General features: G+C 38.2%; 5 protein-coding genes across 25 annotated transcripts; 2 read left to right on the top strand and 3 right to left on the bottom strand.

Annotated features, from left to right (window-relative positions):
• The first annotated feature begins 10,748 nt into the window (after positions 1 to 10,748).
• On the top strand, positions 10,749 to 39,867 carry dlk2 (delta-like 2 homolog (Drosophila)). 3 transcript variants are annotated; one of them, XM_051915995.1, is made up of 7 exons: positions 10,749 to 10,885; positions 15,856 to 15,957; positions 21,046 to 21,128; positions 32,102 to 32,198; positions 32,367 to 32,497; positions 32,573 to 32,717; positions 38,050 to 39,867. In XM_051915995.1, the coding sequence occupies exons 3-7, from the start codon at positions 21,059 to 21,061 to the stop codon at positions 38,822 to 38,824; spliced, it is 1,218 nt and encodes a 405-aa protein (XP_051771955.1). In that variant the 5' UTR covers positions 10,749 to 10,885; positions 15,856 to 15,957; positions 21,046 to 21,058; the 3' UTR covers positions 38,825 to 39,867. The 3 variants fall into 3 exon arrangements, with proteins under 3 accessions (XP_051771955.1, XP_051771954.1, XP_051771956.1); XM_051915994.1 differs by lacking the exon at positions 10,749 to 10,885 and having other exon boundaries at positions 15,418 to 15,957; XM_051915996.1 differs by lacking the exons at positions 10,749 to 10,885; positions 15,856 to 15,957 and adding an exon at positions 15,977 to 17,352.
• A 1,441-nt stretch (positions 39,868 to 41,308) lies between these two features.
• dnph1 (2'-deoxynucleoside 5'-phosphate N-hydrolase 1) lies at positions 41,309 to 47,245 on the bottom strand. The gene is made up of 4 exons (XM_051916005.1): positions 46,984 to 47,245; positions 46,756 to 46,827; positions 44,927 to 45,037; positions 41,309 to 42,765 (listed from the first exon to the last, which is right to left on the bottom strand). The coding sequence occupies exons 1-4, from the start codon at positions 47,117 to 47,119 to the stop codon at positions 42,647 to 42,649; spliced, it is 438 nt and encodes a 145-aa protein (XP_051771965.1). The 5' UTR covers positions 47,120 to 47,245; the 3' UTR covers positions 41,309 to 42,646.
• Positions 47,246 to 47,959: 714 nt separating this feature from the next.
• Positions 47,960 to 51,941, top strand: mea1 (male-enhanced antigen 1). Of its 6 annotated transcripts, none has more exons than XM_051915998.1 (4): positions 47,960 to 48,116; positions 48,343 to 48,640; positions 48,776 to 48,881; positions 51,146 to 51,941. In XM_051915998.1, exons 2-4 carry the CDS (start codon positions 48,353 to 48,355, stop codon positions 51,307 to 51,309), a joined length of 558 nt encoding a protein of 185 aa, XP_051771958.1. In that variant the 5' UTR covers positions 47,960 to 48,116; positions 48,343 to 48,352; the 3' UTR covers positions 51,310 to 51,941. The 6 variants fall into 6 exon arrangements, with proteins under 6 accessions (XP_051771958.1, XP_051771959.1, XP_051771962.1 ...); XM_051915999.1 differs by having other exon boundaries at positions 47,987 to 48,116; positions 48,346 to 48,640; XM_051916002.1 differs by having other exon boundaries at positions 48,052 to 48,190; positions 48,346 to 48,640.
• On the bottom strand, positions 51,822 to 99,106 carry ppp2r5d (protein phosphatase 2, regulatory subunit B', delta). Of its 2 annotated transcripts, XM_051915985.1 has the most exons (18): positions 98,793 to 99,106; positions 97,923 to 98,006; positions 90,868 to 91,039; positions 70,382 to 70,581; positions 65,252 to 65,362; positions 63,852 to 63,944; positions 61,937 to 62,067; positions 61,666 to 61,725; positions 61,443 to 61,551; positions 60,233 to 60,286; positions 59,901 to 60,071; positions 58,895 to 59,022; positions 58,620 to 58,721; positions 58,429 to 58,488; positions 58,180 to 58,252; positions 56,839 to 56,880; positions 55,726 to 55,836; positions 51,822 to 55,066 (listed from the first exon to the last, which is right to left on the bottom strand). In XM_051915985.1, exons 1-18 carry the CDS (start codon positions 98,817 to 98,819, stop codon positions 54,929 to 54,931), a joined length of 1,866 nt encoding a protein of 621 aa, XP_051771945.1. In that variant the 5' UTR covers positions 98,820 to 99,106; the 3' UTR covers positions 51,822 to 54,928. The 2 variants fall into 2 exon arrangements, with proteins under 2 accessions (XP_051771945.1, XP_051771946.1); XM_051915986.1 differs by lacking the exon at positions 58,429 to 58,488 and having other exon boundaries at positions 98,793 to 99,083.
• A 1,693-nt stretch (positions 99,107 to 100,799) lies between these two features.
• Positions 100,800 to 119,079, bottom strand: znf318 (zinc finger protein 318). 13 transcript variants are annotated; one of them, XR_007933061.1, is made up of 14 exons: positions 118,653 to 119,076; positions 116,085 to 116,203; positions 114,461 to 115,136; positions 109,907 to 111,194; positions 109,238 to 109,335; positions 108,954 to 109,053; positions 108,572 to 108,864; positions 104,798 to 104,992; positions 104,594 to 104,681; positions 104,167 to 104,285; positions 101,499 to 104,050; positions 101,292 to 101,383; positions 101,177 to 101,200; positions 100,800 to 101,074 (listed from the first exon to the last, which is right to left on the bottom strand). XR_007933061.1 is itself a non-coding variant. In XM_051915980.1 (12 exons), the coding sequence occupies exons 1-12, from the start codon at positions 118,863 to 118,865 to the stop codon at positions 101,513 to 101,515; spliced, it is 5,646 nt and encodes a 1,881-aa protein (XP_051771940.1). In that variant the 5' UTR covers positions 118,866 to 119,076; the 3' UTR covers positions 100,800 to 101,512. The 13 variants fall into 13 exon arrangements, 7 of the variants coding, with proteins under 7 accessions (XP_051771940.1, XP_051771939.1, XP_051771937.1 ...); XR_007933060.1 differs by having other exon boundaries at positions 100,800 to 101,200; XR_007933059.1 differs by having other exon boundaries at positions 101,292 to 104,050.
• Between the last annotated feature and the right edge of the window lie 13,552 nt (positions 119,080 to 132,631).

A 132,631-nucleotide genomic window follows, 5' to 3' on the forward strand; every position in this document is an offset into this window, starting at 1 on the left:
ACCTTTTGATTATTATTGTTGCCTCTAGTAATTATGTGTCTGATTTTTAATTTCCAACCTATTTTAATCCAGCCATATAGTCATTTTTAAACAATAGTTGAGTTAAATAAAACTGCCCAGCACGGTGGGCAAACATTTAACCCAACCACTAGGTTTGTCTATTTTCAACCCAACTTGGGTTGTTTTCAACCCAGCATTTTTTAGAGTGTAGGTTTTTGAGTTTTTAGTTTGCAGAATTATACAAGATCTTTCTGGCTGCATTTATTTAATTAAAAATACATTAAAAACAGTAATATTGTGAAATATTATTACAATTTAAAATAACTGTTTTCTATTTGAAAATATTTTAAAATGTAATTTATTCCAGTGATCAAAGCTGAATTTTCACATGATACTTCAGAAATCCTTCTGATATGCTGATTTGCTGCTCAAGAAACATTTATTGTGTACAATTGTACAAAATATTTGTGTGCAATATTTTGTAACATTATAAATGTCTTTACTGTCACTTTTGATTGATTTAATGCATCCTTACTGAATAAAAGTATAAATTTCTTTAATTTCTTTTAAAAAAAATACAAATAATAATTCTTACTGACCCCAAACTTTTGAACGGTAGTGTATAATGTTACGAAAACTTTGTATTTCAGATAAATGCTGTTCTTTTGAACTTTCTATTCATCAAGGATTCCTGAAAAAAGCCTGGTCTCATTGTTAATACGTAGGTATTAATACGTAACTTTCAAAGACACAAAACGTACATTTTTTGTACGTTTAGAAAGGGGCTAAAACGTACAATATTGACGTAATTATGGCACTAAAACGTAAAAATACTTACGTTTTTACAGCGAAAAAACGTAAAATATTTACGAATCTTTCATGTCATAAAGATATATGTATAATTTCCATTTATCGTTTTGTAGATAAATGTAAGATCCCTAAACCCCATCCCGAACCTAAACCTACCCATTTTATACAGAATGTTAAAAGAATAAAACATAAAGAACAGAAATGTGTAGGACAATGACAATTTTAGTAAAAATATAACATTAAAACGATATTTTGAGCCACTAATCCTACACCTACCCCTAAACCTACCCATAACCATTTCTTTAAACTACCTACTGTTATAAATAAAAGAATGACAGACAAACAAGCGTAATCACAATAATTTATTTTTTGCGAAAATGTCAAAAGTGGTACCAAAAAGTAGTTCAAATGATGATGAGTTCCAGTCACAGTCCTCTCTGGCGGTAATAGTTTTTTATAGGGTACAGAGCAGAATTTAACTTATTAATCCTTGAAAATATGATAAATCCGGCTTCTCTCCGTGAAGGTGCGCACTCATTTCAAATGTCAATCCACTGAAACACGGCATGTCGCAATCTGTGACGAAGCAGGTGAGAACCAATGAGCGTTCGATATCAGTGCCGTAAACCATGTCGTAACGCTTCTCGAGGGTGGCGCTACTTTCAAATTTGAATCATAACGAGCGCGAGCTTTGACTGTGACGGTCGCTGTTGCTGAGAATGAAGATGAAGATTGATGGATAAAGGGCTGAATTTGGATCTGTTCCTTACAAACATATGGATTCTAAAGATTTGGAGTACAGCGAACAAATAAAATTGATGTGATTTGTGAATTTATGTTGTGCTTTGGTGTATCTTACGGTTGTATTGTCAGTCGCTGCATAGGAGAAAACGCCTTCTGTGTCTCACAGCAAACAAACTAAATATTACAAAATGGTTAAACAATTACAGAAATTTTATTCATAAGGTTTCAAATTGTAGTCTTGTTTAACATTATGTAATCCTCCGAAACGAGCAGCACAAGTCACGAACAGAAATGTTATTTCATATTAAGTAGATGAGTAAACTGCTTTTAATAAATTCGACTAAAAACAACATTAAATCATTAAAGCCACGATTTTAATATTAATACATGGGAATTCATATACATTCACACTTTACGTTACATGATTTACGTTTTTTTTGCTGTTAATACGTAAGTATTTTTACGTTTTAGTGCTATAAATACGTCAATGTTGTACGTTTTTGTGTGTATGAAAACGTAAGTAAATGTACGTGTGGTAGAACCACAATTTATGTAAAAATACACACGTATTCTCATGAGATCACGTTGGTTTTCAACATTGATAATAATAATAAATGTTTCTTGAGCAGCAAATCATATTAGAATGATTTCTGAAGGATCACGTGACTCTGAAGACTGGAGTAATGATGCTGAAAATACAGCTTTGATCATAGGAATAAATTACTTTGTAAAATATATTCAAATAGAAAACAGTTATTTTAAATTGTAATAATATTTCACAATATTACTGTTTTTACTGTATTTTTAATTAAATAAATGCAGCCTTGGTGAGCAGATGAAACTTATTTTAAAAACATTAAAAACCTTACCAATATATATATATATATATATATATATACACACACACACACACATATATATAGAAACTTCATATGTTCCTGTTGTACAAGAATGAATAATGTAGTCCATCATCTCTCTCTGCACTGTGGAGATCAGATGTCAAAGGCTCCATAGATGTCTTGTATGCGCTACTTAGTCAGTACACACAGCATTCATCCATATTTGATAGTGACTCAAGACAAGCCTTGTCTTATTCACTCTTCAGCATCGTTTAGCCTCAGAAGGGAAGAGGACATCGGTCAATACACTTAAATGATCACATGGTTAGTAAGTATTGGTCAATGTCTCCTCACTGAATTGCTTCTGAAAGGGTTCAATTGATCTTTTAAAGAGCACTCTTGATGATTATATTAAAACTGATATGTAGGCCTTAAGCGCACAGCACTATCCTGGGAAAATGAGTTTCACTCATACAAAATTATAACCCCCCAAAAAACTGTGTATTTTTCTCTATACAATTTTGTTTAGTCCTCTACATGAATCTGTTATGAACGGTTTAAGACTAGTACAGTCAGTCTGAGACACACAGTGGTGCTTGAATTGTAGCGCTGCCTAATGTCAACATTATTATACCCTCACATAAGGTTTGTTAGTTCAACTGTCGGAGTTCATGCACTGCATCACGCAACTGTCCTCGGAGACACTACAAGCTGGTTGGGGTGGAAAGGTCAAGTACATAGTAATCATAAATCAAAAATTCTGATGTTTCCAAGGAAAGGAAGCTCAAGTTACAGAGAAGGCTGTTTTGCTTGTCACTCAACTGTATCGAAGTGCACACATTATCACACAACCCAGTCAATGTCATTTAGTTGTCAATATTGAGCAAGTGATGCATTTACAATGACATATAAATTACATTTTGAATCCTTGTCCTACATCTTGAATTTTTTAAACAGTTCAATAACCATAAATTCATAAAATCTTGCTCATAAGCAGCATAACATGGGTTCGTCAGTCATATATGTGTGCAGCAAGTGAATGATGTAGAGTGTGACGATAAAGTCCAAAGTATTCTTCAGTATTTTTTGGGTTTTTTTTTTTTGTTTTTAAAAAGATTTTGGATTATTGCCTATCACATTGTAAGAAAGCCCACCAAAACAAGCAAATCAAACTTTGTTGTGCTATACCAAAACACACAGAATATGTACAAAATTGCAGATTCTCATACTCTTCCTTTCCTGCTTGGCTTATCGTTCCTACTTTTTCATTGAAAAAAATACTTTTTTTTTTTAATTACTTTTTTTTTTTTTTTTTTTTACGCATGTTAATATTAGGTGAAAACAGTAACGCTTCTAGGCTGACCACTTATGATCTTGTGATTTAAATATTTCACAATTATCGATATTACTTAAAAACTAATACTAGGTTAACTAATGTAAGAAAAAGGTCCTCAAAATAGTTACTTAAGACAAGTAAACACCCTTATGAAAAAGAAGTTTATTCAAGTGTGCTATTAGTATACTTCTTTTAAACTAAAAATATACTTTCAGTCTACTTTTTATATACTTCTCAGAAATATACTTTAGGTACTTCCGAGAAATATACTTAAAAGTGCACTTCGGTATACTTGACTTATACTGACACAAAAGTCTAAGTATATTTGGCCTATACTTGGACTCAAGTCTTTTGATCGAGATATACATAAAAGTATATTTATGAAAGAATAGTATAAAAGTACATTGTTTGAATATATTGATTTATAAAGAAAACAGATATATTCCTAATTCTGAGTATCTGAATTTTTGTGTAGGCTAGTCCACTGGTAGTGTACATAAGAATTTACTTCAAATCTACTTCACTCTTTCCTCGCCATTGACTGAATTTTCAGGCTATACTGTAGGGGGCGCTGTTACGCATCTTCTGAAAGAGGACGGAATCTCCAGATCAAAATGCAGGAGAAGAAGCTGAAACAAGCGATAGAAGATTACTCACACAATGTAAAATAAAGCGATCATCAAACATTAAACATCATGTAAATCAAAACTGCTAAACGTTACTGAATGAGGACTATGAAGCTTTGGGGGTGTTTATGGACTCGATCTACTCCACCTGTGTTTGAGCGTCGTTCTGAATCCCATCCGGACACAGTCTTTAACAAAAAATGCAATTTTCTCAGCTTTTTGTTTAAAATGTTTCCTTTTTTTTAATGAAACTTACCCACATTTAAGTGTTGATAAAATAGGATTCATGAAGCTAGAATAAAATGTTTTTAAAATGGAAAGTGTTAAAGTACAGTTAAAGGTATTTCAAGTATAAAAAAATAATACCTAAATAGGAACATAGTAGTGTACTTAAAGTGCAAAAATAATATATAAAAAGTAAACTATAAGTGTGATGTTATGTTCACTCAAAGAAAACTTACAAGTATACTTGCACTAAACTAGTAGATATACTTCAAAGTGAACTTTCATATACTAAAATGTACTACTAGTATTAAAATAGTAAACTACTAGTATACTTATAAGTTTACTTGTAGGACAGATGCAGTACAAATGAGAAACGTAGTTGTGAACTAGTTGTGTACTTAAAGTTTACTACTGTTACACTTATAGTACACTTAAACATATACTTCAGTTGGGCCAATTTAGTCCCAAGCGATATTAAAATAGTACACTTACAAGTTTACTACTAGTACGTTGATACTAGTATACTTACTACATAAAGTATACTTAAAAAATATACTTGAACATTACTTAAGTATACTTATTTTTCGTAAGGGCAGTCAGCAATACATGATAAAAAATGACTGAGCTACACCCGTTTGAAGCATATGTAAAAAAAGATGGACGCCGCGACGCCGCTTCCTTCCATTGTAATGAACTGAAAGTAAAACGTACAACGATGGGTGTTGACATGTTACGCAAAAATGTCAGTTTGGAGTCTGGGCATGCGCAGAAGGAATCGTCAGTGGAGCCCGGAGGCAGAGTTGCGGTATCAAACTTCCGCCCAGACGACTGCGTCATCATTGATGTATTTTAAATAGACTATATAAATTATACACAATTTAAAATTCTACCTATAAAATAATAGGCTATTCTGTTTCTAGAGCAATAATATTTTTGAAACAGCAAATTCAGAAGATAAACTCAATATAATATGCCACTAGAAACAACTCTAAAATGATCTTGGTCCATTTTAAATAAAGTTAAACTAACGTTACAGGAGATCGATTGCTGTAGACAGTGCTCTATAATTAATTACAGTAGGCTATCGTTAGTTTTGTCCTGCTAATTATTATTTTATACCCAAAAAAATATATAGTAACTGCCAGATAACGATCACCTGCTTTTTCTGTCATGGCTAAAGTTAGGCGTGTTATCTTAACTAATAACATTTATTAATTAGCTTATAAAGCCCACATTTAACGTTACCGAAAAAAGTTCAGTGATCCGTCAGATCCTGTAGGTCGGTTAGGACAGTTTACTGCTGAACAACTCATTTTGTCAGTGTGAAATAACACAGAAATCGAAAATTAATAGTTAGTTATATGTCTTCAATCTCCCCTCGAAGCTCCGACAGTTCTCAAAGAAGCTGTCATTCACAACTGTCAATCATGACGACACGCCCCGTTTCTATAGCATCAAATTGCTAGCTAAAATCAAACTTATCACAAAACGAACTATTGAATATATATCAGCGTGATAACAACTGACCAAAACCATCTTTCGGAAAATTTTATTTAAAGCGTAATTTATTTTTTTTATTTGACTCATTCCCGTTCGTTTGAATGGAGAGGGCGAGGTTTATGACCTGTACTGCATCCAGCCACCAGGGGGCGATCAAAGAGCCCGCAGCTTCACTTTTCAGGATGTGTGATGCACACCCGGTTTGAAGTCGATAAAGTCATGAAAGTCAATTTTGAGAACTCAATGAACTCATTTTTGTGAAAACCTCAATTTCGACCATTTTTCACTTGTTTTTGCCCGTAGCTTGAAATTAGCTGTGCGCATTCTGAATCATTTTGCCAGCACAGGTCACAAATATAGATTAATCCTTATTAAAGCTACTTAAGTTATTCAATCAAGATCAGTGAGTGATTTTCCTTTGTCATTTGTCATTTGATTATCATTAGTGACAGACTGCAGCAGGTTTATTAGGCTGCTGTCACTTTAAGAGCTAATGCACAGGTCCAATATACCATTACACACACGTTTTCTTTCTCAACTGTGTAAATTTACTTAAAACATAACCCACTGTGTTTACATGAATACTCTCCAAAAAGGCATTTTGACATTGTTGTGTGTATGCATTTAGGCAAGTATCCCAAGCCCATTTGCTTATCCGCGTTCGGTTCCGACTTGGAGCGCGCGCACAGAAAGCCGCCTGGAGAACAGTGTCTCTTTTGTGGCTTAATGCACTTTTAGTAACACCATTTAATATCAAACACATCCTGCAGTTTAGCAACAGTAGACTGCATTTTACAACACTCACTTATTTGGCTGATTTGGATGTTAAGTTTGGGCTTTTAGGGAAGAACAGCACCGCTGTGAAGGAAAGGAAGGTTTCCTTCACAATAGTCATTTTACCTTGATTATCTTGTTTTCAAAATTATTGGAAACCAAAATCAAAATTCGAAAATCAATTCAGATTAATCGCACAGCCCTAAACCAGGTGTAAACAGGTTCTGTGTTTGTCTTGCTCTTCATTTACCAATGGTTAAATAAGAAGAAACACCTTTTGGAAGAGCATCACATGCTGAACTACAATGCTTTAAATGTTTGGAGGCCATCTGAATTCAGGACAAGCAGAATACGAGGGCTGGGCTCATACATAACAGGCTGCAAAAAAAGGGTGTGTGTATTCTTGTCATCCACGGACTTCAAGGTTTCAAATGCCCACTGGCCTTTGTGTTCTTCTCTAGCCTCAGCTGCTCCAGGGTCAAGGCTGCCGCTAGTGCGGAATGTGTGTTGTTCTCTGTGCATCTCCATTCTCATCCCAGCATAAACAGGCATGCATTTTGTGCCAGGTGGCTGGAGAAGCACCTCAGTACCACATTTCTGAGAGTCATTCAATACTAAAGCCATCAAGGTCTTAGCCTCCTGATGGATCGCTCTCAACCGTGCATTGTGTACAGATTACTAGCAGTTAGAGAAGAAGGCATCCCGCAGCTGCACTTTACATCTAAATGTGCAACCTCTCAACCCCTCAACCGCCAGCTATTTCAGAGTCACCACCCATCCTGGTCAAAATTAGCTCAAGCCACCCTCTTTCCAGACCACACAATCTCCAAACTTGCCTCTCCGCCTCCAGTTAATGTAACAATGAGCTCTAAGATTAGGTTACAACAATGGGGCCACATCCCTTGGGCCATGGTCCAATCACAATGCAGACATGAGAAGAAGAAGTCCGAGGGCATTGACCATGGCGCAATAGGTGCTCCAATCACTATCCAGAAATGCGTGAGAGGAGCAGGGCATCCCAACTATGTAACATTAATTCTCACCGCAAGAGTGTTGCACAGTGGAGGAAGGGTGCTAATGACCTGTGTAGGATCCTCTTACAATACAAATATCTTTAAAGTGCGAAGAAAAACTTTAAACCTTTCATTGCTTTAGCACAGGGCGTCCAGTCCTGTTTCCAACAGTAATTAGCACTAGAGCAGGGGTGGCTAACGTCGGTCCTGGAGAGCCACAGTCCTGCAGAGTTTTACTCCATCCCTAATCAAACACACCTGAACAAGCTAATCTTAAGGGTTACTAGCCAGCTACAGGCAGGTGAGAATTTATCAGGGTTGGAGCTAAACTCTGCAGGACTGGGGCTCTCCAGGACCGCTGTTGGCCACCCCTGTGCTAGAGCTAAAGCTACATTCATGCCATGTCATAATTGCCGTAATTTCCCGATGACAACACTTAACATTCTATTTGGAGCTTTTCATGTCCTAGGACTATGAATTATGCATTTCTATGGCAATACTTTCAACACCTAAATAAATCTGCAGCAGTCACACGGTACAAGTAGGAGCTCTCAGAACATTCCCAGCTTACAAGTTGTAATTATGAGCTCTACGAGGACGTAAATACTTTTTACAAGCTGAAATCTCATAATGTTGGTAGTTGCGTCATGGTGTGAATGCACCTTAAAGGGTTAGTTCACCCAAAAATTAAATTTCTGTCATTAATTACTCACCCTCATGTCATTCCACCCCTGTAAGACCTTCATTCATCTTCGGAACACAAATTAAGATATTTTTGATGAAATCCGAGAGGTATCTGACTCCTCCATAGACAGCAATTTAATTACCACTGTCAAGGTCCAGAAAGGTACTAAAGACATCGTTAAAATAGTCCACGTGACTACAGTGGTTCAACCTTAATTTTGTGAAGCGCCGAGAATACTTTTTGTGTGCAAAAAAAAAAAAAAAAAAAAGATTTTATTCAACAATATATTCTCTTCTGTGTCATTCTCCTACGCTGTTTGGGTTCAGTGCTTCCAGGTTCTACATCAGAATGTCGGCTCATTATTGGCTGGCTCCTGCGTCAGCATCACACGCATGCCTCATGCTGCTCATGTGATCAGCGTCGGCCAATACTGAGTTGGTGTTCGGACGTAAACACGGAAGCCTGCACTGTCTATTCGATGTTCTAGAGAAGGAGACTGACGGGAGAGATGAAATTGTTGAATAAAGTAGTTATTTTTGTTTTGTTTTTGAGCATAAAAAGTATTCTCGTCACTTCATAACATTAAGGTTGAACCACTTTAGTCACATGGACTATTTTAACGATGTCTTTACTACTTTTCTGTACCTTGAAAGTGGTGGCTAAATTGCTGTCTATGTAGTCAGAGAGCTCTCGGATTTCATCAAAAATATCTTAATTTGTGTTCTGAAGATGAACGAAGGTCTTACAGGTTTGGAACGACATGAGGGTGAGTAATTAATGACAGAAATTTCCTTTTTGGGTCAATTCAACCTTTAAGGTTGAACCACTGCAGTGACATTGACTCGGCTCGGCTTGGTACGGCTCACTTTTAAAGCGAGCTGAGTCGTGCTGTACCGAGCTGAGTCAACGTCACTGCAGTGGTTCAACCTTAAAGGGTTAGTTCACCCAAAAATGAAATTTCTGTCCTTAATAGAATAGAGCCACTTTAGCAGCTCTAACTTCCAAGATCCAGGACGCTTTATGCCACTGTGCTTTCCTTTAAGTCTTTTTGATTGCACTTTATTTTACAATATGTACATTTACAGTGTACTCAGTAAAAGAAATTACTGAGTTATGTCAGGTATCAACATGGACTTAACATGGGTTAAGATTAGGTTTAGGGTTAGTACCTAGTTTTAACAGTTATTGTAAATACTTTGTGCATATGTACATGCAAACATGACTGTAAAATGAAGTGCTACTTTTTCGGACTACTTCTATACCTGAGTGTTTGAGTCAACTGGGTGTACAGTTGCCCAGGTCCAGTTGCTCTAACATTTTGTGTCGGGTTTCGGTCAGTGTAGCTTTAGTGCTTCCACCTATCACGGAGAGCTTACAAGGGATTGGGGCTCAGCACACAGTCAGATGTCAAGCGGATTAGGAGGGCTCTGAGACCTCGGGTCTTCATCATAAAAAATTATCCTGTATGTCAAGACCAGGGAACCAGTTTACCTCTCACAGTGGACTGCTCTCGCCTCACAAAGGAGCCTTAGAGATTGAAATGAATTGCCAAGCTCACTTTCATTTCATAAATTGAGTCTTTGAACACTTTGCCTTGAAGCCGGTGCTGGAAATACCTTGCAGCGTCAAGGGACTGTAGAAGATTAAGTTGGACTCTGGCTGCTATAAGACAACTACAGCACCCCTAGAGCGGAAAATCAATTTTTCAACTTATGGACTTCAGGAATAACATTAAATTGGTCAGGAAACAACCTGGATAGATTGAATTTGACCTGTGCAGGATGACAAGTAAGGATGTGCACAAGGTTCTCTACATCTACAACAGGGATTAGGGACTTTATCTTTCAAATTCTCATGTAACTCGCAGAGCAAAAATAGCCTTCTACTTCGCCTGAGTGGAGAAAGGGCTATTTTATCAAGGGGTTCATTTAACACTGCTTCAATCTGACAACCGGACAACATGCTTGATGACAGAGTATACGAACGTGTGCCTCGGTTTTAAGTGAAGTCCTCTGGGGTGTGAGCTGCCCCGTGAGTCAGAGCCGCAGGGCAGGGCGAGAGGCTGTGAAGTGCGTGGACGCGTGCGCCGCCTTGTTCTCCATCTGAGAGGGAGGTTTAGGGTGAAGGGAAGGTCAAGCAGCCCCTTCTTCATGCTGTCTGCAACTTAGACACATGCCGAAATAACTTCAAAGACAGACGCCCAGCATACACTAGATGAGGACAGGGGGACAAGCCTCACAGACAGAAAAGATCAACAGAGAGCCGTTCAGTGGATCTTAGCTCAGCCTGATATTCACATAGGAAGAAGCACCAGGCTCTGGCTATAAGAAAGGGTAGGTGAAAAACATTTATTTGGGAATGTGTTTCTAGTTATTTTTTCTCAGTTGCTGTGGCTCAATTCTCAAATCAGACTTTTTTTCCTCAAAACAATAAGTTAAGGTCTCTGAACAGTTAGTTTCTTGTTCACCTCAGATTTGAATTTCTTATTGATTTAAGCAATTTGCACATCTACAATTTCCACAATGACTAAACGCAAATGACCTGTTGATCAAAACTAATGAGTTGATTCTCACACTCTAAAAAATGAATTGTTGGATTTACTTAAAAAAGTGGTTCCACACAATTATATTGAGTAATTTATACAAATAACAATTTAGTTGTATGAACAAAAGAAATTCAAGTAAATCTGACAAAATTTCTTTGAGTAAATACAAATCATTTGAATTTGTCACTGTTACATAATATTTATGTGTAATATGTGCAATTTATATTTATATGTCAATACAATATGAATACAATAAGTACACTACTTATTATTTGATGTAGGTACATAACAGAAAAGGACACCTATTATAAAGTGTGACAAAATGTCCAAATGTTTCTATTTGTGTACTACAGTTTTGACTTTTCCTAGTAAATTTTTATTTTTTTATTTTTTTATTTTATTATTTTTTAAAATCTTAAAAGTGCTTGATTCGATTCTTATTTTGTTTGAGTAATTGTGATGTTACTTGCCCTTGGCTAAAAGAATTAGTTTAGCCAACCAGAATAAAAGTCCAACGTCAGTCCCAATGAAAGTTTTCATTTTGGTGATTTTAATTTGTTTTTCACATGTGGCCTTGTATTGCTCACTAGCAACTCACTGTAAGGCTCTAATTCATAGGCAGATATATTACTGGTCCATATGGCGTGGGAAACATCACAGGGTTGTAAATAGAGTTCATAAATACCATCACTTCCTAATAAAACTCTGACTCCATAATCTACTTTCTCTGGCACTCACTGAGCTGTCTAGCATTAGAGCAGAGCCTGATAAAACACAAGTACAGAGTAGTATCTGAGATAGATAGATAGATAGATAGATAGATACTTGTCACAACCCATTCTTGCTTCATACACTGAAACTGCCATCTGAATCACGCCATATGCAGAGCGCTTAAACCCATATGTTGGAAATAATAGGAAGGAAGCTCGAGCAGGCAATCTATCGCTGCTGTCTACATACAGAAGGCATCCTCTCTCTGTTGCTATAGTAACAGTGACCACCACGGACACACAAACCAGGATTATACTGTGATATTCATCCACTTTGCTTGAAATGTGAGTGGTCACTGATAGATGCTGTGTAAAAGGGATGCGTTGTATTTAAAGCCCATCTAACATGGTCCTTTGAAGATGCTTTTATCCTCCACTTCATGCTAGTATTTTAAAGTGGATCCAATCTTCATACGAAAAGCCCAGATATCAAAGGTGTAGCAGTGAGTCCATGTTCTCGGAAGGACAAATGTATTTATCATCCAAGCTGCTCTGACTGTTAAACACCCACTTAGCTTCTCTATTCATGCCTTCCGAGCGTGTGAGTCAGAGGACGGGATTCAGTACAGTTGTTTGTTGGCACAAACACATTGAAATACAGATTTCTAGGGCACATTGTCAGTTTTACAAACTGGTGTTTCGTGTAATGCTGCCATCGCAATGACATATTACTGTTATTATGAGAAATGAATTGACTATAAAATGTGGATATGAATTGTTGAGCAACTGTAAATATTGAAGTTCTCTGTTCTTTTGTGAAACAAATACTGTGACTATCAAAGTTCCCATCTAAGCAGTGATGGGATTACTCTGGAAAAACCAGGAAAAAGTTCAGCTTGTATTTCTGGACTAATTTATTTTGGGGGATGGGGGAGGAGAGAGGAGGTGTATTTCTTGCTTGTAAATGGATGTTTTACAGTAAGATGATAACGTGACATATGAAGTGGAAAATTCAGAACAACAACGAGAGAACAATTCAGGAGAAGCAGTTGGGAAAAAATTCTGGGAAATGCAGATGCCAGAAACCTTGACCTATGATTCTTTTCTAAATGGTATTACTGTATATATGTATATATATTCATATTTTCATATTTAGAAAATAACATGGTGAAAGCTAAATAATTAATAAAGTCAAGAACATTTTAATAATCAGAAGAAACTTTCCACTGTAAAAAAGTATTGTTGGTTTAACTTAAAAAAAGTAAGTTACCTGGTTGTCTTAAAATTTTAAGTTCAATGAAATTAAAAATTTGAGTTAATACAATGAAGGCGATTGATTTAATCAACAGAAACTCAAAATATTATGTTATCTGAACCACATTAATTAGACCTAAGTTGATTTGACAAAAGAAAAAAATGTTGTGATAAATCATGAAAATATATTTTTTTACAGTGTGTAAAGAATCTTTTGTGCAATAAAAAGGTTCATTGAATGTTAAAGGTTCACTTCTTTTTGTTACCCAGCTCATAAGTCAGATGTAACAACCCAGTGTTTGGGTAGTTTTTGTTTTAGCCAGATCAGTGTTGCCAAGTCTGCGGTTTTGCCGCGGAATTGGGCTACTTTTACACTGTTGCCGCGGGTTGTTTTTCATGTCCGCGGGTTGAATCGACCCCAAATAATGTGATATTTCGCCCTTGAATGCGATTTTACCAGGGGAGAATTACCAAGGGAGCCCCACCAAAAACGGATTTTACCCCCCGAAACGCGATTTTTACCGTGGGACCCCCCTGAAATGTGATAGTTTTGGGAGGAGCAATTGGGCGGGTTTTGTTGTGAAAACCTGGCAACCCTGACCCAAATCCTGGGTCAAGCATAACAACCCAGGGGTTGAGTTATTTATCGCGGGCTTTTTGCTACATCTTCAGGAGAGAGCGGTGCAGCTCCATCAAATTGGTGCATGTCTTCGGTAAAATACAGTGTTGTGTACGTTTTATTTTATCTAAAATTCGTTATTCTGTATATCGTTTAATTTTATGCAAAGAAACATACATGGGCGCGATGTGAGTCACCCAAACGAGTGTCGCATAGGTCTTTTCTCGTGATGCCTTCATAAAATGTTATGATTTTATTCAAAAAGAAACAGAATATAAATACTTAGGATGTTAAAATATGTTCTCAGAATTGTACACTGATCATTTATGGACAGGTTTGGAGCCAGTCACACATTTTTCGGCTACGACTCCGAGTGAAACGCTGGCTGCGGTCTGAAGTTATCAGTTTCCCCGCCGAACGCGAGCCATCTCCGGCACGAAATTCAGCGCCGTTACGGTGGAAACAGGACAACAGAAACTGGTCGATTACTCTTTAATTTCTTCTAAATGTTTAATTTTTATTAATAATATTTGTTAAATGAGCGTAAATGTAGGTAATATGTTTTAAAAACGATATAAAGTATGCTATACTATAAAATATAATCGAAAATAAAGGAATTATCATGCAAACCAGTGGTTGTGTACAGTATTTAAAAAAAGTTTAGAGGATTTAAGTTAATCCGTAAACATTAATTCATGTATGAAAAGAAAAAATAAGCTAGTATTATAGTGAAAATGAATCAACCCATTATGCTGGGTTAAATAAACAACCTAATTTGCTGGGTAAAATTAACCCAACATGTGTTCTGTCCTATGTTTACCCAGCCCTTGGGGGAAGACAACCCAAATTGGGTTGGTTTTTAACCCAGTGTTTCATGGAACCACAGACGCCAATAAAGAACCTTTATTTTTATTTTTTTCCATTGCACAGAAGGTTCTTCACAGTGGTGTAAAAAAAAGTTCTTTAGACTATTAAAATGTTCTTCACACTAAGAAAAAAAGGGTTATTTTTTCTGTTCACTGAAATGTTCTTCTATGGTGTCGCTGCAAAAAGAACTTTTGGAACCTTTATTTTTAAGAGTGTAAGATCACGAGCTAAAACTGCATGTGAAATCACCCTAATTATTGTAGTGCCATTTTCAGCACAAACATCATAATGAGGCCACAGCAGGACAGACATACAAATGTGTGCTTAAAATCGAGAAGCTGAATGGTGTAATCATGGGCACGCCATTATCTCAATATAAACACAAGGCGAACAACCAAAACAAATGAGCTTTGAGTGCTTTCCTATTCATCTGTTCCTCACAGACAATCAGGATAAGCCCTCAGGAGCCCGATAAACGCGTCTACCCATTCTGCTTTCGATAGTAATGATTCAGCTTTCTAAAAAGAAAACACCAGTGGAGAGACAGTCACTACATGTCTGTCTTTACATACGCCCTCATTTATAGTAATATATTTGTACGGCACTAAGTGTGTGCAAATATACAGTAGGTGCGTGCGTGTGTCTCTCATCACGGTGGTGTGGACATGTAGATGCCTGTTTTCAAATGCTCCACAGGCCTGATATTGTTGAGATAATCTGCTGAAAACCGATCCTCTCCACACTATCGCCTGCAGAGGAACGTGTGGGCACATCAGCCCCCAACATCAGGAGTCTTGTCTGTCGCTACAGCAACAGCAAAAAGCCTCCCATTACCGCTACAGCAATCGCAAGAGTTTCTGCTAGACTGCGTTTCTAAACAAGCCGGAAAAATGTGCACAATGCCCTCTCTATCAGCGTCCATCTGTGCAAAAGAATGTTTACATGGAGGGTATTAAACAACAAGACTTGCCATGCGTTTGTGAAACTTAAAATACCAAAAAGAGGCTGAGGGTTTGAAAAAACAAAGCAAAAAACACGTGATGTCTATAGTGTTCATCTTTTATTCACTCAACCGTGATGTATTGTTCTCTGAGCTGTGTGAGAGTATTGAGGGAAGCCTGTCTCTTTAAGAGCCAGTCCTTAGGCAGGTTGGCTTGTTGAGTGAGGAGGTGGAACCTTGTGTGCTTCTAAACAAGCATTTCTATCAACAAAACGTGTCTCACTTGCGGCTGATCTTGTAGGGTGTGCATATATACGAGACTGAATAGTGAAGTTGTGCCTGATTTTCTTTTTCATGACTTCCTCAAGGTGTATGTATGATATGTGAGTCCCGTTTCATCAGCACCTGAGGTTTGCAACACTCTGCTGGAGGGGCCACCAACAGCTCAGGTGTGGAACATCTATTTGCGAGTAAGTGTGTTTATCTTTTTTTGTCATTAAACAGAGTTGAATTGTTATGCAGCATTGAAAATGATGGCATTTGAAAGAGCTGGGTTGTGCAGGATCTTTTGAACTCTATAACTTTTTATAAACGAATATCCTTGTGTTGTAATTTAAGGAGGTATTTCTTTAAAAGACTATACCCAGACTTTAAGAAATATGCTCTGGTCGAGCTCAGGCACTGTTTACACAATGGCAAGAAAGTGTTTGTGTTCACACATCATTGGAGATGGAAATGGTGTACGAATTGGTTATGGCTTCACTGTTATTCTGAGGTTGATGCTGGTTAAAGGTACTATGTGCCTATTAAGTTTCCATGGCAGCTTTCTAGTAAATAATACGTTTTAAAGTATATATGCTCAGATTACTTTAAGAATGACAAAAAAAAAAAAAAAAAAAAAGATTGTGTATTTTAAAGAAAGTGTATTTTGTGCTCCACACTGTAAAAAAGAATTGTTGGTTTAACTTAAAAAAAAGTAAGTTACCTGATTGCCTTAAAATTTTGAGTTTATTGAAATTAAATATTTGAGTTAATACAATGAAGGTGATTGGTTTAATCAACAGAAACTCAAGATATTATGTTATCTGAACCACATTAATTATGTAAGTTGATTTGACAAAAGAACAAATGTTGTGATAAATCATGAAAATAATTTTTTACAGTGCAGGGTACATCCAAATAACCTGTAATAAATCTGTCACTAATTCTTCATTGCTTAAAACTTTTTCAAAGACGTGTGGTTCATTCAGTATAGAACTATCCAACATACTGTTGGATAGTTCTGACACTAAATTCTGATTTGATGAGCCACAGTATAAAATCTTGTTAAATTCACACCTGTGATCTTTATTAAACTAATTTATTATGTTGCTTGCCAACAGTAAACAGCCTACAGTTGAAGTACTTGGAAGAAGAATAGTTCATTCTGCTTATTATCGATAATAAATTTAAAGGGGTCCTGTAATGCCCCTTTTACAAGATGTAATATAAGTCTCTGTTGTCCCCAGAATGTGTCTGTGAAGTTTCAGCTCAAAATACCCCACAGATTTATAATACCCCACATTTATTATAGCTTATCAAATTTGCCCCTATTTGAGTGTGAGCAAAAACATGCCATTTTTGTGTGTGTCCCTTTAAATGCAAATGAGCTGCTGCTCCCGGCCCGCTTTCCAGAAGAGGGCGGAGCTTTAACAGCTCACGCTTTGGTTGCTCAACAACAACAAAGCTGGAGAATCTCAAGCAGCCAAAATGAGGATTGTCAGTAACGGTGTTCAGCCTTACATTGTTCAAACCGGAGTCGACACTGATGGAGAGACTCAGGAAGAAGTTACAACTTTTAGAATGAAACTGGACGTTTCTGAATGGTTAGTGGATAAATTTATAGTTGCTGTGGAGTTGATTCAACTCATCGACTAGCATGTGCTGTCATGTTAATCTTTTGTGCAAATCCAGTGTTGAATTGACCCTCGTTTGTGAAGCAGTGTGGCGTAAAATGACGGCATGGCAACAACACTCTACTACAACAACTCTTCCTCTTCTCTAAAGTAGCTCAACATGGCCTCACCCCCTTTGTTGTGTGTTTCGGGGACGGGTTTATGTAAATTTTAGGGTTAGTGATGTCACTAACTGGGGAAGAAGCTTGTTGTAGTCCCTATCATTTGTTGTAGTCCTTAAACAGCGATTTCTGAAATGACACCATAAAATAGACCAAAATTTAGACTTGATCGGACCCTACCTGAAGATCTCAAGTCTCATTCTCCACATATTCCCAATAGCATGCCATTTACTTTAAATTTTATGTTGTGTTAGACTACGACACACGTGAGAACAAATTTTGGTATCAATGATGTCAAATTTGGCCGGTTTTGTAGTCTAAAATTGTTGGGGTGGAAGTGAATAATGTTCCTCACACAAATCTGCCATGTGACCTCAGAAGACTTGGAATATTACAAGTTTTATTGACTACTCTTTTTTTTATATTTGTTTTATTATTATTATTATTATTACTACTGTTTTTGGAATGTTTGGAGCTTGACAAAGATTCTTCCAAACAAATTTTGTATTACATGTAAGGAAGAAATTCATGAGGATGAGTAAATAATGACAGATTTTACATATTTCTGTTTCTGCCATTTTAAAAACAGTTTTGCATTTTGCATCATGCTGCAGAACACCAATTACCTTAATGACGGTAACGCAAGGCCACACGTGGCTTATTGCTTTAATTAACATCAATCAGAAAGAGAAAACACCTTCTTATCAGAGGAACACAGTGGTCACACCTCAGTTGTTGTCAAATGCCTTTCTTTATTTAGTAGATAGTTATTTTGGTAGATGTTAATGTTAATAACACATGCTGACAAAATATGTTAATAACAGCTTTGCCATAAAAACATATTCAATATTCCTCAAAATTATTAAATTGCATAAGCAATACAAACACTGAATATTATGCAATATTATACTAGACAATACAAATGCACTTAACCTCACTTTACCAGTGTCATTGCTGTTGACTTTGGTAATCAAATACCTGCAAATCACATCCTTGTATCATTTTGTTGCCAAAATTCAGATGCTGAACATCTGAATGCTCAAATATGTTCTTATTATGAGGACATAATAATTTGTCTTGCTTTTTCACGTCGCATTCAGTGTGAAAGGGCCTTCAGTTGTAGGCTACATCTAAATCTATATCATTTATAATTAATTGCATGGGATGATTCATTACATTTTGATAATTTGTGAAAGATGGACCATAAAATTGATGACAACATCCCTCTGGTTTCAGCTGGATAATGGCCAATGTGTCAAATGGCATAAAAGGCTTCTGACTGTATTTTTCACATCTGATGTGACACATATTAATTAAACGCGGCTGGAAATAGCACCTTCCACAATCACAGAGTGGGCTGTTCAGGAAATAAAGTCATGTTCAAATATAGCTTGCTTGCTTTCACTGCCAGGTGTCTGCACATGAGATCGGCCAGATAGCATAAGCGATAATTGACATGGAATCCCCAGCATCAAGGACTATGGATGGAGGCTTCCTATTGTGATATGCTAGAGAGCCTCCTATCATGGAAACGGACCTATTCTCAGCTTTCACATTCAAAGCATTTCCCAAATTCATTCCTGTTAGTGGTTGTGAGAGCACTCCATTAGTCTACAATGGGAAACAACAAAAACTGTGCAGAGGGACGGATGAAGCAGCCAGTTGCACCATATACAAATGAAGAAAACAGAGCAGAATCCAGCCACGGGCTATTGGCTTTCTAAGAGCTTAAGTGACACTTAAAGTGTAACATAGCCGATTTTTATGGTTACAATGTTGGTAGCATATTTAAATGAACAAAGTTTGCTTGTTTTCTGAGTTACCTGGACTGAGAAATTCAAAACGAGTCATCCAGTGGCCTTTTGACAGCTCCAGAGCCTTAAACTAATAGCCTGCCAATGGCTGGTGACTTTACCAGCCATAAATGTTTTTTACCAGCCATGAAATATACATTAATACTTATTAAAGTTACAAAAGTTATTCAGTCAAGAGCAATTAGTGATTGTTCTTAGTCTTTTGTTGTTTTATTAACATTAAAAACACAGACTCAGCAGGTATATTAGGCTGCTGTCACTTTAAGAGTGAATGCACTGATCCAATATACTGATACACATGCGTTTTCTTTCTCAACTGTTTACATTCAGTTAAGACATACCTGACTGTTTACAAGGATACTTGCAAAGACAGGCATTTTGACATAATTTTGTATTAATATGTCTGTTTAAGCGCAAGAAGACGTGAAAGAGAGCTCAATTCAGTATCCGCGCGCTTGAATATTTAAATTTGCAAGGCTTAAACTTTCATGACAATGCAATACTAATTCCATTTAACTGTCCCAAGTGTCGTTCATGTTTGTTCACGTTCATGTTCTCACAATTTTGCATGGTTAGAATAAAAAAAAAATGTTGCCAGCCAACTGCTGATTGACACCGTTTCATATACTCGCCAAAACACAGATTTTTACTCGCATTTGGCACTTGGCAAGTGTTAATTTTAATCCCTGCTTCCACACGTTTGTATCCCCACCTACTGACAGTGGGATCGACAAAGGGTTATTAACAGAACAGTTATGGTACAGGTATGTTTATCACCAGATGAGAACAAATTTTGAACTGAATTGAACATTGACAGTTATTGAACTGAATTGAATCAACATTGAACTGACTCATTGAACTGAGCTAAATAATGACACTATTGTCTATAGCTGAATTGAACTAGTTTCATAATTCATTACACTTTACACAGTAACTGAACTTGAACTGAATTGAGCTGAATAATGACATTATATTGACTTATTTGGAGCTTTTACAGCAGAATCTGAATTTGTCTCATATTTGATGGTTTGCATCATTGATTCTGTCATTTCCCTGTTTATTACTGTTAAGCTGCTTTGAAACAATCTGTATAAAGCGCTATAAAAAAAAAAGGTTACTAAAGGTTTACTTAAGAGCTGCAAAGGACATCATGCTGTTTCGATGAGATTTGAAAACAGTAACGTAATATAGACGTGGGACTGACCCCACTGAGGTTGTTTGCAAATCAGATATTACGACATTGATCTCAATAATACATTACATGCTGGTTAATCTTAAACAGCACTCCTTAAGGTGTGGAACATAGTGCAGGCCCACATAGACACAAGAGCAACAAATAGATACAACATAGCGCTTTCCGTCAGCACTTGTCTCAGCGAAGTTGTGTGTAAATAGACAAAGGAGTGGTGCGGTATTGTTGTAAATGTCCACTATAAAAGATTCACAATGTGGTTTTAATAATTAAGTATTAAAGTTAATTATTTAGGGTGTCTGTTGGCTGGTCCATGGTCAGGTGTTGCTCTGTTTGATGTTTGGAGAGTGCATCCCTTGTTTTTAGTGCTTCATCTCTTTCTTTTTGTATTTAGTAGGTATATATTCATAATATACTGTATGTACAGCAAAGTTAGTCATTAAATGAATGCATGCTAATTTCATGAATGTTAATGTGTTGATTCTCATTGTTTCAGATTGCCCTGCACCATGAAACTCACTGTAGTTCTTCTGCTCTCTGTCTGCTGTGTGCTATTTAAACACAACTGTGAAGCCCAAGGTAAATATATTTATTCCACCACCAAAATGCATTACATACAATGTCATTTTACTGTATGTTATGTTTGTTAACAACTATTTTGCTGTCATTGAACTGTATCATGTATGCTCACTAGATATTTATATCGGCAATGGCCACAATGTAGCACAATCTGCTTGTTTGCCAATTTTATTTATAAAGTGTGTTTCACAATACACAATGTTTAAAATTAGCTTTACAGCAAATCCTAATGTTAATGTTTATAATATCTTAATATATATTTTTGCTTACAGTCGCATTTAGCAGACTAGAGCTGTGCGATATACTTTACATTTTGCAATGAAAAAAAAAAAAAAATCAAGCAGTTGTTATTTGCTCTATAGTAGCTTATATTTTGCTTTATGCGAGTGTACGGTTTGTATGAGTATAAATTTGTATAGTTGTACTTATATATACAACTTTATGTATATAGCCAGGAGATAATATAGTTTAAGTTGTGCGACAATAAAAAACAATCAAGCAGTTGAGATTTGTTATATTTACAATATTTTGTAGTGCAATTATACATGCACTATATATAATATATAATACTTTAAAATATCCATTTAGTATGTACAACAATGAAACTAGTTATATGACACTGGCAAAATATGACAAGTTAAGACCAAAGCACACATCCAACACAAGCAATTACAAAAGATAATGTCAGAGCAAGTTAATTATGCATTTTTCCAAATGCAAATAAAGAATTGGCCATATAGGCTGTTCATTTCCTCAGTCAGTTCCTGCCAACTGTGCTGCAACAGGATCCTGGCGAGTAGATTACATAAAATCAGTGTCAGAGGCCTTTGATGGTTCCTCTGTGGCCGATCCGTCTCTTGAGTATTCAGCTGTGAAATTCCTGTCTGGTTAGAGAATGTGACAAATCTGTGTCTCAGTTGTTGGGCGCAAGAGTTTGTGTCACACGCGTGTCGGGGTCAAAGGGCAATGCCCAGAGTCCTTCCACTATGAGTCTTAAGAGAGCCAGAGTCAGTTGTACCCATTGGCCTGCAGTTGAAGATGGGGGGAGAACCTGATCTGTGCATGTCTGCAAAGACAAATTACAGAGCAGGCCAGTGGGGCCAATGGGACCCCGGAGCCTCTGACTGTCAGGGGCTTCCAGAGAGGCTCAAACCTGGAAACAAGCCACTGCAATGCAAAACTGATACAGACAGACGGAAAAGCACTTGAATGTGTGCCAGTGACTATTGCCATGACATGAAATAAGAAATGGGAAATCATATCAGTTCCTGGAGCCTGCTCAACAATATCAGTGCCTGCTGAACATTTTATAGCAGCTTTGATGTTTTATATTACGGTTCAGTGGTTTTAAAGGGATAGTTCACCCAAACACTAATTTGAAGAATGTTGGTAATCAAACAGTTGGCAGTAGACATTGACTTCCATAGTAGGAAAAAAAAAATACTGGAAGTCAAAGGCTACTGTCAACTGTTTGATTAACACTTAACAACTAATAATGAACTGCACTTATACAGCTTTTATTAATCTTTGTTAATTTCAACATCTACTAATACATTATTAAAATCTTGTTAACATTATTTAATGCACTGTGAACTAACATGATCAAACAATGAACAACTGTATTTTCATTAACTAACATTAACGAAGATTAGTAATGGTTGCTCATGATTAGTTCATGTTAGTTAATACATTAACTAATGTTTAACTAATGAACCTTATTATAAAAGTGTTACCAATAGTTCTAAAACAGTAAACCAAAAATAATAATTCTGTCATCCTTTACTCACCCTCATGTCATTTCCAAACCTGTATGACTTTCTTTTGTGACAACACTGGAACACTAGACTTCCAAAAAAACAAAAATGGAGACATTTTTCAAAATATCTTCTTTTTGCTTCACAAAAGAGAAAAAGTCATACAGATTTGGAATGATTTAAAAAAAAAGTAAGAAAACGATGACAGCAAAATCTAACAATTTTCTATTCTAAACTATTCCTTTTAAGTGCATAGCGCTAGCAGAGAATTCACTGAGAATGACTTGAGCCCAGCATTTATTATTTCTTTAAAATCAGATACATTAAAACCAGACACAAACATGGTTACTGGACATTACATCTCACAACAAAAATGTGCCTGTGGCAACATTTCTGCAAAATTATAATATGTTGCTTCTTGCTCATTTCGTGGCGCTCAGGTTAATGCTTTGAAATTTGAAAATAACCCACCACCTACACTAAACCCTACCATAAACCTAACTGTTAACACAAGCAAATGTGAGATATCAATGAATTTTCTGAAGCAACCATGACATTGTTTCTTGCTTCTTTGAGCACCTGTACCAGCTGAGCTACCAAGCAACTTTACTACATCAGAAAAGCCAAACATTTGGAGCTGATTATGTGATGCAAAACTTGCAATATGCATGAAAATAAGCCTTTTTAATCAATAATCTGCCCTTGTAATCATAACTTGTGTGAAGACAAATAAAAGTTGTATCATGTTTTACTGCCAGTAGTGTTAGTGACAGTTTTTTCTTTTTTGCAGTTTTTTTTTCTTCTTCTTTTTAGTTGAATTGCAGTGAATTGTATGTATAGGCACATCTTTCCAATGAGCCTGACACCAACCGACGCTGGTGCTCCAGAGCCTCACTGGATCATAATCCGTCCTCGCTTGTCTGTCCTGGCAAAATGTTTTTCTAGCAGTGCAAACGGCTGAGTGGATACTGAGGCTGAATGATCCTTGGGTTCACATGGATCTAGTTACCTATTTCTCAGCTCCTTCAGACACTGTCCAGGCCAGCTTTCTATTTCACTCCACCTGCTCCCCAATAAGATCTTAGACACTCATGCGTATGCTTGGGGAGTGTATGTGGCCCATCTGGGGTTTAAAACCAAAGGGAAACCCATACCTGCATGTTTCACTGGCACCAAGGCGCTGAGCATAGCCACAGGGGTTCTGGAGAGGAATATAGGGTTTCATGGTAGGAATAAATTTAGATCACTCTGGTTTTCACATGCAGTGAGCCCACTCACTGTGGTGTCTGTTTGAGGACCCCCATGAGATGAGCCACAGAGACCGGAGGATGGAGACAGTCATAACACCTGTCGCACTCCGATCATAAAGCACTCAACCCCAGGAAGCACAGCCATTGTTAACAACTGAAATGATCACTATGGCCCATTGGCAGATTATACATCCTTCTTTAGTATAAATCAATCCACAGTGAATCAGAACAAGACAGATCAAATCAGCAGGTGTCTGATGAAACCTGTCAAGAACATGTCCAGGTCATGTTTCATGCCAATATTTAGATAGATTACAATTGTTTTTGCACTGTGACATTGTTTCCATGACAGTTAAGCAGTTTTTCTTTTTGAACTTTTTTACTGTATACTTTAGTATTCTTATACTCTGTTGATTTGGGGGTAAATTTTACCTCTGTTTTTTTCTAACCATTACAGAATAAGCAAAACAAAGGAACTGTATAATTCAGCTGGTCTTAATTACTCTAATAATATAAAAAGGTATTATGCATTAATTTCTTATGCAAAATGCAAATCTTGACCTAATGTCAGTGGTGAAAACCCAAAAGATCCACACATCTAAAAAGTAAGTAAGCAGGACTTTATTGATTCATTTTTTCCTACTATTTTTTGGTTTTGGTAGTGCACTTATATCTGATATGTGTGTCTCTGTTTTTTCTTTTTCTTTATCTCTTTTTTGTACAGTTGTTAAAATTCACTAAATCAATTAGCTAAAACTAATCAGATTTTCCGATAAGAGAGGATATTTTAAGAGATGTTTGTTTATTGCCTCAGTTTTCTTAGCGGTACAGCTGCACATATAATGCATGTCACAATTATTTTTTTTAAATCATAGAAAAATGAAATTGAACTGAATCGTGAGCAAATTTATTGATCTATTGAAATTTATCAGATTTATTGATGTATCATACCGTTTCAAAACCATTGTGATCGCAAATGATTACACACGCTACAGACCTAGAGGTTTTTCTAGAATAGGCTCCAGGGGCCTCATTTATAAAATGTTGCGCAAAACCATCCTAAATTTGATCTTACGATCATTTCTCAGATGTGCGTACGTGTGATTCGTTGAATGAACGTACACACAGAAAACGAGCGTACGCGTCTCTTTCAGATGTGAAATCTGTAAATCGCAAATAATCTTTACTTGCGCGCAGCTGAATGCTTTCAGTTCTCCGCGTTTTAAACGACACCTAATTAATGTCATTTACATATAAAAGATCAACAGTCATCGTCCAAATCCTTGGCGAGCAGCAAGAATAGCTTAGAATTCCAAAAACCTGCAGAAATCTGACAAGGAAAAGTGTGTACGTCTGCTCAGACCATGATGTGACGCTAAGCACTTTTCCACGTCAAAGACCGTTTTTATAAATATGAGCGTTGGCATGGATTTAAGCGTATGCGCACTCTTAAGATCAAATCTGTGCACGCTTTATAAATGAGGCCCTTAGAGTTTGTACAAGAGAAGGTTATCTGCACCACATCTGTCTGTCAGCACTCTGAGATCATCTGACATCTGTTTGCTGTCACACCCGCACTCATTCTCTCTTTAAAACTCTTTAGTGTTTACTATGTATTTTTTTTATTATTATTTTTTTTTTAATGCAAACAGACAATTACAATATTTACAGATGAGAAATTAAATGCAAAATACAAATACAAAGACCAACAAAACATACATAACAGCCAGTAAGATTTGTGTGTGTGTGTGTGTGTAACTGTAAGTGTAACTGGGTGTGGGAGTGGAAATATATGAATAAAGGAGCATGTAGGGAAGTACAACAGACATAACCAGAGTTTTTCAAAATAAATAAATAAATAAATAATATATCAATGAAATAAAGAAAAAAAAAAAAAAAAAAATTTTAATGACAATAATAATGATGATGATAATAATAGTATCACACAAAAAACTGGAGAATGGGGGATGAGGAGGGTGACAGTAGCAATAGTAATAGCTACATTAATAATAATAATAAGAATAATAATAATCATAAATTCAATTAATAAGAAATGACAAATAGTAATAATAGTATTAGCATTAATAGTAATGATAAACATATTAACAAATATAATAATTTATAAATATAAATTTCATCCGGAATGAGGGGGAGGATAAAGGATCAGGAAGAGGACAAATAAAAATAATAGTAGTAGTAATAGCAATTATAATAATGATAAAAATAACAACAATAATAATAATAATAATAATAATAATGGTAATATTGATACAGCCATTAATAATAATGATAATAGTAGTAGTTGCAATAGCAATGATAATAATAATAATAATAGTAATAATATTAATAATGGTGTTTACTATGTATGATGTATTCAGTATTCACTGTGTCCATCCTGGATTCAAACAACTACCAGTCCTTGTCATCCTTTGCATGTTTTGAAAGTACTACCCAGCTAACAAATATATGTTCTATAAACATTGTGGGACCAGTGATTTGCAATGTTTCTAAAACATTAAAATGTCCATTTTTATTGTCATAATTGGAATATTATTTAAAAAGGTTATGATAATGTTTGTACAACATTCTCCTAACATTACTTGCACTCTCAATATTTTTTTGAATGTTTATTTGTAATATTCCAAGAAGGTTAATGTTAAAATAACATCATAAAGATGTTCCAAGAACGTTGTTCTAAGAACATTTCTCTCAACATCATGCAAACGCATCAGTTATTAATAATGTTCTATAAATGTTATTTAAAGAGTGTTTTATCTTAAACATTACATAACATTAGTGAAAGTTGCGGGAATGTTCCCTGTTAACTGGGTAGTAAATGCAGAGAGCAAATGCACAACATACAGGAAGGAAAGAAAATACGAAATATGCTTTAAGTGTGAATATTGAATTATGCACAGCAAATGTAGCGTATGTTGCATATCTCCCATTTCTAAGATTACCGTCCTCACTTGGTCCTTTGCTCACTAGTGACAGAAATCGTCTTAGGGTTACATATGTAACCTAGTTCCCTGAGAAGGGAACGAGACGGCACATCAGTTACTGACGCTATGGGAACACGTCCATGCGGAATCCAGTGTCTGAGGCAAGTGTAACTTCACGCCAATATCATTGGCCGACACAATGCGATGACGTCATGCTGAGCGCCCGAGCATATAAATATGCAAACATGTCATCAGATTCAATTTGTCTGAAGGAAGACACGCAGGCATGCCTGAAGCATGGCAACATGATGCAATGTCTCGTTCCCTTCTCAGGGAACCGGGTTATATACTTTAAGCTTAAGACATTCCCTTTCGAGGGAACTGTGTGCCACATCAGTTGCTGACACTATAGGGACGTTAATACCCACTATACCACGCTGACCAATGTCTGGTTGTGTGCTGAAAAAGTTCTTACACAAGCACAATCCTGTCATTTTCCTGGCCATTGAAGGGCTCAACGGGCCCAGACCCGGAGCAACCTTATGCATCAGCAACCAAGCGGGCATATCCCGTGACATCATGTTGCTGCTTGCAACTAGCTCAGTGCTATAGGTGTTAAATTAAACCCCAAGCTCCATGCTCACCCATTTCTGAAACTGGGACTCCTACAGTAGACCACCCTGTGCCCAGTTACCAGACAGCCTGAAGCCCCTAAGAACAGAGATAACGGTGGAAACTAAGTCCATGGCACCACATCCACCAGCCTATTTTATTTATTTCTCCAGGCAAGATGAAATATGGAGTTGCTGGCAGCAACTATACATATGATTTCCAGACCTAGGCACAAGCCTAGGAGAGCAGCGTACCAAAGGGAGCATGCAGAAGGAGAATTCCCAACTTCCAGACTAATAATCTGGGGAGGCAACAGAGAATGGGTCTCCGTTCTTACTGCGGTCCAATCATTTCAACTGTAAAGCCTTGCTCCAACCTTCGAGTAGTCTGTAAGGATAAGGGCCAATCTGTACACAAGGAGCATAATCTGCTTCACTACCCAGATTGACAACTGGGGAGGATGACAAGCGAGAGAGGGGTTTTATTTTAGTCCCACTCAATCTTAACCATCAAGCTTCAATTTATGCCAGTCCCTGCCAGGGAGCTCCACCCTACTTCAACTCCAATTTGATGAACTGGGGAGGGCGACAGATTATCTGTAAAGCTCAACCTAAGATGGATGTCTCTATCCTTGGTTAATGACCCCACCAAAGAGGATGGGGAAGGTGCGATAAGAAACTGAGCCACCAGGGATCTACACCCTACTTCAACACCCAGTTATGAATTGGGGAGGGTGACAGATTCCATCTGTCAAACTCAGTCCAGGTAGGATTAGGCCCTGGGTAGAATGGGAAGAAATTGGGTCACCAGGGAGCACAATCATATCTCGACTCCTAGAATAAATCTAGACAGGGCAATAACAATTTTTCTTTTTATTTATTTATTTATTTTTTACATCTGCCTAGGTCAACTTCACAGCCAACTTCAGGAGTGCAGCCTTGCTTAAAACCCTCAGTCACAAAACTGGGGAAGACGACAAATGGAAATAGTTTTCAATTCACCCTAGTTCCATCTGTCAGCTCTACCATTTCCCATTCAACCAAAAGAAAATAATCATTCTGTCCTGCCAGGTTCTACTTTACAGATCTAAAAAGGAGCATAGCCTTACTTCAACATACACCAGCCTATTTTATTAATTTTTCCAGGCAAGCTGAAATATGGAGTTGCTGGCAGCAACTCTACATATGAATTCCAGAGCTAAGCACAAGCCTTGGAGGGCAGCGTACCGAAGGGAGCATGCAGAGGGAGAATTCCAAATTTCAGACTAATGATCTGGGGAGTCAACAGAGAATGGGTCTCCATTCTTACCACGATACAATCATTCCAACTGTCAAGCCCTGCTCCAACCTTCGAGTAGTCTGTAAGGATGGGGCCAATCTGTACACAAGGAGCATAATCCTGCTTCACTACCCAGATTGACAACTGGGGAGGATGACAAGCAAGAGTGTTTTTTTTTTTTTTAGTCCCACTTGATCTTAACCATTATGCTTCAATTTATGCCAGTCCCTGCCAGGGAGCTCCACCCTACTTCAACTCCAAGTTGATGAACTGGGGAGGGCGACAGATTATCTGTCAAGTGCAACCTAAGGTGGATATCTCTATCCTTGGTTAATGACCCCACCAAAAAGGATGGGGAAGGTGAGAAACTGGGCCACCAGGGAGCTACACCCTACTTTCAACACCCAGTTATGAACTTGGGAAGGTGACAGATTCCATCTGTCAAGCTCAACCCACGGAGGATTAGGTCCTGGATGGAATTGGAAGAAATTGGGTCACCAGGGAGCACAATTATATCTCGACTCCTAGAATAAATCTAGACAGGGCAACAACTTTATATATATATATAATCTGCCTAGCTCAACCTCGCAGCCAACTTCGGGAGTGCAGCCTTGCTTAAAACCCTCAGTCACAAAACTAGGGAAGGCGACAAACGGAAATAGTTTTCAATTCACTCTAGTTCCATCTGTCAGCTCTACCATTTCCTATTCAACCAAAGGAGATAATCATTCTGTCCTGCCAGGGTCTACCTTACAGATCTAAAAAGGAGCATAGCCTTACTTCAACATCCATTCTGAAGAAGGCGACAGATTAGGGAGTTGGTCGCTTCACGACTCAACCACCTCAACCTTCATCCGTACAGCTTTTTTTTTTTTTTTTTTTTTTAAGTAATATGTTGTTCTACCCATTAGGAAGGGAGCATAAGCCCTAACATCTATCTGACAATATCAACTGACAGCTCCACTCTCTGTCATAGAGCACAGCCCTGCCTACATCTTTTACAATAGAATGGGTGAGGGCGATAGACTCCTCAGGCCTAATAAAGCAATCTATTTCTTTTTACTCTGCTTTGATACCCGATGAAGGGCTAACAGCGTGGAAAAGTGGGCCAAACCACAGTCTGGACCACATCAACATGCCTTGTCCATCTCAAGTCCTAATGACTGGAGAGGAAAGGCCTTGAGTGTCAAGCTAAACCTGACAAATATTCATGAGGAGTATATCCCTTCTTAGAATGGATCGACTGAACTGGCCGCCTGTTTAATGGCGCGGAAGACCAGATCTGTGTCCCTCATTCTGGGCCAGGTCTTTAAGTAGGCCTGCAGCACCACCATGGTTTGCAGGGCACCACCAGATTGACCTGCTGCAGCATATGACCAGCCTAGATGTTGTCTGGCACAGTTTGGATGGCAAAACGGGAGCTTTCAATGATGAAGATGTGATTAGCTCTCATAGCTCATCATAAGTGAGGCTTTTATATGAGGGTAGTGTGTCAGACTTGGCTGTTATTTCTGACACTGATTCAGTTTCTAGTTCCACGGAACCAGAAGCAAGCAACCTGCTCTCTTCCAACCTGGAAGAAGCCGCTACGTGGGCTTCCAGGCCAGCGAGAGCTGCGGAGCTAGTTGGAGAAGTGAGGGAGAGCATTTCAAGCTCCTCAGCTAGCTCCATCTGAGATTACCTTTTTCTAAAATTTGTTCGTTTTTGACGACTGAATTTGATTTATACGAAATAACCCCCTTGTAAAATAGTTACGTTTTTCCGTGGGATCAGGTTTGGCAAAATCACGCAAATCTTTCCACACTGATCACATACTCTGGTAAAATGGAAATTTAGATATGAGAAATTTATCAAAAACACTATTTTTCAGTAATATATATGTATGTTAACTTGTAATTAATGTACAGTCCAAAAAAAATTCAAAGCATGGTTAATATCACAAATTTGATTAAATTTTATTATTAACCTAGAAATAGGTCACTAGGTTTAAACAATAATAATAAACTCTCATTATTTTTAACGTGCTCTCAGTTTTTTGGACCCCGCTGTGTGTGCTGTGTATGTAAATTTCCAGCAAGCAAGAGGGACAACATTTCTATTCACTTCATATTGAGCTGTAGAACAGGAATTATTAAGAGAACACATTCTTTTGGTTTTAAATGTTAAACTAATCCTTCAGCTGTCTATGTTTAAGAGATTACGCTTCATATTGTTGTTTGGGCTGCTCTGTTATCAGTTTGTACTTTTCAGCTGTTGCACTGATAGCACAGGAAAGCCCAGCATGCATTGTTCAAAGCTCTGCGTTTCCAGGAATATAGGTCTTGGCCAGATTACATGGAAAATGCTTCCCATTCCAGTGACAGTGAATGAATATGAGCTTACACATATATTGTGTCTCACATACCAGCTCTTATCCGAAATAGTCACACGATTAAGTGAGCATGTCAGATGGGGGGAAATGAAGTTCTCATAAGTGTACACGTGATTTGCATATTTATAATTGTTCAAAACTTCCTGGCTGTAGGGAATAACTTAGCATGTTTAGTGAAAAGGCACTATCCCTCGCTTCACAGGACATGTGATGTCAGAGGTGGTTTGAAGGCATGTAGGGGTTGGGCTCTGGGCGATGGTGAATTCTTGTGATGTTCGGGCAAAGCTCATACGGGCGGAGACATGAGCACATTCCTCTCCTCCCACCGCACACGCTCCCCTCGTGCCCATCACCACAGACACACGCGCTTGCTGGCCGTCCCCCAACACACACACACACCCTGCACTAACATCCATTCCACCGTAGTGCAAAACCCTATACTGGATAAGCACAGCCAAGAATGCTAAATCACTCAGTCGAGATGGTGATGATGGAGTTTAGGGGTGAAACATTTCCTGTACCATATCAAAAATCTTTTCATATAAAATGAAATCAATTTACACTTATCATACAGTATTTTAATTAGCTGCCAAGGAAACATTTCTAATTGTCGTTCAAGTTTTTTTAATCTAATATTTATATTTTATTTCAGCTTAATTTCAGTAAACAAAATGCATTTTTAATAGTTTTAGCTAACAATAAAAAAACTGCTGCATAGTAAAAACAATAAAATATATGTAACAAACATGTATGCTTCTCTTCACAGTTTCATTTTCCTCAGTAGAAACATCTCCAACGCCCTCAGCCAGTAACTGCACGTGTGAACTTGGCCATGGAAAATGTGCTGAAAACGGTGACTGCAGGTGAGCCGATTCATGAGGGTGAAATGTATGTGACTTTTAGTTGTCATGTCGGTAAAGTATATTTGACCTGTGCAAGTTTGTTCCTGCTCACAACAGAAGAAGACTGTAAACAGATTAACGGTACAATGAACATGGTATGTAAGGTTAACTCTTGGCTCCGTGCGGCAGGTGTGATCCAGGGTGGGGTGGGCCGCGATGTGAAGACTGTGTGCGGATGCCCGGATGTGTCCATGGCACCTGCCATCAGCCCTGGCAGTGCACCTGCATGGACGGGTGGGCAGGGCGATTCTGCGACAAAGGTGATTAATTATTCACGACTGTGAGTGGTAAATGCTTTAATAGACTGACATGACAGCGCCGTCTTGTTTCTGCAGATATTTACGTGTGCTCTACAGAGCAGCCGTGTCAGAACGGGGCTACTTGCGTCTTGAATGACTCGGGGGATTATAGCTGCTTATGTCCTGAAGGCTTTCATGGGCGGGACTGTGAACTAAAAACCGGGCCTTGCCAAAAGACCAAGTGAGTGTTTTTTTTTTTTTAAATATAAATGCATGCTCATGTTTTCAGATTCTCACCTGTTTGACATCACAAAGTTATGGAAGCTTGTTTCCACCACTGAATGAAAATAAAAAAGATATTTGCAACTTTTTATCTGACTTTTTTCTTGCAATTGCGAGTGTACAACTCGCAATTTGGACTTTTTTCTCAGAATTGCGTGATATAAACTCAAAATTGCTAGTTATAAAGTCCGAATTGTGAAATATAAACTGGCAATTCTGAGAAAAAAAGTCAGCCTTTCTTCCCCTCAGAATTGTACTTTATAACTCGCAATTGACCATATGAATGGAACGTCTTTAAGAACTTCTGCAATAATATAAGCTAGCTGGAAAACTTCCGGCGAAATGTCACTTGTTGGTGTGTCGGTATCTTCAATGTCCTGAGGTAGCTTTAACAGCATCAGTAGTGTAATACTTAGTTTATCGAGTCACTTAAATAGGCCTAGCATTAATTTAGTTATTCAAACGTAAGATGACATAAAAAAATGACGCATCTCAGTGTTCTTCCTTGGCAAAATTCAATTCGACCATCAGTTTTCACACTTTCATGTGGAAAAAAAGCATCAACACACTGTAAATTAAAGATTTATTATGCACTTTAGTTAGATTCATTGAATAAAATGTGAGTTTTCACAAGTGTACCAGAATCATTGAGCTTGCTCTGCACTGACCCCTTATTTACATTGCACGCGTCTGCGGTGCATTATGGCTCCAGCGAGGTTTTGTTCCGTCCTGTACGCGGTGTCAGCTCACACCAGGAGCATTTCAGAAGCGAAGAGGCTGGATTCTCTAGACCACAAAATTTGCCTGTCCGACATCGTTTTCCTTTATTTTTTTTTTGTTTTTAATGGCTAAACGGTTATATTTGGTCCGGTTTAATTGTGTTTAATGCTGTACCCTACTTTGTTTTGCTGTAGCCTAAAGACAAAGCTAATACACTTAAAAGTCCAGTTATGGATGACAAGGATAAAACATAGAAGTTTTTCAACTTCGAATTTCTTGTCGTCAATTTCTGGCCTCCTAGTGATGTGAAATATGAGCGGGAGTCTACACAGAGTGATTATTTTGACTTTATTTTGTATTTGAGCTGCGCAGTCTGTCAAAAATAGACTTGCCGCCGATCTTTAGTAAAGAGGTGAGCCGCTTCTGAAACGTGCTGCGGTGCAGCTGGTGTAAACACAAGCATTGACTAGAGTGGCAGCGATCAACTCTGGTGGCAACTTGCGTCAGAGCCATAACGTGCCTTAGGCCTGGTCCCAAATGGCACCCTAAACCCTCACGGTCTTCCTCAGAGTCTGCACTTTCGTGACGTAATGCCGCTTTGACTGCCGGGTAAAGTCCTCTGCGTAGCTCGCAGACTTACGGTCTCAGCTGAAGTGCGCATCGAAGGCGCATAGCAGCCGCAAAGAGGGCGCTCATGAGCACCCTTCTAAAACCTAAAATGATGAATGGGGCAGCCTACAGTCTCGTGGATTTAACGGACACATGCACGCGGCAGCCATTTTGAGTCCACAAGGCCGAAAGTGCATAAAAGTGTGCTATTTGTGATTCAGCCTTTGACGTGTGCAGTGTAAATCCGGCTTTACAGGAAATGGCTAATATACGCGCAAATAAATGCTCCTCTGCCGCCATCTGCTGGTTGTAGTGGTAATGAATGTCTTTAAAAGTGTTTTATATCAAATATTGGGTTTCCTACATCTTGAAATGTTCGGTTTTACAAATGGAGACAATCTCAGAAGGAGATCACATGAACAAATGTTTTTGGTCATCGCATTAAAAATAAGATTTGAACTGCTGGAAAAAATGTTGCTTGTGCGTGTCTAATTACAGACACCGCATTTTTTATTTAAACGTTCCCATTAGTTTTGTTTTAATTGTAATCAATAAAACTGGTTTAATGGCAAATTAGGCACATGTGACAACTGCATTAAAATATAAATACAACATTAAAAAGCGAGTACAGAATGACAGCTAACAGCTCACCAGAAATGCCCAAGCTGGCTTAACGAAAACCAGGAAGTAACCGTGTATATGGTCAGTTGCCAGTTTATATCCCGCAATTCTGACTTTATAACTCACGATTTTGACTTTATAACTCACAATTGTGACTTTTTTTCTCGCAATTGCAAGTTTATCTCAGAATTGCATGATGTAAACTCGCAATTGCGAGAAAAAAGTCGCAATTATCTTTTAAATTGTTTTATTCTATGGCGGAAACAAGCTTCCATATAAAGTTGCAGAAGTAGTTTTTAGTAGGACTTTCTGTTACAATGAACTCCTTTATTTGAGATCAGTGAATAGTGGATTGCTCATGATATAACCCCTTTGAATAAACATTTCGTTAAGCTGTGATCCTTAATCTATTAGCACACAAGCCCAGACGCACTGGCACAGGCAGCACAACAGCCTGGTCAATTTGCAGCCTCCAGAGTGCAATCATGTAATTCAATGGGCTCATTACTGGCCCTGTAAGAGACTGCTAACACTGACACGCTGCAGCTCGGCCCCTACTGTTCTTCCCATGACAAACAAAACAAACTGACTGAGTGGTTTCCAGGGAAACGATGCTGCAGGACTGGACCAGTTGCTGTTCTAGAGACACCAAATTACTATTTAAAAAGAAATGTTTGATGGTTTAGATTGTGCACATGAATGATGTAGAGGGGACATGTGCAATGTTTTTGATGTTACCTTCTCCTGTCAAAGTTTAATATGCAGAGATAACTATAAGTAATGCATGCATTAGCCAATTCCCTCAAAAGTATAAATCCTGTGACTCTTAAGCAGTCTTAAGCAATCAAAAAAAGAATCAGACTACATTGGTCATGCATGTTTTTTATTCACTAAAAAGAACTGGCTCATCATTTATATTTACATTATTTGACAAAAGTAACTTACATTGAATTCAAAGTGCCCATTTGATCAATTCATGCATTGCCTGGGAATCGAACCCATAACCGTAAGGTTCATACGCTCAGGAATCAGACTGGTCATGCAGTATGTTTTGGATCCACTAAAAATATACCTGGCTCATAAAAGTCATTTATTTGGGAATCTGACTACACTGATTATGCTGAATTTTTTTCATTCAATAAAAATGTATGTCATAAAAATATATCTCATAAATGTCATTCTCTCAGGAAGTGGACTTCACTGGTTGCTGTTATGTTCTTGTAGCAGTGTTGTATCCATTGTATTTTGCAATGTGGAAGTAAGCTATTTTCTGTGAATGTGCAAGACTTCCGATTCATTAGCCGCTGTAGAGAAATACAGTTGCAAGAAAAAGTATGTGAACCACTTGCAGAATCTGTGAAAATGTAAATAATTTTAACAAAATAAGAGAGATCATACAAAATGCATGTTATTTTTTATTTAATACTGTCCTGAGTAAGATAATTTACATAAAAGATGTTTACATATAACAAACAAGACAAAAAAGTAGCTGAATTTATTAAAATGACCCAGTTCAAAAGTATGTGAATCCTTGATTCTTAATACTGTGTGTGGTTACCTGGATGATCTACGACTGTTTTTTTTTTGTTTTGTGATGGTTGTTCATGAGTCTCTTGTTTGTCCTGAACAGTTAAACTGAGCTCTGTTCTTCAGAAAAATCCTCCAGGTCCTGCAGATTCTTCAGTTTTCCAGCATTTTTTGCATATTTGAACCCTTTACAGCAGTGACTGTATGATTTTGAGATCTGTCTTTTCACACTGAGGACAACTGAGGGACTCAAACACAACTATTAAAAAAGGTTCAAACATTCACTGATGCTCCAGAAGGAAACATGATGCATTAAGAGTCAGGGGGTGAAAACTTTTGGAATTTGAAGATCAAGGTAAATTGTACTTAATTTGTCTTCTGGGAAACATGTAAGTATCTTCTGTTGCTTCCGAAGGGCAGTACTAAATGAAGAAAATTGATATTTAAACAAAATAAAAAAAATTTGGACGACATCATCCTGTTCAAAAGTTTCACCCCTGACTCTTAATGCATCGTGTTTCCTTCTGAAGCATCAGTGAATGTTTGAACCTTTTTTAATAGTTGTGTTTGAGTCCCTCAGTTGTCCTCAGTGTGAAAAGACGGATCTCAAAATCATACAGTCACTGCTGGAAAGGGTTCAAATATGCAAAAGATGGTGGAAAACTGAAGAATCTGCAGGACCTGGAGATTTTTTCTGAAGAAAAGAGCTCAGTTTAACTGTTCAGAACAAACAAGGGACTCATGAACAACCATCACAAAACAAAAAAAAAAAAACAGTCATGGATCATCCAGGTAAGCACACACAGTATTAAGAATCAGTGGTTCACAAACTTTTGAATTTAGTAATTTTAATAAATTCAGCTATTTTTTTGTCTTATGGATTATATATAAACATCTTTTATGTAAAATAACTCAGGACAGTACTAAATGAAAAATAACATGCATTTTGTATGATCTCTTTTATTTTGTTAAAATTTTTCACATTTTCACAAATTCTGCAAGTGGTTCACATACTTTTTCTTGCAACTGTACCTAGAAGAATAACAAAGTGCAGTACACGGTAAAACTATTTGCGCTACAAACCAATGTGTTTATTATGGAAGCTTGTTTCTGCCACGGAATAAAACAATTTAAAATATAATTGCAACTTTTTATCTAGCAATTCTGACTTTTTTCTCACAATTACAACTTTTCTCACAATCGCAAGTTTATATCTCACAATTCTGACTTCTTTCTCACAATTCTGACTTTTTTCTCTCAATTACGAGTTTATATCTTACAATTCTGACTTCTTTCTTGCAAGAATTGCAAGATATAAACTCGCAATTCTGACTTTTTTTCTTGCAATTCCGACTTTTTTGCATTTCTAACTTTTTTTTCTCAATTGCGAGTTCATCAGAATTATGAGATATAACCTTGCATTTGTGAGAAAAAAAAAGTCAGAATTGTGAAATAAAAAGTCACAATTACCTTTTTTATTTTTTATTCAGTGGCAGAAACAAGTTTCCATAGTTTATTAATTACGATAATACATTAAAATAATATGGTAAGAAATACCAGTTTGTAAAAATAAAGCAGCGTAAAGGGCTGTTTCTACAGCTGAAAATAATGGCCGCTCCGCTAATACGGTTTTGGTATTTTTACTTTTTTAAATGAAACTAGTTGTGAATGTAAATCGGTTCTCAGTTCTCAGAAAACAGCTGGTAACAATATGAATTCAGAAATCCCACACTTCACCTTTAAAACATTGTGACAGTAGCACAGAAGTCACAAGCATAAATGACAGATATTTTCAATTATGTTTCTTACTTCAGGTCCCCCTGCAAGAATGGCGGTCTGTGTGAGGATCTGGGTGGTTACGCTCCAGAATTGTCTTGTCGATGCCTGGCTGGCTTCACGGGGCCCCACTGCGAGACCAACATGGATGACTGCCTGATGCGCCCCTGTGCCAATGGCGCCACCTGTTTGGATGGCGTGAACCGTTTTTCCTGCCTGTGCCCTGTGGGTTTCACCGGCCGTTTCTGCACCATCAACCTGGACGACTGCGCCAGCCAGCCCTGCCTCAATGGAGGACGCTGCATAGATCGAGTCTCAACCTTCCAGTGCGTCTGCCCTCCAGGTTACACCGGAAGAACTTGTGAGATTCCCGTCTGGGAGTCGGGATCTCAAGCGGTGTCTCCGTTCAGGGGCGAAGAAGACAGAGTTACACAGAGCAAGTCTGCTCCGGGCAATCACTCCCATTGGACCACTCCTAATGGGGATGAGAGACGTTCATTCAAAATATCAGTGGTGACTCAGCATGGGGCGGAAGGGCTGTCAGAGTTGCAGCTCATCATCCTGCTGGTGTTGGGGGGCATGACTTTGGCCGTGGTGGCAGTAACAGCTGGTCTGGTGCTGCGTGGACATTGCCAGGACCGATCGGCTCGCTGCCAGTGTAGACCAGCCCCCACTCACCATCGCCCATTCCACCGATGTCGGACGCAGCGGCAGCACTCTGTGCCTGCGCAACAGGAATGCAAGATCAGTTTCCTCCAGTCTCCGGCTCCAGCCGAGCTTGAGAAGAAGAGGCTGAACACCGACATCATTTAGCCGCAGAGATCGTGCAGCTGCTCTTGTTGAAGTAAAAGGCCACTTCTGACCACTCAAAGCTACTGATGAATCTGAGAGTCGGCCACTGAATGCAGGTGGTCATTATCCAGAGCGATTACACAGAAATAAAGAACCAATTAGTAGTTTTATTTTAATTATCAATGCCACAAGTGGGGCATGTACTGCTGAGGGAACATTAGGTCAGTTAGAGTCAACATGAAATCAGTAATGCTCGTACATGGTCTTGGAACATTATTCCGAAGATAAGAAATGTTTGTCTATGTAATATTTTGTCAAAAATGTAACAACTTGTTCTGCCTCTAAAAAACGTTTTGGCTGATCTCACAAAGCACTATTTTTGATGGAACCGAGAGGTGACTTAGTGCCTTTCTTAGTCTATTTCTTCCCCCAAAATTATCTTTTCTCTGAAAACTTTTTTTTTTCTATTTTTTTTTTTTGCACAGAAATAATTGGTAACATTTTACAGTAAGGTTAGTTAACATGAAAAGTCTTTTATTTAATTAAAACAAGCATTTATTATTAAAAAAGCATTTATTAATCTTAACATACATTCCAACATTTACTAATACATTATTAAAATCTTAAGTTGTATGTTAATATTATTTGGGGTAATACTTTATTTTAAGGTGACGTAGTTACACGTTACTACATGTCGTTACTATAGTAAAAACAGTAAATTATGCATAATTACAAGTAACTAACACCAAATAAAGCCCAAGCCCTAATCCTTAAAGTAAGTACATGTAGTTTGTATTAACTAACATTAACAAAGATTAATAAATACTGTAACAAATGTATTGCTCATTGTTAGTTAAAGGGTTAGTTCACCCAAAAATGAAAATTCTGTCATTAATTACTCACCCTCATGTCATTCCACACCTGTAAGACCTTCGTTCATCTTCGGAACACAAATTAAGATATTTTTGATCAAATCCGATGGCTCAGTGAGGCCTGCATCACCAGCAATAACACTCCCTTTTTCAATGCCCAGAAAGCTACTAAAAACATATTTAAAACAGTTAATGTGACTACAGTGGTTCAACCTTAATGTTAGGAGGCGACGAGAATACTTTTTGTGCGCCAAAAATAACAAAATAGCGACTTTATTCAGCAATATCTAGTGATGGGCGATTTCAAAACACTGCTTCATGGAGCTTCGAAGCTTTACGAATCTTTTGTTTTGAATCAGTGGTTCGGAGCGTGAATCAAACTGCCAGAGTCACGTGAACTATTGAAATTTTGAAACACTTATGACGTAACGAAGCCTCATTTACTGAAATCATGTGATTTTGGTGCTCTGAACCACTGATTCAAAACAAATGATTCGTAAAGCTTCGAAGCTTCATGAAGCAGTGTTTTGAAATCGCCCATCACTAGATATTGTTGAATAAAGTCGCTATTTTGTTATTTTTGGCGCACAAAAAGTATTCTCGTAGCTTTATAACATTAAGGTTGAACCACTGTAGTCACATGAACTGTTTTAAATATGTCTTTAGTAGCTTTCTGGGCATCTGAAAGTGTTAATTATCTTGCTGGCAATGCAGGCCTCACAGCCATCGGATTTTATGAAAAATATCTTAATTTGTGTTCTGAAGATGAACGAAGGTCTTACGGGTTTGGAACGACAAGACGGTGAGTAATTAATGACAGAATTTTCATTTTTAGGTGAACTAACCCTTTAATACTTTAACAAATGAGACCTTATTCTAAAGTTTTACCTATTATTTAATGGGTCTGAACTAACAATGAACAGTTGTATTTTTTCAACTAACATTAGCAAAGATTAATACATATTGCAACAAATGTATTGCTCATTGGTTATGTTAATTACTGCATTAACTAATGGGACCTTATTGTAAAGTGTTAGCAAAAAAAATTAAACAGAATTTGTTTCGGGGCTTTGGTAATTTTCAGAGGCCATTTTCATGATCCAATCAGTTAAAAATTGATCAGATTGAATCACACATTGCCCTTTTCTCGTTTAATATACTGTATCACCTGGAAATATGTCACATTATGAAGGTAAGGTGGACGCAGAAGCTGTTTCATGTTGACTTTAAGGTACACACATCCTGGGAACTATTTGTTGATATGAGGTCTGTACTCGAAGAGTGTACGGTAGCACTAATGGGCTGCATGTAAAATAAAGGGAAGCACTGAGCTACTCAAATATATCATCCATCATGTGTTAAATTAGTGCTGTATGTGTACAATCTAGCCACATTACTAGACAGACGTATGTGTACCCTTTTTTGCCAAGTGTTCAAATCGTAAAATATGAGTGAGTATATGCTAAATTTTATTTTTTTGAGAATATGGTTTGTTTTATGAACATACTTTTTTTAAATGAAAATGTTCCGTTCCCTTTAACATTATTCTGATGTTATTTTAAGCGGTTTAGATAGTAATATCAGTTTTATGGGAATGATTTTTGTGATATAAAATGATACATAAACAACAGTATTCTTAAGAGCAAATATTATTTATTTATGTAATTTATTGGTGAAATGTATATTTGTTTTTTTATTGTAATGTGCATTTTTATACAGAACTGTGTGTATTAAAGTTTTTAACTGTGTAATAGTTGAACCCATTGTCTAAATCATTCAGACTCAAGTTCATCAACTACAAAAATGTCTTTAAATACCAGGAGCGATGAATAAATTATCTATGCAATTATCTTATTTATATCTATGCTAAAAATTGCTATTATTTTAATAATAGTCATTATAGTTAATAATTAGGTTATAATTAGAAACAAGTTGTATTAGCAACAAAGTTTGAAAATTCAACTTCCAACAGATATTCATTACTTTTTAATTCATTTTACAAAAAAAGGAGCTTGCTCTCAACCACTTGAATATGGACATAACTTTTACTGTATCTTCTGAACACACTGCAAAAATGTCATGTTCTTCCTCTGTATTTTTGTCTGTTTTCCAGCGCAATTGTCTAAAAAGATTGTTAAATCAAAATGCATTATACTGGAGATACAGAATGACAAAATATTATGTATTGTTCTCTGTGAAATTGATCAAAACTAGTTTTACTTAAACAAATATCTGCCAACTTAATTCAAAGGGAAACTCTTAGACAGATATTTATTCTTGTTTTAAGCATAAACTCACTTCATTTTGTTTTTCAAGACTTTATTTTACATTTGCATACTAAGTAAATGTATCAAAGATGTTTCTATATTTGTACTGAAAAACAGGACAAAAATATTGAGGAAGATATACACTTTTTTTTGCAATGCATGCAACATTTAATGCCAGAACTTTAAGACTTTCTGCTTTGATTCAAGACCTTTTTAAGGCCTTCATTTGTGTAAGGGCGACTTAAGACTTTTTAAGGGTTAGGCCTGAAAAATGATTAATTTATTCATCTTCTTTTCTAATGTCCTAAAAAAGACAACAAGTGACCCCTGGTGGACAATTCAAAACATCTGCAAAACTGGTAAATGCATTACAGGATATGACCAAAAGTAAGTGGAAATCACCTTCTAATTAATCTGTCTGGTTATCTCAGTTATTTCGGAGGACAAACCTTAATGTTGCACCAAACAATGATACCCTAGAGCTGTGTTTCTCAACCCTGTTTCTGGAGACCCCCAAGTGTTTGATATTTATGTACTGCCATTTATTTATATGACCCCAAGTAACAGATTTATTCATATGTACTTAATACACTGCTTAATTTACATTTTTACTGCAAATGTGAAGTAAAATGCTTATGGCCACCAAAGGAAGATTGTCCTACTGAATTTCTAAAATGAGAGGAGCAGCATATAGTTGTCACTCATCACTTCTTGGTGATACTATCAAAATATTTCTCCAAGAAACTCTCGACTTCATCCTCTGTGTAGTCCTGTACATGGAAAAGGGAGTTTGTTGATGCTCCTCTGATCATGGCAGACAGCACTGGAGGGTGAGAGATGAAGAGAGGTAAACCCCATAAAATATGTCAAAACCAGGGTCGCAAAAAAAAAAAAAAAAAACCCAACAGAAATAAATAAGAAATAACACACACACACACACACACACACACACACACACATACAGTAAACATGAGCAATATCACACGAGTAGCCGTGCAATATTGCTGTATTGTGTTTATACAATAGTTCGACGGCACGAGTGTGTAAATAAATAAGAAATAACAATGTCTTTAAAACCCTCTTTTGTGCAGAACTACTTCCACCACAGATTCAAATCTCAAGTTGACAGTTTGACCAAGGCTTCGTTACTAATTCTAAAACGTCACTTTAGAACTAGTAACAAATTAATGTTGAGTCCCTCCATCGAAACTCATTGTATTTTGTACAGTATTATAAAGAGAGAGAGAGAGAGAGAGATCACATGAGCGAGCATTACCTGTGTCCGATATAACATTCATTCTTCAGGTCAATGTCCATAATATTATATCCATTATAAAAATCTGTTTGAATGTCTGCTGAGGAAAGCGATCTTTGTATTTTTCCTTTTTACAGTTAAGGCATTTTCCATAACATACAGCGCTAAAACAACGCCCTTTGTTTACAAAAGTAGTAATAGTAGTAAAAGTAAATTAAAGGTGCAATATGTAATATTTTCTGTCCGCTAGAGGTCTCTAGAGGCCTAATCAAAATAAAAGCGTAGCTTGATGACGCAAGACGCAACACACGCCTCACGAGCAGCGGAACTTTTATTATGCCACAGTCGCCGGCGCCGCTTCCACTTTTCCGGTCATGAGTATGAGGTAACGCAGCTCTGTTTATCATATTAGACACACTTGAGAGTGTTGAAAATGATGTTATAACGTTACTCTGTGCGTTCGCTCGGTGGCTGCTGTGAGACATTTGTTGCACACTGCAGTAAGATAGATCGATGTTAGAATATCATATTTAATGCTGGATGGCTTGTGTTGATAAATGGCATGAAATTCATTTTAAAACGTATTGTATGATGGAGAAAATGCTGTATTACTGTTACTAAAAATAAAGCTGCATCTGATTATGCTATGTTAGCTACTTGACAAAATAGTGTTTTTCTCTGAGGCATGGTAAAGCATGGTACTCACAAAAAAGAAAAGAAAATTAGATTTAAACAATAAGACTAAACGTGTTGAGCTATATAACAATAATTAGTTTTCTGTCTACAAATATATCAAAACAGTTGTTCCCTTGTCTATTAGAACATGTAAACATTAAAGCGTCTTTGGTGTTTCCATGGTTTCTACAAAATAAAACCGGAAACTGAGGGTAACGCAATTGACAGGCGACTCCTCACACGTCCTGGAGTCTTTATATAAAATAGCAATTTTCTCACGATTTACAAATACTTGTAAACATTTGGGATATTGTAAGTACTCAAGTGAACAAAATATCTAACACTGGCCTAGTGGTTTTTGGATATTTTACTGCAAAATTCTTACATATTGCACCTTTAACAACAACAGCCATTATAAATGACAATAGGAAATAAACACAATTGTACAATTCAGTCAAACGTACAAAAGCAGTGCTCTACAGGATGTAAGGTAAATAATATTAAATTATTAAATTTAACATAGCCCAATTCGATTTGCTCAGGAACAAGTAATAGATTAATAAGACCAAAGATTGTCCGTTTTATGGACCCGAAATGAATTATATCTCATGTTTAACCACTACAAGAGCCAGCGGCAAATCCCTGAAGCACTGGCCGAGATGAAGCTGTTCTCTGTGGGTACACGAGCACTGAACGGCTGCTGACAGCCTTTCAGAGCTTGCATCTCCGAAAACGTCTAAACAAATTGTAAAATAGGCGCTACAATTAAATATAACTCACATATTTCAAGTCTAAACAACTACATTCTCGGCTAAAACTCTTAAAACTAGTTTGTGGTACAACAAGTGTAGTATTTGTAAAAAATACGATGGATTTGTTCGGCTGCCATGACGGTCACTTCAAGCGGAGTGATAAAGGTAGGAGTGCTGTTATCACTAGAATATCGCACAGCTCTCAGCCAATCAGATTTGAGAACCACAAAGCACTATAAATATACATATGTAATAATGATGTAATCTATTTCCTGATGAGAGCTGGGAGAATGTCTTAATACCTTTTCCAGAAGAAGGTCTGAAGAGACAGAGAATCCTCTTGTTCATTGCCACAGCTCGGCCAAGTTCATAACCAACTCCTAATGACGGCTGTGTCACCTCAGCTACTATCACTGATACACAGACAGAAAACTGTAATGTAATGAGAGTCCTGAATAACTGACACTGAGATACTGATGCAGCATCACAGAATCAACACAGAGAACATGGTTAATGACAGTTCTTCGAAGAGTTTAGCATGGTAGAGGATATGACAATGTTAAAGCATTTGGTCTTGGAATAGATCTGCTATGCTGCTGCTGCTGATATCGAGTGGTGCAGGTATGACGTCATTTTTTTTTGTCAACCATTTGACGTCATTGACGTAGAACGCACTGTGCACCTAAACAAAATGGCGTTTTGTCCAAATATGTCATGGATTTTTTAAATAACGTAAATCTTTCATGGGTTTTCTACTACATATTTAAATAAGAGACATCATTTACATTATATTAAGCCATACAAGTCTTTATACTAGGGGTTCCCTTTAAGTAAACGTAAGAATAACTTTTATACTGTTGGTAATATTTGCATTCTAGGTTTTACTTGATTATCCATACTTTTTTTTAGAAAAGTCATTTTAAAATGTGAGTATCAAATATGATCCATCAGGTTTTTGAGGAACGTTTATTTGTTCATCTCTCAATCATCATTGTATTACATTACATTACATTTTTAAAACTACAGAGCTTTGATCATAAAACTAAGCATTCAAATATCATCTTACTTCGACATTATTAAGAGATGTAGAGTGACAACTGATATTTATATGCATTTTATGTAAGGATTTGCTATATTGTTATAAAGATCTCATTGATAAGATTCGGCCATATAAATATCAGCAACTGCACCAAATTGCATATTTTTGCTCAGTTTGGGCCTCTGAATAAATTTGAGGTGTTTTTTCCTTGCGTATGACCTCCATATTCTCCTATAATTTACTTTATGAGCCATAAAAACCTGATGTAAATATGAAACCCTACAAAAAACATATATGCAAGCTTTTTTAAATGTAAATATTTTGTCTAAAGGTTCAATAAACTTTTTCAAATTTTTCTGACTATTATTCCATATATCAGGCTTTACAGGGTTTATCATTATTAATGCTTAAAATTAATCAAATATTTAGTTTAATGTGCTACAATGGCCCCATAAAGTACTTGGACACTTAAATCACAATCAAAAATGAATATATTGCTGCATCAGATAACAAAATATCAAAGCTTTCAGTTGGTGTTTTGGTGATTTTTAGTGGATGATTAAAGGGATGGTTCACCCAAAAATTTAAATTCTGTCATCATTTACTCACCCTCAGGTTGTTCCAAACCTGTACAAATTTCTTTCTTCTGCTGAACACAAAGGAAGATATTTTGAAGAATGTGGGAAACTGAACAGTTTTGGGGCACCATTGACTTTCATAGTATTTTTTTTTCTACTATGGAAGTCAATGGTGACCCAAAGCAGCATAGTTACAAATTTTCTTCAAAATATCTTCATTTGTGTTCAACAGAACAAAGAAATTTATACAGGTTTGGAACAACTTAAGGGGGAGTAAATAATGACAGAATTTTCATTTTTGGTTGAACTATCCCTGTTAGTTTCTTCAAAGATCACCTAGCAGAGTAACGACATGTGTAGAGAATCACATTCATTTCATTTTATCATTTGAAAATTCGTATTGTGAAATGTATAAACAAATGGCAATTGGTTAGATTTTTTCGGGCCACTGTTGACTACACGTTTGAAATACAATGATTAATGTCAAAATTAGGAACATGTCACTATCTCTCACCATCAGACATCACCAGCCACTCCAGATCTCGATCATGAATCGCTTTATCTCCATCCAAAACTGCATCTTCACCTGGATCATGGACACATGTTCAGTGCTGACCTGCAATCATCTATGACTGTGATTATGTGCAGTTGTTCACACATATAGGAGGATTATCCTAATACAAAATGAAATGGATATATAGATAAAGTCCTATAAGAGAGAAGGAGAGTAAAAGTGAATCACCCTTTTCAGACAGACTGTCATAGCTGACATGCTCTGTTAAAACCTTGCCATACTGCTGTAATTTCTTCACTATTCTCTGGTAAATATTCACGTCCTGTCTCCCTCCTCGGATGCTTCCACAAAAGTATATGTTCATACTTTTCAAATATCCTCGTCCGTCGACAATAATAGAAGTGTGATTTTCTCGATACCAGCTCGCAGCTCTTTACAGCTTTCACGGGAAGTTCAGGTCGTTAATTTCCCGCTCGAACACACACGGAGAGGCGCCGCCCTGTGGCGACATTCACACATGCAGCCTGCGCGACGCTTCACGAGACATTATTTACCAAAATGTTTTCATTTGTTTTTTTGGAATATATGAATGTATTTATTTACTTGTTTATTTATTAAACAAAAAGAAACATACACACCAATATATATAGGTTACACAATTATAATAATTAATAAAGAAATAAATAATAAACAAATAAATACATTCTTAATCTTTAGGATTTATCATTTGTAATTTTCCATATTTGCAGTAATATACGCCTATATAAAAAAAACTAACAAAATAAGGTTTTTAAAAAATCAAAATGAATTTAGATGTATTTATTTATTTAATCGAGATAGCATATTAAACAAACAGCATTAGATGGCAACAATATACAAAAAAGAGAAAAGAACATTAAAAGCAACTTAAGACAATAATTCTTCGTACAACTGAGTCTGACAGTGTTTTTGTACTTAAAAGATTTAATATATTTTACAAACTTACATATTTTTTTATTATTATTATTATTTCAGAATATAAGTACATACGGGAACAGAGAAAACATTCATATCTCGAATATTAAACAATAACAACAATATTAGAACAAAGTATAATAAACATGGATTCACGTACACAAATACGTAATTTTAAATAAACTCTCATGAAGCATCAAAAAAAAAAAAAAAAAAAAAAATCTGGTATTTTAATGTACACTTTTATTTATTTTTAGGTACACATTTAATCGCTTAGCTAGCTCGTCGACGTATCGTGACGCAATCAATGCGCAGTTCTGCTTCTGCGCAGGACCGGAAGCAAATAATAGCTCTCCAGATACATCTGCTCAAAACATTTGGATAAAAGAGTTCGACAGAAGAAACAGGTAACAGAAAATGACCAGAGATCATTTGCTGCATATGGTGAACAGTCGCATTCATTAGTTAATACCCCGGAAGTGTAAGTGTGTATGACCTAGCGGGATTTTATAACCTAAGCTTACATTGAAAGGTGGATGTTTACTCCATACAACAACCATTTTCACTAACAAACTTGTCAAGGGACGGGCAGTGTAAAATGAAACCGTCTCGCATGCTTGCTGTGTCTGTTAGCAGCCAGTGAATGGAAGTGGCGAGGGCCCGAGAGATGGGTCCAGAGAGAATCTTACCGAACTCCGAGGAGGATGTGGTGCAGGACCGGCCTTTAGACACCGCTGTGCCGGAGGAGTGGAGCGGAGAGGACATGGAGGAGGAGGAGGAGGATGAAGGAGGCGCCGGAGACGAGGACAATGCTGGATATTATTATCAGCCTCTGAATCAAGACCCAGACGGGATGAACAGCTCGCACACAGAGCCAGCGGATGAGGGAACCATCGCAGAGCAGCTCCAGGACGTCCAGGACAGAATAGAGGTACAGGAAGTCTTTAGGGTGCCTGAAATGTGCCCAGTGCTTGTTGCATCCTCAGCTTTCTGGTTAGCAAGTGTGTACTAGTGTGGTTTTATATCAGCTAAATCTGATGTTGTCATCTTCATCAACATTTTGCAGGCCATGGGTCTGTTCCTGCCCCAGCCTCCTCCTGACAGCGATGAAGAGGAGGATCCTGAAGGAGCTGCTGCCTGTAGAAGTCATGCGTCCATTCCCATGGATGCAGGTAAGCAAGAGAACAGGCTTTATATTTGGGTCACAACACTGATGACTGTCATGTCATTCATTACTTCTCTGTCAGTGTGTTGGACTTAAATTTCATCACCACAATTGATGCATTTGGCCTTAAAAAATAAAGTTAAGGAATGAAGTCATCCATAATGGTTATGGTTATAAAGATGGATATATCCAACTCTATCCACATACACGCAGTACACTCACATAACGCAGTATGTACCATAGTAAATCTCAACTGATGGATTGCTCGTATAATCACAAAATGTAAACTACATTATCGCACAATTCTAATCTGCTAAATGTGACTAAGACAAGAATTGTAAACATTAACATCATGATTTTCTGTAAAGCTGCTTTGAAACAATGTATTGTGAAAATGAATATTTAAATAGGACTTGACTTGGTTGACTGACATTTTTAAATGGATGTTATAAATAATGCAGCTTAATACTAGTAAATAAGAAAGTACACACAACTGTTGAGTTTAACTTAAGGAATATTAGTAATATTTAAAAAAAGAAAATGTACAATTTTGGAATTAGTAAGTGGAATGATTAAACTTTGGTATGTGTTATTAGTAGGGGTGTAACAATATATCGCAATACAAAAATGCAACAATATGTATTGTGTGTAGTTCGCCAAAAATGAAAATTGAGAAAAAATTCAAGTTTACAGAGTTTTAGTGTCAGTTCTACATTAAACTATTATATATAATGTTGAATATAATGTAGAATAATGCAATGGGGGAATATTTGTGGGTCCTGATAATGCCAAATGTCTTGTGTTACCAGTAAAAATGGCCTACATTATTTTAAATATATCTAGTCAGTGACAGAGTACAAACATATTCATCTAAAATAAATCTGTTTCAGCGTTAGAATCATGAATATTATTATTCTGGTGTCACCATTGTCCTGTGCATTGGGTTACCAGCACCAAGTCCAAGCCTATTCATTTCCACTCCCAATGTAATACAAATTTAGTGTTTTGGTCAATAGTTCATTTTTTGTTATCCTTTTACCATGTCTTGGAGTATCGCAATAATATTGTATCGTGTGTTCAGTATCACAATATGTATCGAATCATGACATGAGGGTATTGTTACACCTCTAGTTTAGTCAAAAATACAGATTACTTTTATGTTATTCCCTATAAATATCCAGTATTAAAATTCTATACTATTTTGCCTAAATTTAATATAAAAGTGAATTTAGGTATCACAACATTATACAGTATGAAAAATATTAACTTTTTTTTTTTTTTTTTTTTACCAGAAATTATATTTGGGTGTTATTAAATTGTTAGTGTTTTAGAAGACTTAAAGGGTTAGTTCACCAAAAAATGAAATTTCTGTCATTACTCACCCTCATGTCGTTCCACACCCGTAAGACCTTCGTTCATCTTCAGGACACAAATTAAGATATTTTTGATGAAATTCGAGAGCTCTCGGACTCCTCCATAGACAGCAATTTAACCACCACTTTCAAGGTCCAGAAAGGTAATAAAGACATCATCAAAATAGTCAACGTGACTACAGTGGTTCAACCTTAATGTTATAAAGTGATGAGAATACATTTTGTGCGCGAAAACAAAAACGACTTTAACAATTTCTTCTTTTCCCTGTCAGACGTCCCTACATTGTTTATGTTCAGCGCTTCCAGGTTCTACGTCAGAACGTGACTCTGTATTGGCCGGCTTCTGCGTCAGCATCACACGCGTGCGTCGGCAAATACTGAGAATTCAGACGTAAACATGGAAGCGCTGTGTTTACTACATCAACTGCGTATGACAACAGTTCAAATTGTTAAATAAAGTTGTTATATTTGTTTTGTTTGTGCACACGAAAAGTATTCTCGTCACTTTATAACATTAAGATTGAATCACTGTAGTCACGTTGACTATTCTAACGATGTCTTTAGTACCTTGAATGTGGTAATTTTGTTGCTTCCTATGGGAGATTAAAAAAAAACTCTTGGATTTCATCAAAAATATATTAATTTGTGTTCTGAAGATGAATGAAGGTCTTACGGGTGTAGAATGACACGAGGTTGAGTACTTAATGACAGAAATTTCATTTTTGGGTTTACTAACCCTTTAAAAGGGATCATTAAATGATGGCAAAGGTAATCTAAATCCAAAAATTAGTTTGTACAATAAAATATCCATTATCTAATATTAATATAGATACATTAAAGTGTAAATATCAATATCAACCAATGTAGGGCCGATATATGTTCTTGTTTGTGTTCACAGATCACGTTGAGCTAGTGAAAAGGACCATGGCGGCTATCAATTTGCCGACACTGGGAATCCCTGCCTGGGCCCAGGAAATCTCTGACGACCAGTGGAAGGACATGGTGCAGCAGACGCTTCAGACCAGACAGAGCTCTGCAGGCCTGAGACTGGAACGCAAGTGAAGCCTCATCTCGCCCTCTACACATCTCACACTGCAGACACGCTAAACAGAGCTTCTGACATTTGCTCATCTCAAACAAACCAAAAGGCACATTTATCACCTTAGCTGTGGTTTATAACAACTGTGGACTGAAATTCTTAAAGTGGAAATGTAATAGTTTACCTTTTAATTGCTTTGAACTGTTGCACATCAAGTGTCCCGATTATTCAGTTACAGAGTTGGCAAAAATAGTCCTGAAAAACCCTAGACATACTTCAGTCTTGTCCCAATGCAGTTGTGTTAATTATGCAGTATGGTTCTTTTGCTTAATTACTTTTTTTGTAAAGTGAAGTTCGGCAAGATTTAGTGGTTGCTTTTGTATGACAGTATAAACATGTATGGTGCATCTCAGTTTTGTGCTGTTTAATGGATTTTTTTTTTGTGTGTGACTTAATCTGATTGTTGACTATGTGCAATGAGTGATTGATCCTTTATGTATTTCACACGGCTTGAGCAACACAAATGGCCGTCACGTCTTTTGTGTTTCTTTATTTTTGTTCTGTACATACATGAACATCTGTACAAAATATGACTTTCATACTATGTAATGCTCAACCTAATTAAAGTACAACATATGTACATATGACCTGGAAAGCAGCTTAAGATTAGTGTCAGACTTGGAAAGGAGGGCTGGGAGAAGGACGGAAAGGGTGAGTGTGGAGAGACCCATACTTTCTTAATTTCCCTCTGTTTCTTGTTGCTGCCGGACAAGCTGAACACTGGCCCCATCCGCCCGTCAAGCTGCATCGAGGAAGGAAGCATGCTGTGTTCAAGAGTGAAGTTGCCTCTGATTGTTTCTGGAATGTTTTGGTCTATTTAGAGGCAGCTAGGTTGGCAATTCATGCTCTTGATTGCATGGACAAGTCATTCCCGTACACTGATAGGCTGAGGTGACGTAACAACACTTCAAACGGCTAATGATTTAAAGACTTCAACTCTGCACTGCATACTATAGGCTGTAATAGCACAATTCGAAATGTATGCCCACGTTTGGAGCGATGGAAAAAAAAAAAGTGTAGCAGCTTGAAATCACGAGGGGCGAAATGCAGAGCTGCACACTGGATAGCAATAAAGTGTTGCGTTGTCCAGCAGCCTGTAGGAGTAGTAAATGTTCCCTCACTATTGGAATGATCAAAGTGACACTTCACGGGACAGACCTTTACAACAGAGAGGGGACATCAAGCATCAGAATGTGTCATACAAGCGAACAGAATTAAAAGATGAAGTTGGGGCAGAAAGAGGGAATATTAAAAGGCAAGGGCACAATCGTAAGCAATATACATGACAATATACACTACACAAGTAGTCGCAACGGCAATTGCAGGCTGTCGCTTTTCCATATATTAAGCCTGGACAGGTAAGCGAGTATCTTTTCTCTGTAAATATATAGTCCTATTAGGAGGATTGTATAGCGCTTGATCGTACACTAGACCAGTGGATGGTTTTCCTTACCGTTCTAATACCTGAAAAAAAATATTGCTTAGGCGCTTTAAAGTGAAAACAACAACAAAAATAAGACATACAATCTCAGACAGGACGGTAGTTCCCGATCTTGAACAGTTCAACGGGAGTTTGTTTTTCATTCTTGTCTAGTTTTTTATACATCACAGAAACCTATGAAGCAAAACAAGACAACTTACAAAAGCTATGAGGTGTGATTTCATGGGAATCTGTTCAAGAGGTATAAGTCTTAAAAGGATTAGTTCAATTCAGAATTAAAATTTTCTGATAGTTTACACACCCCCATGTCATCCAAGATGTTTGTCTTTCTTCAGTCGAATAGAAATTAAGGTTTTTGAGGAAAACATTCCAGGATTTCTCTCTATATAGTGGACTTCAAAGGGTTGAAGGTTCAAATGTCAGTTTCAGTGCAGCTTCAAAGGGCTCTAGACGATCCCAGATGAGGAATAAGAGTCTTATCTAGAGAAACGATCTGTCATTTTCTAAAAAAAATAAAATTTATATATTTTTTTAACCACAAATGCTCGTCTTGCACTGCGCCACGCATTACATAATCACGTTGGAAAGGTCACGCGTGACATAGGCAGAAGCACCGAGCAAGTGTTTACAAAGCAAACGTGCTAAGGCTAAGTCCTACCGCGGTACTTCCACCTACACCACACGTGACCTTTCCAACATGATTACGTAATGCGTGGCGCATCGCAGAGCAGTGCAAAACGAGCATTTGTGGTTAAAAAGTATATACATTTTTATTTTATTAGAAAATGACCATTCGTTTTGCTAGATAAGACTCTTATTCCTCATCTGGGATCATGTAGAGCCCTTTGAAGCTGCACTGAAACTGACATTTGGACCTTCAACCCATTGAACCCCAGTGAAGTCCACTTTATGGAGAAAAATCCTGGAATGTTTTCCTCAAAAACCTTAATTTCTTTTCGACTGAAGAAAGAAAGATAAACATTTTGGATGACATGGGGGTGAGTAAATTATCAGGAAATTTTAATTCTGAAGTGAACTAATCCTTTACAACGAAAATAAAACATTGATGCATACAAACAGTGGAGTGTGGATCAAATAGGCCATTGGCGCATGCATTTAGATCACATTCTTTTCTGCGACTGTAAACGGACTGTATACTACTTTTAAAGCATTTTCATCAAGCGTTCTGCTGGTGGTGGATATTGAGGTGATTGCTTCCACAAAGCTCTCTTATTTTTTTTGTTGTTGTTGATCATGATCATTAACACAATCACGAGGAAAACAACAGATTAGGTCGATCTCCTCAGCCTCTGCCTCCTAATGTGTGGTCATGGTCTTAGATCTCAAAAATGACTACCTGAAACATTTACAGCACCAGGTCGCAATGGAGAAGCAATTTCAGAGTCCCATCTCAGATGTACGAGCAGACCTGTCTAGGGAAGCATCTGAAATAGATTCACAATCCCATGCGAGTTGAAATCTCAAGCTTGCATGTTTTGTAGAAACAAGTTTCACTAATTGGTTCTTTGTATGACATCAAGAATAACCCTGAACACTCCCGTTTGGCTACCATCCCTACGCTCCGCCCACACAGGAGCCGGATGCAGAAAATCCAGTACAGGGTCTCCATATCTCCATTAACATGATACATTTAGTTAAGTGTGGCCCCTTAACTGCAGACAGATTTACAGAGGCAGTGATTGGAATAAAGGAGAAGCTCTCAAGCAGCGGTAAAAATGGGATAGGGAGCATGCGGACAAATGGAGACAGCATAAAGTGGACAAAATAAAGTGTGGAGAGAAACAAAGCAACCACAACAAGAGCATACTTTGATTATTTGTAACCCACACTGCTTTCTACCAACCCAGCGGTCGCTTCTGTTCAGTGTGGGGATCAGCAGCTATGGATCTGAGAAGATTTTGGAAAGAGTTTGTGCACGCATGGGAGTCGGGGCAGAGTGCATGGGAGCTCTCCACTGCTCTGTGGACTGGATTTTTGCAGATGGGGCTCTCCAACAGTGAGGGAGGAAGGAGTATGGGATAGAGGCAGAGGAACAGAGAGGTGGGTTACAGCAGGCGACAATTTTGGACCAAGACGAGAGGAACAGTTTAGGCGCGGTGGAGGGTGGCGGTGCTCCCCCGTCAGAGGGCTTCCTGGTTGGCCGTCAGGTACTCTTCTGCTCGCTTGTGAGCTTCCAGGGCTTTTATAGTATAGACGTCCTGCGGCAGCTCAGACTTTCGCCTCATCAAAACCTTGTCTTTCTTGATGTCTTTCATTCCCTGAAAAGAAAAGTTATATTCCTGAGACAGTGTAAGACTAATGTCCAAAGTATACATAAGTTTTGACATGGCATAGAGCTGAACGCATAGCCTTTTAAAGCAGACTCCATTTGATAGTGTGCGCAAACACAGGGGCTCAACATATGCGCACTAGTAAGTTTAATCTTTGTACAGTGTTTGCTCTATTTTTCTCCAAACGTTATAACCAATTTTGCACTTTTTTTTAAACTAGTTATAGCTATCTATTAACCCTCCCACATACCCTGGTATATGTGTAAAAAGTATACTTTGGGCTTGAGGAGGGGTGGGGAATATAAACAGGTAGAAATTTGGTAGAAACCAACTGCTAGAGATTTTGGATTATTGTCTCTGTTGCGGTAACACTCATGCTGCACCTTCACGAAGGTTTATCATTTGCATGCAAAAGAAAAATACTGAATAACGTTTGTAGCTTTAATAAGTATGCATGTAAAGAATATGCAGTGTTTTTACATTTGATTACTTTATTTCTGTAATATTTCTTCTTTTAACTAGACCTACCTAAAAATCTTCAAGCACTGTTTATTTCATTTGTATCCAGGCTCTGTTGTATTCAGTGCTCATAATGTTCAGGCATCTTTTGTTCTTATGAAGATCTACAAGTGTTTGTTTGATTGTACCTGTGAGGCTTCTGATTCCACAGTCTTCTTCAGCAGCTGGATGTCCTCAGCTGTAGGGGTCTCCGTCTCCATTGAGTACAATGGCATCCCTCCTTCATTATACATCATGTACTGCACGTACACACAAACACATGTCATTCACACATACATGAAGCTAGTTCACACCTTAACATACATCTGCTCAGCTAGGAAAGACTGCTTTACGTTATTTACATGGGAGAACAAGAAATATATTATTAAGGGTTGTTGTCACAATGTTTTGTTTACCACAACTTGCAGCATTAATACAGAATTCAAAATGATGTGCGCTAAAAGGTGCATGTTTATCAGCTATTTTACAAAGCTATTTTACAAATGTTCTGCAAATGGCTCATCCAAAAAGAATTCAGAGTGTGAACTTAGTTTTACGTTTTTTAAAAATCATGATTAGATTAGACAAAGCCCCTTTTAAAGCATTTAATTTGAGAGGCTTCTCACTGCAGAGCCAATGGGTGGAGCTTGACGTCCACCTCCCTGTATTTACACACAATGGGTGGAGCTTGATTGTCCAGCTCCCTGTATTTACACATAATGGGTGGAGCTTGATGTCCAGCTCCCCATCTGTCCAGCTCCATCTTTAGACATAATAGGTAGAGCTTAGTGTCCAGCTCCCCATCTTTAGACAAAATGGGTGGCACTTTATCATCCAGCTCCCCATCTTTACACATAATGGGTGGAGGCCTGGTGTCCAGCTCCTCGTCTTTAGAAATAATGGGTGGAGCTTAAAGGTCCAGCCACACCCTATCCTTAAACCTAATTAGGTTAAGCTCCACCCATCAGGTCCAAATGCTGTCACTTTACAGCATTTGGTTCTGCAGTAAGCATCACTTGTTTAATTTACTGGACTATGCAAAAATAGACACAACTGCGTGGTTATGAAAATGTGAACCATTTTTGTTGAGTTTCTAACAAAAACTGTGATATTGAATTAGTCATATAGGATTTTTTTTTTTTTTTTTTTTTCCCATACCACCCACCCTACATCTAAACAAAACTTGGTAGGTAAGATGAAAGTAACCCAAAGAGTAAGATGAATGCATAATAACTATTCTGTTACTGAAATAAATGACTCACCTCATCCTGAGCCAGACCGGGCCGCAGCTGAACCTTTGTACTCTGTGAAAATCCAAAACTTGTGGTTGACAAACACACATTCACAGGATCCCTCATCACATCCTGATTAAACTGTGGGTTTTTTTGTGTTTGCCCTCAGAGCACAGAGAGAGATGAGTTGTGATAATTATACTCATCAGGAGTAGTTTTGAGTTGATTCATTCTAATTAGGATACATAAAAAATGAGATGCACACAAAGCTTGTGCAACTGATCAAATTAATTTCTGAAATAATTTTCACCTATAATATATGACTTCACTAGCTGTGTTTCCATCCACCTATTTTTATGTGCATTTTGAGATACTGCATAAAAAAAACTTTTTTTCTTTGTTGGATGGAAATGCCAAGATGTGCATTAGATTCTAAAAATCTCCATAAAAAAACAAAACAAAAAGTATGCACTCAGTTGAGTCAGATACATTTTTTATCTGATAAGAAGACATGAGCATAAACTATGATGGAAACGCATTTACCGAATATATTGCTTGATTCGCATCAAAAAAGTCATGCGACTGGGCAAGGGGACGGCATAACTGGACTAGCCAGCAGAGCGATCACGTTGCACAGCATCTGAAATGCTGTTTGGTCATTCTGAAATGCCTGAGCAAAGTCTGTCGTCAAAGTGGTTCGGTATAATTCCCTCACAGAACTGTCTTACAAGATTGCTTTCCCAAACAGCAGGCATCCGCCTCCGAAAGCAAGATAACATGACCGCATTTATTGTGTTTCATCTACGCGCTCTGAGGCGCAAGTAATTTATTATTTACGAAAATTATTATATACAGTGGCTTCTTTCAGCAACTTCCATTTTTCTTAGTTATATTTAGCCAGAGATGGTCTTACTGATTTAGCCCACTTTATAAGGAAGTGACGATTTTGTTCTCTTCGGCTCAGTGGATAGAAAACGGTGCTTTATTCGCAAATGTTTTATGCGATATAAACATTTTGTGCACATGTTAAATTCGCAACTTGGGATGGAAACAAAGCTACTGACAGTTTGATTGTGTCCTATTTGGTTGTATCTGCGTACACTACCATTCAAAAGTTTGGGGTCAGTAAGTATGTTTTTGAAAAGTCTCTTATGCTCACAAAGGCTGCATTAATTTGATCAAAAATGCAGTAAAACAGTTATATTTTGAAATATTACAAATTAAAATAACTTATTTTAATATTTCTCTAATTTATTCCTGTGCTGGCAAAGCTGAATTTACAGCAGAAATGCTATTCCAGTCTTCAGTGTTCTTTTATAAAATGATTTTAATATTATATTAAAAAGTTTGAGTACAGCGAAGGGTGTTTACCTGAGGGTTCTGTTTTGCTAGTTCTTCAATTTTATGCCACATTTCTTCCCGTTCCTTAAGTTTGTACTTCTCTCTAGGGAAGAACAGGAAAACAACAAAGAGTTTAGGATACGTCAGAGAAAATAATTCGTATGTATATGTGGAAACATATGGTTGCCACAAGCTTAGCTCAACAAAACCAACTTGCTTAGTAATTCTGCTAAGAGAACATTACAGTCACTGGGTCTCAAAATCTAGAGAACTGCCTACCTAGACATCATCTCTGGGCATGTTCGATGCCCAAAATGCTGTCTCTCTCTTTGTAGTTCACTAGGATTTGAGACAGTAAATGACAACTGCTGACAAGACCTTCTCAAACAATTTATGTCAGAACAATCCTTTACAATCTTCACACCTTTGCCTTCCCTCATATTCTCTCTTTCTTCCCTTTGTTCACTTACTTCTGCTTCTCAGCCTTGTACTGCTGAGTGCAGTCATCAAACAGCTTCTGGTTCATCTCCATAAAGAGCTTTAGAGCATTGTAGATAAGCCCATGGATTGTCCTGCAGGAGGAAACACAGCAATATTACCCCTGACATTTGAACAGAAAGTTTCTTTCTTCAGCTGTTCACTCATCATAAGAAAAAAAGAAAGAAGCTTTTTTTGAAGAAGAAGATATGTCTTAATGGAAGAAACAGATTGTGAATGTACACAATCTGTCAAAGTGTGGCTATACTTGTTCCAGTGGCTCTTGGAGTTCTTGTAGAGAGCGGGAAACATGATGGGGAGGATCTTGGCGGCATTGTCGCTGATCAGGCTCATGATGTACTCATTGTTCCAGTAATACAATGCTCTTTCAGCAACCTGGAACACACATGACATTACAGATCAATGAGTATCACACTCCACATGCATATGCTAGTACTCAATTTTTATATTATTGCATATTGTCGCTGTAGGGCGGAAACCTCATTTCTCCAAAAATGCTACTTCTCAAGAAATGGAAAAAACACTATTTTTTAAATAATTAAACACCGCTTTGTCAGACACTTGCATGTCTCATTATGTTATGAATATTTTACCAAAATCAAGTTCAAATGGAGTCACAAGGTTTTTGACCAGCGAATTTCGGACGTGTTTTGTCTGTCATTAGAATGGCCGCATCCGAGGCATAAAGTGCATTGCGTTACGTTTTCATCAACTTACAGGTTATGAAGTTTACTGTAGTGATGTGGGTGCTCAGATTTTTTCTGTCATTTGGCCAAAATCTCATGTTACTAAAGATGAAGTGCTATGCACAGGATATTTGAGACAGTATTGGCTGTGACTCGATGACAAATGCTAGACTAAGACACTCTTCTCCGCTCCTCAAATACATACAAGATTAGCCTTTATATATAGTGTTTTGTGAGTAATAAAAACACTGAACGTATTCAAACAACCAGTTCTTTATTTACCCTTGCATTGCAAACAGACAGAAACGGTCCAAACTGCACTGAGGTGGGGTGGAGTTTGATCAACAGTTTAAGGGTCCAGTCATAAGCTCTTAATATTTTTCATTGGTTAAATATGTGCAAAACCCACAGATAGATGCAAAGGGTGACCAACAGTAATGATTTATCAAAAAAATTAATAAGACAAAATATGGAGATACAGGGTTTTTACATACAGCGACGATATGTAAAAGACGATGTAAATGATGGCTGGTGTTCAGTGATAGAACAAGATCAGTGCTGTCATACCTGGAAGTGTGGACTTGATACACACTTGGCCAGCTGTCTAAACAGAGGCTCCATGACTTTAACAAACTCTGAGGGCTCGATGACATCCAAGATTTCCTCCAGCTCATTCAGAAACATCACCTCCTTAGGACTGTGGGTCTTGGGCCAGAACTTCAGCAGGCCCATAATCACCTGATGCAGAAGAGACAGGCAAAATAGCTGAGAAAGCCACCTTGGCACTATTTGTTATGCTCAAGTTCAACATGAATAAAGAATTCATACAGAAAAAACCTGAAAGAAATGTTAATAATAATGACAGGAAATGGTGCAGTTGCCAAGGCTGTAAATCTTACAGGTTCAGTGAGGCTGCTGTCCTTTTCCAAAAACTGCACCACACAGTAGGCCAGCTGAAAGTACAGGAAATTATTTTTTTTCCAAAAAGAACACAATAGGATGACTAACATTGAGCCACTGCTATTCCTCATTCTATTAATACAATGTGCAAAACATCATAACCTCTAATACTTAATCCATAAAGTACAGACTGGATACAGTGAGGCAGTGGTGGGCGATATGCTGGATAAAGCGCTAAACCGGTAAATATGAAATCTTTCAGATGTGGTTATGCAAAATTCATGGGCGTTTTGACTATTTTCAAACATCACTGTGAAGGAGAAAATGCAAGAGCTTGTTAGGAAAAAAAAAAAAAAAAAAGGTGCATCCTCATGGTGTGGAACTGAACCAAAACCCCCTTAGTTACTGTTGATAATGTTGTAAAGCTTTCCTACTTGCCCTTTTTCCAGTGTCAAACATGAAGAGAAATTATTGAACTGTACGCATTACCTCAAATTGTTAAACAACATCTGGAATAACCATTATCTGCCAAAAAAAAAGTCTCCAATATCCTGTAAAGTAGCAGCACTTAAGTGAACCTTAAAGGATTAGTTCACTTCCTGATAATTTATTGCGTTCACTCACGATCCTCAAAAAGTGTTCAAGATGAAAATGAGATGGAGTTTTCTGCCCTACCGAGGTACTTCTGCTGACGTCATGCGTGACCTTTCCAACGTGATTACGTGATGCGTGGCGCATCGCAGAGCAGTGCAAAATGAGCATTTGTGGTTAAAATGTATATACTTTTTTTTCTTTTTTAAGAAAATGACCGATCGTTTCGCTAGATAAGACCCTTATTCCTCGTCTGGGAATTTGGACCTTCAACCCGTTGAACCCCAGTGAAGTCCACTACATGGAGAAAAACATTTTTCCTCAAAAACCTTAATTTCTTTTCGACTGAAGAAAGAAAGACAAACATCTTGGATGACATGTCAGTTAGTAAATTATCAGGAAATTTTAATTCTGAAGTGAACTAATCCTTTAAAAATACAGAAGCTTAATTTTTTTTGTTTCCCCCAAATGCAAGCAAATAAAATTGGATTTTTAATGATTATTTGTTTTAAATCACAAAAGCAAGAGTGCTGTTCAGACACAGGTAATCAGCGTCTTGCATTCAGTATTCAGTACTACAGCATAATTCAGTACTTCAGAAGATCTCCTTAAGCATACCTGTGGGTGATAGACGCTGAGTGACTTGACTTTGTGTAAAGGCAGTAGCACTCTGATGAGGAACATTTTGTGTTCCTCTTTCAGTGGCAGGGCAAAGCCATTAATTATGCTGTGGGAAGAACATGAGATTGGTCATGTGACAGACAGGTTCTTTCAGGTCAGCAAAGAGAGAAAGACCTCCTCTCAGATTTGTCATGGCAACACTGATAGTGGTCACACTCACCTTCCTAAGATTTCTAAGAGCTCTGCAATTCCATTGTGATGCTCCGTCTCGTATATAAACCTGCAGTGAGAGATCAAGGACATGGACTCAATGGGTGAATTCTGGAAGAGCTGCCCATCTCACCTTTTCTCACAAAAGCCAAACTCGGCTGATTCGAAGACAGACTTGCTTCTAAGAGCTCACAGTTTCTGCGTCTACTGTTACAAAGTTTATGAATGAGAACATTTTGATAACTGTATGCAGAGGTGGATTAGTTAGACGGACAGCTTGCCTGTAGAATATATTGTTGATCTGCCGACGGATGTATGCTCTCAGCCCCAGGAACTTTCCATAGATCCTGTGCAGGATGGTTTTTAGGAAGTCCCGCTCTCTGGGGTCTTCACTGTCAAAAAGCTCCAGAAGCTGAAAAGAAATAAGGTGAACTGAATCCATCAGTACAATCATTAGATGTGTTCTGAGAACCAATCCCAGTAGCTATGTTTACATGCATCCAAATAAATCAGATTGATAGCTCAATTGGACTGAAAACACTTGTAAACACTCAGGTGGTGTAGACCTGAAATAATGTGATCAAAAGGAAACATTTAAAACAAGAAAACAACTAAAACGACTACTTTCGCAATCAGATTAACAGTGTTGTCAATGCGTATGTTTACAAATGTTTTATGTCATACAAACTTGCGTATATTTATTTACATCTCGCATCTTACAAACTGGTCAGTGGATGAGACTAAACATTTACCAAATATTTGCTAAAAAAGCTCGTGTGATGAATCTCAGCTTTCTTTTTAGGCCCCGTTTACACCCAAGATGCGTTCTGGCCGATCGGATCACAAGTGGATGACGCTAAATACAGGTGTAAACGGGGTGTAAAGCATTTTGAGTTTGTCCACTTTCGACCACTTCCAGAGGTAGTGGAAAACACATTCGACCAGATTGCTTTCGTAGTGTAGACGCTCGAATGTGTTCGAACAGCCACTAAAGGCCACCTACTCACAGCCTACTGACTTAATGCGTAAACATTATGGGAAGCGTGCTAGCCAGACGGGATTTAAACTTTATCAGCTAAAGACCCAAGTTTGGTTTGAAGATGAAAAATGTCCCAAGCACAATGTTCTCTCACTATTCCTGATTTATAACGCACAATCACAGTGCTCGGACGGTCTTGTGGCTGTCAGAGCAGAAACGAGAGCTGCTGCTCTCCGTATGTTTTTCCGTTGTCTCCGGTAGCATTCATATGTAAATTGCGCAAGCTTATTTTGTCCATTAGATCAAAAGATCTGAAAAAACCCATACATTTACCCGCCCCCTCGAAGAAATCAGGACAGAAGTGGTTGAAAGTGAACAAAAGAGATTAAAACACCAGGTGTAAATAGGAATGTGTCTCCCTCGTCCACTTGTGATCCGATCGACCAAAATGCATCTTAATACCAGGTGTAAACAGGGTGTTAGATATGTCATCAAGCCAAAAATGACAATTATACTCAAGGCAGCTCCAGTGACATTACCACGGTGGCTTTTTCAGGTTGTGAACACAGTGACTGCGCATGCGTTTAAGTTTTGTTGGGAATACTTGTAATGTCATGTAAACGAATATGTGAATCGGATTGCAACGTTTAGGGTTCATATATACAGTACTTTCAGGATCTGAAATCAGATTGGAGTTATTTGAAAAATAGTGCATGTAAACATTTCTAGTGAGTTCACAGCACACTCTTGAAACACTGTGAGGCCAATAAAACTCTAGGCCCAGAATCCTGCTCTCCAGATATCAGTATCATCATCAATAAAAAAAAAATCCGTTGACCAAAGTGTGCAAAGTAGGGATGTCCTGAGCTGATCTCAAGCTGAAACTGTAAAAAAACTTTTTACAGTTGATACAAGTATCAGATCGGGACTCGGAGTCATTGAATACTCAGTATTCAATGCCTCTGTTCGGAGGCATAAAAACTTGATTGGGACATCCCTAGCAAAAAGACATGTTGGCATGGTGATATACCCTTGCTTTAAACTTGACTTAGTATTCTACACAGGCAAGTGCTGATCACTTCACTGCAACATGCATATAAAACCTGTAACAGCAGCTAGCCCCAGTTTTCCTTACTGACACTCAAACAGAGGGAGTGTTTATCTTCCTCTGATTGTGTGCTGATGAGGACAAACCATGATGAAGAAAGGACACTCACCGACAGTACAAACTTTTGGTCGATGTATTTTTTGGCAACATTGGGCTGGAAGTCAGGTGACTCCAGGAATCTTAAGAAGAATTCATAAACCAGCTGAAGATGAGAGAAAGAGGGGGAGAGAATGAGAGATATAATAAAGATTAATACATGATGAATTTATCTGTCAGGTCACTTTTGCCACCAAAACAATAAAATGCTGTCAGTTCTTGCACAAATGGACTTTTTAATAATTTGAGACAGGCACTTTGTTCCAAAACATGCCTCAGCTGCCTCACTGAAATCAAGCAGCAAACCTCAGAAGTGACTGGAATACAACACTCTACATAGACAGCAACTCTGTGACCCACACAAATAGTGCTCTGCACTTGATTTTGACATTAGCATAGTGCTAAAGATAACAAATTCAAACTTGAGAACCATATAAATGATAAAAATGAACACACTAATATAAAGTCAATTTTAATTTGACTGAACTACTTTTATCCACACTACTTTTGGACTGAATAATATTTTTTTATTCCACATTGTCTTGCTTTGTCTATCTAGGTAGGATATGCATTGCACTGAGATCAAGGAAAAATAAGGACACGTGTGATGCTGCTTTTGAATTTGGCCAAAGTTCTGTACCCTCATGGCACGCAAAGCAGTTTGCAGGCCTTAAATTTGCACAGCATAACAATGCAAAAAGGCACAAAAAAGAGCAACCACCAAGAACAACTACCATCATTTAACATACACTATAGGGCTACATGATTAGTCGTATTTTAATCGTGATAACGATATCTGCTTCTCTTGATTAATTAAAAATAATCGCTGCGACACTGGCCCACTGGTTATTTGTCCTGAGAATATTTTAACAATTTGACAATTCCGTTATCTTGCATTGGCAATAAGCCTCCACTATCTTTCCTGCTTGGGGTTGCCACATGTCAAGAGCATAAATCCCCCAAATTGAGCTTTTCTCTTAAAAGGATACATTTCTGTCCAATGTTTTACTTAATATTCCCAACCTGGCAACTATGCGCAAATGCTCTCTCTGGACTGCAAAAGAGCGCTGACAACACAGACAAACAATGGACATTTAGCGATGTCCATTGTAAAATTCTGCTCGAAAGCATCATACAGCCAGTCTGTGTTACTTCACTTGCAGCTACTGTGTGTGTGCGTGTGTGTATGGTCTTAGAAACTTATCTTTCTCTTTCTCTGGTTTATCTGGATATTAATTGTGATTATAGTTTTTGAGCAAAATAATTGTGATTATCAGTTTAACCATTATTGTGCAGCCCTAATACACTAAAGATTTTGATAAATATGACTGGGCTTTTAGAGCTGATATTGCAAACTAAATGATGGACTGGGTTGACAATTAGTGATATGATAATATAAAGCTCCACACACACCTGCAGGTGGGGCCAAGCGGCCTCCAGAGTGGGTTCATCCTCTTCAGGGTCAAATTCTGCTCCCGTGGGATTGGAAGAGGGTGGCAGAGTCCTGAACAAGTTTACAGAAAACTGAAAAGAAACACACATTTATCCGTCAGAACATGAACAGAAAAACTGTCTATTCTAAGAATATACTAAAAGTACTAAAAAAAAAAAAAAAAAAAAAAAAAAAAAAACATTAAAATGTGTGTCTATTCAGTATACCTCAAAGCAACAGGCATTAAAGACATTTTTAATTACAGGTAAACATAATTTACAGGTAAAATAACTGGGTTGTCACAATACCTTTTTTGTGAAAGTATCATGATAACGAGTAGTATTAGTACCAAGCAAGCAGTAGTATTATTGTGTGGATGTGTCGTTAGCAACGTCTTTTCTGTTGTATTACTTATTTACAGTTTACCAAAAATAAATATATATATATATATATATATATTATTATTATTGCTACACTTCTTCACACAGAAAACTGACCTGTAGAGCCAAAACTTACATTTTGAAGTTTAATTTATAATTGTGTTTTCAACAAGCATTATAAATGTTTCCAAACTCATTATGGGAGGCACTCATGCTGTTGCTTTTGCTGTTTTATTCCACATGCTCCATTTTTAATTGTTGGCTTATGTAGAGATGTGTCAGACGGACTTTTTTGATCAAAGGTCTGTTTTCGCGTTTTAGGACACTTAAATGAAAAGTTGAATTCCCGTGTTGGGTTTCATTTTTATGCACTCTGTCTTGCATTCTATGTGAACCTCACCAGAAATAAAACATGCCAAGTCTGAGCCACAAGCTCAAAATAAATAGTTACTTTTACTTATGCTAATTAATAAATCAGAATTATGGAAGCTTTTATCCGCCACTGAAAAATAAAAAAGTAAAAAAGGTAATTGCAACTTCTCACAATTGTGACTTTTTTTTCTCGCAATTGCAAGTTTACAACTCCACCGACTTTATAACTTGCGATCGTGAGTTTGTGTCTCGCAATTGTGAGGAAAAAAGGTCAGAATTGTGAGATAAAAAGTTGCAATTATCTTTTCCATTTTATTCTGTGGCAGAAACAAGCTTCCATAAAGAATAATAAAATTTTCCAAGAAGTGATATATAGATCATTAGTTTAACTTTAGCCAAACAATTGGCAAGTAATTTAGTGTATTTTACAGTGGCTTTGAACATTACCTGTCCAATCAGAGTTTAGTCAGAAGCAGAGTCAGAACTATCCATCAATTTAATAACCATAATGTTTGCACTAAAATTCAGCTCACCTCACACAGTTAAGAACAAACTACAATACTGAAATGTCTTCCTTCTTTAGCTCTCATTATGAATCCAAGGCATTAAATATGTAAGACCTTAAATATCAACTCCCTCTTAAGTGACAAGTGGTAAGATACTGCTTAATACTCATGTCCCAAAATGGCTGAGAGGAAGGACAGGAGTGTTACTACTGCAGAGGGGCGGCACAGCTTCCTCTGTCAAGATGACGCAATGTTTCGACCACAGCCTCAGACGAGAGTCGACTCAGACCTCCAGACAGGAGAGGGAGGGGCGAGACATTCTCACTGACACCTCACACTGAGATGGGAGAGCGGGACATAAGAGTCTAATGAGAGTAAATGAGAGGATGGGGGACGTGAAGGGACAATGTGCATCTGAAAGCTAAGAGGTTGGAGATTTATGATTGCGATTGTCTTACAATTCAGTCGCAGGAAATAGTGTTGCTGATATATTAAATGTTCTCAGTATATACACCAGATAATATCACAATGTATTACAATGACTTCAATGCACATTTATTTGGCATTAAAGGGATAGTTCACTCAAAAATGAAAATTATCCCATGATTTACTTACCCTCAAGCCATCCTAGGTGTATATGACTAACTTCTTTCAGACGAACACAATCCTTTTAAACAATTTTCTTTTATTTCAGAGCAAATACATAAATATTCGTATATTAAATTGCTGGAAAATATAATTTTGTATTGCTGAGCCCTATTTAGGACACAGCAGATCTCTTCTCCGAATTATGAATGGCTGAAAGGAAACGCAGGTGTCTGGGCCTTGATTTATGATGGCTAATTACTCATAATTCCCTGGTGTACATTTACACTTGAGCAGATTTTATCCTGGGTATGGCTAGTAATCACCTCTGCATTGTTCATGCAAAAAATTGGTCACATGATAGGCAGAGGTGTGTACTTTAAACATGTTTTGTCCTATTATCTTAGCTAACCAACATATATGTGGGGTACGAAGGAAAGAAATAGTAAGAAAAAGGTAGTGGAAGCGTGTTTGACATGCATGTGTATAAAAAATGTCAAGCAATTGGTGAGACAAAATTGCTTGTGTTGACACTCAGGTGTCAAATGAAGATTTATAAAATTGTTTTTTAGATTATAGGTTGCCTCGTAGATTTAATATACAATATCTCTAAATCCTCCTTGTCACTTTGAATGAGTTCTCGTGACTCATGTGAAAGGTGAGTCACACGATACAGTGCAGATGAGGCATCACCTTAGTGTGTTTGCAATTCTGAGGGATCTCAGAATGGTAGGAGAGGATTAATGTTGCCATGGAAACTGAATTAGAGGGGCAATTTTCTATTTTAAAAATGATTATTACATTTGAGAAAACTACCAAGTGATTTTTGAAATGCAGTACTTTATTTAGCTTCAGTTTTGACCACTCAAGAGAGGTAGTGTGGTGTGAACACATTGCTTATATGTACAGGAATCATGTTTCCATTTCGGCTTCCAACAATTATGAAAAGACGAATTATTGTGCACATTCCACTCCTTTAGAGTGGTGTGCTTTTGCCCCTCCTTAAAGATGAAGTATGCAGTTTCTGCGACACTACTGGCACCTAGCAGAATTACAAAATAAATGCACAATGTTGTATGGTATTGAAGTGTCCACTGTAGCACGTTGCATCATAATGCCCCATTCGCTTTGACGTGTTCATGAGCTGTTTAATCTTTGAAGGGCTAAATGCAGCAAATTTTGGCTTAGGGGCATGTGATATCACAATTTTTTTTTTATCATGGATGATTAAAATGTCCCACGATCTGCTTTTTAAGAAATATCGTAGTATCATGCTTAGGGATGTGCAAGACTAGTCGACTAAATGGTACAGCTGCTACTAGTTGACACTGAAAACAACAGTCGATTACACAGAAATTACGAAAAAGAGCCGTGAAAACAGAGCGAGGCTGGTGGCGCGAGTGTTAAATGGACGTCACCTGTGCGTCGCACCGGTCTCATGTCCCAGTAGCTCCGGAAGGATAAAAGGAGTAACAACGACAGTGGAGGACGAGAGAGATCCAGGCCTGGGACTTTGTTTATGTAGCCTATGTGCGGCAGTCGGCCAAAATACACCTGCCGTTTATTTTTGTTTCATTTATTATGTCAATAAAAACGTACATTTACAGTTCACCAGCTCCCTCTTCTTCCCTGAGCCCTGAACTTTGTTCTATTTATATTTAAAAGGATTTTAAATAACACATTAAAATAACACACTGGGGGAATACCTTAACTCTTCATTTTAATTTAATTTTACCTCAGATCTCTCATGCATTTTCTTCATGTCAGTCGCAGCGAGCTCAGAAATGACTGCTCGAAAGGCAAGCAAGGCACAAGAGTATTTTGAATTAGAACAAAACTGAAAAGTTTTATGTAAGCTGTGTCATGTCAAACTGGCATAATTCCACTGGAGACATGTGTAACTATATTCAGCGCATACTGGTAGGTGTGATGGCCGAAGTAAGTAATGCCCATTGTGTCACTCACTTCAACTCTGAAAAAAATAATTTATCTCTGAGACGACAGCAACAAGACATGCTACCACTCAGTTTTGTTGAGGGAGAAGGCTTCAGAAAAGTCATAACGCAAGGCAAGTGTACTGCATTTATGATCTGTTTTTAGCGGCATTAATATAGGGGTTTGACTGTTTGATTCATTGTTTTAAATAAATCATATATATACACAAGTCTTAGTGGGTTTCTTACTTCAGACTAGTTGACTAGTCGGTTACAAAACTTCAGTTTAAACGACTGTCAAATTAGTCGAAGAGCACATCCCTATCGTGCTACAGTGCCTCCATCCCAACATACTGTACATGCGAAGTACATTCACATCTCATGCTAACGCATAGGTAGGCTTACACTCAAAAGACATTCACAAGTTATTCACAATCATGAAAGTTTATTGTTTGCATCCGTTTTAAAGCCTTGCCGGTTAATCATTTTATTTGCATGCTGTTCTGAGATGCGCTTTTCTGAGCGTGTACACACGAAGCGTGCACACAATAAAAGCCTGTCAAACTGCACGTGAGTACTAAACTAAGTTATCTTTCGTATCTTATTGCCCTTAAACTGTCAAATACACACCTGGTTTACATTAAACAGTTGATTAACTGAACGTAAACAGTTGGGAGAAAATCGGATGCGTGTCAGTATATTAGATCCCTGCATTCGGTCTTAAAGTGACAGCAGCCTAATAAACCTGCTGTGTCATTAATGTTAATCAAACAACACAATGCTTTTGACTGAATAACTTTTGTAGCTTTAATAAGCATCTAAGTTTAATTCATACATTGAAGACTATGCAGTGTTTTATTTTTACGTTTAATTACTATATTCAGTTTTTGAGGTAGGCTATTAGCTGAATATTCTACTGTTAGACAAGCATTTTATTTGTATGATTTTTCTATTGTTTTTGTCCTATTGTTTGTAATTTAGCTTCTTTGTTTTCATTGTATTACATACCGTTTACTTTTGACATTTTTACATACATTACTTAGCCTAGTATTAGTTCATATCAAGAACTGTGAAATTTTACTGTTATCTAAAAGGTTGATATCACAGCAATCTTATTTTCAGCAAAATATACTTGATATATAGCAATAGTGAAGAAAAAAAAAATACTTTTAAGATTTTGGTAATATCGCTCACCCCACTCATCTTAATTAATCGTGATTACAATATTGACCAAAGTAACAGTGACAGAATTTTATCATAATCAAGCATAATCACATCCCCTAAATGGAATTCATTGATGTATGTCTGCTTAGGGGATATTTGCACCCTCTCACCATGATGACAGCTTCGGGGTAGATGGACTCTGTGACCACGTCGCGGTTGTGTGTGATGTACTCCACCATTTCATTAAGGCCGGCTCTCTTCACCTCCTTGTACTTGAGATCACTAAGTGGATCAGTCACAAAGTCAAAAAGCACACAGCACTGCCGCAGTTTCTGGACAAACAGTTCTTCTCGATCAATGGGTGGGGCATCTGGAATAGAAGACACAATAAACAAAACAGCATGAGTGACACCTGTCAGGCAGGAGATAGGCGGCAGGCAAAATAGTCAATCAAACCAACCGGCAAACCTCCCAGGGAAGATTTCTAATACCTCTTACTGTGCTGTTTCACACCAACGCACCATTTAAACAGAGTTCCTATTTAGGAGGCTCTCTGGTCCACCAGAGTCTCATTTACACCATCCTCTCACCTTGACCATGAACCTCATGTCTGTCTGTGTGTTGTGAACTGTGTGTCCCTGCATGCGCTTGTAGAAAATAGCACTGTTCTGCCAAAACAGCACACTGCTGCAATTATAAGACCATAATGGCTGAACTGGAATCAGATGACCAAGTACTAGGGATGGGTGATATATTATAAAATATTTTAAAATGTAATTTATTTCCGCAACAACAAAACTGAATTTTCAGCATCATTACTCCAGTCTCACGATCCTTCAGAAATCATTCTAATATGCTGATTTGGTTCCTTAAGAAACATTTCCTATTATCATCAATGTTGAAAAGATTTCTTGATGAATAGAAAGTTCAAAAGTACAGCATTTATTTGAAACAGTTTTTGTAACAATATAAAAGTCGTTACTGCCACTTTTGGTAAATCATTAAAACTGCAATTGATAAAATGATAAAACTTCAGTGATTAATTTGCATCATAAAGTCCCCATGTGGCACTTTTCCACATATTAAAATGTTTTAGCAAAAATATATTCAAGTTTTATGGACATATTTAAATATATTTTATTACTATGTATTGTTATTTTGGTACATATTAGGTCTGCCCCCTAATAGTTGACTAAACATAAGTCAATGAGAAGTGGCTTAGTCAACCAAATTTTTATTAGTCGCAAGAAAAAAAGGAAGTGGCGAAGTCACAGTTTGTGACGGCAGATCATTAACAGCTGGTCTAAGTAGTAAATACAGTACATCGTGCAGGACATCCAAACGCTCATTCATCGAACTCAAATATGGCTTATCATATGAAACATATGTAAGCAGTAGCAACTCTACATGGCTGCTCACTTTAAAATTAACATAGATAAATGTGGGCTGAATAGTAGCGCACTTACTGAATGACAGCTAACACGGAGGCGCCGGTGCGATCACTTGCACTTAAAATACTCCCTCATTTTTGGTCATACAGATAAGAGTAATACATCTTTTGAATCTGTGAAGACTCTACTTTTATTTGTGTGCACTCACAACAACAGAATGTTGTGCTTTTGTAAAATAATGAAAGCAAACAGGGTCTCCGTCTCTCGCCAAGAAAAAAAAACAAAAACAAAAAAACAAAACAAAACGAAACTCCATGTAAACTTGCCTCACAGACATGAAAAATATATCTATAGAAAGCGAAATGTCTATTTTTAATGAACCAATTGAAATGGAAAACAAATATTCTCAGGTTATGTAATCCAAATGAAACGTGCATATAGGCGCGTCCACTACTGCGGAGATGACGAGACAGCATCGTCAACTTCATCACTGCAGCCGAAAATACAGAAAACACTAGTTTATCAAATAATTATTAAAATGTTACAGCAATCTCCTTGCTGTTTTTCCCCGACGCATTCATAATCATTACTTCTGCCGGTGTGCTGTGGCAAGCTTTATGTGCGCACTTGAGTGCTGATTAGGCAATGTAGGCATTAAAGGCTCTTTATTATGATTTATATGGTTTATTAATAAACGTGCGATTAGTCGACTATTCACTTAAAATGAACGACTACTAGTCGACCAGAAAAATCTTTAGTCAAGGACAGCCCTAGTACATATAAATGAAAATAGTTAAATATTCTTGTGTTCATTTAATGAAAAAAAAAAAAAAAAAAAAAAAAAAACTGTGAAAAACATTTATTTATTCACTATTATTTTTTACTGCATTTTACTTCTTGCTTTAAATATTCGCAAACAAATGGCTATTGTGGGTTTATTCTCCCATCAAGCTATTTCAGACCAAATATACAAATTGAAATATTGATATAGGAGAATGTAAATTGAGGATATAATTGTACTACATGTATGTTTCACTATTACCACGAAGAAAAAGAAAAAAACAAACAAATATTCAGCAAATGTTATGTAACTTGAACATGCATCAGGCTAACTCAAGTTGCAGTGATCCTGAAATTTTTAAATCAGTTAAAGAGCTGCAATCTGTCATTTTAAAATCACACAGAAAAGGTATTAGATCTGACGGTGTTTTGGGTTAAACAAACCCTGTCCATCGAGATGGACGGCACAGGGTAATGAGGAGGGGATGGGGGATTGATCCACTTTTGAGCAGTGTAGGGGACAGAATAAAAACGCAGAACTAAAATCTGGGGCACAGATGACAGCTTCAATGAATCTATATTAAACGGGATCCACAGAGAGCTGCACTGCAGCAGCTCAATCAGAACATTCTAACTTCCCGCTTCACATGTCACCAAACACAAATGGTACAATGCCTGAAATGTAATTGCAGAAGAACAAACAGCTCAAACAAACCGCTTTTACTGTGAGATTTTCATAATTTTTTCAATAATCAATCTCTTTGAGAGATAGGTCTTGGTGTCCTACATCACGATTGTGTGCAAGTATGAAATATATTTGCCATATCTTTAACCCTGCTGACACAAGTGAATTCTTTTTTTTTTTTTTTTGCTTTATGCTGGTGGAGGATAGCAAGATTTCCAGAATAGCTGCAGGCCATGAACCTCAACATCCTGTACCAGGCCAGCAGTCTGAAGTAGGAGTGTGTGATTTGGAGATCTTATGCAATGCCAGAGGAGAAGATCTGGGAGTGATGAGAGGAGGAGGACGTAATGGAGGAAGAGGATGGCCTGCTGCCAGCAGGTTTTCTGCTGATGAATGCACAGGATGGCTTTCATATTGATCTAATCAAATCAAATATTCACTAGTATATACATATAAAAGCATGAAACAAAATAAGAGTCAGAGTCAGAGTCAGAAGTCAATGATAAATGGTGGGGGTGCACCCATTAGGAAATTTGAGACAGATACGGATGGCTAATAATTTATTTTACCACTTTTATGTATTGGGGTGGCAATATACCGAATGAAACTACAGAGGTGGGCGATAAAAATGATTTCAGTGGTATAAATTTGTTAACCATTCCAAATTAATTCAAATGTGTATTGCATTAGATATTAAGTCAAAAGGATATTTCTTTATTATTTTAATACTTACAAATGTGTAAATTGGTCATATATACAGGTGCTGGTCATATAATTAGAATATCATCAAAAAGTTGATTTATTTCACTAATTCCATTCAAAAAGTGAAACTTGTACATTATATTCATTCATTACACACAGACTGATATATTTCAAATGTTTATTTCTTTTAATTTTGATGATTACAACTGATAACTAAGGAAAATCCCAAATTCAGTATCTCAGAAAATTAGAATATTGTGAAAAGGTTCAGTATTGAAGACACCTGGTGCCACACTCTAATCAGCTAATTAACTCAAAACACCTGCAAAGGCCTTTAAATGGTCTCTCAGTCTAGTTCTGTAGGCTACACAATCATGGGGAAGACTGCCGACTTGACAGTTGTCCAAAAGACGACCATTGACACCTTGCACAAGGAGGGCAAGACACAAAAGGTCATTGCAAAAGAGGCTGGCTGTTCACAGAGCTCTGTGTCCAAGCACATTAATAGAGAGGCAAAGAGAAGGAAAAGATGTGGTAGAAAAAAGTGTACAAGCAATAGGGATAACCGCACCCTGGAGAGGATTGTGAAACAAAACCCATTCAAAAATGTGGGGGAGATTCACAAAGAGTGGACTGCAGCTGGAGTCAGTGCTTCAAGAACCACTACGCACAGACGTATGCAAGACATGGGTTTCAGCTGTCGCTTTCCTTGTGTCAAGCCACTCTTGAACAACAGACAGCGTCAGAAGCGTCTCGCCTGGGCTAAAGACAAAAAGGACTGGACTGCTGCTGAGTGGCCCAAAGTTATGTTCTCTGATGAAAGTAAATTTTGCATTTCCTTTGGAAATCAGGATCCCAGAGTCTGGAGGAAGAGAGGAGAGGCACACAATCCACGTTGCTTGAGGTCCAGTGTAAAGTTTCCACAGTCAGTGATGGTTTGGGGTGCCATGTGATCTGCTGGTGTTGGTCCACTGTGTTTTCTGAGGTCCAAGGTCAACGCAGCCGTATACCAGGAAGTTTTAGAGCACTTCATGCTTCCTGCTGCTGACCAACTTTATGGAGATGCAGATTTCATTTTCCAACAGGACTTGGCACCTGCACACAGTGCCAAAGCTACCAGTACCTGGTTTAAGGACCATGGTATCCCTGTTCTTAATTGGCCAGCAAACTCACCTGACCTTAACCCCATAGAAAATCTATGGGGTATTGTGAAGAGGAAGATGTGATATGCCAGACCCAACAATGCAGAAGAGCTGAAGGCCACTATCAGAGCAACCTGGGCTCTTATAACACCTGAGCAGTGCCACAGACTGATCGACTCCATGCCACGCCGCATTGCTGCAGTAATTCAGGCAAAAGGAGCCCCAACTAAGTATTGAGTGCTGTACATGCTCATACTTTTTATGTTCATACTTTTCAGTTGGCCAAGATTTCTAAAAATCCTTTCTTTGTATTGGTCTTAAGTAATATTCTAATTTTCTGAGATACTGAATTTGGGATTTTCCTTAGTTGTCAGTTATAATCATCAAAATTAAAAGAAATAAACATTTGAAATATATCAGTCTGTGTGTAATGAATGAATATAATATACAAGTTTCACTTTTTGAATGGAATTAGTGAAATAAATCAACTTTTTGATGATATTCTAATTATATGACCAGCACCTGTATATAGAAAAATAAGAATATTGTGTTTTGACAAAACTGCTCCAGGACTCATTAGGACCTAAGTGACTCTCTTTAGGGTTGTGTTTAACTTAAGTAATGCAAATCACTAATAATTAAGCATCTGCAAGGAGACATCTCAGCACCATTACGATAATTGCAAGATAAACTGTTATTACTATTATCACAGGGGGAACATATCTCTGGTGAGCGTTGGAATTGGATTTGTCACAGACTAGCGCTGTGACGAGTGACACCTGTGAGACTGAGAGTGTGCATGTGCAGACAAACCATTTGCAGACTCCAGCACTCATGTTATGTCAAGTATACTCAGATTTGTAACGTCACTATTTCTTTTGTCAAACAGTTTAGTGTATATGCATTGCAATTACTGTAATGATGCTGATAATGATTAATGATACATTTAATATTTTATTTTTCAAAACCTCCCAGTATAAACGTGTATTACAGTATGTCCCCTCTGAATTGTCAAATTTCATTTACACTGCCTCAGATATGAGGTCATTATACCCCCTTATTTTATTTGGCCAGTCAGAACACACATATTAAAGCAAGGCTCTTATGCAGAATCTTTACACTAAATCTAGCAACAAGCCAAAGATTTGCACCCCTACGCTTATGCTAAAAACAAAAAGAGGATATGTATTGAGAATTGTTGTAGTCTTAAATCAATGTTTACTTCTATCTGCCCTGAATTAGGCCGCAGGTTTAATACAAATATTGTTATTTGTCGATAATAACAGGTAGGAAAGCAATTATAAAGGCTGAATGGATGGTACAAAACAGAGAGCAAGAAAACATTAGAACGGCATAAAAAGGACTGCGACAAATTGGGCTGGGTGATATGGCCAAAAAAAAAAAATTTTTTTTTTTTTTTTTTTTTTTTTTTTAAATGTTATTTGTAAAGAGTGTTAAAACAAATATAGTGAATGTAACCATCTAGGCTATGCTTTATGTGCAAAAGAGGGTTAAAAATCATATTACATTCTATTGTCCACTCCTGAGAGCAAAATGGAAATATTTGCATGACTTTCTAAAATTTACAGACAGAGAATACACCTGTTAAATGTGTAAGTTATGCGCTGAGGAAAACACATCTTAAATGCATTAAACAGTATCTGTCAAAGCATCCGAGCAAGCCACGTATAAACTATACGCGTTAACTGTATGTTATGACTTATTTTGAACCCCTTAATATAAAGCATGTCGCAAATTTAGGACAAATTGAATTTTGCACTTTCCACGCAGCAGCTCACCTGTTCTCCACTATTTTTCAGATGCACTTGTAATATCAAACTATTTCATATCGATATAAATGGTATTGCCTCATCCTTTATCGTTTATAAAAATACATACAGATATATTGTACTCAATATATCTCAATATATCGCCAAGCCCTACGACAAGACACTGCCACAGCCCACAGAAAGCTTTAGCAGCACACGGTCAAATGTCTCAAAGATGACCTATCCGATTATCCCAAAGTTGTCGCAACTCCTGCAAATCAAACCGGTATGTGACTGCGACACTGGAGCCGCAGAACCCGCAGGGAAGCATTTATCTTTCTCTCTGTCTCTTATGCACACAAACAAATGACACAGAAAAGAGCTTCAGCTTGCCATTTAGTCCGCAGTGATTATTGCATAATGAGCCGTGCTTTTCCTTGAGTCCTCCAGATGGAAAGCAGGGCTGAGCACTGGAAGGAAAGCCCTTATGAATGTGGGATTACTAGACCTCTGGCAGGAACATAAGTTGCCTACTGCTAGAACCACAATTCTCTTAAACCTTTTTTTTTTTTTTTTTTTTTTTTAAGGCTGGGGAAAATAACATTTATTCCTGTGAATAATATTTGCTGTTTAAGACATTTAAACATATATATATATTTAGGATTTGTGCCATTGATACAGACTACCGATTTCTTGTCCTCATTATTTTTTTGTATTTGTGCACAAAAAATATTCTCGTCGCTTCATAATATTAAGGTTGAACCACTGTAGTCACGTTGACTATTTTAAGTGAAAGTGAAAGTGACACATGAAGGCCAAGTATGGTAACCCATACTCGGAATTTGTCCTCTGCATTTAACCCATCCAAGTTAGTGCACACACATTAGGAGCAGAGCAGTGAGTAGTGAACACACACACTGCAAACCACACCCGGAGCAGTGGGCAGCCTTTATGCTGTGGCGCCCGGGGAGCGATTGGGGGTTAGGTGCCTTGCTCATGGGCACCTCAGTCATTTCCTGCCAGTGCTGGAATCGAACTGGATCTCGGGTATGGTGGGTAGGGACAATTTGTGGAGGAGACCAATCAGACACTGTTGTACAGTTGTCTTTACAACTTTTCTAGACCTTGAATGTGGTATTTACATTGCTTTCTATGGGAGATAAAAAAAATAAAAAAAAACATCTCAGATTTCATCAAAAGTATCTTATTTTGTGTTCCGAAGATGAACAAAAGTCTTACGGGTTTGGAGCCACATTAGGGTGCGTAATTAATGACAGAAATGTCATTTTTGGGTGAACTAACCCTTTAAAAAAAAAAAAAGTACTCAAACAAGGTATCATCAAGTACATGGTCTTATTTGATAGAAAACCTTTAAAATTGCAAAGAAAATAGATTTTGATCATGTTTGGATGTTCGTATGTTAAAACTCTGCTGAGAAAACCCCAGAAAAAGTGATGCAATTTATTGATTTATTTTGTTATTCATGCTTGACATGATTACTATTAGAAATATATGACAGGTCAAGCTTGGTTTAGTTTTTAAGGATCTTTCAGCACTGTTTCAGCTGTGCGCTCCTATTCTACGGCTCATTCTATCGCATCATGTTATGTTGTGTGTGGGCTCATTTAAATCAAATTGCTCTAAATAAAGCTGCAAGATTTATTATGGTCTACTAATGTTTTGCGAAGTTACAAAGCAGAACGTGGCAAAAAAGCCTCATCTGTATACTGTTTATATGCGAGTCGGTTTTACCTCATCAAATTGTGATCGGTTCGTGAGATCGTCTCATAATTGAATCAGCATTGAATCATGTGATTATTGGGCGATACAGGTCTGAGGCGGAACGACTGAAGCACTAATATGAACTATATAAAAAGCACAGCTGAATGACATTTATTACAAATTAAAATAGAAAGGTTTTTTTTTTTTTATTAAAAGTTGTTATAATATTTTTTAATATTCTGTAATTGTAAATAAATGACAAATAAAAACAATATGATTATTAGCTGTTTATGCCTGGCTTTCAATTATACTGTTGTGTTGAATGGCTATAATTACTTATTTTTAGCCCAGAAATAATAATAAATTCCATCCAGTACTTAGAAAAAGATAAATAATAAAATTACAGGAACTGTATTTTAAAAAGAAAGGAAACAAACAGGCATTTATGTAATCTGGGAGTTTTTATTTTTTCTTCTAAAACGTATAATAACCAGTGGCCAGCACTTATAAATGAGACCTCAGCACATGACCAAAACAGCTATGTTAAAATAGACTAATGTGATACCACAAGACACCTACAGTGTCCTACATTTAGTTCTGCTCAACACAACACATAAAATACTGTCTTTATGTTGTTTCCACATTAATTTGGATATTCAATTTTAGGTTTGCTTAATCACAATTAAATCACAGAAACCTGTGTGATTAAATAATTTTTTTTTAGCAATTCACAGTCTTCATATTGTGTCATTTGTTTTTTTTTGTTTTTTTGTAATATAAACTCACAGAAGTGAGACCTCATCACACGGCCAAAACAGTAATGTTAACATACACATTACTGTGACGGCACAAGAAATCTACATGTCTTTAGCCAACATTAAAAAGATGATCTAGGTCAATAAGTACAAACAACAAATAATATTCAAAAATAACAACAAACATCTCCAGAGGCATCTCCATAGCAAGATTATAATGTGACTATTGTGGGCCAATTCATAGAAAACACCCAGCGCTTTTGAAGACATGCAATAACCTCGGGGCCCCTAGACAGATAACAAGAAAGAGGGAGGAGCAGTTGCACATTGTTCTTAGGGTAAGCTGATTAAAATAGTCTTTTAAAATGATCCATGGTCACTATTTGTGTGCTGTGATGATCGTACGCTCTCACAAAACCTAAAGAGAAGCTATTAATGCTAACATTTGACCTCTTGACATGCTCTATAGCTGCACCTACAGTAACCACTACACAGAAGAGACACTCCAACAAGATACTGGGCTGCGTTCAGTGTTTAGGGTCATACAAGACTGTTTTCATAGTGGATCTTGAGCTAAACATAACCCAGGCTAATTATCCAAATTACAGCTCAATGACCTGCATGTGCCGGCAAACCAAACAGGACTGACTGAACGGTCTTTAGTCAAGGCATAAGGTCAGGGGGTAAAGCTCCCATTTCACATGATACTGCAGGGTTCGACAATAAGGACTGCCCAATGACCTGGGGCGAGCATGAAAGACGCTCTGGACAGCTGACGGAACGGTCACTGTCCCAATCGGGCTAGTGCTGTATTATCATGAAAGTTTATCAATTAGAGATGTTTTTAAGCCTTGCCAATTGAAACATTCTAGCGCAAGAAGATGCGAAAGAGAATATGGTACGGCTCAATTCGGTATTCATGTGCTGTGTGAGAAGCTTTGTGTGCACATTCGAAAGCCAGGTCTCAGCGCACGAATGCTCCTTCACGTCGTCTTGCACAAAATTCTCTCAAAATGCCTGTATTGGATCAGTACATTAGATCTTAAAGTGACAGCAGCCTAATATACCTGCTGCTGTATGTGTTTTTAAATCAAAGTACAAAGAGAAGGGAAAAATAAATAAATAAATAAATAAATAAATAAATTATTCACTCAATGCTCTTGACTGAATAACTTTTGTAACTTTAATAAGGATTAAGCTTAGGGATGTTCCTAGCCGATCTCAAGGATAGGGGCTGATTAAGCATTTTTTCTCATTGATCGGTATCGGCTATCCTAATCTTTTATTTTACGTCAGCTGTCATGTAGGTGTTGTGCAGTAGGTGGTGGTAAGGTTTGCCAACCATCATTAAAAGGAAAAGAAGCAGCTCAAATGTGTGTGTGCCGCCCGAGAAATAATAAGGTCTGTTCTAGCGAGTCACAAACACACACACACACACACACACACACACACACACACACACATGTTCGAGCTTCCACGTTTAGCATATCTGATGCGCCCTTTTGAAAGGAATCACCTCAAAAGTAATTTATTTACTGTTTATTTTATCTGCCGTTAGACTATCTGAGACGCTGTTGCCATACTGCTTTGCTATGAGTTGCATCTTTGGACTGACAGATCGGCATTCTGACACCACAATATTCTAACCTTAAATCCTTCTTTTTGTTGCAATTATTCTGCTTATTATACATATAAAATACAAGAAGTTTATATCAGCAGTCCCATATTCTTAATTGTAACTAAAAATAAAAATGTCCACCATACGTGTACCATACCACCTCAGTGGAAATCTCATCACATCATGATGTGGTTACCTTGCCCTTCAGCTGCACAGCACAGACAGACAGTCATAAGACTGAAAATTAACCTCCACAGGCAAATCACTGACCCTAGAGCAGGACATCTTTATCTCAGTTTCTTTCAGTCACACTAGACCACAGCCAGACCAAAATGGATTTTTATTACAATATTTTTATATTATACATTTTATTTGAATAGTACACCATTTGAGTGCACGAAAAATTTGACTCTAATTGGATGCGCTACATTTGAAACCACTGTAAAATTGAAGCCAACCTGCCATCATTTTATAAAGGCAACATGCCACACGAGGCTGTCTGTTACAGTGAATTTACCAAGCATTAAAGGGTTAGTTCACCCAAAAATGAAATTTCTGTTATTAATTACTCACCCTCATGTCATTTCAAACCCGTAAGACCTTCGTTCATCTTCAGGACACAAATTAAAATATTTTTGATGAAATTCGAGAACTGTCTGACTCCTCCATAGACAGCAATGTAATTATCACTTTCAAGGCCCAGAAAGGTAGTAAAAACATCGTTAAAATAGTCCATGTGACTACAGTGGTTCAACCTTTGAAAGTCAAAAGCAAAAGACGTCGGACTGCGGAGTGGCTACATAAATTGAAATCTACAGGTAACGCTAATACACACTAAATACACAGTTACGCAATGCTGATGTTGTTAACATTAACAATTTGAGTATAACAGTAATAATAATTTGCAGGGTTTGGCATGATCCAAGCTAGTGATCGTTAGATTTAATCACCATTGTCAGCGTGATTTATTGTAGGCCTAATGCTTTTTTCCTCAGTTGGTCAGAATAAAAGTGGCAGACATGTTACTTACTTGTTCAGATGACATTTTTCAGTGAAAATTCTTATTTTGGTCATACTTCCAAGACGTAGAATCTGTGATTCTGAAGTACAGTATCCGCACCGATGTGGTGACTGACACCAAACATTAGATTCATCCGCATGGAGTTGTGCCGATACATAATGCACGTAACGATAATAATTTTGCATATAACTGCAATTGCAGGTTTCAAACAGAGATGGCGACAAAGGCAAAACTTCCAGACTGCAGCTTTAAGCAAAAGAAAAATAAGCGAAAAAGCAAAAAAAAAAAAAAGAAGAAAAAAACCTTGACCGCTGATAGGAGTCACTGTAAAATACGCCTCATGTGGCTTATTGCTTTAAATACTATTAATCCACATTTTACTAAATGCAAAAACTAGCAACTCATACGGTGCGTGAAGAAAATCTCTCATGTTGAATTTAGTTAACACGACAATAACGCGGTTATTAAAAAATAGCGACGTTGAGGCAGGCTTTTTTTGACCCAATAAATCACCCGTAGTTAAAGCCAGGGTTGCCAGGTCTGCGGTTTTTTTGGGGGGGTTTTTTGTGCTACATCAAACATTATTTGTAGCACAACCCATCCAATAATCCCAAAGAGCATTGTGCTTTGTTACTTCTGATAAGAAACCAAATTCAAACAATAAATGACGCTCTTAAATGTGATGTGACAGATCAGTTCAAGCAGCAGTTTTTCCTTCCACATAGTTATATCTCGAAAAAATTTGCTTGAACATCAAAAGATATGTTGAAAGATACAGTACAACTTACCGGAATGTATCATGTCTCATGTAATCACTTAATCTGTGTTTCAACCATGAAAAGACGTCAATAAAACAGCTTGTGATGTGAACAATATGTCACATGTCACATTTACCTCAGGAATGTTTTCCAGTGTTCACAGTTCCTTAGTTAGCTATAATAATAATAATAATTAAAAAAAAAAAAAAAAAAAAAAAACACACTAGAGGAACTTATTTACTGTTAATTATATGTTTGAATAGATTTGCCATGAAGACAAATGCTTATGAAAACTACCTTATGTAATATAAGTTTTATACAAACATTTCAGTTTTTATTTGAGTGCAATTATTATATCTGAAAATGAACAGCAGCTGAATATAATACCTCTGTTGTTATTTGTAACCTCTAATTTTATAGTAATGTACCAAATAAGAGGGTTCCCTGTATAGTTTGTAGCATTATTTGGAAGAGATGTTTTTTCCTTAAGACAAATCAAACTATCGGTATCAGCCGATATCATTCTGAATAATCGGCTATCTGTATCGGCAGAGAAATTTAGCATCAGTGCATCTCAAGCAAAAACTATTTAAAAAAAGTTTGGTCTCAAATATGCCATAACTAGATATTAAATATTAACCTAATGCAATTATAATTAAATTAAAAAAAACAACAACTTATATTTAAAAAGGTATGCAGCTGAAATAAAGGAGTTGAAATGCAGTTTGATCAATGCACACCAAAACTGCAATAAGCATTTGATAAATACTGTGCGTTTCATAAGTTATCGTAACTTTAAAATCTTCAGCAGTCAGAATGATGGTTCAGTGACAGTCCTGTAAGCCCCACACAATGAGCAGTCTTTCTACTACCAGGACATCTGTATGGTATACTGAGATCATGCTGCTGCAGGCAACCACCGCGTGATACACAATGTTCTTCACAAAACTGTGAAAATATACTCATTCGAAAGCCTGTTCAAATATGCCATCTCGAAACTTACGTAATCCACTTATGTTGAAAAACAGAGAGCAGAGCTAACCAAGAAATGATCTATTTGCGCACACTGCCACAATACATGCACAAATCAATTATGCAAGTATGCATGGTGTCGTCTGCATTCGGTCTCTTCCTCTTCCTTTTAGTCCACTGATGTATTTCTAATCATTAAGTATTTCATTCTCATTCATAATGAATATTACTTCTGCCTACATGCCCATTTAAAACACTAGTAATGTTAACAGAACCGGTATTTCGGGTATAGTCAATACTATAATCTGGAACACACATTTTTGCCATCCAAACTGGCATCATGGCAGATACTGAAGTAAAATCACTTGCTTTAATGGAATTCCTAGACAAACACTGAGCTAGTCTGGCTTAGTTCTCACACAAAGACAGGAAAAGGGAGATCTCCATGCTTCCTCTGTTTGTTTGCCATGTGGACATCCAGAGACAGTGCCAGACTACTAGAAGCAGTGTTGCCTGGGCCAGAAACAAACACACAGAGACACTGTTCTGATGTAAACATGTGTTTGGCACCCTGCATAGAAAGGTGAATACGTGTATTGGTCAAGGCTCCACAAGAATGCTCATGACGCATTATGCAACTCAGAGTATTTTAAGATACAGTGTGGTTCAGCGAGACCAGTGCTGTAGCGTGTGGATGCACAACTCCAAGACTGAAACACATTGCAACAATCACTGCAGTAATTACTTTTACCACGAGGGAAAACATTTCAAACCAAACTGGTGTTTTACATTATAGTAACAATAGTAGCAGTAAAGAGCAATTCTTCTTAAAACAGAGAATCATTCTTCCAGTTATGAAATCACAGGCACTGACAACAGTTAACTGCCTTCGTCAGGGTATTCCAGTTAGGCAAGAGCAGAGTTTAGGTGCAGGTCGAGAGGTCACACAATTTTTCTGAATGTGCTTATCATGTGTGGAAAATGACTTGTTCAGCTCTAGGGTCTTCGACTTCTGCCACAACAGCTCAAAACCACTGATGTGCATCACAGATGGCTCATTCTATACTTGGTCTGTAGAAAAACTGCTTTTAAAGGACTGAAAATGCATCACCTTCATGTGAACACATCACATTGTATTCATCACATCAAATGCTAAAGTATCTTGATGTGTCCCAGACAAGAGCGAAGAATTACCTAAATTACCTCAACAGCGTTTCACTCACATTTGCAACTAAAAATAGATGTGTGTAAACTGTAAAATGTATTTAGGAGCATGTGTACGAATAATTTATTAAATGTAAGGTCTTAAAAAGTCTTGAATATCTTATATTGTATACATCTTAATTATCATTTTCAGAGGTCTTAAATTTGAGGATGGAAGAACAGGATACAGCCTAATGTGATTATTAAACTTCAAGAGGGCTATGATTTCAATAAATAAATATTAGTGTTCACTTTGGAGCTGTTGCACATTCTACAAGCTTGCGGTTTTAGAGCAGTTCACAATCAATGAATATCGTGCATTTATGCCAAAAGATTGCTTATCAGGCATAAAACCTGTGCCAAATCCAATGTCTGTGTCCGATAAAGTGGACCCTGCAAATGAGCGGAAGTATCACTAGTAGGGATGGGCATTTTTCCAAAATATTGTTCGAATTATTCGAATATTCGTTTATTTAAATGACGTTAAATGGGAAGGACGTTATTTTTTTTTTAAATTCATCAAGATTTTGTAACCATTTCTGAGCAAGCTTACGATTAGGCAATATACACAACAAGCTCATGTTATATCTTAAGCTTTTCTTTCAGTATTAAACAATATGTGCAAACAAAAAAAAATATAAAGAACAAAAGCATTTAAGCTCAAGAAGCGCAAACAGGAAAAACACTAATAAAGCAGACTGCGCCAATTATCGTACAAAACGTACATAATACACTCGAGTCAGTATGTGGTTATCGTTTTCATATTGTTTCACATGTTCATGTTGAGAAAAACAATATCCACATGCTCGGGTGAAAAAACGAGCTGCGCTGACAGACGTTGCAGAAACACAAAGATAACGATAATACATAACAGTATGCTAAGCTAAGTTTCTAACAGCAGCACTCTGTGTTTTCTGTTCATAAATATGTCTCCCTCGACAAACTTAGCACATGTCTCAAAATCATTTTGCTATCAGATAAGGTATCTTCTCGGCTCACTTGGGGTACAGCTGCGCTTACCTGTCGTGAATGCTGTGATGGACAGCTGTCTTTCCTCATTCAACTGGTGTTTTGATTTCATGTGCTTTCTCAATAAGGTGGTGATATTATGATAACTCGGTTTCATTAATTCATTTGATCAAAAGTAATTCCATTTTGTAAGATCATTTTCATCTAAGTAATTCCAAACTTCGCGAGGCAGACGGCAATATTAAGTGACGATCAAATAAAATAAACTTATTAAACACGCTCCACAGCGCCACCTGGTGCATTTAGTTATAACTGTGAGTTTTAGTGCTTAGGATTTATCATGGATTCACTGCATTTGCGGCCAGCAAAGCAACATAGTAAAATTCGAATAGTATTTTTATTTTTCGAATATTAATTACAGATCGAATATTCGAATATTCGACTATTTGTGCACACCCCTAAACACTAGGGGAAAATATTTTATATATATTATACAGGTGCTGGTCATATAATTAGAATATCATCAAAAAGTTGATTTATTTCACTAATTCCATTCAAAAAGTGAAACTTGTATATTATATTCATTCATTACACACAGACTGATATATTTCAAATGTTTATTTCTTTTAATTTTGATGATTATAACTGACAACTAAGGAAAATCCCAAATTCAGTATCTCAGAAAATTAGAATATTACTAATGACCAATACAAAGAAAGTATTTTTAGAAATCTTGGCCAACTGAAAAGTATGAACATGAAAAGTATGAGCATGTACAGCACTCAATACTTAGTTGGGGCTCCTTTTGCCTGAATTACTGCAGCAATGCGGCGTGGCATGGAGTCGATCAGTCTGTGGCACTGCTCAGGTGTTATTAGAGCCCAGGTTGCTCTGATAGTGGCCTTCAGCTCTTCTGCATTGTTGGGTCTGGCATATCGCATCTTCCTCTTCACAATACCCCATAGATTTTCTATGGGGTTAAGGTCAGGTGAGTTTGCTGGCCAATTAAGAACAGGGATACCATGGTCCTTAAACCAGGTACTGGTAGCTTTGGCACTGTGTGCAGGTGCCAAGTCCTGTTGGAAAATGAAATCTGCATCTCCATAAAGTTGGTCAGCAGCAGGAAGCATGAAGTGCTCTAAAACTTCCTGGTATACGGCTACGTTGACCTTGGACCTCAGAAAATACAGTGGACCAACACCAGCAGATGACAAGGCACCCCAAACCATCACTGACCGTGGAAACTTTACACTGGACCTCAAGCAATGTGGATTGTGTGCCTCTCCTCTCTTCCTCCAGACTCTGGGACCTTGATTTCCAAAGGAAATGCAAAATTTACTTTCATCAGAGAACATAACTTTGGACCACTCAGCAGCAGTCCAGTCCTTTTTGTCTTTAGCCCAGGCGAGACGCTTCTGACGCTGTCTGTTGTTCAAGAGTGACTTGACACGACAGCTGAAACCCATGTCTTGCATACGTCTGTGCGTAGTGGTTCTTGAAGCACTGACTCCAGCTGCAGTCCACTCTTTGTGAATCTCCCCCACATTTTTGAATGGGTTTTGTTTCACAATCCTCTCCAGGGTGCGGTTATCCTTATTGCTTGTACACTTTTTTCTACCACATCTTTTCCTTCCCTTCGCCTCTCTATTAATGTGCTTGGACACAGAGCTCTGTGAACAGCCAGCCTCTTTTGCAATGACCTTTTGTGTCTTGCCCTCCTTGTGCAAGGTGTCAATGGTCGTCTTTTGGACAACTGTCAAGTCAGCAGTCTTCCCCATGATTGTGTATCCTACAGAACTAGACTGAGAGACCATTTAAAGGCCTTTGCAGGTGTTTTGAGTTAATTAGCTGATTAGAGTGTGGCACCAGGTGTCTTCAAAGTTGAACCTTTTCACAATATTCTAATTTTCTGAGATACTGAATTTGGGATTTCCCTTAGTTGTCAGTTATAATCATCAAAATTAAAAGAAATAAACATTTGAAATATATCAGTCTGTGTGTAATGAATGAATATAATATACAAGTTTCACTTTTTGAATGGAATTAGTGAAATAAATCAACTTTTTGATGATATTCTAATTATATGACCAGCACCTGTATATACACATATATGCAGCAATAGATTGCTTATGGTCTACTGTTCTTTGTGGTGTTTATATTGTTATATATATTGTAGATGGTTGTAAGAGTGCATATTTTCTCTCCCTATTTTCCGGCTACTTTATTATGTACACCTTGCTAGTAGTGGGTTGGACCCCCTTTTCGCATTCAGAACTGTCTTAATTCTTCGTGGCATAGATACAACAAGGCGCTGGAAACATTCTTCAGAGATTTTGGTCCATATTAACATGATAGCATCACGCAGTTGCTGCAGATTTGTCGGCTGCACATCCATGATGCGAATCTCGTGTTCCACCACATCCCAATTTTCAAATGTTGATTTTCAAATATAAAACTTGTTGAAATGTTTCCAGTATGTGTATCAGTTCTTTTTGAACATTTTTAAATCATTTTGACAAAACCGTGATAATACTGATCATTTTCATACCATTTTATCTCTAGTGAACTCATTTACTGTCATGTTCAAGAAACCAGTTTGAGATGATTTGAGCTTTGTGACATGGAGTGTTATCCAGCTGGAAGTAGCCATCTGAAGTTGAGTACACTCTGGTCATAAAAGGACAGACATGGTCAGCAACAACACTCAGGTGTGCTGTGGCGTGTTTACAAATATATTAGGGGTGGGCGATATACCGGTAGACACAATTAACCAGTAGAAATTTGGTAGACATTTTGGACTATCGTCTGTATCGCGGTTAGGCTCACGTGACATTGCTGTGCTGCGCCGTCACGGCATGCACTTTTAAGCACTGCGGTTTAAAAACAAGTTGTTTTAAACCGCTGAAGCAAAATTAGAAGCAGAAAACAACTAATTTCAGCATATGTGCATGCTCTCTGAGAGACTGTTTCTCAGTGTTCTCTGAGAGACGCGCGTCATGAAGCCGATGCTCATAGAGCGCGTGAGGACTGAACTGAGTGTTTTTTGCCACATAATTGGGCTTGAACAGTTAAATACACATACCTGTGTGTCAAAGTGACCATGTATTTGCAAGTAAACAGAGCCATTTATGTCTTAAGTAAAGGTGCAGTTGAGAAAGACAAGGCTTGAGTATAATGGATCGGTGCAGTCAGTCTTAAAGGGACAGCATCCAAATTTACCTGCTGTCATTATTAACGTTAATCAAACAACAAAAAAAAAAAAAAAAAAAAAAAAAAAAAAAGAGAGAGAAAATCTCTCACTGCTTGCTTTTGTAACTTTAATAAGAATACATGTATATTTAATTTACACAGTAAAGACTATGCATTGTTTTTATACATTTGATTACTTTATACATTTTATGTAGTATTTCTAGTGCTTGAAGTTTTTCATTTGTGTCTTTGTTCTATTGTAGTTTGTTTTCTTTGCTCTTTATCACTGTTTACTTGTCTTCAGTAAGCTTTAGAGTTTTTTTAAGCTAGCATTCATTTTTTAAATGATATTAAAAATGGTGATAAGAATTATGAAATTATGAAAATTATGAAGGTTTGGTTAGTGGTGGCTAAAATGCATCTTTACGCACAATTGCCAGCCTGCATGGAGAGCTTCTTGAGACTCCAGAAGCTTCAAATACCTGTTTGCTGCTCAACACTGGCTTTTTTATAGCTGCCCTTTTAATACAATTAATTTTTGACAGGAACTTTCATTAATAACCCTTTATCTGACTGAGTTCTGCTGTGCTCTAAATCACTCACAAATCTTATGATAATTCGATAATCTGCATTCAGTTTTCACACAATATTAGTTGTTTTCATGCCTTTTGCACAACACTGGACCATTTCATGCTTTTCATCTTCAGAAAGATCTTTCTTCCTCCCCACATTGCATGAGAACTGTGACTTGCTTAATAATGTGGAACAACCTCTAAGTAGGGTTTCCATAGACCTGGCAAATTATTTTGTCTGAGATTGATACCAGTTATCTAAAAAGACATGGATAAATAAACAAATAAACATTTTCTTAGAAAAACTAAAATCTGAATGTTTATTGTACTGAAATCTATAAATATATAAATATATAAATCGTTCTGTCTCCTTGCAACCCTTTATTATGGAAAAACACATTATTTGACACATTTTCATTGTGCCCCTAAAGTTATAAAAGTTGCATTTTTCGACTTAGGAGCACATGTGCTCATTGTGAAAAAAAGTCAGCATCAAGCCCTGCCTGTCATTCAATCACAACAGAAGTTTTCAGCTACATTTGTAAGCATTTACCGGTCAACTTTTTGGGACTACCAACATGCAGTAACACAATGACGCATTAAATGATGTATGCAGTCACAAAATCAGAGACTCTCCCCTCATTGAAATTTGATCACAAGTGGTCATAAGAAGCATTTCAAATGGCTCTCTCTCGGCTGACCACTTGTGATCAGATGACCAACCGAGATAGATAGACAAGTTCAGGTGTAAACAGGACCTAATATAATGAAAACGTCACATTAGCTGATGACACAGTGCTGAATAAATTAAACCACTCGCTTTCAAAGAATAATCCACATCAGATTCTAAGAAACGAACTGCAAGTAACAAGCTTAATTAGATTGAAGATTAGAGTGTAACTCTCTAAATTGTGAGCTGTGGCAAGGTTTCACTGTCCTACTTAGTGCAGACACTTGCACTGCTGATCCAATTACCGTCTACGAGCTGTCATGTGCTTAAACTCCCTGCGTGGCCAGACAGGAAGGACTCTCCCTGACTGAGACTACGACAGAATAATGCAAACAGGAGAACAAAAGACAGAAAGATTAAGAAAGAAGTACCAAAGATGAGAAACAATAATCATTAACAGTGAAAGATTCTAATTGTATTACCAAATTTGCAGGAATAAATCTGCAATAAACAATCCAAGTCACACTTAAAAAACAGCTCCATCTGGCACAGTATCAGGCTAAAAAATAATTCAGGGGTCATGCGAGGCTGCCCTCCAACAGTTATCACAGTGAATGGTGCACCATTCACTGTGATATGTACACAACAACAGATCATTTGATAATTTCCAAAGAAATCTTCAATAAAGAAAGAAGAACGACGGCTGTTCGGCTATGGTCTGTTTGGAGTTGTTTCTACCTTTGAGGGCGGGAAGCTTCTGCAGTTCCCGGTTCTTGCTGAGGTTGAATCGTGATGAACTCTGTCGACGCTCCTTCTTTACAATCTGTGGCCCACCTGAGTACTTAATTTTGTTGAGCTGAGTGGGAGGTGGAGTGCTGTTGCTCGGACGCTTGCTGGCTGTCTGCTGGGCCTGGGAAAAAACACAATGTTCAGAATCAAAATGGCCACATTATATCATTCTATGCAATTACACCACTTCTGGTCACAGAAGGTCAGACTCCAGTGCCTCCTCATGGCAAACACAATCGAAGAAACAAAATAATGCAACAAATAAGAAAAAACAATCCTGCTAGTCAGAGGCAATACTCATTCTGGAGAGCATTTTATTGCAGAAGCATTTGGATACACCATCAATGCGTGCATCTTCTGAAAGTGAACGCCAACTTTAGAAGTACACTAACATAAATGGCCTCAAAAATAACACTAACAACTCCAATGTTTACTTTAAAACAGCTGACTTCATTGTCAAGAAAGTGCACCTGTTAAGTTATATCTGCTATTTCACTAGATCAACGGGTATTCCTCAATGCCTTCAAGTTTTGTTTATACTTTTATATACATACTAAAACTTATTTATTTATACCTGCACTATATGTCATAACTGATTTACAATATTGTTAGGAAGTATCTACCAAACAATACAAATTTAAGTCCGCTAACTGCATCACACCTCAATGGGAAGCAACTGACTGTAATGTAATACTGAGCTTCATGTGAATATTTACAGGAACAATTGAGAGTAAGAAAAAAAGAGAAAAAAAGTAGAATACACAAATAACTTGAAGTTAATTCTGTTTCTGAATAAATAAAGCAGTAATTGATGTCATAAATCACAAGCATGACACTTGTAAATTAAATAATTTTATATATACAGTTTATTAATCTGTAATATAATTTTATCAAATGGATGATGAAAATAACTTGAATCCAAGGAGCTCTAAAATAATTGTAGATTTTTTTTTTTCTGAACCTAATGACAGCATCAGCTGAAGTCATGCAACCCGCACTTCATGTGTTGATGACTCCATTGATGTAGATCATCTACAAATGTTAAATCCAAAAATAAAATGTTTAGGTTACAACTGCATCGGTCTCAAAAAAAAAAAAAAAAAAAAAAAAAAATTATTTATTGTTATTATCACAGCTTTTAAATGTACTCTTATTATAAAAATAACTTAATTAAATTAATTAAAATTAATTAAATGTTAATTAAATTAACATTTATTTAGCCCTAACAAGTAATCTTTTGGTAAGGAGACCTCAAAACTCTGAAACCGGAATGAAAAAAAAAAAAAGTTTATATTAATACTAACTGAAATAAAAAATAAATTATTTATAATTCTTGCACAGAAGAGACTTGGTGTTGTTTACAAACAAAGGGGAAAAAAATTATGTATATCGGTATTGGCATCGGCTATCGGATATCGGCAAAAATCGAATAATGTGTATCCCTAGTCTTAAAGGGAACCCCTGGTGTTAAGACTTGTATGGCTTAATATAACGTAAATGATGTCTCTTACTGAAATATGTATTAGAAAACCAATGAAAGATTTACGTTATTTAAAAAACCCATTACACATTTGGACCGATTTGGACAATGGGCGGCATCATTTTGTTTGCATTCTATGTCAATGACGTCAAATGGTTGCACTCTGTCAGCTACTTGCATTACTCTAAGGCTATTTTTACCGCAACACAACTCGGAATATAATATACGATGCCACATTGTGCAGCTTTTGGTTGTAATTTTCAGTCGATGAGACACAAGAGAAGCGATGTAAGTCTTTACTGCTTTACTAGCGATAAGAGGAGGAAAGAATGAGAAGTTGTGCAGAATGTGGACGAATAAAACTTCCTAAAGATCCGTGTCTTTGTTCTCTTCACTTTAGCCCTGATGACTTTGAGGTTTTTAGTAGACCACAGCTAAAAGAGCTTAAAGTTGCCGATGGATATAAGTGTATGCTTTAACCAAATGCCGCGCCCGTCGTGGAGACTGACGAAGGTAAGCCTATAACACATCTCGATTGAGACAGATTGCCTCAAAGCTCACATGCACCGTGATGCACGAGATATCTGTGATCGTATAAACAGTAGTTTGAATAGCCACAGACACATTGCACAGCTTCGATGTTTTCATCCTCACTAATTTTGCACTCTGGCTCAAATTGAAAAGGCTGATCATGTTTTAAAAGAAACCCTGCGTAAATTAAGACCTGTAGCCTATACTAGATTACCGTTGCACCAAAGTCACGTCACCGAAAGCAACAAATATGAGCTGCATTTTATTGATCATCAGCTAATTTCAAAATCAAGACCGCAATCGGAGAGAACACGACAACAGCACTGGTAAGATCATTTAGTGTCATTACTTTTAATGAAGATGATTGTGTTGTGAGCACCTGCGACTTACTTTCAGTTTGATTTGCGGCAGTTTGCGCGTTGTCTTGCTGAATAGAAAATCAGCTGCTCATCTGCGGTGATGTGTGCTGCAGTAGCGCTGTCATATCTGGCTATAACATGTTATTTAGCCTATAACACGCTCTCACACATTTATTTTTGGGAGGAGTTAAATTTACATATGTGGTTTCAACAACCAGATGCATTTAGACCTGTTCAGTTTTGACTGGAATGTGTCCCAGACCGCCTCCTGAAGTGGTTTGAGTGATCGGATTTATATCCGTCTCGAGTGCGTTTCGGGGGGCATTTAGACCTGGTGTTTTCACGATCGGATAGCTATCCGATCAGGGAAAACGCATGAAGTGACCAAGTGTAAAGAGGCCCAAAGACGCGGTTCTTTAGGAAATTTTCTTTGTCCACATTCTGCACAACTTCCCATTCTTTTCCTCCTCTTATCACTAGTAAAGCAGTGAAGACTTAAATCGCTTCTCTTGTGGCTCATCGACTGAAAATTACAACCAAAAGCTGCACAATGTGGCATCGTATATTATATTCCGAGTTGTGTTGCGGTAAAAATATCCATAGAGAATGTAAGAAGCTGACAGAGTGCAACCATTTGACATCATCGACATAGAACGCAAACAAAATGGTGCCGCCCATTGTCCAAATATATTATGAATTTTTTAAATAACGTAAATCTTTCATGGGTTTTCTGCCACATATTTCAGTAAGAGACATCATTTACGTTATATTAAGCCATACAAGTCTTAACACCAGGGGTTCCCTTTAAGTGAGCGTAAACATTAAGAAATCGGATGTGTATCATTATATTGGATCCATGCATTCGGCCTTAAAGTGACAGCAGCCTATAAATACATGCTGCTGTCTAAGTCATTAATGTTAATCAAACAACAAAACACAGCTTTAACAAAGATTAATCTATGTTTAATTTATACAATGAACACTACAGTGTTGTTTTACATTTAGACCTAATTATTACATTTCTGTACCTGAATACACTACAGTTAGACCTATAGTTAGTCACTTTATTTGTAAATTTATTATTGTAACTTTATTATATTGTATTTATCTATGCTTGTAATTAGTGTATTTGATCTTGTTCACTTGCCTTTCAATAATGTTTGAACTTTATTAGTATAGAAGTACTTAAAGGGTCCGTTTACACCTGGTAACTTCATGCGATTTTACTGATCAGATAGCTATCTGATTTATCAAAACAATTCCATTTACACTTGGCCAAATAAATGTGTCTCCGCAAAACGGATATAAATCTGATCTCAATTACGGCACTATATGCAGATTTAATAGTTGACGTCACCGAAAGCAACAAATATGAGCTGCATTTTATTGATCATCAGCTAAATCAAAGACCGCAATAGGAGAGAGTGTGGTAACAGCACTGGTAAGATCATTTAGTCTCAATACTTTTAATGAAGACGATTCTGTGTTAAGCGTATGTGACTCATTGTGTTCATATGCGGCAGTTTGCGTGTTGACCTGCTGAAGAGATACTCTCATCTGCGGCGATGCGTGTTACTGCAGTAGCGCCGTCATATCTGGCTATAACATGTCATATATCTTACAACACGCTCTCGCACGTTTATTTTTTAGCATTTTTGTGAGGTGTAAAATTTACATATGTGGTTTCAACAACCAGATGCATTTAGACTTGTTCAGTTTCGACTGGAATGTGCCCCAGACCACCTCCTGAAGTGGTCTGAGCGATCAGATTTATATCTGTCTCGAATGCATTTCGGAGGGCATTTACACCTGGTCTTTTCATGATCGGATAGCTATCCAAGTGATTTAAGTAATAAACGGACAGTAAACCCCCCGCCCCAAAAAAATATGATCCGAACCATGAGTTTCGTCATCTGTAGAACCACTAGTTTGGAGTAACTGAAGGTGGCTTTTTATCCACATTTACACTCCATTCTCCGGCCTAGTATATACACCTCATGTTGAACTAAAGTTTAAGTCTTTTCCAATGGCAAAACACTGTATAACACCTATGCAACCACTGTATAACACAAAGTAACGCACCACATCAGTCAACAATCTGCAAGCAAACTGCCTCTCTAACCCGTGGGAGTTGAAGTCCACAACTAACCTAACCTACATACCTCCTTATTACCATATCTAGATTCAGCCCACATTAAACATTCATGAGTAGCCTGAGCTACACCATCAAATAAATATGTGTCTTCAATGCAAGATGAGCGTCACAGAAACCATTTCGACCATAGGTGAGAACTACAGTATTACAGCAGTGGGACTCTCCCCAAAACAAAACTGTGCAATTTTTCTGTCCTTTACGACCGTTGCTTGTCAAGCTGTACGATATGATCCCAGTGAGATTTTGTGTAAAAGCCAAGGCAGACTGTGCAACAACATCCATCTTTTATGACTATGTGATATAAATCTTAGCTAATACAATATTTCTGACACTGCCTGAACTTCTTGTGAGGCTAAGAATAATTGCAAAGGCAATTAATCGGCTGCCAGTGAGAATGTCACACCAAGATATCCAAGACTGCCAATTTTGCCCTACGACAAAATAAATATTTCACAATCCTTGAAATTAGTCTCAGGCAGCAAAAATCACACAGTGTGCACAAGGCTTTTGATCAGAAGGGCATTGATTACAAAAACAAAGCTTATCTCTTGTTTATAGGAACACAGAATCAAAGCTAAACCACAATGTATTACTAACACCATGGCTGAAGCAGTTCAGATAGCTGCAGAAATTGCTAAATGAGCAACATGTAAGTGTATGGCGTTTCCAAAACAATTATGACTGACCTCATGGAAAAATGCTTTACGCACTGAACGATTTTAATGAAGAAAAAAGAGACACTGTCCAAGCAACAAGCGGTATGTGTGTGTGTGTGTGTGTGAATAGACTGCCGCTGTGAAACACATGTTGAGGCCTGCCCATAGCATTGCAGAGCTGGCCTCAGTCACAGGGGTTGCATGACTGAGCCTGACTTAAAATAGACCAAATCAATAAACTTCACCCGCTGCTACGTCACACTCTCTGCCAGTTGATTCCAGGTCCAGCAGTCAGTATCACTTTGAACAACAATGATATATTTCAGTACCAAGAGGGTTTACAGAGACAAGCTATTATGTCGATACAACCGCACACTTCGAGGGATACAACTCAATACCTAAATGCATACAAACGTAATTATCTAGCAAATCACTACTGATGCAAAAAACCTTTCCCTCATCACAATGAATGCTTCTTTTGATAGGGTCTAAAGAACAAGTCTGACTGGATACGGACGCCACAGCAACAATAACTCAAAATTCAAAAGGCAACTCTGCAGTAAACAGAGTATGCAAGTCTACTTGCCTGAAACATTAACACATTAACTGAGCAGGACACTAATCAGTCGATTAAAGAAATAAAGCATTTTTATAAACTTTTCTATGAACATGCAGGCACATTATGTAGAAATATTAATGTAGACAATGTATTTATTAGGGATGCACGATATATCAGCCAGTATGTGTTCATTTTTAATGTTATCGTTATCGACCCGATAAGAAAATTTGGCTGATGTATTAAAGCCGATAATGGATTATTTTCTTCAGCTGAGACGCTTCAGATGCGCACTGTCCGCCATTATGGTTTTCAATTGCTTGAAATATGATTGAAATCACTTCAAAAAGAAAAATACTTACGCAATATACATAATATTATAATAAGAACATAATAATTGTGTGCTTGGGACATGGCTTTTAATGGTGTGACTTTTGTTTTTATAATCAGGCTCTCAAAAAGTTTATACATTTTTTTTTATTTAGACTTATCGGCCAACATATCGGTTATCGGATTTCAAATATAAAGAATTATTGGTTATCGATATCGGCCAAAACTTTCATATCGGTGCATATATACATACATATATATATATATATTATGAAATTGATTGATTTGGGGCAACTGCAATTGAATGTTCAAATTTTGTGCAATGTGCAGTTGAAGCAATACAGTATCTTGCCATTTACTTGATCCATACTCCTATCACAAAATTAAGAACAACTTGGAGACAGAAAAATATATTTTAAGCTACTGCGATTAGATTTAATAACATACAGACAGGCCTACAGTCTAGACTCATTTTGAGATTGGATTTGCATTGCTTTTTGTAGAAGAATAAAACACCGCTTAAAGAGACACTTCAATAAATAGGGGTTGTCTGGAAGAAAGGTAGATAGCAAGGGCATGACCTATCCTCAGCATAAAAGTATGCACTAACCTATTCCAGTGTAACAAGTCAAACGTGCTATTGGAAAAACTTCTGTATGAAACATACAGAATAAACATCATCTAGGTTGCAAAATACAATCAGAATCAACAGGAAGTGCAGTGATTACTTCACATATTACTACGCAAAATGTACGCTGCCTCGTATAAGTCACTAAAATTTGAATTTTAGTTATCTTGTGCCCTGAGAAATGAAAAAGCCCAGCTACAACACTTAGCAAGCAGATTTTTGTGCCAAGACCACTAGGCAGCCCTACAAACACAGTAGGAGCAATCGTTTTTAGACCTGATATGTTTTTAATACTACTGTCATGTTTACCTCTTCTGAATTTTCCGTTCCAGCATCCTTCCCGCCACCGGCGTTACTGTTTTTTGTGCTGCTTTTTGCAGATTTGGTTGGTTCCTGTAATGACCACAAAAAGCACCAATAAATGAACATATGAGTCATAAATGCAGCTCCTTCTGATTTTGACCAATCTTAAAGCCCCATTTTATTATTTCTAAATGGGGATGGTCTGCGTGCAAGCCAAATCATGGGCAGGTCATGCTGCAGGGCTGGTATGACAGGTGGTGGCACCCAGAAGCCCAACTGGAACTACATTTTGAATCAGGCAATGACATGCACAAAACATTGACTGCCATTCTGGGAAAGATAAATGATTTCAGTTCACACTGTCCAGCATCATATACATAGTGCCAAACTTGTCCACTTATATATCGAGCGTTTATATAACGATGCCCACAGCCCATCCACAGCTTGTCAACTGAAACATTGACTCATGCAGGAGACATGTTTGCGTGTCCAGCTTATGCTGCAATCTGTCAACTAATACGCCTCTATTCACATATTAACGGCCGATCATAATCTCACTATAGAAAACTGATCTGTAAAGCAAACGCCGGGTAAAACAGCTATCGAAGAGCATTCCCCCAAACATACACGAGTCATATTTTAAATACACGTCACGATGAGCTAAAGAAAACGCTTTCTCGTTATTTAAAAATTCTTGTGAACATGTAACTGTCAGTGTTTTGACTTAAGATATGCAGGCACAAATGCGCCCTTTTAGCGGGCTAGCGCGGCCTTCACTCACAAAAAACAACGCCAGTAAATACTGCATAATTGTTGTAAACGGAATTCTCGTACGCATTAATTAGACATGTGTTATGATTGTAATCTGTACTTTACCTTCTCTTTTTTAGTTTTATTCGGCATTTTGCAAATGTTGTCTTTAGCCGTGCCTCCGTGATAAGGCTTCCCTTGCACTCGGGCTCTCGCGCACACTGTTACCTCCAGCTCCCGCGCCCTCCCTTCCCCAGCAACGAACTGATTGGTTGACAAAGCAAGGAACTAGCTAGCAACAGCACAGCGGAATTTTTCTATTGGCCGCTCCTCGAACCAGACGGTCTTGAGTTTCCCAAACGGGGTCCTGGCTGCGACGAGGAAGGGGACTACAGCTGTTGTTGACGACTTATCTGGCGTGGAGGTGCAGATTGTCACAAGAGGAACTGATCGTGGGAGGGAGGCTTGTGCTGGTGACATTGACCGTTAACGTGTCAGAACAGGGTCATCCAGAGGGTATTTTGGTTGTATAGGGCAGAAGAGCTGAACCCTTTGTAAGTTTTTATTTGTGAATTTTGATACAGTTGAGGTCATCTGGTTCAGCTTGAGAGTAATTGTCATCAGATAGGCTTGTACTATAATTTACTAGCATAATGTTTCATTCATTAAAATGTCCCTTAACTGCATAGAGGACATTCCACAGCAATTTTCTTATAAACAAAGGGTTAAACTGATAGTTCACTTCACTAAATCATTTGGATCTTCTTTTCTAAAGAAATGTAACTCTACTTAGCTTAGAACAAGCTATACACATCTTCATCCTTATTTCATATGATGGCTTATAGTTTCATATCTATAACTAGATCTGTTTTTAAATCTTTCTTAAAGTCATATATAAAAGCAGTATTTATAAGTATATAAAAATGCATCTTACACATTCAAAATACTTTATATTTTTCAAGATTCCATCAAAAATGTCCATACAGACATCTAGTGCCATCTATTGGTGATATAGCCTATTCCTCAAAACCAATTCGACACATTTCACATTCAATTTAGAGTTCAACTACAAAAAAACAGAAACATGATTTCATTCACAAGCATTTATTTGAAACACAGAAAACAATTTTCATAAATTGTTGGGGTCCCAAACTTAAGTGTTGTACCTGTTAACTATTTCACATATTACTATTTGTTAGCGAATACTGTTAAAGGATAGCTCACGTACAAATGAAAAAATAATAATAATAATAATAATTTACACTGTCTTTTCAAACCTGTATGGGTTTCTTCTATGGAACACAAAACATTTTGAAAGCTGGGGTCCACTGACAATCAGTGTTGCATCTCTTGTATTTCACAGAAGAAAGTTAGTGATGTAGAACTGTAGTATAGTGATTAAATTAGTTTTCATTTTTGGGTGAACTATCCTTTTGAATGGGCTATTGTACCTATTCTAAGAATAAGTTTCCCCAATGTACATAAATCATCGATTAATGCACATTAAATGACCAAAACCATTCAAAGCAAAACACTTACCTCCATAGTAAGCAGCAGCTTCATTTTTTGCTGTTATAGTTCCTCCCTGGCAGCAGGTGTCAACTGTAATATTACTGTCATTAAAACACAATGTAAACAAGTCAACCTATATCTCTAGAAATCCCTATTTCAACAGTGATATTCCTAAATACTTTATTAATCTTCAGGTTTAATGATTCCTTTCAGTATTCATTAATATCTGAAAAACTTTGTATGCAACACTGCACAATTACAAATACAAGTTCAGTAATCTCATGTTCAATATGTTCAACAAAAGCAGCTGCAGCATATTAGTGTTACATATTTAATAAAAACTAGCATTTATATTTGGTGCACATGCAAATAACTAAAAACAGCACAATGTGCCTCATTCATAAAACAGGAGCAGAATGGATTTATGTGTGTAACATTCATAAAACCATGCCTATGCAAACCGTTTCATTAAATGTGGAAAATGACCTTAGAACAGTTTTATGAACCATTTACACATCCATTCTCCTGTTTCATGAACAAGGCCCAATGTGCGCACAAGTTTAAAAAAAGAATGCACAAGTCTAACAGCAGCAATAAGCATATTAATAAGAAGCAAAGACAGAAAGGATTGCTGTGATTTATTTGAGCTAGCACAGAACTTGTGCAATTACACCAACTATATACTAAAGTAGCATTGTACTAATGTGAACATTGTAACACAACATTTGTTCTTTAAAAAAACTGAAACTGGAAAGAAAAGCCATCAATACACAGCACAGGGTAATAAAAACTATGGAGGCCAAGCTTGACATTTTCTGGCCAAAGTTGTGAATGCATGTCCTTGAAGCATGAACTCCACACCAATTCTCTTCTCTGAGCCTGGATCTTTGTGGCTCCTGTATTAAAATATCTTCATTGATTTAAATGGAACGAAAAGAGGAAATGGATTTAGAGTTGAGATGTTTAATACACATCATATTCATTATGTTTTACATTACCTTTGGGGGAAAAAGGAATGATTTCTGCTGGAAACAAAATACGGAAACAAGTAGCTCAAAACCAGGTGCTTTTGACAAGATAGCGAAACTATTACACATATATAGGTTTCATTACTTGTTGAAAGTTTTCATTCTCTTAGAGGGATTCCTTCCCCAGCACCCACTTCAGAATGAATGCTTTTCAGTCCACGCTTTCACTGGCATTACCTGCCAAAAGGTTAAGAATAGACATGAAACATTCTAACTGGATCAAGCAATTACAAAGAATACTTGAAAATCACTTATTTACATTCAGAGGTAACATATACATCCCTAAACCTACTCTTGGAAGGTCCTTTACAAAGGCTCAAAACTGAATTCAAATGTGTCCAAGTTCAGTTGTTCAGTAAAAGAACCAGGAAGGGGGGAGAATGTCATGGGTTCCTCAGATTCAAGAGGGTTTTCCTCTTCATTATTTGTCTGTATTGTGTCCACACTATTAACTTCCATCACAGTTACATCCCCCAAAGAGATTTCAATAGATTTAAGAACTTGTTGATCATCAAGACCTTCCTCTTTTGTGTTGTCTTCATTTTGAATGTCAGGGTTTAAGACTGCATCCTCAAATGCTTGTTCAAATTTTGAATCCACATTCACGGGAGATTCTTCGCACTGTGCAACCTTCGAGTCTTCGTTTTTGGGAGATACTTTGCTCTGGGCAACTGGGAACCTGTTGGGGGGTTCTGCACTCTGGGCAACTTCCGAGTCCTCACTCTCTGAGGATTCTTTGCTCTGGGTTCCTCTTGAGGACCTGTTGGGGGGTTCTTTGCTCTGGGCAACTTCTGAGTCCTCGTTCTTTGGGGGTTCTTTGCTCTGGGCAACTTCTGAGTCCTCATTCTTGGAGGGTTCTTCACTCTGGACAACTTCTGAGTCCTCGTACTTGAGGGGTTCTTCAATCTGGGCAACTCTTGAGGACCTGTTGGGGGATTGTCCGCTCTGGGCAACTTCTGAGTCCTCGATCTTAGAGGGTTTATCTCTTTGGGCAACTTCTGAGTCCTCATTCTTGGGGTGTTCTTCTCTCTCAGCAGTTCTTGAATCCACGTACTTGGAGGGTTCCACTTTCAGGGCAACTTCTGAGTGCTCGTTCTTGGGGGGTTCTTTGCTCCGGGCAACATCACTAGTGCCTTTGTCTTTTTTGGACTCTTTACAGCTTGAGTCACTGACTGGAGGTGTAAATCCAGAGTCTTGTTTGTCACAAACACTGGCACTGACAGAGGATTTAACAGCAGCACTGCTACTGTAAAAAATGTCATACAAATCTTTTGCTTTTCCTGCGGCAAGAGTGGTCTTTGGCTTTACCATTTTGGGGGATGGGTCTCTGGCATTAGAAGGAAACTGAGGAGGAGGACGAAGGATTACAGTGAGCTTCTGCTCCTCCTCAGGCACTCCGGGAGCAGCCACATCGGACTCGAGAGTAACAACACATTCACTGGGAGTAACAGGTTTCATCTGGGCAGCATTTACCACTTGTGGTGCTGCAATGGGAGTTGGAAGTGGTACGGATACGTTGAAGATATCTACAGAGCTTGCGGAGGGCTTTGTGTGTTTTAATTGCACCTCTTCTCCACTAAATGCCTTGGATATGAGGTCTGCTGACAACGCTGGGCCCTTCTGTGTTCCTGCTACAGGTACAGCAGATTTGTCACTAGCAGCAGGTGGTGTTGGTTTATTTTGCACACTAGTAAAAGACTTCCTAATGACCATAGGAGATGGGGGAGGTGGTAAATTTGGATTAATTTTATTTTCGTTGTATGCTAACCATTCACAAGAGGGAGGAAGCACAACCTTTCCTGACAATTTGATAGCAATGGATTTTGCAGCAGCTATAGACTTGGAAAAAGGATCTAGGTCAGCATCCTTGTTTTCTTCTATTTCAGTAGGCACCTCTTCGTCTTCCTTTAGGAATTGTGCTGCCATCTTCTCTGCCTCCTTCTCCAGTGCTGTCTTCTGTGGCTTTTTTCGACCGAACTTCCCAAAGCCAGGCCGACCAGCAGCTTCATCGTTCTTTTTGCGAAGTTTAGCAAGCAGTGCAGGGCTTGGGCCACATAAGACTTTAGGAAGCTCGCTGGCTTTCTTTGGCTCTGCTTTGACATCTTTAGCATTGAACTTCCCCGTGCTCTCCTCATCATCTTTTAAATAACCAGCCTTGCCCTTCTGGTGCGGCGTTTTATCTTCCTTTTTTTCATATTTACCGTTACTTTCTTGGTCCTCGTCCCATTTGGATTTCGGCCACTTCCCCCAGTCCTCATTTTTAAATTTTGACGACTTCTCCTCCGCCTCCCGACTGTATTTGTATCTCTTATCCTCCTCCCTGCCATATCGGCCCCTATCGTCATCCTTTCTAAATCTATATCTGTCATCCTCTTCTCTATATCGATAATGTTCATCATCATCTCTGTTTCTAAACCTGTCTTCTTCATACCTAGATCTCTCCCCTTCTTCCTTCCTGTACCTATATGTGTATTCCTCTTCTTTCTTGAACCGGTTTCGCTCATCATCATCTTTTTTATACCTAGCTCTCTCTTCCTCTTTCATTTTAAATCTCTCATCATCCTCCTTGTATTTCAGTTTATCTAGATCCTCTTTTTTGTATTTCTCCTTGAGTTTATTTTCATTCTCTTTGATATTCTTGTAATCCTCTTCCTTGCTGTACTGTGCTTTTGTCTCCACTTCATTACTTGACATTTTTCCTCCTTTGCTGTGTTTGGATTTCTTAATATCCTGATCGTCATCTTCACGTTTTCGTTTGTGCTCTGAAGTCTTTTGGCTCTCTAAGCCAGCCTGACGGTCCAGGTTCCTCCTTTGTTCATAGAGGGGATTTTCATACATTTTTGTCTGTTGACAAAATCAAACACACATGAGGCAATCACATCTGGTCAAACAAATTAACAATTTGCGGTCATATCCCAACCCTATTCAAAGCTATTATGAATATCATATGTGATAGTTACCTTGTATCTCTCATTGTGAGAATGGCAGGTGACATGGGCCTCAGCACAAATGGGATCACCAAAAAACTCTTCACATAACTGGCAGAAGAATCCCCTCACAGGGATCAAGAACTCAGAGCCTAGAAGAGGGAATACAGCAAGAATTAAACATTTACCAATAGTGTGTAATGATTTTTGATGGCTGGTAATTTACCCATGCTCTGTTCCAATGATGAGGCACACTGCAAGAAAACTAGAGTTTGTATCACTGCAATAAACATGGCACCCATTAGGGAAAGGAATCATGCAGAACTTAACGATTGTGGTTCACTGATCCTTAGATTCCACTTAATGATTTCATTTCCTTAAAAGGTGCACATGTTGAATCAAATGCATCTCTTTAGCTTAGTGTTTTATGACTAACAATGACATTTTATGAAGACGTTACCTTTGGCTGGCTTTGAAGTCCTCTTTCCAGCTGGTTGTTTCTTTTCACCCTCTGACTTTGCCCAAGGTCTGTCATAAGGGTCTAGAGTCTATAGGAGAGCAAAACAATGGATGACTGAAGCAGAGATGCAACTGGCAGAAATAAACACACCATTCACAATCAAACAAACAAAACATCTCATTATATATGTGTCAGCACACATACCTTTCTATGGGTTTTGCTGTGCAAATGCATGAAATAATCAAACATTGAACCACTGGTAACATTGCAGTTTTTACACCAGTGGTTTCCTGCATCGTAGTACTCAAACTGCTCGGCAGCAGTGTCCAGGGTATGGCTGCTCGACGGAGGAGATGACTTGGGTTTTTCAGGAGAGGCTCTTGATTTTGAGGAGGCTACCTAGATTAGTTTAGGCAGTACAAAAAAAAATGCATAAGTAAAAGTCACTAAGCAAGCAATAAAATAAAGAAAGAAATGAATCAAATACTCTTGAGGTACCTAAGTTTAAAAAAAATGAGCAGAAGCTTTTCATATAAATGAATATAACATCAAATCCTAATTGTCAATCATTAAAGTTTGTCATAGGACACTTACCTTTGCAAAATAGGCCATCTGTTTCCAGTCGGGGAGAAGTTACCCATGGGTTAACTACTTGAATTTAAAGGGGGGGTGTAATGCTATTTCATGCATTCTGACTTCTTTACAAGGTTAAGAGTTGCATTCTCATGCTAAACATGGCCAAAGTTTCAAGCAGTTGGACGTATGACTGAGTATTTCTGTGCCAAATCCACTACTTCCGGTTTCGGTAAAGGATTCAGAGAGTTTTTTCGAGTGTGTCCTGTATGATGTCAAAAGAGAGCGGAATTCCTTGTATAGGCACTTCACCCTGATAAGCATGCGCACACACATCACCTAGAACAAGAGCACGCCCATCAACGCATTTCGTTAGGGATACAGAAGCAGAGAGATTTTTCAACAATGGCTGTGTCCCAATTCAGGGGCTGCACCCTTTGAAGGCTGTATACATCATCGAGGCAGTCTCATTTAAGAAAAATAACCATTAGATTGCAATGCAAGTAAGAAATTACAGTATTTTACACCTCACAATGAATATCAGTCAATTTTATTATGGTTACTTTTCTTAAATATGACATCCTTGAAGTATTCAGCCTTCAAATGCGACCTCGGGAGGACGCAGCCTCCGAAATGAGATGCAGCTCCTGTCACCAAAGGAGTTTGTTTTTGGTTGTGAGGGAAAGATTACCTTTTTCAGCTTCCCAAAGAACCCAGCGTTAAGAGAACAGTGGATGAAGTTTGTTTTTCCGGGGCAGCAACGGAGTTGTGCACGTATGTTTGTTTGTTCCCGGGATTTCGGTGACGAATACTTTGTAAACAAGTCCCAGTTCGGCGCTGGATGTGCAGATCGCGGGTGGTGAGTAAAGCTGCATCAGATGTCTGTGTTCTGTTGGCAATCGGCGAGCAAGTGCATATAATTTAAACAAGACGAACGTTTTTGTTCCCTTTTTATTTATAAAGATGTCGCAGCTAGCATGAGATCTCTACGCAGAAGCTGCGTGCGCTCGTGACTCTTTAGCTCCATCCACAGCACTGACTGCAGACACGCCTCCAGGATCACGGCTTTTTTCAGAAAGACTCGGTTTAGCGTATTTATCTTTTATAAATATAACAAAACTAAAGACTTTTCGGAGATATGAAGGATGCATTGTTGCTCTATATGTACTCAAGATTAACATGAGATTAACATGAGATCACTGTGTGTGATACCCCCCCTTTAATTGACTATTCTAAAATTAATGAAATGGCTTTTATATCATATATAAAAGCCTTTGAAATGGCTTTTAGAATAGATATGATCGCAGATATGATCCAGGTAAATTACTGTACCGTAAGGACTAAAACAGTGGTTATCAAACTGTGATTATCAAACTTAACTGTACGCTGTGATACCACCAGGGGTACACAAAGTGCCTCGGGTGGTACACAACTATGGAAATTTACTATACTTAAACCAGAGATGTGCCCCGAAGCCGAATACTTTGTTCAGAAAGGAAATGACACATTATGCGGAGCGTCTCAAGGGACATGGTGACAGGTAAAAAATATGGGATGGGAGGAAAAAAAAAAAATATTTCAATGCTTGTGTTCGCAATTATATAGTTGGGTAATTATAATTTGTAGGCATCAGGGAGCCACTATCAATATGCGGGGGTATTGAAATCGCTTTTTACTTTCACTTTTGAATTTGCAATCACAAGTACTCTGTGTATAGGGAGCGGCGGAATGGACCACACATTTTACATGATAAGATATTTGTCAATGACGCTCAGGATCTGTTGCGCACTAAATCCTCTGACATTGTCCTGACAGTCATCTGTAGTCATATACAATTTTAACAGCTTTGTGCATCTAGGGCTCCAATGCATAGGCGGGATGCAAATTGGTATGGTGTTGACCACTCTCAGGCTGCATTCTGGTATGTGCACATTTTATTCTGTGCTATAAAAAGCAATAAAATGGCAGCATGTTATTTTTTTTACTCTCAAAGTAAGCATTTATGTACTAAAAGTGAAGGCAAGCTTTGATACAAATTGCATGTCAGTATGTGCATATTGTAATCCTTTCTAAAAGTTACTGTGGCGTAATTTTTAAATGTTACTTCTCAGGTTCTTTCCACAGATCTGCAAAGGGATGCAGTATGATTAATCCTAACTATAGGAATATCATATCAAAATATGGCATGTTGCTCACAGTCCTTAACCTTGCAATTAAAAATATTTACCCAATGCCCAGTGACTACGTGCCATTTGGATGGTTCGATTTGACGAAAGGTGGTACTTGTCCTGAAAAGTTTGCGATGTGACTTTGTAAAAGAAAGACTACGATACGAGCCTGCGCACATACGCATTCTTTTACAGAACACTCGCGCCAAATGCGCATGCCTATAGACCAAACACATAACTGGCATGTTCATGTTGTCACCGTTTTCACACATCCACGTTTTCAGAGATCAAAAGTTTGCATTTTCAGGACCCCAAAACGCTACTGTCGTGTAAATTGACGGCCAAAACGCATATAAAGTTTTCTGTTTTTAGTTAAAAATGGTGTCCTGTAAACAGCCCCTTAGATGTCTCCCTAATCAAACACACCTGATTGAACTCATCAGCTCGTTAGTAAAGACTCCAAGACATCAAATGTGTGTTAGATAAGAGAGACATCAAAAATGTGCAGTGTTGGGGGTACTCCAGGACCAGAGATGGAACCACGGCTTTAGCGGTAAAACTTTTTATTGAGGAAAAATTTACTGAATGCACATTATTCACTTAAAGGGATACTTCACCTAAAAATGAAAATTGTTATCACTTACCCTCAAGTTGTTCCAAATCTGAGTGAATTTCTTCCTTTCTTTCTAGGAAAAAATGGCTACCGTCAACTGTCTGGTTACCAACATTCTTTAAAATATCTTTTTTGTTCAACAGAAGAAAGAAACTCACTCAGATTTGAAACAACTTGAGGGTGAGTAAATTGTCATTTTGGGGTGAACTATCCCTTTAAAAATTGTTATTAAATGTTTTGTGGAATCAATGCCACTTGAGATCATTTTTGAAGTGGCACTCTAATGGTGCGTTCAAACCTAGGAAATTCGTATTTACAAGTTGAGATTGGGAAGACGTGTTTATGAGCCACTGTAAACTTTATCGTTACATATTATACTGTTATATAATATATAACAATTGTGGTATCCAGCCTTGTTTCTTACCGACACGCCCCAACTCAAAGATCGGGGCTCAAATAAAATCCAGAGCTTCCCACTTGCATTTACAACTTTGTGGTGGCGTTCATGTGCATTCAACTCATAAATACGATCTTTCCGACATGACTTGAACACACCATAATACTTGACTATGAAAAGCCAATTAAGTGCAAGTACCTTTCCTGTAACAGAATTAGCAACTCTACCTTAGTGTATGAGGTGCTGGTTTTGGCCCCTGATTTCTCTGGGCTTCTGGTCGACTCCCTCTTACTCTGAGGGGGCTGCTGCTCATGGTCACCAGACATCTTCGAGTCTTTGTAGTCTATCCCAAGAATAAGTGCCACTTTGACCAGCTCTTCATGTTTTTGATCTGCCTCTCTCTGTTCAGCACGCAATTTAGAGATTTGGGCCATTGCATCCTCTTGGAGCTGACCGAGCTCAATGAGGAGAGGGTCCTTGTGTCCATCCTTCTCCCTTCGCTTCTTTCGAAGAAGCTCCCCTAAAGGATCAAAACAAACACTGTATAATACAACATGCCCTTACATATTATAAAGAAAACACTTCCATTTTGCACTTAGAGGGAAATACCTTGCTGCTTTCTCAATGTCTCCACATCCTTTAAAAGATTTTCTTTTCTCTTCATTCGCATTACTTTTTCTTTTTTTAGCTTTTCAAGCTCTTCTGTGACCTAAGATAGAATTTTATTTGGACCTTAAATTTATTCATCAGCAAAAACAAAGATGTGAATCATGAGGTATTTACCAATTCTACTTCTGATCAAAGAGAGTCCAAAAAAAAAAAAAAAAAAAAAAAAAAAACAGGTTCTCCCAACCATACAAATGCAATAGTTCCTTCAAATTTCATGGAATTACCTTTTGTTTTTCGCTGGCGGTATTCTTATCTTCCATTTCTTTCCTTTGAATGCCAGTGATGATCGCTTTAGAGGCCACAGCATCCAATTTAGAAGGTGCTGAAAGGATCATCAAATCATGTTAGTTTAACTGTAATGCCCCAAGTCTAAATCACCCAAAAATCTCTCATCATTTACTCACCATCATGTCATTCTGGTTGTACAGGATTTATGACACTTTACTCAACAGGAAGAACAGCTCATTCCACACATCACAAGTCATTACACTATTTCTAAATCATTGCACGTACAGTACTGGCCAGTTTCGGTTTTCAATCCAATCAAGTGTTTACATGTCCTCTCGATTGGATCACCTCTTACAATCCGAATGAAATTTTAATCAGATCTGGCCAATTCATTCCGACTGACATGGTTACATGTGACTTTTTTATTCTGATTGTGCTACTAGTCCGATTACAATTGGATTATTAGGCTTTTATCAGTTGGGCAACGTGTGTTCGCACAAGTGCGACCTCTAACATCATTTACTCGCACTGTCAAGAAAAAGTCTTGAACAACATACAGTTTGGAATGACATGAAGGTGAGTACATAATGGGAGAATATGAATTTTTCTGTTAACTACTCATTCAAGCAACCCCTTGAGAATGATTAATTTTGAAGGTCACTAACCTTTTTTATCGTCGGTTTTACTCTCACTTGCCACAGTTTTAACCGCATTAAGAAAAGGTCGCTCAAAGTTAGATAGGCTGTAGGGATCCAGTGGATTGGGAGGAGGTACTTGCATACCTGGAGGTGGGTACATCGGCCATCCCGGGGGCATATATGGAACATAATTGCCATATGGATCGTAACCGCATGGAGGGAAGTCAGGTGGCATTACTCCACGTGGAGGTGGGTAAGGCGGCACGGGATGTGCCGAGAGGCTGGGTTGGGAAGGATATGTCTGTGTCCCAGGACCCACAGTGGGTGTCGTAGGCCACCTGCTTTCTGTGACACCAGGTTGAGCCTCTTTCTTGTTCTGACTTTGTGAGCGTGGAGATCTTTTTTCTGGGGAGGACTGCTTTTTCCTGCCATGTCTTGAAGTGCGATCGAAACTCGTACTTCGGCTTCCTCTGCTTCTACTTCGGCTGCTGCTCCGGCTCCGACTGGAGGTCCTGCTGCTGCTGCTACTGCTGCTGTAACTCCTGCTATGACTCCGGTGCTTTCTATCCGACTGCCGACAAGCAGGCGTCTTCTTCGCAGGGGCGTTACCGTGGAGGCGCTCTTGCGTCCTAGCGGCCATCTTGCTTATTTCAGCCACACCCAGGTCTAGGCCAATTGTTTTCAGCAAATCTTGTATCTTTTCATATTCCTCTACCTCCTTCCTCACCTCAACATCCTGTGGCCCAACTCCAGGTAGGAAGTCATCAGGTTCTGCCTTGGCATGTACCTCAGGTGTGGCCGAGGAACGATGCCTGTCTGTCTGCCTGCCATCTCTCTGTGAATGGCTCGTCACATTTTCTGCAGTATGGCCAAAAGAGTATGGTGCAGTGCCATGTTCTCTTCTCTGAATTTCACAAGACTGTGGAAAACTTGAGTCTGGAAAGCTGGAATCTGCTGGAACTTCCTTAGCAGGTGTCACCTCATCACCCTCTTCGTCTCCATAGAGAAATTTCTCTTCATCTTCAATATCTGTAAGACTCTTTTTTACATTCTGAGGTACCTGTGCTATCATTCCAATTAACTCTGTGAGGTCTGACCTCTCATGTCTTCCTCTCTTGTGAGGGAGGTGCAAGTCACTTCCACCCTCTCTGGCTGTCTGGAGCTTGCCAATCAGCTCTTCGAGAACATTACCATCAGAGCTTTTCCCCAGCATGGATGCAAACATGTCTGGATCCATGGTTTTGGAAAGTGCACAGAGAAGCTGTTCTGCCTCATGTGAAAGACCACCGTCTTGATTTCGAGGGGAATCACTATTCTGAAATACATTGGTTAAACATGTTTTAGGCACACTAGCATTATCATTAAACCTTTCTTTACTTTCAAAGAGTAAAGCCAACTCAATGTCAACTAAAGCCACAGTCACACTTTCTACAGACATGTCACAGTCTGCGGCTTTTTTAAAAACAAGTCAACATAGATCCAAAACAAAATATAAGCAATGAACTCCACTTTACTGCAATCCTGCAGATTTACAGTTTGCTTTCTTTTAATTCAGCTAAGAGGTCAAGCTGTGACGAATCAATCTTTTATTGGTCACACGTCTACACGTGATACAAATTTGCAGGGCAGTTCACCAAACTTTAAATTTGTAAGGCAGTGTTTCCTGTCTCCCGCATCCACATATGTATAATTGGAAGTGAATGCAATGAAAAGTGTAGTGTGACCACCACTCAAGTCTGCAGGCCAACTAAAGACCAAACACACTCAACGAAACACGTCAAACTACAGATTAAAATGCAGCGCACACTTGCTATTGCTTTCATTAGCATAAATTGTTTTCTCTTTCAGGTCAACAACAGAATATTCCACAATATATTGGGACCGTACCATATCGGTCTTTAATTGTTCATACTCATTCTTGTTTTAACATTTAGATTATCTTTGCCATCATTTAAATATCCGCTCACTTAAATAATTAAAAACAATTCTCCAATGGATTTCCAGTTTTCATACTGCATGTCATAAAAGTCTGTCATCATTTACTCACCCTCATGCCGTTCCAAACCTGTAAGACTTTCGTTCATCTTCGGAACATGAAGATATTTTTAATAAAATCAGAGCGATTTCTGTCCCTCCACTAACAGTTACACAACATTGATGCTTCAAAAAGTTCATAAAGAGATCATAAAACTAATCCATATGAATTGAGCGGTTTAGTCCAAATTTTCTGAAGAGACACAATTGCTTTATATGATGAACAGATTTAATTTAGGCTTTTATTCACATATGAACATTCATCAATGCACATATTAGTTATGATAAACAGAAAGCTCAAGTGAATGAAAATCTTACAGGTTTGGGACAACACAAGGGTGAGTAATTGATGACAGAATTTTCATTTTTGGGTGAACTAACCCTTTAACCCCCAGTTTCACAGACGAGGCTAAAGCTAGTCCCAGACTAAGGGCCTGTTTACACCTGGTCACTTCATGCGTTTTCTCTGATCGGATAGCTATCTGATTTATAAAAACGATTGCATTTACACTTGGCCACATAAATGTGTCTCCACAAAATGGATATAAATCCGATCTTCAATTCCCGCGCTATATGCTACAGATTTCATAGAGTTCACGTCACCAAAAGCAACAAATATGAGCTGCATTTTATTGATCATCAGCTAATTTCAAAATCAAAGACCGCAATAGGAGAGAGCGTGACCACAGCACTGGTAAGATCATTGAGTCTCATTTTTATTTTTAATGAAGATGATTGTGTTTTGAGCGCCTGCAACTTACTTTCAGTTTGCGCGTTGTGTTGCTGAATAGATGTGTGCTGCAGTAGCGCTGTCATATCTGGCTATAACATGTTATTTAGCCTATAACACGTGCTCACACATCTATTTTTTAGTATTTTTGGGAGGAGTTAAATTTACATATGTGGTTTCAACAACCAGATGCATTTACACCTGTTCAGTTTTGACTGGAATGAATATCAGACCACCTCCTGAAGTGGTTTTAGCGATCGGATTTATATCCGTTTCGAATGCGTTTCAGAGGGTATTTAGACCTGGTCATTTCACGATCGGATAGCTATCCAATCAGAGGAAACGCATGAAGTGACCAGGTGTAAACAGGCCCTTAAGTGTATGTTTGAGCCGTTTTAACTGAAAGCAACTTATACTAACATTTCTTAAAATATGTCAGTGCCATTGTTTTGTCTCAAGATGCACACCAGTAATGTTTTTTTCTAGGATATGTTTATAAAAGCTACTTAAACAGGGTTTTTCCCTGGGTCAAAAATGGTCTTCGGTGGTGGTTGACAGACATGGTCATCCACACAAACAGCAAAAAGTACCCTAACCTTGTGATCTGCGAGCCCAATACAGACAATAAATTACCTGCCACTCTCACTGTAATCCTTTCTTGCCCTCTTTGCAAAAAAAAAAAAAAAAAAAAAAAAAAAAAATCTGTGATTTCATAGCTTTGCAAGAGAAGATGCTTCTTTGCTAGACCAGAAAATTATTTTGTTATATACAATACTAATTGATAATCAGTATTAAAAAGTAGCATTAAAAAGTTAATTTAACCAATAGTCTAAATTTCTACCATATACAATTGAATGCACCTAGCTAACAACATCTTGCTGTGTTCTGGTTTCACCTCACTCCAGTGTAAACTAACTGATTTTATAGCTACACATTGTCATATAAATAACCTGAAAATACTGTGGATTATTAAGGCTAAATATTACTAGCCACTTTTGCTAAATGGGGTAAGCACACATTTCAGAGGTGTTCTGAATAAATTATTTGTTATACATCGATTCAGACGTGACGTCTCGTGAGTTCAGTGTTGGAAAGATCAGTTGTTTTAACCATTCAATAAAATGAATTGGTTAAAATGAGTCATTAAGTCATGAACCGGACATTAGTGGACGTGTTGCGTGTGAATCGTGGCTGTTATTAGGACATCGCAAAAGATTTGTGAACACAGAGAACACTTCACTGGATAGGATTTTTTTTCGTCTTTTGAAAGTGTGGTTTATGTCAGCTGTATGTGGGGGGGCGCCTGTCAGAGAAGATGAAGTGATGTTCTTTTGAGCACTATTCACAAAAAAAATTCTCCGAATGCACCAAACATGGATTCGGTCTTCGGAACTTTTAGCATCGTGACAGATGATTTAGATTAATATGTACGAGAGAGAGAGTGCAAAGACAGAGCTTAGTTTGAAGACAGAGAGAGATTGTGCGCACGAGGGAGGAGCTCTCTGCTCATTCTCTCCGTCAGTTAACATGCGCCCTATCACAAGTGCAGCAATCATCTGCATCCCTCATAAACAACTCACAGTAACTGATCAAATAAGGCTTTTCAATGTAGGAAAAACCCCTGTTAAATACCCTAATTGAAATAAGGCCTAATCCTGGCTTAGCCTAAACCCTGTCTGTGAAACCAGGCCTAAGTCTCTTAAGTTAAAACTGTCATACCTGATGTGAAGAATTAATATTAAACCATAACAGCTTTAGACTTGAGTGTGAGCTGTACATTTTCAATGTCAAATAATAATTTACCAAGAAGTAGTTACCTGCACTAGCAGGGGAGAATCAGTCTCGGAGGAATCCATTCTTTTCTTCAAAATAGACTTTGCCGGCTTCACAAGCATATCCTGAATTTCCTTGCGTCGCCGAGCCTTCTCAAGCTCAGTAAAGTCCTCCTCCCGCTCCCTAAAATTACCTGGTTTGACTCTCCTGTTGACACTGCTGTGTCGACTCCTACTGGAGCCGCTGCTACTACTGCTACCACTACGACTGACACTGCGGCTCCTAGCACGACTCCTTCCTCTGCTTCTCCCCCTGCTTCGACTCCTTTCTCGGCTACGGCTGCGGCTCCGTGGCCGGCTCTTGCTCCTTGCCCTGCTCCTGGCCCTACTCTGTTTGCGACTTCGACTTCCGCTTCTGCTTCGACTTCTACTTCTACTGTAGCTCCTCCCACGGGTTCTGCTCTTGCTACGTGCTCTGCTCTTGCTACGTGCTCGGCTCTTCGCTCGTTCGGGACTCCTGCCACGACTGTAGCTCCGACTCCTGCTCCGGCTGCGCGGTCGACTTTTGCTGCGTGCATAGCCAGGACTGCGACTCCGCCCCCTGCTCCTGCCACGACTAACACTGCGCCTCCTCGAACCCCTATCGCTGTGTCCATCATGGCTTGACCTCCTTGGAGAGTAATAGGGCTTATTATAGTGTGAATCTCCAGCACCATAATCTCTGTCAACAGAAATCATCACATTATAAAAGGCAACTGAAGTAAAAAGGCAAACAATTTCATATCTAGTGAGTCTTTGGGCTCAAGTTAGGGCAGGGGTGGGCAACTCTGGCCCTCTAGATCTACTTTCCTGCAAGTTTAGCTCCAACCCTGATCAAACTCACCTGCCTGTAGCTTTCTAGTAAGACCCGAAGACCTTCATTAGCTTGTTCAGGTGTGTTTTTTCTTTTTTTTTTTTTTTTTTTTTTTAGGATTGGAGCTAAACTCTGCAGGAAAATGGATCTTGAGGGCCTGAGTTGCCAAACCTTGCACTAGAGTTTACACTGCATCAAAGAATGCTGCCATTCTAGCATGATGGGAACAAAAAGACTTTCATCAAAAACTTCTCAATTTGTATGCCTGATAGTGTTCTAATGGCCCATATAAGGAAAATAAACATAACATACAATTTAATTGCTAATGAGACCTGCTGAAATTACATTTTATTGCTATATTATTTATAAATATATGACAAAAAAAAAAAAAAGTGCAATATCCATTAATGACCTTGTTGGTAGATTTCAAACACTTCTATTAAATCGACATAGTTTTCATTCTCAAAATGGGGCAAATAAAGGTTGGAATACACTACATGACTTTTGCCCAGGTTTTTTTTTCCCTATTTGTTTTCTTGAGGAGACAACATTAGTTGCCAGAAGCCAGAGTACATATAATAGCCAGTCTGACTTGATTGGATACTAGTGTATGAAGAGCACAGGTTTATTTTAGCTTGTAAATAATGAATGCAAGTCTTTTAGCTTGTGATTCTTTTTTAGTGTACTGTCATTTAGTGTACAATGCCCAGATTTAAAGTCAGCAAATGCCTAGTATTTTAAAAAATCGATTTAGAATTTTTACAGTCATGTAGTTTATTCCAGTCTTAACAGTGAATATATTGTTCTATAACTTACCGGACATAGGGAGCATCTGTCCCTTTATAGCCTGATGGATGGGTCAGCTCATTGCCCACAGTTATGACCAGACTGTGATCAACAGGGAGGCCACCACGAGGAGGTGATGGACTGTACCTCTGTTTAGGAAAAATATAACATAACTCATTCATGGAATAAATCAAATTAACAAAAAAAACACATTAGGGCTGGGTGAAAAAATTGATTTTTCAATTAATCGTTTTTTTTTTTTAAATGTGCTCGATGTGATATAGATTCTCAAAAGCCACATTTCCGTTTTTATTTCTGCAAAGACTGAACATAATAACTGATTGCCATTCATCTTATTACTAGTCTTCTCCACTAGATGTCATCCTCTTATTTACCTAGCGGGGACCCTGTCATTCATTCAGTGCTTAACATTGCAGGTGCAGGAGTGCATTTCAGCATGAAAGATGAAGGAACTGTCAGTGTCCCAATGGGGCCAGTGCTGCATGGTCACTGAAGTTTATCATTTGCATGCATTTAAGCCTTGCCAATTTGATCATTCAAGCGCAAGAAGACGTGAAAGAACTTGTGTGCAGCGCACACAGAAAGTTGACCGTCTCAAGGCTGATTTATACTCTACGTGCCCGTAAGTTCCCTTGGGTGTGCGCGGCGATGTACATGGCTTTTTTGTAACTTTCCGTGTGGCTCCACTTCTGAAGATGCACAACTTTTTTTCTTTTTTTTCTTTTTTTTTTTAAGCGAATCTGGCCAAGCATGTACGGCTGTACCAGCACTCAATTTGCACATGAGCATTACAAAATGAGCCTACAATCGCAGAAATAAGCCCTTTTAATGAAAATAAAGGTCCATGTTTGATAAAAATGTTCACTAAATTAAATGAAAATGTTTATAAGATCGTTGTTAAATTTAGTTGTTCTCATATCCATATATTTTGTTCTAATGGCACAAGTAATAATCTCAAGATTTATTGTGTTTTACACAATTCTTTCATAGTGTGGTTTTGGTGAAATGTACTAAAACAAACAAAGTTTGTCACGTGTGTACCCAACTACTTCTCACCAATGATTCCTGATGGTTTAAAGGACTATTACTCAGAGTTGTTGTTTCAAAGAAAACTACAACGGCACGCGCGTCAAGTATAAATGCCTCGTCAGTTGAGGCTCGCAATGTGGAGCCAGGTGAAAGTATAAATCAGGCTTTAGACAATGTGCAAATAATAAAATGAATTCTCTTTCACGTCTCCTTGCACTTGAATGGACAAATTCACACAAATGTATCCATCTTGGAGAATATCCTAGTAAACATCAGTCAGTTATGGCTTAAGTGAACATGAACAGTAGAGAAATAAAACGTGTATCAGTATATTGGATCTGTGCATTAGTCTTAAAGTGACAGAAGCCTAATAAACCTGCTGCTGTCTGTGTTTATAATGTAATCAAACAACAAAAGACAAAGAAATCACTCACTGCTCTTCACTGAATAAATTAAGATTAATCTTTAATTTATAGTGAAGATTATATGAAGTGTTATTTTACATTTGATTATTTAATTTCTGTACCTGAAAACTACTGTAAGACCTACCTGAAACCTGTATCTTTGTTCTATTGTATTTAAATTTATTTGTGATATTTCTTGTAGTTTGATTATTTGTTCTTTTTTATTAATGACTGCTCACTTGTCTTTAATAATCTTTGAACTTTATATTAGTAGTTTTAGTTGGGGTATCGAAATCAGAATCAAAAATTGTTAAATTTCACTGGTACTTTGGTGTCATAACCTTATTTATTACAATACAAGGATACATGGGTCAAAAACAATTACCATTTTATTCATTTATTACTTTTTTTTGTGGTGGGACCAGTGAACGTTGAATCATTGAATTCAATGGATCGAATCGAAAATTTTGTAAATCGAATCGGGACATCTGTATCGATACCCAGCCCTACTGGACATAATTATTAAATAAATGGTAGGATCTGACTACTGACAAGAAGCAAGGCACGCATGCAGTTTTACCATGGCACACTACTGACATCAGATGGCAATATCATGGTGGATTAATAATAACATATAGATCAGAGGTGTCCAAACTCGGTCCTGGAGGGCCACTGTCCTGCAAAGTTAGGCTCCAACTTGCCTCAACACACCTGACTGGAAGTTTCTAGTATGTGTAGTAGACCTCGATTAGCTGGTTCAAGTGTTTAGTTGGGGTTGTTGCTGAACTCTGCAGGATGGTGGCCCTCCAGGAGCAAGATTGGACACCCCTGATATAGATGCACGATAGTGTTTATATGCCTCAGAAACAATTTCATCATCTGTCTATAAAACCATGGCACCAACGTACATTTTATCAGTGCACGTAACAACGTAACAAGTAGGTGTTAGAATGAGATGGCACTACGATAGTACTTTATTACTATTTTCACAAGCTTTCTATGGTATTTACATGGTACTCCACGGAACATGATATAACATTTTTTTTATGTGTTGTCAGTATAAAACTAGGCACTACCACAGTGCATCACTGCATCACTGCACTGCAGTGTTTTATGCAGCAGTGTTGTTGAGTTTACTTCATACCCCATAGCCTCTTTGTGGTCGCCCTCCTCTATATTCATCAGGCGGATCTCTTGCTCCAGGTGAATATCTCCTCCGCGGGGACGGGCGGCGGTACGGATCCGGAGGTGCATGGGGACCCCGGTCGGAAGGATGGCCTGGTCCAGGACGAGGCCCGAAACCGCGAGACGGCGGAGGATGATAGCCGCCTCTGTGCGGCCTAGAACCGCGATACATAACGACGCTTAACCGCTGTTTCTGCGTCGGAGTCGAGTCCTTATTATCCCGGTTGCGGGATAGCGATTATCCCTGCAACAAGTAAATGCACATCCAACAAAAATCTCCCTGCTGAGAGAAAATATGAATGGGAGCGTATTCATTACACGGGAACAACGCTGTCTGTGGTCGTTTCCTGTGCCGCCATTGGTCCACACTCACAGGACATGACGTCAAGCCAAGCTCGACCAATCAAACGCAGTGATATAGCATCGTTTTGTTTATAGTCTCCCAAATAAAATAGGAAAAATCAAAAACAGTCATTGGAAAATTAGGAATTGTGAATGCGGTCTAGATAATTATTATTATTATTTGTAAATTATACAAACTGCATGAAGGGTTGGGAAGACTGCTTTTAAAATGTATTTTACTAAAGATTACAAAATACATGCTTTAAAAAGTAATTTGTACGTATTTCGTTAGATTACACAAGTTTTGTAACTTAATCTAAATACTTTAGAATATTTTGGAGTATATAACACAAAGGGTCCACCAAACATAGGACTTGGTTTTCCACTGCATATTATTTTTTAACAACATCAGTTTTCCACAGTAATTCTTGAGGGAAAGAATGCAGACAACCTTTAAAAAAAGTTACTGATGCAACACAATGCATTAAGAGCTGGGGTGTGTAAACTTTTTTGAGTTGCATGAACAGGATAAATTGTAATTAGTTTGACTTCTGGGAAACATGGAAGTATTAGCTTCTGAGAGGCAGTTCTAAATGAAAAAAATAATGATCTTTAAACAAAATAGTAAACAAAATTTACACATCATCATCATCCAGTTCAAAGTTTACACCCCTGCTCTTAAAGCATTTTTTCCTTCTTGAGCATCAGTAAATGTTTTCACCTTTTATAATAGTTGTGTACGAGTCACTCAATTGTCCTTAGTGTGAAAAGAAGGATCTCAAAATCATTCAGTCATTGTTGGAAAGGTGTCAAATATGCTGAAGATGCTGAAAAACTTGAGAATGTGCAGGACCTGGAGGATTTTTCTGAAGAACGGCGGGCAGTTTAAAATTCAAAGTAATCACTTAGGTAATCTAAAATACTTTTTGGATGTAATTGTAATTTTATTACCACCCATTTAAAACCCTGTCCATGCATAATATTCAGAGGGGGAGATAAATCTTTAAAAAATGAATTTTTTCCAACAGTTCAAGTACATTATGTCTAATATGTAGGCCTATACACTAGCGTTAAAAAATTTGGGGTCAGCAAAATTTCATAATCAACATGTATGCATTAAATCAAAAGTGTTAATAAAGACAGTGTTAAAATAAGTTATATTACAAATAAAAATGCTGTTCTTTCAAGCTTTCTATTTATAAAAGAATCAGGAAAATATATTACAGTTGCCACATATGAAGCAGCACAACTGTTTTCAGCATTGATAATCAGAAATGTTTCTTGAGCTGTAAATCAGCATATTAGAAAGATTTCTGAAGGATCATGTGACACTGAAGACTGGAGTAATGATGCTGAAAATTCAGCTTTGCATCACTAAACTACATTTTAAAATATATTTAAATAGAAAGGAATACTCCTTTTTTTCTCATGTCCATCAGATATATTCTCAAATTAACTGTTTCTTTCTTAAACATACATTTCTTCTATACCCACAGGACTGTTCTTATAAAAGCATTGTATAACCCCATTTTGTTACGGTCTGGTTGCAACAGAGATGAAACTGGATTCAAGTGCAGCAGTCTTTATTGCAAACAAAATCAAACAGAAATACTCAGGTTTCTCAGGAAGATGAAAACAAGAACAGGACAACCAGTCCAAAGTGACGCATACACAGTACAAGGGTACACATATACATAGACAGGGTACACATGACAGACACTGAACAGGACTAAACATGGGGCTTAAATACCCAGCAAACAAGAGAGGGTAAATTAACTAGACACACCTGAACCAAACTAACTCCATCAGTAACCAAGGATGCAAACAGGCAAACAAACGGACGAAGACTGAACTACAGTCAAACCAAAAATTATTCAGACACTAGATATAATTTTTTTTAAATATTTTTTTTTTACTAGTGGGTGCAGGACAGTATAGTTCATTTATGTAAGTGAGGATAGCAAAATAAAGTAAACTGTGACAAATTATACCCAAAAATTATTCATACACTGGACTACCAGTAAAACTGATAAAAAAAAATTTGAGACCAAAAATTATTCAGACACTTTGAACTAACCATGTTTTGCTTAAGTGTTAGCTGACATAATTAAGATTATTTTTTTCTGACACAGTTTAACTCTGAGATCTTGTCATATTTTATTACCATTATTTTAAACTATAGTGAATAAACTGTAATAATGAATGAAATGTTCAAGGTGTTTGAATAAATTTTGGTTTGACTGACAGCAAATATACAGACAGCAAAACACTAGAAAAGAACTACACACATGAATCAAAACACATGAACACGTGACAGTGCCCTCCACTTCCCGGCAGGCACACCCTTGTGCCCTTGTGCCAACTATGGCTGGGGACGTATAGTGTATAAAGTAAAACATTTTCTTGGGAGGAGCTATGGGGTTGTGAACCAGAGCGGACTCTGGAGTGAGCTCATGGGCTGAAGCGGACTCTTGAGTGGGCTCAGGGGCTGGAGCTGACACTGGAGCGGACTCAGAGGCTGGAGCCAACACTGGAGTGGGCTCAGGGGCTGGAGCTGACACTGGAGCAGACTCAGGGGCTGTAGTTGACACTGGAGTGGGCTCAGGGGCTGGAGCTGACACTGGAGCAGACTCAGGGGCTGGAGCCGACACTAGAGAGCATTCTGGAGCAGACTCTGGAGCGGGCTCTAGGGCTGGAGCCGGCACTGGAGCAGACTCAGGGGCTGGAGCCGACACTAGAGAGCATTCTGGAGCAGACTCTGGAGCGGGCTCTAGGGCTGGAGCCGGCACTGGAGCAGACTCAGGGGCTGGAGCTGACACTGGAGTGGACTCAGGGGCTGGAGCCGACACTGGAGCAGACTCAGGGGCTGGAGCTGACACTGGAGCAGACTCAGGGGCTGTAGTTGACACTGGAGCGGACTCAGAGGCTGGAGCCAACACTGGAGTGGGCTCAGGGGCTGGAGCTGACACTGGAGCAGACTCAGGGGCTGGAGCCGACACTAGAGAGCATTCTGGAGCAGACTCTGGAGCGGGCTCTAGGGCTTGAGCCGGCACTGGAGCAGACTCAGGGGCTGGAGCCGACACTAGAGAGCATTCTGGAGCAGACTCTGGAGCGGGCTCTAGGGCTGGAGCCGGCACTGGAGCAGACTCAGGGGCTGGAGCTGACACTGGAGTGGACTCAGGGGCTGGAGCCGACACTGGAGCAGACTCAGGGGCTGGAGCCAACACTAGAGAGCATTCTGGAGCGGGCTCTAGGGCTGGAGCCGACACTGGAGCAGACTCAGGGGCTGGAGCCGACACTAGAGAGCATTCTGGAGCAGACTCTGGAGCGGGCTCTAGGGCTGGAGCCAGCACTGGAGCAGACTCAGGGGCTGGAGCTGACACTGGAGCAGACTCAGGGGCTGGAGCCGACACTGGAGCGGACTCAGAGGCTGTAGCCGACACTGGAGCGGACTCAGAGGCTGGAGACGACACTGGAGTGGACTCAGGGGCTGGAGCCGACACTGGAGCAGACTCAGGGGCTGGAGCCGACACTGGAGAGCATTCTGGAGCGGATTCTGGAGCAGACTCAGGGGCTGAAGCCATCACTGTACCATGCTAAGGGACTGGAGCCATCACTGGACTCTGGTCAGGGGCTGGAGCCTTCACCGGACTCTGTTCAGGAGCTGGAGCCTTCACCGGATTCTGTTCAGGGGCTAGAGCCATCACTGAATCTCTGGAACAAACACTGGAGTGTGCTTAGGATGTGGGGACCAGAGAGGAGCCCATCAGATGGAAACAACAGCAGGATCCGACACTTTCGCTCCCAGGTCGGCTCTGTTTGAAAACCATCTTTCTGTCTCGTGGGAGGACTGGAATTGGATCAGGGAATGGAGCGGGATCTTGGAATTATTTTATACAGAGGAAAAACACATTCCCTCCACGAGTAGCCTCTCATCTCTGGTAAGTCCAATTTTTGGTCACCCCGTGCACAAAACAAATAGATGGTCTTAGGCTGGTATCATCCAGTTTTGAGAACTCATCCAACTCACAGAATCTGAGGGAGTATTCTCGGAGAGGAAGACACTGAAGTTCAATGACGGCTGCTGCTAAATCCATTGTTCAGTTTAGGTTCTGTCATTCTGTCACGGTCTGGTTGCAGCAGAGATGAAACAGGATTCAAGTGCTAGTGATGTTACATATGACACTGAAGCTTCAAAAAAATGAATCAAGACACATGAACGTGACACATTTTCAGAAAAGTTTGGACATTTTGTAAAATGAAATAAAATAAAGAATCTGTGATTTGTTAATTCTCTTTAACTTTTATTTAACTGACAAAAGTTTTCACTGACCAACTTAAGTGTATTTTGTAAATATAAACAAATTTTGATTTTGATGGCTGCAACACACTCCAAAAAGTTGGGACAGTCATGTTTACGACTGTCACATCTCCTTTCCTTTTAATTACACTTTTTAATTGTTCGGGAATTGAGGATACTGTTGTATTATTGCAAGTGGAATTTTTGCCCCATCTCGGCTGATACAAGACAGCTGCTCAACAGACCATGGTCTTCGTTGTCTGATTCTCCTTTTCATGATGGGCCATACATTTTCAATAAGAGACAGATCTGGACTGCAGGCATTTGCAGACTGAGTCCTGGCATTGCTTTGCTTTCCAGGAAAGATGTCATCTTGATGGAAATATATGTCTCTGTACAATCCCAATATATGCCTCCACGTCAATGGTTCCTTCACACATATGCAAGTCATGCAGTTGCAATGATTCACGGCAGTACCATGACAGATGTTTGCTTTTGCTCCTGTCGCTGATAAAAGTCTGGATGGTCCTTTTCGTCGTTCTCTCGGACCCAGAGAACTCGTCGCCATCTCTGCAGAGAATCGATGTATAGCTTTTTCCTTGCGTAACAGAGATTCAAGTTTCATTTCTTGATGCAGCAGCAGACTGTGTTAAAGGGTTAGTTCACCCAAAAATGAAATTTCTGTCATTAAGTACTCACCCTCATGTCATCCCAAACCCGTAAGACTCATCTTTGGAACACAAATTAAGATATATTTGATGAAATCTGAGGGTTTCAGAACTACACATAGGCAGGCAGCAACGTCATTGCACCTTTTGAGGTCCAGAAAGGTATTAAAGACATTGTTAAAATTGTCCATGTGACTACAGTGGTACAAACTTAATGTTATGAAGCGACGAGAATACTTTTTGTGCAAAACAAAAAAACAAAAAAAAAACAATTTCTTCTCTCACCTGTCATTCTCTTCACTGTTGACATAGTGAACACAGTGCAGCGCTTCCGTGTTCTGCTTCTGGATTTCCTGAATCTTTTCACAATATTATGTATAGTAGATGGTGAAAAAACTAAACACTTTGCAATCTTGCATTGAGAAATGTGATTTTTGAATTCTTTCATGAAATTTGGCAAAAAGTGGTGAGCCAATGACCCATCTTTGCTTGCAAAGACTGAGCCATTGGTGGATGTCCCTTTTATACCCAAACACAATACCCTCACCTATATTACTAATTCACCTCCTTACTGTGGACTGTTTCAAAACCGTTTAGTGTGAAAACACTGGAAAACTTTTCTTTGTACTTTTGTCAGTTAAATAAAAGTTTGAGAGAATTAACAAATCACAGATTCTTGATTTGATTGCATTTTACAAAATGTCCCAATGGGGTTGTAATTTCTGATCATGCACCAGTTGTGCTGGAGCTTCAGACTCCACATCAACCACCTAAACATTGCCAATGACATCTTAATCTGAGTCTCCTTACTGACAAGGATTTTATTGACTTCATCTCTTCCAATATATCCAGTTTTTTCCAGAAATTAACTCAACACCGGGCATGTCATATACCCAGAAATGCTATTTGCATGGTCTAATAATTTCTTATTCCTCTCATAAAAGCCGAGAGGAAGAGATATGTTCAGAAACTGTCTGATTCTCTAGAAATTATTGATATCCAATATATTTCAGATTCATCCCTCTTTTGAACTTTTAAACAGCAATTCTTACAGACAGAATACAATATATTATCAACCAATGAGGCAGAAAAATTTTTTTTTGTTGACTCAGAACAGCGTTTATGAGCTAAGTGATTAGACAGGGAGATTGCTTGCTTACCAGGTTCGTGAGGCTGAGGTCTCTCGCATGATACCCACCACTTAGACTTCAGTCAGGAGCCATCATGGTGGACTTTAAAGAAATAATTTTCACAAATCAAAAAGTACACCTCAGAATCCCCACCCAGACATCCCATATGGACACTTTTCTAAATGGTATTGAATTTCCCACCAATAATAAGGGGTCATGATGCTCTAGAGCAGAGGTCTCCAAACTCGGTCCTGCAGGGCCACTGTCCTGCAAAGTTTAGCTCCAACCAGCTCCAACACACCTGCTTGAAAGTTTATTGCAAGCCTAGTAAGACCTTGATTAGCTGGTTCAGGTGTGTTTAATAGGGGGTTGGAGCTAAACTTTGCAGGACAGAAGCCCTCTAGGACCGAGTTTGGAGACCTCTGCTCTAGAGAAAGATGTTCAAATTGAAGAAATTAGGGAATCTATTGCCTCTATGAAATCTGGCAAGGCCAGAAGGTTTATCGGCTAAATTCTGTAAGGTATTTTCAAATTTGCTATGCCCAATTTTGCTTTTAGTTTTTCAGAAAGTCTTCAGAACTGCACCTTTAGCCTTTATCAAGCAAATATTTCATTGCTTCTAAAGAAAGAAAAGAATCCTCTATAACGTAGCTCGTACCATCCCATCTCTCGGTTGAATTGTGATTATAAACTTTTAGCCAAACTGCTGTCCCTCCATCTTGAGAACTTTAGTGGCAAATAACTTTAACCATTCAAACTGGTTTTATTCGGGATATTCTTTCGTTAATATTAGGTGTCTTTTTAATATTTTGTATTGTTCCCATTCAAACAATCCAGAGGTTGTATTGTTGCTTGACGCTGAAAAGGTGTTTGACCGTGTTAAATGGAACTATTTTTTTCAGGTTTTAGGAAAATTTGTATTTGGCCCTATTAACAATGTCTCTTTGCAGCGTTTCAAACTGCAACAGGGCTATCTCATCTTTCCACTATTATTTGAGATAGCTATTGAGCCCCTCGCTATCGCCCTACAGGTCAGTGGTATATTTCATGCAGGTATTGTGCAGAAGGTTTCCCTATATGCAGGCGATCTTTTAGTTTTTCATCTGATCCTCTTCAATTCCTCAAACCCTTTCAATTCTAGAATCTTTTAGTGTTCAACTTTTATAAAAGTGAGTTGTTCCCATTGAATGCTTCTTCCCTTCAGATTTCATATTCAAACTTTCCATTCAAGGTTGTTAGCAATCGTTTTAATTATTTGGGGGTCCAGGTCACCTGAAAACACCTGACTTGTTGTAAAGCCAACATTACAGCATGACTTGCAACTTCAAATGAGTTTTGGAAGCTACCTCTTGCTTCCTGGCAACTTTAAAATCCATCCTATGTGCACCCACTCCCTTTAAGCACACTACTTTAGTTAAAAACCTTGCTGTTAAACATTAAAAAAAGATCTAGTCTCAGTTTCATCTCATAAGGACTTTAGTTTTACAGCACACGTTTTTTTGCAACATATATCTTTTTTGCTCTATGGGGTCTTGGAGGGATCTTAGTTACAGTTGGCCAACTATATAGATAATATTTGTATCCTTTATTTAACTTAAAAAGAAATTTGACTTACCCAGCTCTCACTTAGATACTTTTAGTTATGGAACTTTATAAGCAGTTTCCTAATTACTCCTTGCTGCCGCCTCAGAATATTCTTGAGGATATATTTCATGAATCCATGAAAGGGGCGATCTTAAATCTTAGAGATCTATACTATAATTACAAATGGCTCAGTTGAAGATGCTACAGTTGAGAATGGTACTTGAGGTAAATGTTTGGGACTCAGTCCTTGCCCGAATACATTCATCAATTAATCACTGTCCCAGAACTAAACTTAACAAAATATTTCCTGATTTTGACCCAACCTGCCTTCATTGCACAACTGACGTCTATGTGTGCCGCCAAGATGGGCTCAGGCTGCGGCTCAGTGCTCTCACTTTCAGTGCTTTGTTTTGTTAGTTGTTTACATGTTTTTCGTTCCCACTATATTCTGTTGGGCAAACAACGTCTATGACCGGCAGGATCTCCTAAAATTTTGAGCGTCACAGCAGAGTTTCTCAGCTCACACAGATATGGCAAGTAGTCCCGGCTCTCCGTGGATTATCATCCCCGCGGGAAGGAGGCAGAGGCGGTGCTGGCGCCGAGAGAGGAAACAAAGGCGAGGCTGCAGGGCCGGCGTGCTAGCAAGGCTACGTAAGCAGCCATATAAACCACCACTTCCCAGCCTTTTCCTCACCAACGCAAGATCCATCGCAAATAAAATGGATGAATTGAGACTACTGGCTGCAACGAACTTTGCCGGCAGGGACAGTTGCATTTTACTCGTTACTGAAACCTGGTTACATTCATCCATTCCGGATTCACGGTACAACGTCATGATAGGACTCCGGTAAGAGCAGGGGAGGGGGACTATGTGTGTACGTTCATAACAACTGGTGCACTAACATAGTGACTGTAGCCAGTCACTGCTCCCCAGACCTGGAGTGTGTGACTGTTAAATGCAGGCCTTTTTACCTTCCGAGGGAGTTTACTGTGGTCATGATAACTGCCGTGTACATTCCACCGGATACTAACGCTAACTTGGCTCTCAGACACTTGTATAGCAGCATTAGCTTACAGCAGAGCATGTTTCCTGACGCTGTGCACGTAATTGCAGGGAATTTCAATCATGCAGATTTTAAAGCAGTGCTCCCTAAATTTCACCAGCATGTAAAGTGCACTACCAGAGGAGCTAACCTACTGGACAAGGTCTATACTAACATAAAACTGGGCTAGAGCTAGACCATTACCACACCTGGGTCGGTCTGACCATATGTCCCTGCTCTTAATCCCGGCATACACCCCCCTCAGGTAAACTGCTCTTACCACCTCTAGGACTGTTAAAACCTGGCCAGATGGAGCCTCTCAGCAGCTGCAGGACTGCTTTGACAGAACCAACTAGGATATTTTTGAACACCAGGACCTCGAAGTGTTTACAGATACTGTCTTGTGTTACATAAAGAACTGCACAGACATTGTCACAGTGGACAAACACATCCGGGCCTATCCCAATCGGAAACTCTGGATGACTAGGGAGGTCCAGCGGCTGCTAAAGGAGAGAAACATTGCCTTCAAGTCTGGCGACAGGGCTCTCTATAGCACGGCCCGAGCCAATCTGAAAAGAGGCATCAGAAGAGCCAAGGCTGACTACAGGAAGAGGATTGATGACCATCTGGACAGCAACAACAGCAGGCAGGTGTGGCAGGCAGTTCAGCATCTCACCAACTTCAGGTCCGGCCTTGGAGCTGCTGAGGGTGACGCCTCGCTGGCAGAGGAGCTGAAACTCTTCTTTGCCCGCTTTGAGGTGGAATCACACGATACAGCCATACAGCACCCAACGGCCCACAGCAACTGGAAATTCACCCTCTCTGTGGAGGAGCATGAGGTGAGGCGCACGTTGAGGGCCATTAACCCCAGAAAGGCTGCAGGCCCTGATGGCATCTCCGGACGTGTGCTGAAAGACTGTGCAGACCAGTTGGCTGGGATCTTTACTAGAATCTTTAACAAGTCCCTATCCCTGTCTGTTGTACCACCCTGCCTGAAATCCTCCACTATAGTCCCTCTGCCCAAAAGACCATCCATTACCGGCCAGTAGCACTCACACCTGTGGTGATGAAGTGCTTCGGAAAACAGGTACAGAGACATATTCTATCATTTCTACCCCCCACCTTTGATCCACATCAGTTTGCCTACAGGGCAAATAGGTGCACTGAGGACGCTGTAGCTCTTCATACTGTGTTGACCCACCTGGAGCAGCAAGGGAACTACGCTCGGCTCCTCTTTGTGGACTACAGCTCTGCGTTCAACACCATCCTCCCCCACAGACTGGGGTGTAAATTGTTGGACCTGGGTCTGCCAAACTCCACTTTGGATCAAAGACTTCCTGACAGGATGCACACAGAGGGTCAGAGCAGGCCCCCACATCTCCACAGCTCTTAGTCTCAGCACCGGCTCCCCCCTGGGCTGTGTTGAGCCCCCTGCTCTATACCCTCTATACTTATGACTTCACCTTTCCACTCCAGCAACACCTTCATCAAATTTGCTGACGACATGACAGTAGTGGGGCTCATCTCAGGGGGTGATGAGTCCGCCTACCGGAATGATGTGAAGCGGCTGTCAGTGTGGTGCAGAGACAACAACCTGATCCTGAACACGTCAAAGACAAAGGAGTTAGTCATTGATTTCAGGAGGAAAAAAAACAGACATTCAACCCAGATTCATTGACGGGGACAGTGTGGAGAGGGTCACAGACTTCCGTTTCCTGGGAGTTCGTATTGAGAAGGACCTGACCTGGAGGATGAACACCACAGAATTAGTGAAGAAGGCACAGCAGAGAGTCTACTTTCTGAGGGTCCTTAGGAAGAACAACATCGCCCAGAGTCTGCTGGTTTCCTTCTACCGCTACACCATAGAGAGCATTCTCACTTACTGCCTCTGCGTGTGGTTTTCCAGCTGCACTGCGGTGTACAAAAAACAGCTTCAGAGGGTCATCAGGACTGCCGAGGAAATCATCGGGTGCCCTCTCCCAACCTTGGAGGATCTACACCGTTCCCGCTGCCTCAAAAGAGCTTACAGCATCATAAAGGACACATCTCATTCAGGTCACTCTTTTTTCAATCTGCTACCATCAGGCAGAAGGTACAGATCCATTAGAACAAGGACAAACCGACTCAAAAACAGTTATCCAATAGCTGTACAAGCTCTAAATGCCACCTAACATAATGTTACATTATATATGTAAGCAGGGATTTTGCAATCAAATGTTCTAGTTTAACTGTGCAATAAGGTTTTCCCCCCTTGCTATAGGGGCTCTGTGACATTCTGATGTGCAATATACTTTTTCCAAAAATATTTATTATATTTCTTTCTATTCTGCACATTCTATACATATCCATTTTTTATTTTTATTTTACATTGCACTGGTTTACTGTATATATGTCATATTTGCACTGGTTACATTTGTTTAAATTGTACATTTTCATATGTGTGTGCACTTTTGAATGAGACTAAATTTCATTGTACTGCTTTACAATGACAATAAAGTAAAAATTAAATGAATCAGCAACTTAACTGCACTCTTTTTGGCCATTTTCCCAATTGTCTGAGGGTGTTCAGGTGTTTGTCAGTTATCTTCTCTTTACCAATGGATCCTAACCCTTTAACAACAATGTTTGGTGCTTTACCAGAATCTGCCATACTAACCACACTGCAGGCTGATAGTGTAGCTTTAGCAACTTCATTAGCTAGATGACTCATTCTCATGAAATGGAAGTTAGTGGTTCCCCCTACCCATCGCCAATGGGTTTTTGACTTTCAATATGCTTTTAAAATGGAAAAGTTTAGATTATGTTTCTGTGTCATAGCAAATTTGTTTTTGAAGACTTCGGTGCCCTTTCCTGGAATAATTACTCAATTTATAATATGGGAAACAAGACATATAATGACTTAATGTTCTTGTCCTATCTGGGTGGTGTGTGTGGTTGATAAAAGTGAGATTTAAAACACCTTGAATGAGTCTGAAACAAGGTGCATAGCTTATTTAGAGACATTTATTTAATATTTATAACTTTATACATTTTCCAACAAAATCAAAGGGAAGGGAAGGCGTTTACATTTATGCATTTAGAAGATGCTTTTATCCAAAGCAACTTACAAAAGAACAAAGCATTCATCAAAGAGCCAACAACTGTTGTACAATGCCAGGTTTATTAGACAACTAGATTAGGAAACCAGCAAAAGAAGAGTAGAAATGCATATTTTACTACTATACAATACATATAAGTAAATATAGTCACCAAGTAAAAGAGCAGCTCTTGGTCACAAAAGCATATCTGATAAATCCCGGTCTGGAGAAGAAGTACTTCACATCAGTCACAGTCCATCAAACATGGCACTGCAGGAGCTTCTCACCATTACTTACCTCATCTGATATGGACATTCCATTGGTAGGATAATAAAACCATGACAGATTATGATGACTTGAATGAATAGAAAAAAATAGACATATCTTCTATTTAAATCACATTTGAGACATGTGCAAAGTCTATAAGGAGGTGTGTTTCTCCACACTGGTCGTCACACATGCAATCCATACCCTGCTCCCTGAATCAGACTATTTTTGGGCATGTAAGAGATTTTGGGTGTATATATCAGCAGATACTCACCGTCATGTAATGATCTAAGGCAGTCATCTCATTTTGTTCTCTGCTTCACTTTCAACTTCAGGTGTTCCGGGTTCATTCTTGTAATGACATTAATTAACTAAGCAGGATTCAAAGAAAAATATCCAAAAGATATCCACAGTTCCTACACATTTTGACTAACAAATTTCCATGACTTTTCCAATTTTATATACAGAACAACCACTTACCTGGCGAATTCCAGTGAGTGTTTTTTCTTACTGATTCTGATTCCAGGAGACATAGACACCAAGATGATTACATTTGGATATGGATGGAGGAAGAAACAGATGGACATATCAAGAAAGGTTAACATGAATGTAGATCACATTAAAATGTTAAAAGGGACATCGACCCCTGGTTTCCCAGACAAGGCTTAAGCCTAGTCCCAGACTAAAATGCATGTTTGAGCTGGTTTAAGTGAAAGTAACTTACACTGACATCTCTTAAAATATGTCAGTGCCATTGTTTTGTCTCAAGATGCACACCAGTAATGTTTTTTCCTAAGGCACATTTATAAAAGCTACTTAAATGTCCTAATTGAACTAAGCCCTGTCCCCTAACCCTAAGACCTGTGAAACCAGGCCCAGACCTTTAAATCAATGACTACAAACTGAGACTTTACCGATAACATCAAGAAAAAATAAGCAGTGTGTGAACTTCTCTCTAGTCTAGCGGAGTAAAGAGGCTTGATGTGTGTCAATTATCTCATGCAGTCTGTGATGGAAATTTCTTTGATGGAGAAAAATTTCACATCATCTTTAGTGTAGTAAAGGGGGTTTTATGGGAGATAAGAAATCTTATGATTCTTTTGTTAGTTTGCTCAATCCCCGTTTCATGTTCTTAAAGGGATAGTTCACCCAAAAATGAAAATTCTGTCATTTATTACTCACCCTCATGTGGTCCCACACCCATAAGACCTTAGTTCATCTTTGGAACACAAATTAAGATATTTTTGATGAAATTCGGGGGTTTCTGAAACACATATTGACCTAGCAACAACATTGCCTTTTGAGGTCCAGAAAGGTATTAAAGAAATCGTTAAAATAGTCCATGTGACTGCAGTGGTTCAACCTTAATGTTATGAAGCGATGAGAATACATTTCGTGCACAAAAACAAAACAAAAATACGGACTTTATTCAACAATTTGAACTGTTGTCTTATGTCTTTAAAACCTTTCTGGACCTCAAAAGGTGCAATGATGTTGCTGCCTATGTGTGGTTCAGAAACCCTTGGA

Source organism: Ctenopharyngodon idella, chromosome 13 (assembly GCF_019924925.1).
Source record: "Ctenopharyngodon idella isolate HZGC_01 chromosome 13, HZGC01, whole genome shotgun sequence".
NCBI classification, from domain to species: Eukaryota; Metazoa; Chordata; class Actinopteri; order Cypriniformes; family Xenocyprididae; genus Ctenopharyngodon; species Ctenopharyngodon idella.

What these genes read in the sequence shown, in the direction of transcription:
- dlk2 (XM_051915995.1), top strand. Translation starts at nt 21,059, where the DNA reads ATGAAACTCACTGTAGTTCTTCTGCTCTCTGTCTGCTGTGTGCTATTT. An exon ending in ACACAACTGTGAAGCCCAAG is followed by an intron (nt 21,129 to 32,101) that starts GTAAATATATTT and finishes TTCTCTTCACAG; the next exon opens with TTTCATTTTCCTCAGTAGAA. An exon ending in AGGGCGATTCTGCGACAAAG is followed by an intron (nt 32,498 to 32,572) that starts GTGATTAATTAT and finishes TTGTTTCTGCAG; the next exon opens with ATATTTACGTGTGCTCTACA.
- dnph1 (XM_051916005.1), bottom strand. Translation starts at nt 47,119, where the DNA reads ATGAACATATACTTTTGTGGAAGCATCCGAGGAGGGAGACAGGACGTG. An exon ending in GTGGCTGGTGATGTCTGATG is followed by an intron (nt 45,038 to 46,755) that starts GTGAGAGATAGT and finishes TCTGTGTATCAG; the next exon opens with TGATAGTAGCTGAGGTGACA. An exon ending in CAGACCTTCTTCTGGAAAAG is followed by an intron (nt 42,766 to 44,926) that starts GTATTAAGACAT and finishes CTCACCCTCCAG; the next exon opens with TGCTGTCTGCCATGATCAGA.
- mea1 (XM_051915998.1), top strand. Translation starts at nt 48,353, where the DNA reads ATGGAAGTGGCGAGGGCCCGAGAGATGGGTCCAGAGAGAATCTTACCG. An exon ending in ACGTCCAGGACAGAATAGAG is followed by an intron (nt 48,641 to 48,775) that starts GTACAGGAAGTC and finishes AACATTTTGCAG; the next exon opens with GCCATGGGTCTGTTCCTGCC. An exon ending in GTCCATTCCCATGGATGCAG is followed by an intron (nt 48,882 to 51,145) that starts GTAAGCAAGAGA and finishes TTGTGTTCACAG; the next exon opens with ATCACGTTGAGCTAGTGAAA.
- ppp2r5d (XM_051915985.1), bottom strand. Translation starts at nt 98,819, where the DNA reads ATGCCGAATAAAACTAAAAAAGAGAAG. An exon ending in ACCCCGAAGCTGTCATCATG is followed by an intron (nt 65,363 to 70,381) that starts GTGAGAGGGTGC and finishes GTTTCTTTTCAG; the next exon opens with TTTTCTGTAAACTTGTTCAG. An exon ending in CCGCTTGGCCCCACCTGCAG is followed by an intron (nt 63,945 to 65,251) that starts GTGTGTGTGGAG and finishes TCTCATCTTCAG; the next exon opens with CTGGTTTATGAATTCTTCTT.
- znf318 (XM_051915979.1), bottom strand. Translation starts at nt 118,865, where the DNA reads ATGTATCGCGGTTCTAGGCCGCACAGAGGCGGCTATCATCCTCCGCCG. An exon ending in ATTCTCCCCTGCTAGTGCAG is followed by an intron (nt 111,195 to 114,460) that starts GTAACTACTTCT and finishes AATGTATTTCAG; the next exon opens with AATAGTGATTCCCCTCGAAA. An exon ending in CCAGCACCTCATACACTAAG is followed by an intron (nt 104,993 to 108,571) that starts GTAGAGTTGCTA and finishes AAACTAATCTAG; the next exon opens with GTAGCCTCCTCAAAATCAAG.